The 139,623-nt window shown below is 45.9% G+C and overlaps 2 protein-coding genes across 4 annotated transcripts in view; both read right to left on the bottom strand.

The window, feature by feature from the left end:
• Positions 1–19,737: 19,737 nt before the first annotated feature.
• On the bottom strand, positions 19,738–78,696 carry CCNB1IP1 (cyclin B1 interacting protein 1). 2 transcript variants are annotated; one of them, XM_082259880.1, is made up of 4 exons: positions 78,605–78,696; positions 29,693–30,002; positions 22,054–22,375; positions 19,738–19,994 (listed from the first exon to the last, which is right to left on the bottom strand). In XM_082259880.1, exons 2-4 carry the CDS (start codon positions 29,987–29,989, stop codon positions 19,810–19,812), a joined length of 804 nt encoding a protein of 267 aa, XP_082116006.1. In that variant the 5' UTR covers positions 29,990–30,002; positions 78,605–78,696; the 3' UTR covers positions 19,738–19,809. The 2 variants fall into 2 exon arrangements, with proteins under 2 accessions (XP_082116006.1, XP_082116007.1); XM_082259881.1 differs by having other exon boundaries at positions 22,252–22,375.
• A 48,324-nt stretch (positions 78,697–127,020) lies between these two features.
• LOC309565764 (dnaJ homolog subfamily A member 4-like) overlaps positions 127,021–139,623 on the bottom strand; it is a 13,349-nt gene continuing 746 nt past the window's right edge. The window contains exons 2-8 of one of the 2 annotated variants that reach the window (XM_082270751.1): positions 132,542–132,681; positions 131,423–131,603; positions 130,495–130,599; positions 130,041–130,268; positions 129,690–129,920; positions 127,981–128,081; positions 127,021–127,260 (exon numbers count right to left, since the gene is read on the bottom strand). In XM_082270751.1, coding sequence (XP_082126877.1) covers positions 127,048–127,260; positions 127,981–128,081; positions 129,690–129,920; positions 130,041–130,268; positions 130,495–130,599; positions 131,423–131,603; positions 132,542–132,673 — 1,191 coding nt within the window. In that variant the 5' untranslated portion in view covers positions 132,674–132,681 and the 3' untranslated portion in view covers positions 127,021–127,047. The remainder of the gene's footprint in view (positions 127,261–127,980; positions 128,082–129,689; positions 129,921–130,040; positions 130,269–130,494; positions 130,600–131,422; positions 131,604–132,541; positions 132,682–139,623) is intronic. The other variant, XM_082270752.1, reaches the window with a different exon arrangement.

Genomic DNA, 139,623 nt, shown 5'->3' with positions numbered 1-139,623 from the left:
AGTCAGGTTGTAAATCTAAGCAGTGGTGGAAGGAGATTGAGACCTCCAAAACACTTAGTATGTTAAAGGCATATATGTGTTGGATCTATCAGATTTGCTGCCATTAATTAAGTAGAACAGACATTCTATAAAGATGTCTTACCCCGCAAAATTCAGAAAGTGTGGAGAGGCAGCCAACCCACCATTACACACTCCTGAGTGAAAAAGGTAAATGATTACTCTGCGACAGCCTAAAATCTCATAGCCCAAGTCTTAGGTCTAAGAGAGGAACAGATGTCGCTTAGAACAGAATGAGACAATACTAGAAAATGTAGGGTAATTAAAGTACAAGAAGCACAAGTGAAAAGGTCTATTTTAAACCTGAAACTGTTTTGTTATCTATTACTGCAAACAGTATAGAAGGGAATCTACCTGTAATCTGGTCACCAGCAATAAGGCTGCAAAAGAAATGATAAACAAGTCAGACTTGATTCAGACTCTGCCCCACACAGCAAGAAAAAAAAAAATGCTTGGTATTGCTCAGAGCATGAATTATAATCAGAGCTCAGGTGAAACACGGACTATGCAAACTCATCATGAATACCAAGCTTTTATATTCATACAACTTATTATACAGCACATTTGCTGCATTACTGTGCCCTAAGTGTCACAAGCAACTAACCGCACACTTCATGTAGGCTTAAACACAATTACACCTTACAAATAACGCAATAACTGCACTGCTAGACCTAAATGATAATCCTTTGTGCCTTACCCCAGATTTTACAGTCTTCAAGGCCTCAGTTCTGTCAATCATTTTGACTGGTAGGGGCAGAGATCCACACATGCCGGCGATGTAAAGCTGATGAGACAGTCTCAACTCTGGCAGTGCATGGGTAAAACTGGAAGATCAAATATATCATTAGTGTTTTACACACTTTACAGTGGTTTGTAGTAAAATATATAACCCCCCACCCCCATATTCTTCTGTGTGGGTTGTTATGAAAAAAAAAAAAAAAAAAAAAAAAAAAAAAAAAAAAAACACACACACTACATAAAAAGCAGAATGCAATTACTTTCCAAATTGCATAACCCAGGGCTCGACAAACCCCAGGTGCTAGGTTGCCATGGCGACTAGAAATTGCATCCTGGCGCCTGGGCTGTCAGTTACAAGTGCTTCAGCTGCAATTGCAGGGAAGGCATCATGGGGAATGCGATTAGTAGTGGGGGTGAATACAACGCAGATGGAGCAGGAAGAGAGCGTTGTGGCAGATGCCGATACAGCAGGAGAAACGAGTGGCTAGCAGAGTGCAGTAAAGCTAGGGGACTCCGGTCGGCCCTGCAGCCAGCGCGTGGGGACGGGGGGTTGGGGGAGGTCGGCCACAGAGCCGCTGTCCGTGCCATCTGGAGCCAGGGGACCGAGAGCTCATTGCCACAACCACCATCCCTCCTCTGCTGCAGAGGGGGACAGAAAGTACCTGGACTGATATCTGGGGAGGATTAGGAGAGCAATACAACTGCTGATGTGAAGAAGGGGGAAAGGATGTTATCTCCCAGGTAAGATCTTACGGGGGAGAGGAGTGCAAATACCTGATTCATACCATTTGGGGGGGGGGGGGGGGGGGGGAGTAAAGAGATGACTGACAGGTGCTAGCACCTTTTCTGTCTGATGTTCTGTGGGGGGGGGGGGTTTCCAAGAAGTTGGGACGGGGCCATATTTACCACACTATACCATCCCTCTTTTAGAACTCTAAACATGTGGGAACTGAGACGACCAGTTGCTGGAGTTTTGGGAGAGGAATGTTATCCCATTCTTGCATGAGCAAATGCTGCTCTACAACCTTTCAGCATTGATGGTGCCTTTCCAGGTGAAAGCTGTCAATTTCATAGACACCAAAGTGCCCCCATACCATCAGAGATGCAGGCTTTTTGAGCACTGACAACAAGCTGGAAGGTCCCTCTCCTTAGACTGGAGGATGCAGCGCCGTGGTTGCTGAAAGTGTCAAATGCCATATTAACAGAATGGATTTCCACTTTGCAACCTACCATTTTAAAACAAGCTTTGGCCCAAAGATTGCGACATTTCTGGATCATGTTCAGATATTGCTTCTTAAGTGGACCATGCATGGATCGAAATTCAATCTATGTATGCGCAGGCTGATTGTACTCAAGTCGAACTATTAATCAAATTGGATACAACCAGCCTATCGGGTGTTCCTGCATGCATTTAATGCCATCTGCTATAGCCACTAGCAGTAATCACTGTATTCTGCCGGCAAGGAAGGCTTTCCGCAACTCCTTGCCAACAGAACACAATAGTGTTGGAGGCACCCCTCCCCCCATCATCACACCACCAACTGTTGACGGGGGGAATGGAGTGACCAATGGTGGTAGGAAAGAAAATAGAATAATCTATGGGCTGCTTTAGCTTGCATTTTTAGATAGCACGTTGAATAGTGTTCACGAGCAGTGATTTTTGGAGGAATTGCTGAACTCATGCAGTGATGTCTATTATTGCAAAATAGTATAGAAAGGAATCTTTACCTGTAATCAGGTCGCCAACAATATAAAGCTGCAAAAGAAAAAATAAAAAAAAATTAAACAAGTCAGACTTTATTTAAAAGTCTTATACAGCAAGAAGAAAATGCTTGATATTGCTCAGAGCATGAAGCGTAATCACAGAACTCAGGTGAAACACGGACTATGCAAACTCATCATGAATACCAAGCTTTTATATTCACACAACTCTCTACTATACAGAAAATTTACTGCATTAAATGATACGCATTTTGCCCTGCCCTAGTGTCACACTTAATGTAGACTTAAACCATAAATCCAGGTGCTAAAAAATATCCACCTGAAAAGTCTATTAAAATATAATTTAAAAAACCTCTGTAAAAAGAAACTTTCACTGCTAGACCTAAGCTCAACATACTTTGCTCCTAACCTGGGATTGTATTCTCTAGGGTCTCAGATCTGGCAATTAAATTATGATTAGTAGGAACAGAGAACTGGGCATATCCAGCTGATGTATGGGTGCTGATCATGTGGGGGAAATCAACCAACCTGTCCATACAAGAATTGAAATTCAAATAGTCCCCACTGAAGCATTTCAATCCATGTACACTTATGATAATCTCCCCTCTAAAAAAAAAAATAGAGGAGGGGGGGGGGGGGGGTCCTACAGTTCTGAGAAAATAGCTGGAATGAATGTGACTGATAACAAACGTCATCAGCTGACAAGACTTCTGAAAAGCATTAACATGTCATTTCTTACACCTACTGAACAGATGTAACAATCGTTTTATTGTATATTTAACAGGTGAAAAGTGGCCAAGAGAAATTTGGTGTAAAGGTTTAGAATTAAAGTAACATTAAACCTTCATTTTGTTTTTAATTAAAATTATAAACATGTACTTGCCTCTTCTGAGCAATGGTTTTGCAAAGAGCAGCCCTAATCCTCTTCTGGGGTCCCCCACTTATACTCAAGGCTCCCCCATCTTTGGCAAGTGCCCCCATTGAAAGCCGCTTTCTAATGGCAAAAAAAAAACAAACACCTTGGGCTGCCACACATTCAGTAAAATCACATTTAAAATGTGGAGGAAGGTGGTGGGGGGCAAGGAGAAATGCTGCAGCTCAGAAGGATTTTTACCTTAAAGAGGTTATAAACCCTCTCTTGGGACTTGTACCTATAGGTACTGTAAATATCTCCAAAACTTGTAACGTTTAGGAGATATTTACTTTTAATGCAGCTGATGATGTCATCAACGCATGCGCTCTGAAGGAATGGCCACCAGTGCCATTCCTTCAGAGCCCTGTGCCGGGAACGGCGGCTCCCACCCGCATTGCGCAGGAGTGATGTAATCACGCCTGCGGCCAATTAGATGACTGGAGGACACGAACTAGGTGGGCCGGCCTGTCGCTGAGCAGGCGGCACGGCGGGGGCTTCGTTCTAAGGTATTTCATAATGAGCTAGTATGCGATGCATACTAGCTCATTATGCCTTTGCCTTACAGTATGCGATGCATACTAGCTCATTATGCCTTTGAGTTACAGTATGCGATGCATACTAGCTCATTATGCCTTTGAGTTACAGTATGCGATGCATACTAGCTCATTATGCCTTGGTCTTCCAGTGTGCGATGCATACTAGCTCATTATGCCTTTGCCTTACAGTATGCGATGCATACTAGCTCATTATGCCTTGGTCCTACAGTATGTGATGCATACTAGCTCATTATGCCTTGGTCCTACAGTATGTGATGCATACTAGCTCATTATGCATTGGTCCTACAGTATGCGATGCATACTAGCTCATTATGCCTTGGTCCTACAGTATGCGATGCATACTAGCTCATTATGCCATGGTCCTACAGTATGCGATGCATACTAGCTCATTATGCCTTGGTCCTACAGTATGCGATGCATACTAGCTCATTATGCCTTGGTCCTACAGTATGCGATGCATACTAGCTCATTATGCCTTGGTCTTACAGGAAAAAAAAAAAAACCCTCAGGTGTGAACAGGTGCTCTCTCACCATGTGCTTTTCATTAATTGTTAATAGAACAAAAAACGCTCCTAGATGCTAATACTGCCATTGAGTATCCTGGCTTAGACCTCTATTTTGTGTGCAGTTTACGTACATTTAGGCTCCATGTACAATGGGACGTTAAAAGTCCATTGAATGCTGGGATTTTTTTTTTTTTTTAGGACGTTTAAAACGTCAGTTGTGTCGCATTGGCACCCGCGTTTAAAACCGTTCCTAGAGGTCAAAAAAATAATTCCCCTTTAAAATGGAAAAACGCAAGCGCCAAACGCGGGTCATCGTGTTTGGCCGTGTTCTTGCGCTTGAAACGCCGGGAAAACACATTCGAACGCAAATAATTGCGTTCCAAAAAACGTCCCTGAACTCAACTGCCTGCAAATGACTGTAAACGACCCTGTGTACATGGACAGATAAGATAACATGGGAGGTGGGTTCAGGGGCTTCTGAAAAAAAAAAAACTCCCAACTGCTCCTAAACGGCCATTTACAACGTCCCGTGTACATGGAGCTTAAAGTTATGCTTCACCGGAAAAGAAAAATACACCACCCCCAATCTTTCCCTCTCCCCGGCCTCATTAAAATTAGTTTTTTTTGGATGCACACAAATGAAAGCACAATAGTTTGTCAGGCTTAATGAAATCCATCCATTTTTCTTGCATATATGGTAATAGTGCATTTAAAAATCATGTCTACCCAACAGGAAGAGGGACTTCTAAAAAGGACATAATCAAAAAAGGGACTCTACAATGAACAAGGTAGAACACTGTGTAGGACTACACTACATCATTCAATTAGCCTTTCCTCATTGATAAGGAATTCTCAATTTTGGTGGAAAATCTAAACTGCTCTAATCAGTTATTTTTTTTTTGTTTTGGGCATTAAACAGTCTTTCTGTAGAAGAATATATAGAGGTTAAGCTATGGAAGGATATGTAGAGGGATAGATAGAGAGATTATATATAGAAGAATATGTAGAGGTTAAGCTATGGAAGGATGTGTAGAGGATAGAGATATATATATATATATATATATATATATATATATATATATATATATATATATAATATAAAGAAGAATATGTAGAGGTTATTATATATAGATATATATGTTATATACAGGTTATATATAGAAGAATATGTAGAGGTTATTATATATAGATATATATATATATAGAAGAATATGTAGAGGTTATTATATATAGATATATGTTATATACAGGTTATATATATAGAAGAATATGTAGAGGTTATTATATATAGATATATATGTTATATATAGAAGAATATGTAGAGGTTAAGCTATGAACCATGAAGTATGTGATCTCCCCGCGCTGCCACCACGTGGGCGCCATGCTTCTTCTCCCCCACACAGCCACTGACTGCATGCTTTCAGGACTGGGAGGACACCACACTTCTCACACTGCCCTGACTCTCCCTGTGAATAATGTCCTACAGATTGCTAACACAAAGTACCGTACCTGCTTCTTACTTCTCTCCCCAGCCTCCGACTCCGCTCCTCTTCTGCCATCTTCATTCTCAGCAGCTTAGCTTAAAATGCTTCCTTTTCCGTGAGTCTATTAATAATATAGTATTGTTTGTACAGGGCGCTCACAGCGCCACCCGGCGCACAGGAGGAATTACTGCAAACAACGCTTCTGCTGCAAGGATACAGGTTCTTGGTGTGATAAGCGATCCATCTGGTGCTGCAGATATGTTCCAGGATTCAGGAATATAGTTTCCTCTACAGCAGCAACTGTGGAAGTTCAACAATGTAATAGAACAGGGATCGCTGGAGCTGAACAAACCATGCCCAGCACTCTACTTTTATTTTTTGCATACATTAAAGTAGTAGATTTAAAGAGGTTGTAAACTAAAAAAAAAAAAAAAAACCCCTGTAAGACAAAGGTATAATGAACTACTATGCATAGCAGTGCCGCCCGCTCAGCAGTGACATGGCCGACATGTTTGGCCGTCATACTTCCTGGTTCGCGTCTTCCGGTCATCTGATTGGCCAGAGGCGCGATGACATAACTCCCATGCGGATCTGAAGGAACGGCACAGGTCACCGTTCAAGACACAGGGGCTCTGAAGGAATGGCACAGGTCACTCTTCACGGCACAGGGCTCTGAAGAAACAGCACAGGTCACCATTCACGGCACAGGGCTCTGAAGGAATGGCACAGGGCTCTGAAGGAACGGCACAGGTCACCGTTCACGGCACAGGGCTCTGAAGAAACAGAACAGGTCACTATTCACGGCACAGGGCTCTGAAGGAACGGCACAGGGCTCTGAAGGAACGGCACAGTTCACTCTTCACGGCACAGGGCTCTGAAGGAACGGCACAGGGCTCTGAAGGAACGGCACAGGGCTCTGAAGGAACGGCACAGTTCACTATTCACGGCACAGGGCTCTGAAGGAACGGCACAGGGCTCTGAAGGAACGGCACAGGGCTCTGAAGGAACGGCACAGTTCACTCTTCACGGCACAGGGCTCTGAAGGAACGGCACAGTTCACTCTTCACGGCACAGGGCTCTGAAGGAACGGCACAGTTCACTCTTCACGGCACAGGGCTCTGAAGGAACGGCACAGGTCACTCTTCACGGCACAGGGCTCTGAAGAAACAGCACAGGTCACCATTCACGGCACAGGGCTCTGATGGAACGGCACAGGGCTCTGAAGGAACGGCACAGGGCTCTGAAGGAACGGCACAGGTCACCGTTCACGGCACAGGGCTCTGAAGGAACAGCACAGGTCATCGTTCACGGCACAGGGCTCTGAAGAAACAGCACAAGTCACCATTCACGGCACAGGGCTCTGAAGGAACGGCCCAGGTCACCGTTCACAACACAGGGCTCTGAAGAAACGGCGCAGGTCACTGTTCACGGCACAGGGTTCGAAGGAATGGCACAGGGCTCTGAAGAAACGGCACAGGTCACCCTTCATGGCACAGGGCTCTGAAGGAACGGCACAGGTCACCGTTCATGGCACAGGGCTCTGAAGGAACGGCACAGATCACTGTTCCTTCAGAGTGCATGAAAAGTAAATATCTCCTAAACGGTGCAAGTTTAGGTGATATTTACAGTACCTATAGGTAAACCTTATTATAGGCTTACCTATAGGTACCAGTTACATCAGTGGGTTTACAACCTCTTTAACTACTTCTATACTGGGCACTTTCACCCCCTTCCTGCCCAGGCCAATTTTCAGCTTTCAGCACTGTCACACTTTGAATGACAATTGCGTGGTCATGCAACAGTGTACCCATATGAAATTTTTATCATTTTTTTTTCACACAAATAGAGCTTTCTTTTGGTGGCATTTAATCACCACTGGGTTTTTATTTCTTACAAAAAAAAAAGAAAAAAGACAGAAAATTTAGGTAAAAAAAGTTTTTCTTATTTTCTGTGAGTACATTTTGAAAATAAGTAATTTTTCTCCTTCACTGATGTGCGCTGATGAGGCGGCACTTATAGGCTGCACTGATGGGCACTGATGAGGTGGCACTAGTGGGCACTGATGAGGAGGTACTAATATGCTGCACTGATGGGCACTGATAGGTGGCACTGATGGGCGACACTGACGGGCAGCACTGACGGGCACTGACGGACGGCACTGATGGACATTGATGGGCAGCACAGATGAGCAGGCACTGACTGGCAACACTATGGGCACTGATTGTGGGTACTGATGGTGGGCACTGATGGACATTGCTTGGGGGGACTTATGGGCACTGTTTTTTACTTTACAGTAATTAGGGCACTGATGATCAGTGTCCTGATTACCTTTCCTAGGCTTCCCTTTGAGGAGGAGCCGCTGATCGGCTCTCCTTGCCACACACACTGACAATGTGAGGGAAGAAGAGCCGATAAACGGCACTTTCTCATTTACATGTGACCGGCTGTGATTGGATACAGCCGATCACATGGGTAAAGAGCCATGTCATTGGCTCTTTACCAAAATCAGGGTTGCACCGTGAGGCCCCGCGGGCGCGTGAGTGAGGCTGTTCTGGTGTGCCATTATATGACGGTGATCTAGAACGAGAGCTGCACTGCTTCGCTGTCATTGTGTGGGTGGCAAGTAGTTAAAGTACATTTTGTATAGAGTAAAGGAGGATTATAACCAGTGGTGGGATTCAAAAATTTCAGTAACCAGTTCCAACTTTCCCAGCGTGCCCCCTTTCAATGCACAGTGACCAGCGTGCCCCCTTTCAATGCACAATGACCAGCGTGCCCCCTTTCATTGCACAATGACCAGCGTGCCCCCTTTCAATGCACAGTGACCAGCGTGCCCCCTTTCAATGTACAGTGACCAGCGTGCCCCCTTTCAATGCACAGTGACCAGCGTGCCCCCTTTCAATGCAGAGAGACCAACGTGCCCCCTTTAAATGCACAGTGACCAGCGTGCCCCCCTTTCAATGCACAGTGACCAGCATGCCCCCCTTTCAATGCACAGTGACCAGGGTGCCCCCCTTTCAATGCAGAGAGACCAGTGTGCCCCCTTTCAATGCACAGTGACCAGCATGCCCCCCTTTCAATGCACAGTGACCAGCGCTGCATCCCCCCTTTCAATGCAGAGAGACCAGCGTGCCCCCTTTCAATGCACAGTGACCAGAGCTGCGTGCCCCCCTTTCAATGCACAGTGACCAGCTTACCCCCCTTTCAATGCAGAGAGACCAGCGCTGCATCCCCCCTTTCAATGCAGAGAGACCAGCGTGCCCCCTTTCAATGCACAGTGACCAGCGCTGTGTGCCCCCCTTTCAATGCACAGTGACCAGCGGGCCCCCCTTTCAATGCAGAGAGACCAGCGTGCCCCCTTTCAATGCACAGTGACCACAGCATTGCCCCCAATCATTGCAGAGTGCCAGCCACAGCATTGCCCCCAATCATTGCAGAGTGCCAGCCACAGCATTGGCCCCAATCATTGCAGAGTGCCAGCCACAGCATTGCCCCCAATCATTGCAGAGTGCCACAGCATTGCCCCCAATCATTGCAGAGTTCCACAGCATTGCCCCCAATGATTGGAGAGTGCCAGCCACAGCATTGCCCCCAATGATTGCAGACTGCCAGCCACAGCATTGCCCCTAATGATTGCAGAGTGCCAGCCACAGCATTGCCCCCAATGATTGCAGAGTGCCAGCCACAGCATTGCCCCCAATGATTGCAGAGTGCCAGCCACAGCATTGCCCCCAATGATTGCAGAGTGCCAGCCACAGCATTGCCCCCAATGATTGCAGAGTGCCAGCCACAGCATTGCCCCCAATGATTGCAGAGTGCCAGCCACAGCATTACTCCTGATTGCAGAGTGCCAGCCACAGCATTGCCCCTAATGATTGCAGAGTGCCAGCCACAGCATTGCCCCCAATCATTGCAGAGTGCCAGCCACAGCATTGCCCCCAATCATTGCAGAGTGCCAGCCACAGCATTGCCCCCAATGATTGCAGAGTGCCAGCCACATCATTGCCCCCAATGATTGCAGAGTGCCAGCCACAGCATTTCCCTCAATGATTGCAGAGTGCCAGCCACAGCATTGCCCTCAATGATTGCAGAGTGCCAGCCACAGCATTGCCCCCCAATGATTGCAGAGTGCCAGCCACAGCATTGCCCCCAATGATTGCAGAGTGCCAGCCACAGCATTGCCCCCAATGATTGCAGAGTGCCAGCCACAGCATTGCCCCCAATGATTGCAGAGTGCCAGCCACAGCATTGCCCCCAATGATTGCAGAGTGCCAGCCACAGCATTGCCCCTAATGATTGCAGAGTGCCAGCCACAGCATTGCCCCCAATCATTGCAGAGTGCCAGCGATCCCCCCGCGATACCCATGCACTTACCTCACGGACGGTCTCGCAGCTTCTCTTCAGTCCCCAGCTCCCCGCGTCTCCGAGTCCTCAGTCCTCCCGCGGCGCCTCCTCGTCCAATGGCACGGTGTTTGCCTTTTCGTCCAATCAGGAAGCGGGAGGACCCGCTAGCTGATTGGCCAGGAGGAGGATCCGTGTGACAATAGCGAATTCTCATTCGCTATAGTCACAGAATGGGCGGGTCGGGCGCACTGCTCCGCCCCACGGCCGCCACGTCTGCGGCTGCGCGGTCCGAGCGCGGGACATTCAATTGTACTGCGCGTCATTAGACGCGCAGAGGGATTCAGCCGGTTCTGCAAACTTGCAGAAAGTTAGTAACCGGTTCTATGGAACCGGTGCGAACCGGCTGAATCCCACCACTGATTATAACCCCTGTCAGTTTTTTTTTTTTTTGCCTCCTGTGTCCCATTGTGGAGATTTTCCTTCACTTCCTGTCACATAGCCAAACAAGAAGTGAGCGGAAATCTATGCAAATTAGCCACTTATGGACCGCCCACGCAGATATACTGCAGCAGGGCAGTCCTCCTGCATGGATCGACGTACCTGTACATTGGCTCGAGCTCTTGGTCTGGGGTACATGCGCACGCCGCAGGTAGGGTTGCCACCTCATTCCTTTAAACCAGGACACACATTAATTACACAGGTTCTGTACCTGATTAAAGTGGTAATTAAACTCACTTAGTGCCTGATGTGCATTATATTAGCCTCAGAACCTGTGTGATTAATATGTGTCCTGGTTTAAAGGGATGAGGTGGCAACCCTAGCCTCTGGTGATCCGCTCCCACTATGATTGGACACAGCAGGAGCCAATCAGCGGGTCCGGCGGACGCGATGTCCACCGGGTCCCGATGATCGTTCGGAGGAGGCAGACCGACGTTCTGTCAGAGAGGAAGATGGAGATCTTGTGTTTCTGCTAAGCAGGAACACAGATCTGTCTTCCTCCAGTTAGGCCACCCCACACACAGTTAGAAAGTTTGCCCCTGATGTTAACCCCTTCCCTGCCAGTGTCATAAGTACAGTGACAGTGCATTTTTTTTTTTAGCACTGATCACTGTATTGGTGTCACTGGTCTCCAAAAAGTGTCAATTAGTGTCAGATTTTTCTGCCACAATGTCGCAGTCCCGTTAAAAATCGCTGTTTGCCGCCATTACTAGTAAAAAAATGTAAACAATAAAAATGTTATAAATCTATCCCATCGTTTGTAGACGCTATAACTTTTGCACAAACCAATCAAGATACACTTTTTGGGATTTTTTAAGTAAAAACATGTAGAAGAATACATATTGGCCTAAACTGATGAAGAAATTTGATTTTTTTATTTTTTTTTATTGGGAATGCTTTATAGCATACAGCAAAAAATATTGTTTTTTTTTCCAAAACTGTCTGTCTTTTTTTTTTATAGCCCAAAAAAGGACATACATTTTATTTAGGTACAGCTTCGCACGTCCACACAATTGTGAGTTAAAGTAATGCAGTGCCGTAACGCAAAAAATGGCCTTGTCATTAAGGGGGGTAAAATCTCCTGAAGTGGTTAAGGGAATTCCTTGGGGACCCCCAGCTCACCAGAACTAGTGTCCCCATTGGAAGAATTCCCCTCTATTACTTTTCTGGGGACAACCAAAAAGTTGTGATTTTATTTTATTTTCACTTTCAATAATAATGGTAAACAGGACAAATGGAGAGGGTAAATCTCCTCTGGGGCACAGACAGAAATAAAAACCTAACCCGTTTTTCAATCCTTCTCCACTCCAAAACTAAAAACAAAAGTTTCTGTTTTGCATTCTTAACCGCTTGCCGACCGCCGCACGACTATTTACTGCAGCGGTCAGCCCCTCACAGGCAAAGCGACGTAGGGCTACGTCGCTAGCCTGTGAGGCTCTAGGGAGTGAGCGCGCGCCGCCAAAGGCGCGCTCCCGCGCGGTCACAGACCCCCCCGCGCGTGTGCCCGGTGGACCCCATGTCCGCCGGGCACTCGCGATCTTCCGTTACACCGGAAGAAAGGCAGGCGGCTAATGTAAACAAAGCCGCCTGTCATTCTTCCCTGTGTAAGAATGGAGATCACACGGTTCTACTATGTAGGACCGTTGATCTCTGTTCTTACACTAGTAGCCACAGCCAATCACAGTTAGAAACATGCCCCTAGGGACACACTTAACCCCTCCCTCTCCAATAAAGTTAACTCCTTCACTGCCAGTGTCATTTTTACAGTAACAGTGCATATGTATAGCACTGATTACTGTAGTAATGTCACTGGTAACCCCAAAAGTGTCAAAAATGTCAGTCAAGGGTCCGATCTGTCCGCTGCAATGTCGCAGTCCCGCAAAAAAAATCGCAGATCGCCGCCATTACGCGTTAAAAAAAAAACAACAAAAATGACAAAAATCTTTCCCTTTGTTAGTAAACGCAATAACTTTTGCGCAAACCAATCAAAATACGCTTTTTTGCGATTTTTTTTTCCAAACATATGGTGAAAAAAAAATTGGCCTAAAATGTTAAAAAAGGTTGATTTTTACATTTTTTTCTTTGGGAATTTCATATTGAAAAATGTGAAAAATATTGTTATTTTTGCAAAATTGACGCTATTTTTTTGTTTATAGCGCATGATCAAAAAATTGCACAGGTGATCAAATACCACCAAAAGAAAGCTCTGTTTGTGAGAAAAAAAGGACGTCAAATTCGATTAGGTACAGCGTCGCACGACCGCGCAATTGTCCGTTAAATTCACGCAGTGCCGAATCGCAAAATAGGCCCTGGTCAGGAAGGGGGTAAAAAACAGGTAGTCCAGGACGCGATGCACTCCACGGACCCGAATACAATGACCCGATGCAATGATGCTCTAGCTCTGCAGATACATGTTTTCATAGCAGCACCATTATAAGGACTTTTAATGTGGATATATATTTGGAACACTGGATTAGGGACACAATATTATCACTTCTGTATCACACAAGGATTTAATATTCGGAGCACTGTTCACGACTGGTCATGAATTCTGGCAACATTTATTGTTCTTCTTTTAAACACATTAGGCCTTATGTTTTTTTGGAATACATTGTTTCTATTATAGCACTGGTCACTTTCACTTGGCACTAGTATACATGAATCCGTTTTTATTATGAGGCACTGTATATGCATTTTGGTACACTGTGATTTATGAATTTTTGTTTTTTTATTTAACAGTATTTAACACTATTCAGGCACGCAAATAGCAGCGCCAAATGCACTTTTTATCTCAAATGACCATAATCCATATAGTATCAGCAGGGCCAGGTCAAATGGGAAGTAGAAGAGGCAACTGTTTTGAGTGCATCAGCAGGAATGGCAATAAGGGCAGGACATGCAACCTATGTTTCTAAAGTAGTTTACAGCTCATAATGGGGCATACTTTGGCCTTCTGATACATTGGGAGCTGAGAGCAAAATACATTTGGTTAGGATACATTTGGTTTGGTTTTTAAACAAAACTGTTATTTGTATATAAAGAGGAGCTCCAGTTTCTAGCACTCATGGGAAAATCCAATTCAGTTAAAGGAGTTGTAAAGGCAGAAGGTTTTTTATCTTAAAGGAGAAGTATAGCCAAAGCTCATTTGACTGTACTTTTCCTATGAGTCACAGGAGTGCAATTCATTTTGCACTCCTGTGACCTGTTTTCAGCAGAGAACGGGCTGAAGTCCGCTCTCTGCTGATGTCACAGAAGTCAGTCCAGAGAAAATATGTGAGTCAGTGCTGCCGTGTGTGTGTGTCACAATTTCTTCCACTGTGTATACCAAAATGTAAATAAATATTCTAATAAAAAATATATATTAAACTGCGTGTACCAATATATCAATAAATATTAAAAAAATTTAAACATTTTTAAAAAAATATACCAAGTGATATTATAATTATAAAGTGCTAAGTGCCAATCGTGCCGACATAAACGTGAATAATCAATAAATAAATAAATTAATATATATCACTATTCATGAAGTAAATGTCCTTCAATTAATTGTGCACAGTTCATAGGGTGACTTGGTAAAAAGTGCTTCAGTGCTCAGTATCACTCCAAGTGCTGGTGCTCCCCCTGAGTGTCCCCACTCACCGGAACACTGTGTATGTAAGCCTTATACACAGGTGTGATGCTCTTAAGACTCCAACAGTGAAGATCCCACGCTGTTCATATGTCTCTTTAGAGTTGCTGGAAAAGTATTGCTGGCTGTGTTCCCCTCATGATGAAAAGAAAATAATGCCCGCCATGGGGAAGTACGTTATACCAGTTTATTAGCCAAGTAAAAGGTTACACTTACAAACAGGGATAAAACAAAGGCTGTCAGGTCCAGTGGATGATGCTCCCGCAGCATACGTTCCACCGAACGTAAGTAGCAGGATATGACGTCACACGCTCTCTGCCTTGCTAGACGCGGCGTCTCGCCCTCCTACTGGGCGTTGTCAATAGCTCCAGGCATCATGACAATGGAAGTCGGGATCCGCCAGGTGCCTGGATTGACACCCAGCTCAGCCTCTCAATGAGCCTCTGAGAGCCTGATCCAGCCACTCCGCCCCTCCACAGCCCAGTGCTCCAGTGAGCGAGGAGGGGGCAGAGCAGAGAGCTGATGATTGACAGTCATCAGCTCTCTGCTCACGGAGCTGTCAGAACCGAGTGATCGGCGGTGTGCAATCACTCGGTTTTCAGTGCAGAGACGGCGGGGGGACCGATGCTGCATCCACTTAGGTAAGTATGTATCTGAAAAAAAAACAAAGCCATACATCTCTTTAGTACAGTCTATGCATTAAGATAAAAAGCCTTCTGTGTGCAGCAGCCTCCCCAGCACCTCCTAATACTTACCTGAGCCCTATCTCTGTCCATGAGTCCCTCGGCTGTCCGGGACTCTTCCTCCTGATTGGCTGAGACACAGCTGCAGCACCATTGGCTCCCGCAGCTGTCAATCAGCATCAGTTAGCCAATCAGGAGAGAGGGGGTGGGGCTGAACTGCAGCTCTGTGTCTGAATGGACACATGGAGCTTCAGCTTAGCTCCGGTGCCCCCATAGCAAGCTGCTTGCTGTGGGGGCACTGGACAGAAGGGAGGAGCTAAGAGCAGCGAAGAGAGACCCGAGAAGAGGAGAATCTGGGCTGCTCTGTGCAAAACCACTGCACAGAGGAGGTAAGCATAACATTTATTTATTTATTTTGTTTTTTAAACACGACTTTACATACACTTTAATGACTAAATGTATGGTCTCAATCTGAAATATAGATAGAGCCAATTGTTTATTCTTTCCAACATGAACAATATTTTTATTGTCTGATACTGGTGCACTAAAACAATACATTATTTACTATGGGCTTATGTCAAAGTGGCATGAACTATTCCTGTTGTAGGGGAGGATTCTTAACAGTGCTGCCAACTCATTCCTTATTAGTAAATGCACGGGTTCTGATGCGGATTCCCTAGTTATTAGGAAAATCTGTGCTGTACCTGCATTTAATTATTCACAGAACGTATGAAATTTTAAGGATCAGTTGACTAAAGCCAGCCATAGTCGGTTTGAATCTTAGTCGGTTCGAATCCTGGCCGGTTCAGCAGGGACTGGCTGACATTCGAAACATGTGATAGTAGGCTGATTATATAAGAGTTGATTGAGTGATTTTATTTCCTGTAACCTGTGGTATAACAAACATTCTATACTTAGCTGTTCTGTGCTGGTTTTGCATAGAAGAGCCCTAATCCTCCTCTTCTGGGATCCCCTGCCGACATTCTGGGCTCAACCCCCTATCGAGTGCCCCCATAGCAAGCCTTTTGCTATAGGGGCACTTGTGCGGCTCACTCCCAAGTCCCGCTTTGTGTGTCCATGAGATACACAGAGCGAGGCTCGACCCCGCCCCTGTTCTCTCATCACTGGCTCTCATTGGCTGTAGGGATCCTGCCTTAAAGTGATATTCAAGAAAAGCTCCAGTCATATTTGTGTTTATTATATGTCAGCAGCTGCATCAACTGTAGCTGCTGACTTTAAATAAACAGACACTCACCTGTCCCAGGATTCAGTGATGTGCTCACCAGAGCCGTTCTTTCCATCGGTCTTCTGTCTTTGGCGCCGGCTTTGTGATTCGCAACTGTAAGCGCCGGGCTGTGACAGCTTGTGGCTTCACAGCCGGGTGCCCACTGGGCATGTGAGAATTGCACTGTGTATGGTTAATAGTTCCATAGTCTTCTGAGACCTGTGACGTGTCCCAGAAGACTGCTGGTAGGAAGAACTTTCAGGTACCAGCTCCCCACCCATCCCTAAAAAAGTACAATTTTAAAAGGAGGGAGGGGGGGGGGGAGGCTTTAAAGCAGAATGTCCCCTTTTGGGTGAAGATCCGCTTTAAAAAATGTTTTTTGGGCAAAAGCAGCTCAATCACAGCTGTGGAGGAGGAGGAGGGCTAACGTGGCTATGGCTCTGTGTCCCTCTTGTGCTGCCTGTGTGTGCTGCAGTGGGAACACCTGCTCATACCACTTTATTTTCAAACAGGAGTGTGCACATACAGGAGACTCCTGCAGGACTCCATAGATCCCAACAGGCAAAGGGGGCAATAACATCACAGGGGTCTGGTAATGTTTCCAGGGGAGATGTTGAAAGGGAAGTTCAGAGGAGAAAAAAATAAAAAGATGGCAAATTCCTGTAAGCTGTAATTAGCATTTCTTTTATCAAAAAATTAATTAAAAATAATTTTAAGCTGGAGTGTACCTAGTCTTAATTTAGTGTTGCCAGCTAGGCCATAGCCATCATGAACTTTTGTTTACGTTGTCTGGGCTAGTTAGGTTTTCCCTAAGCTCAAGGAGAAATATTGTGAATTTTGGATATATGTATATGGTGAACAGCATTGGTTTAGGTTTTTATTGAATTGATAGCTCCCATTTTTCTATTTCCAATATTTTTATTCAGAATTTCAAATATACAGACAATGTCGTAGATAACTCCTATTTTTAATGTAAAAAAAAAAAAAAAAAAAAATATATATATATATATATATATATATATATATATATATACACAGGGCTTTTTTTTTTTTTTTTGAAAAAAAGGTGCAGGAACTCAACCACGCCTTTCTCACTTGCAGGAAGATCATCCAGGGGGTGTGTCAGCATTCGCACTGCACCCCAGGCATCGGCATCTCCTTTGCCCCCATACTGCACTTGGAAAACACAGGAAGCAAGACCTCTGTACTTCCAAGTAATAAAGATGAGCAGGGAGCAGAGGGCCTGAGCCAAAGGTGGTGGAACTAAGTTCCACCAAGTTCCAGCTGAAAAAAAGCCCTGTACAGTATGTGTGTGTATATATATATATATATATATATATATATATAATATGGTTTTATTAGGAAATCGTAATACGTGTTACCATAAAAGTCCTTTACTTTGTTTATGGTTAGGGTTACTGCAAATTTCTTTTAAGCTGGGAAGTTTGTACCAAACATATTGTAAACCCTATATGAACCTGCCCCTCCAGAATGTTAAATTGTATGTTAATGAATCTCACTGCTCCAGTTTTACATTACCTGCTATGCCACAGAATTGATACTCTCCCCTATTGGGGCATCACATACGCTGAAGCTTTTGTGAATAGTGGTATATATTTTATTCTTACATACCTTAAATTTACATAAGTTTTGAATTTCCTTTGATCCATTTACTAAGCATGCATTGCTTTTTTCCCAAGGCTTGTTTACTGCCCTGTACTTGATATACTAGGTTAGCGTGGCTGCAGCCCATGTTTCTGCAGACCACCTATGTAAATTAACAAAAGCTGAATTGTGAATTCTGTCAAACAGGTGTGAAAGCAACAAGGCACCCTTTCTCACCACAAAACTTACAGGTTGTTATTTACCCTTGGCACAGATTTGTATTACAATACTCTTTGGCAGATCCACATAGTATTGTGCTGTGTTTTGCTGTGCATGATAGTGTGTTGCAGTAATAATCTGTGCTCTGTATGTGAAGACCTCTTTTCACTATAATAGTTGAAGGCTATCCTAGACCTACCTAAATTACAGCTTAGGCTGGGTTCACACTTATGCATCCAATTCGCATGACAAGAGACTGTGACCGCCTCTAAATGGAGCCGTCTAAGGCAGCTCCAGGGAAGCAGCAGCCTGCACTTGGAAAGGGTCCTGTGTGTCTTTGGCTCCATTTTAGGTCCAAATTCAAGCACAAATTGGAACCTGATTCGCGCCTGAAATGGAGAACAGGGATGCACCAGACCCCCTGCTGCGAGCCTGTGGCCGCAGCTAGTGTGAACCTGGCCTTAGGGATGTACTGGACTTCATCCTAAGCCTCTGATAATTTTGTAGAACTTTCAACTAAGATCATGAAAATGACTAAACAGTTTAGGGCAACCTACCACTTGCACTATCTTTTGGGTCCTATGCTGAGCAGCTGCCTTTCTTTACACCCACTAAGCATGGACGCCATTCACAGAAGGCCTTCTATTTTTATTCACTGAACACAGGAGCAGCTGTGCATGGCACCAGATCAGCTTCTATCTTTCATTTTCAAAGCTTAAGGCCCCTTTCACACCTGGCCACCACCACCACCTGGCTCACCAGGCAGATGGCGCGCTGTGTGCGGAGACAGAGCTGTCAGGTCCCTGCTGTTCTCTATGGGAGAATCAGATGAGAACGGACTGTTCTCATCCGATCCGCTGGACGGATGGAAAATAGGGTTTCCATCCGTCCAGATTTGATGGATCGGATCGGATGTTAGCGGACATGTCTCCGCTGACATCCGATGCCCCATAGAGATGCATGGGGCATCCGTTCAGATCCGCCAAAAAAAGGACAGGCGGATCTGAATGGTCCGCATGTGTGAAAGGGGCCTAACTGAACAAACTGAAGATAGGAGCTAATTGATTGCCATGCACAGCTGCTCCAGTTTTGATAAATTCCCCCCAAAGGGTTCTCTGATTAGATTAGGTGGATCGTAACATCACCGCCCCAATCGGAAAATGCCTTATATTCACTGAAAAAGAGAGCGACCCCCTGTGTTCACTATGCAGGAAGGCCACTCTGCACAGGGCCTGGAAGACTGCAATGACCACTGTAGTTGCACCGACTACTACAGTGCTTCCCCACTTCCACAGCAGTCCCACAGGTATGGAATATGTATACTTACATTGGTCCAAGTTGAACCAATGTAACTATGCAATAAAATCAATACCTGGAATTTAGCTTTAAAGTAACAATATAGATCTAATTTTGATTGGAACTTGCCAAAACTGTAAAAAGAAAAAAAAAAACAGATGTGTGTGGAATGCAAAATTGGGTGACAATTGCTACCAAATCTATGGATTCATCTCTACAATGTATTCATTGTTTAATAGTACTTTATTTAATTGCACTCAATTTAAACATCCTCTCTGAATGAGAAAACGACTAAACTCATTTGTAATATACAGTATTGCTCTGTTCTAGTATGTTACATCCTCATAACTTTGAAAGCCCTGGATGAAGTCATGTTTTGTGGGTCTGCTCTATTTCCAGGAGAGCCAAAAGCAGTGTTTCCAGAATCATCAAAAGGGGAAGTACAGAAGAAGGTCTGAGGTCGATAATCAGCATCACATGATCTTAACGGAGGTGTTCTAGCAGCTGGAAACTTGTTTCCTAAAGGGGAAACAATGCACAAAATTAATACCATAGATTTGTAGATCTACTGTACTGTACGTCTCATTAAAAGAAACATGTCAAGCTAGAAATATGAAAGTTGTTGTTGCTCTTTTGTTTTTAAAGTGCGTATTCCAGGGCTGTAATCTTTGTTTTATTACTTAGCGATCACTGATTCGGAAAATGTTTGTGCTAATTAGGTGTCTGATACCCGATTAGAACTGGCTTGTTTCATGTCAGAAACTCTCCACAGTGCAATAAAGATAAGGATCTTCTCAGAGATTCAGACCACAGTTTATCACACCACATGTACAGTATATCAGTGGTGTGGTCAACATGGGAAATATAGAGGGTCTCAAATATGCAGAGGGCAGCACAACTGAATATGTATTTAAATTACCGGTACATTGTTAGCATAATATTAAAATAAAATAAAATCAGGCTAACATGATTAAAATTATTATGATGGGAAAAATTTCACAGGTATAGATTGCTTAAATTCAGAATGGCTTTACAATTGCTTATGGGTTTGACACTCACACAGTAAATGCACATCATTTACATCACCCAAAGTAGTTGTTGACAAAGACATTCATGTGTGTGTGTGGGGGGGGGGGGGGGGGGGGATATTTGTTTCTTATTTCTAAGGGACTTTTGTTTTGTTTTTTCATGGGAGGATCTGAATCTGGGAAGTGGAGACTTGATCTATCAGCAACAGATCATTTCTAAGGGCTGAATTACAGATTCAGCGGTCATTGTCGCCCCTCGGAAAAGCGATCTATAGTGGATAACTTTTCAGAAGTCATTTCACAGGGGGCCTAAAGTGTATTTTCACTTTTGAAGCCAAATTGATATATATAAAAATTGCAGCCTACCTTTTATAAAATGCTCTATTTTGTACCGTCCAGCAAGGAAAAAGCCTAGTTTGTCTTTGTTTATGAAGGGGCTGGTCAGCGGTGTTTGTCAATAATAAACCTGTCTGTACTGTGCAGGCAGATCTCCATTATCAATTTTAATTAGATTTAAACACTGTCCTAACAAAGGGTTAAAGGTGTTGCATTGTGTGTTACTGAGGACAGACTTGGGACAGGCTCACTTTAATGCAGTCAGCCATGACAACTCCTCCTGAGAAACGTCTAAAGTTATACCAAGCACAAAGTGGGGTTTTCTAAAATGTGACTGCAAAAGTGGAAATTCAATTTAGACAACCATATACATCTGCCGATATGCAATTTGAAAGAAAAAAAATCTTTCTGCAAAAAGCGCTTTCGTTTTTGGTAGTCCTCATGGTCCAAATGAAAAAAATATGGATATTATGTCGTGTCGGGGAGATTCTCAGTTAAGAAACAGAAAAAAGCACTCTGTTCCCATTATGCATGTCTCATGTATTAATCATGATAACACAATGATGGAAGTGGGCACAGACAGCAATTGCATAGAAAAACCCAAAAGCTTTCTTTCCCTTTATCGTAATACTACATCAGATCAGAATTCATGTCCAAAAACTGGACCTCAAAGCCGGATTCTCCTTACACCCACAATCTCTGCTTACAGAGGCCCTTGAACTAGAAGATAACCTTTTTTTTAGATTTCTAGGATTAGAAGAAAGCTGACAAGGTGTCAGGTAGATTGTCTCTTTGACCAAGGAAAAGGGTTCAGTTGGCCAGAAAGGTGGGCACAATATACATGATTCACTGCTTCAACATTTGAAAATGTAAAGGAAACCTGTATTTGGAGAAACATTTGGCTGTCATTACAGATTTCCTTTTAAAAATTCTAGTCACATGGCTGTTTCTAGCTTCAATACTTTTTGAGTTACTGACATACTGCAACGACCTATAATAATATATTACATTAGGTGAACACATAGTCAAAATACTTGATCTACTTACTTGTAATGTTGATCAACTAATTGATCAACATTACAATCAGATGACTTGTGTTTTCAGAAACAAAAATTTGGCAACACACAAATTTCTCTGAGAACAAATTTCATTTAAGACCTACAAGCAGTTCCATGAGGATAATTCACTTTATGTCTGATTGCATCTCTAGTTACCCATAAACAGGTCCGGTTGAGCTCGTTCTCCATTTGAAGATGCCTCTCTGTTAGCTGCAGCCATATTGCGGAGCCTCAATCCATCGTACATTCCCTGGAGCTTATTATACTGCCTATTGCGCTCCATCAGCTTTTCTGAGAGTTCGGTGTATTTTCTTTTATATTCTTCCAAGATTTTTTTTAAAGAGTTTACTTCACCTTTCATGGCAGCCATCTCCGCATCTTTACTTTGTATTTGATGAGTATACAGTTTTTCTACCTGCTTCAGATGTCCTTCTGCTTTGCTGTAGCTATATTCCTGGTATAACCGCTCCTGGTATACCTAAATGTAGATTAAGGAACAACAAAGAACAGACATAATTTGTATTGTTATGAACTAGTTATTTAGGGCTAAAAATAATCCACACTTATATTCAGACCAACTCAGTGTAGATCTGATCTGGCGCTCTCCTCTTCCCCCTAAACTTTGGGCTGTGGGTGTTATCAAGTATAATGCAGGGCTATTAACCTTGCATTGTACATGGAGGAGGTAGGCATCCAACTGTGGCCAGGGGGTGCTTTAGAGATGAGGCTTCAAAGGAGCCTACAGATGCAAGGAATGAGATAACTGTTATCCCTTTACAGCTAGACTTAACAAGCAGTTAATATATTAAAGAAGAAAAAGTGGAACTGGACACCACTTAGAGATTACCTCCAAAAAAAAGAAAATACCTTTATTCACATTCATAATCGTACACTATATTACCAAAAGTATTGGGATGCCTGCCTTTACACACACAAACTTTAATGGCATCCTAGTCTTTGTCCATTTGTCCATAGGGTTCAATATTTGGCTCACTCTTTGCAGCTATAACAGATTCAACTCTTCTGGGAAGGCTGGCCACAAGGTTTAAGAGTGTGTCTATGGGAATGTTTGGCCATTCTTCCAGAAGCGCATTTGTGAGGTCAGGCACTGATGTTGGACAAGAAGACCTGGCTTGCAGTCTCTTCGCTCTAATTCATCACAAAGGTGTTCTTTCGGGTTGAGATCAGGACTCTGTGCAGGCCAGTCCAGTTCCTCAACCTCAAACTCGCTCATCCATGTCTTTATAGACCTTGTTTCAGCACTGGTGCGCAGTCATGTTGGGGCCATCCCCAAACTGTTCCCACAAAGCTGGGAGCATGAAATTGTCCAAAATGTCTTGGTATGCTGATGTATTAATAGTTCCCTTTACTGGAAATAAGGGACCAAGCCCAACCCCTGAAAAACAACTCCCCCCCCACCCTAATCCCCCCTCCACCGAATTGTTTGGACCAGTGAAAAAAGCAAGGTCCATAAAGACATGTATGATCAAGTTTAGGGTGTAGGAACTTAACTGGCCTGCACAGAGTTCTGACCTCAACCCGAAAGAACATCTTTGGGATGAATTTGAGTGGAGACTGCGAGCCAGGCCTTCTCTCCACATCAGCGCCTGATCTCACAAATGCGCTTCTGGAAGAATGGTCAAATATTCCTATAGACAAACTCCTAAACCTTGTGGACAGCCTTCTCAGAAGAGTTGAAGCTGTTATAGCTGCAAAGGGTGGGCCAACTCAATATTGAATCCTATGGACTAAGACTGGGATGCCATTAAAGTTCATGTGCGTGTAAAGGCAGGAGTCACAATACTTTTTACAATATAGTATATATAGTTTTTTTTTGGTACACCCTTCACATTTTTGCAAATATTTTGTTATATCTTTTCATGTGACAACATTGAAGAAATTACACTTTGCTACAATGTAATGAAGTAAGTGTACAGCTTTTATAACAGTGTAAATTTGCTGTCCCCTCAAAATATCTCAACACACAGCCATTAATGTCTAAACCACTGGCAACAAAAGTGAGTACATCCCTAAGTGGAAATGTCCAAATTGGGCCCAAAGTGTCAATATTTTGTGTGGCCACCATTATTTTCCAGCACTGCCTTAACCCTTTTGGACATGGAGTTCACCAGAGCGTCACAGGTTGCCACTGGAGTCCTCTTCCACTCCTCCATGACGACATCATGGAGCTGGTGGATGTTAGAGACCTAGCGCTCCTCCACCTTCTGTTCGGGGATGCCCCACAGATGCTTAATAGGGTTTAGGTCTGGAAACATGCTTGGCCAGTCCATCCCCTTTACCCTCTGCTTCTTTAGCAAGGCAGTGGTTGTCTTGGAGGTGTGTTTGGGGTTGTTATCCTGTTGGAATACTGCCCTGCGGCACAAACTCTGAAGGGAGGGGCTCATGCTCTGATTCAGTATGTCACAGTACATGTTGGCATTCATGGTTCCCTCAATGAACTGTAGCTTTCCAGTGCCGGCAGCACTCATGCAGCCCCAAACCATGACACTCCCACCACCATGCTTGACTGTAGGCAAGACACACTTGTCTTTGTACTACTCACCTGGTTTCCGCCACACACACTTGACATCATCTGAACCAAATAAGTTGATCTTTGTCTCATCAGACCACAGGACATGGTTCCAGTAATCCATGTCCTTAGTCTGCTTGTCTTCAGCAAACTGTTTGCAGGCTTTCTTGTGCATCATCTTTAGAGGAGGCTTCCTTCTGGGAAGACAGCCATGCAGACCAATTTGATGCAGTGTGCGGCATATGGTCTAAGCACTGGCAGGCTGACCCTACATCCCTTCAGCCTCTGTAGCAATGCTGGCAGCACTCATATGTCTATTTCCCAAAGACAACTTCTGGGTATGACGCTGAGCACGAGCACTCAACTTCTTCGATCGACCATGGCAAGGCCTGTTCTGAGTGGAACCTGTCCTGTTAAACTGCTGCATGGTCTTGACCACCGTGTTGCAGCTCAGTTTCAGGGTCTTGGCAAACTTCTTATAGCCTAGGCCATCTTTATGTAGAGCAACAATTCTTTTTATCAGATCCTCAGAGAGTTCTTTGCCATGAGGTGCTATGTTGAACTTCCAGTGACCAGTATGAGAGAATGAGAGCGATAACACCAAATTTAACACGCCTGCTCCCCATTCACATCTGAGACCTTGTAGCACTAACGAGTCACATGACACCGGGGAGGGAAAATGGCTAATTGGGCCCAATTTAGACATTTTCACTTAGGAGTTTACTCACTATTGTTGCCAGCGGTTTAGACATTAATGGCTGTGTGTTGAGTTATTTTGAGGGGACAGCAAATACAAGCTGTACACTCACTACTTTACATTGTAGCAAAGTGTAATTTCTTCAGTGTTGTCACATGAAAAGATATAATAAATATTTACAAAAAATTATAAGCGATTGTTAAAGTGAATCTGTCACCCAAATAAAACAATAAAAAAAATATGCCTGGAAAGAAGAAACAGAATACTGAGCTCTACTGTGGCTCATAATGCTGAAGTCCATTCCATTGTTGTGAAATGATCCCCAGAAGTTTGCTAGGAACCCAACAGCTCCAGGAGGATTGATTACCTGCAGCTCTCACTGGTTACTCCTGCTGAATTTTACATCATTGCAACAGAGAGGAGCTTGGGCATCCTCTGAACTCATCTCTTGCTAAACATTAATATCCAATGAGCACACATAATTAAAGGGTTGGGATGCTGGTGAAGCCAGTTCACCTATATGGACACATGCCCACATTTAACCAATATGGGCACAGTGTGTGTAGGCCCTTAGGGCTGGTTTACACTTGTAAAGCAATATGCAGTGGATCACGTTCCATAGGACAGTGCAGAGGCAGTGGACAGGTATTCAGGAGGCAACATTGCTGCCTTCTAATTGGCTGTTTTTTTTTTCCCCTGAAAGCTGTACAGGTTATATGAAGGGGAATAAACCACCACAACTGCAAGCCTAGCATTTAGCTTCTATTTCCAGCGCGGCACCGGTCACTTGAATATGTCTTACTGTGGTACTTCCTGCCAAATGTGTTGGGGGGTGGGATCATTTCCGCTGCGCCATGAAGCAAAGTATTGTGGCCATGGTTGGTGTACACTCTACGTCTTGATGCTATTGCAGCTTACAGGGGCAGTTGGGGGGGCTAAAACTGTCTACTTTTAATTGCCCCTATTCAGTTTGAATGAGTCCTTAATGAGTCTCAATGCATGAGAAAATGCACCAATGTATTATTCTATATGCAGACAACTGGGAGCAGATCCTTATAAATGAAAGGCTGTAAATATTAAAATAACTTAACAACCTGTTAACAATTGGTGAAAGATGAAATTAAAACCATGCTCACTTTAAAAAGTATCAAGAAACAACTTAGGATAAGCTTAAGATAGTATATGGGAATGTCCATACATAACCACCAAGTGCTCCAAATAGTGCAACAAGGTGATGCAGAGATCTTCTCAAGTGATTCCACACAGCAAAAAGTGGGTTGTGCTATCTTCCACCACCATCAAATACATTTCCTAACTACCAGACACAGACATTTAGGATTCATATTGGATCACTGGGAGGAGTTTCTCTCATAGAAAAAGATGTTCCCCGGTAGCACTCCAAACCAGTAAGATGATATCATCAGAGTGGTGTACCATATGGTTAGGGAAAAGACAAAAGACCCTTCATTGTGTAGTATTTTAAAGCATTTATTGGTTGCGCACTAGTAAAAACACTTAGGAATGTTGCAGATCAAAGTAGGCTTGTTAACATGGCAGGGACGCCGATTTGCATTCCACCTGCATTCCAAGATGCCGGAAGTGTAACGTAGATCCCACCCACCACATTTCGTCAGCAACGTCTGACGTCATCAGGGGTCACATGACGTTGGGGTTGTGACCCCTGATGACGTCAGAAGCGAAATGCGTTGGAAGGGATCTACGTGGTTTTAATTATGTCTTTCACCATATATCAGGCTTGCTATGGCTTACAACCAGCTGTTCTACATTTGTTATTTGTATAATTTTTTATAATGTTATCAACAGTGATTTGTAAATTTCACAGATTAATTATTTCTTGTACACATTATGTGTTAATTGACATTAAACATATTGTTGGGTTTTATCCAGAGTGCGCAGGTAGAGGGTATCTACTCTATTTTCTGTTAACAATTGTCTGTTTTACTGCATGAAATTTACTGAATCAGGTTAAAGTTGGTGTGTTCTCAATGCATCTCTGCCATGAAAAATTTTACGTTTGACATTTAAGGCCTGTACACACGATAAGAAAATTGTAAGTAAAATTTCGTCTGATGAACGATCTGCCGATTTTCAGATCATTAGTATAGTGCTTTCGACAGTTGATTACAAATTTTCATACGACAAAAACTGGATGTGCAGGCTATAGAATTTTTATCATACGTGAACACAATGTCCGATTTTTGTTTTATTAGTCCAGTTTTCGTCCAAAAAAAAATCGCAAGAGCAAGACTACGCATGCTCGGAAACTAAAGAACACATACAAAACAATTCAACACATGACATCACTTCTGAAGTTGAATTCTGTCATACGAGAATTTTCATATGAAAGTAACCTCTTCACTTTCCATATGAGACTAGCGTGCAACATAAAAGGAACGAAAATTTGTCCGATAATCTGAGCGTGAGTACGAGGCTTAACACCTAACAGGGAGCATTACAGCATCTTTACATTTATTTTCGATGCGTCTACATTGAGTGTTCACACACTAAAATGTAACTGGCCCTTTTTTATGAGCACACCACCACATATAATGCATTGGGTTATATTCACATGGCAGTTTAGCTGTGGATAGTTTGTTGCTTTCAGAGGCGACTGAATGCTGCTTCTGGACACAGTAACTCTTTCAGCTACCCCTACAAACTGGCGTGTCCAAACCGGCTGTGTCCAGGGTCGGTATCTACATGTAATCACTTAAATGAGTGGTTACATGCAAACAAGCAGCAGGACCTGCGATTGATTTCTACACAGTACAAATCTGACAGCTGTCCATAGTGTGTGCAAGCAGCAATTACAACCACCAAGCAAGAATCTACTGATAGTTGACGGCGACCGCCCTAGCGACACACAAACTGCTGTTTGAATGCATTATAGGGTCAGGGGCATTTACTCTGTTAATTTTTGTTGGGAGTCTCTTAGAATGGCAACGCAGGTGGTTACATACGGTATATGCAAAGGTGTAAAGTTACTCTGAATGTTCCACACACAAAAAAAAACAACATGATTAGGATACATGAAAATATTCACTAAGCATATAGAATAACACAAATTACAAATCCACAGGTGCCTAAAAAGGACAGTGTTTAATTCTGTGATTGAATCAGTACATTCCTTATGAAAACCGTCAATAGTCTAATACACATGTGTCAAACAAAAGACCTGAGGGCCGAATCTGGCCCTCCAGTCCATTTCATGCGGCCCTCACACCTCTCCTGGAGCTGCAGTAGAGCTCCAGTCCTCCTTTGGGCCTCCTCCAGACCCAGCACTTTCTGCTTCCCAGCTCTGCCACAAGCTTCTTCCCAGCAGCAACACAAGGTAAGGGGGTGCACTTTGATGTAAGGGAGGGTGGGGGTAGACACTTAACATCTTATGTAAGGGGTTTGGGATACTCTGGACATCTAGTATTACAGATGCAACCTGCCCTTTGAGGGCAATCATAATGCTGATGCGGCCCTTGATGAAGTTGAGTTTGACACCCCTGGTCTAATACGAGATTGTAATGGAAGGCCTATTAACTTTTTACCTCTGAACTCCAAATAATATTCAGTGAAATGGCTACTATAATAACTATTATGTATCCAAACACACAGAAAGTGTATTGGTAACATTTAGGGCCCTCACAAGGGCAGACCCCATCAAACCCTCCAGTCTCCTCTATGGAGACACCCACCGACATCCAATCTGATCCGGTCTGCTAAAAACAGACAGATGGAGATCCATTCCCCATACGTCTGGTGGATTGGATCGGATGGCAGTCGGGTGTAAATTGACAGGTGGTGCATTTACATTCGGCTGCCCATAAAGAAGAGAGGGCTGTCTCTGTGTCGGTTCTGCAAAAGCAGAGTAGACATGGATGAGCCATCTACCTGCTCAGCAGGGTTCAGTGGACAGATTTCCGGCTGAGTAGGCAGACTCCAACAGAGCCCGTCCCCTGTGTATCGGGCCCTATTTGCTAATTCCCTTAGTGTCCATTCACGCTAGTCCGACTGGTCAGCCTGACAAGTCACGCACCGTCGCGTCCCATAGTGTAGTGCAGGAGCGGTTCTAATAGGAGCGACACAAGTCGCTTCGACTTAGAAAAAGGGTCCTGTACTACTTCGGGGCGACCTGGAGGCGACTTGCATAGACATTAATTTTATGAAGTCCGTGCAAGTCGTGCCGAAGTCGCGGTGCACGCGACTTCACAGGTCGCCCCGAAAGTCGAGCAGCTTCAGTGTGAACCGGCACTTCTCTAAAATTGTTACATTGAATCTCTTGTTATCAAGTGGTATAAATTACCTACTGTATGCTTTTCAGTTTTATCTAGTGGCGATAATGCATTATTTTACTACTGCCTGCCTATATAACAGAACATTCACGCAGAAGAGAAACACAAGCTAGTTTTTTTACAAAATTTGCACAGAACTAATGTACTGTATATGCAGATTAATTTAATGGCTTTGATCTATGGTTTGTCCACATTTCCCCCCCAAAAATGTATGTACTGATTTGTGAACTTGAGCATTCTTCTCTGCAGCTATCCTTTTCTTACCTGGTAGGTCCAGAAAGCTAAAGCACGAGAACAAATATCTAGGACAATCTCAGGACGTAAGCCAGACAGCATCATGGCCTTGTGTTCCTCAGAAGGGCTCAGCTCAGTACGAACAATATCCAGCTTACTGGAGAGTGTGCTATTACAGGCTGGACAAACCGCAGGAGATCGGCTGAATTCTCCACTTCCATGCTGGTCACAGAATATATGTGAACAAGCTGTGACCCAGGCTCGACCAGATAACTTTACCCTGCATTTAGGGAAGTTACAAAGCAAGAGGTCACCACACACTGACATCACTACGGTCAATCTGGAAGACAAAATATTTCTCATTAGCTCAAACTAACAATTTACTGGTCTGGATCCATCACTATCTTTCACATCGTATAAATCCAGACCTTCAAACTTTCTGCCTGCATCTATTCAACAAGTTAATAAATGGTTAATTATCTAGAGGGGCAATATTGTATTGAAAAAAAGCACTATAATATAAAATTTTACAAATATAAAATATTATGAGTAGTCTGGTGGAAGGGTCCCTCTAAAACAAGCCTATCTGAGAAACATATGGGGGATGCCACTGCCAATCTCCTTCAAAATATGCTAGTTATCTCACTAGTAAAGTGAAAGGGACAAAGTTTAAAATAGAACTAAAGGCAAAATTACAAAGCTTATGAGCTGGCTATTTATGGCAAAAAAGATATGTAATGAATCAATCTTCTGTACCAAAATAAACTTATCTGCCTGCTCACAGGTAGACACTTACATCACTGGCATAGTCCCTGTGTATTGGTATAACGGACAGAGAAGGCACCCAGAAGAAGCTGGAGTGAGAATGCCAGCACCGGCTAGGGAACCCTCAGGGACACTGGACCATTGGAGAGGGCAAGTATTGAGACTTTAGTTCAGTTTTTAATCACCCCTATGATCTGCAAAAAAATTGAGCTTAAAAAGGAACTGCAGCCAAAGTAGCCTAATCCAAAAAACAAAACATGAGTATGCAGAGCAATCATTATTCATCATAATATGTAAATAGTAGTAAATGCCAGCTTACTCTTTCTGTGTCCAGATCCTTTTTTTATATCGCTCTCTCTGGTGTTAAGAGCGGCCATTTCTATTGAGGGCAAATGAAGCCCAAGCCACAGTCTTACTGTAAAAATGTGGACTGCTTCGCCTCCCCGGCCCTTCGTCACTCCCCACAGCCCTGCTCCACTCTTCCCACCCCCTCCCCTGCCAGCAAACTGGCATGAGGAAGTACCAGTGTTGCCAACCCCCCGGCATAAAATATACTGGCAGAATGCCAAAATTTACGGACGGCACCAATTTTATTACTGGCACTGCAAAAATGTACATAAAATAGCAGTTTTCAGTGCTAAACCGTGCAAATATGAATGATTAAACTATAAACATGTAGATATAGTGCTATTAGCAATGTGTTTAAGTTAAACAAAAGTCATAAACCATATTTCTCCATTCACATGAAGGTCAGATTAATATAACCCAGCCAGCACAGAGTTCCCCCATATATCAGAGTGTGCAGGATTCCCCCTTACAGTGTAACTCTGACATAAAGAGGAATGCTGCAGATCTTGATTTAAGGGGGACTCTGATGTAAGCGGGTGCTCTGGTGACCAGAAACCACCTTATATCAGAGTCCATTGCATTCTCCTTTACATCAGAGTTCCCACTTACATCAGGGTCTGCAGCATTGTCCTTTACATCAGAGCTCCCTTTTACATCAGGGTCCACAGAGTTCCCCCTTGCACTGTAAGGGGAGAATCCTGCAGACTCTGATGTAGAAAAGAATAGCAGGAACTCTGATGTGGGGGGGAGGAGGAATCTGGTGACCAGAGACCCCCTTCCGCAGATTAATTACACTAAGGTAAGGGGGGAGGGATTCCCTGCTATGAGGGGGAAACCTTTATATTAGTTCCCCCTTACATTATTATATTCACCCAGCCCTTACATCAGTGACCCCCCGTTAGACTGGCCTGGCGGCGCTGTCACTTACCTGAGGGTGGTCAGAGGCTGCGGACATCATACAGGAGGTGGTTAGAGGCTGTGGACATGATACCAGAGGTGGTCAGAGGATGCGGACATGGTACAGGAGGTGGTCAGAGGATGTGCGGACATGGTACAGGAGGTATTCAGAGGCTGCAGACACCCCCCATTCCCCCCCCAACAGTAGTGTCCTACTCTGCCCCCCTTCACCCTCCACATCAGTGTCCACCTCTGCCACCCTTTACATCACCCTCCCACAGCAGAGTCCTCCTCTGCCCACTTTCATATACCCTCTACAGCCGTGTCCTTCTCTGCCCCCACTTCAGCCCCCACAGCACTGTCCTTCTCTGCCCCCACAGCACTGTCCTTCTCTTCCCCCTGCCTTTAGCCCCCCACAGCACAGTGTCCTTCTCTGCCCCACTTCAGCCCCCACAGCTCTGTCCTTCTCTGCGCCAGCAAGACAGTGTCACTGTCTTTTAAAAATGGCGCCAACCGTCGCCAGTTCGTCACTGTGCATGCGCCCGTCCAGCCAGAAATAGGCAAGCTTTTCCGAGCCCGACAGGCTTCAGAACGGTGCATGGCAGTTGCGTGGCGGCCGTTCGGCCATCTTTTTTATGGGCGCCGCTGCCCGTAACAGGCATTTACGGGCAGCCTGAAAATGGGCTAAAATTCACGGGCTGCCTGTAAATCTACGGGCAGTTGGCAGCACTGGGAAGTACAGAAAGAAAGGTATTTAATTCCACCAAATTACATTTTTTATTCTCAATGATTGCACAGCAAGGGGTGAAGGTTTAATTATATGAAAGAAGAAAAAAAAAATGACTGAAGGACTACTTTAACCACTTGCCACCTGTATAACTTAACTGGTGGCACCAATGCGCCGGATCACGTATCGAGTACGTAATCGGACACCTTCGGGGCACACATGCACGCCACTGGCAAAGTGCTCCCATTGTGATTATACACAGCGGGAGCTATTCTGCGGGTACGGCAGACTTGATGTCCGCCGACACCCACCGATCATCCAGCACAGAAGCAAAACTGCAATCTGCCTATGTAAACAAGGCAGATCACCGTTCTGTCAGTAGGGAAAGCATGGATCTTGTGTTCCTGCGAAGCAGGGACATGAATCCATGCCCTCCCCTAGTAAAAACACCTCCCAGAGTACACAAACACACTAGCTAGGCACACAGTTAACCCTTTGAACGCCCCTGATGTTTAACCCCTTCTCAGCCAGTGTCATTAGTACAGTGACAGTGCATATTTTTATCACTGATCACTGTATTAGGCTCGGTTCACACTGATGCGATGCGGGAAGGCTGCGAATTCGCAGCCTGTTCCCGCATCGCACACGCACCCCCGGCAGTTCACACTGCCATATGCGATCCGCTGGGGGTGTCAATGTAATCTTAACGACACCCCCAGTTTGATCGCATATCGCAGTGCGATCGTGCAGTTCGCACAGGATCGGATCGCACAAGTGTGAACCGCTGTGCGATCCGATCCTGATGCGGCAGCAGAAATGCCTCCTGTGCGTGTTTGCTGCGGGTGCGATGCGAATTTAGCCATACAAACTGTATGGCTAAACTCGCACCGCACAGCTGATCGCATGTCATGTCGGAGCAGTGCGCTCCGACATGACTGCGAACCCCGCACACGCAGTAGTGTGAACCGGGGCTCAGTGTCATTGGTTCCCAAAAAGTGTCAATTAGTGTCCACCACAATATCATAGTCCCGCTATAAGTCGCTGATCACTGCCATTACTACTAAAAATAAATAAATAAAAATATGAAGACACTATCATTTTTGGCAAACCAATCAATATACGCTTATTGGGATTTTTTTTTTACCAAAAATATGTAGCAGAATACATATTGGCCTAAATTTATGAAGAAAATTCATTTTTTACATTTTTTTATTGAATGTGTTTAAAAACACTTGCCGACCGCCGCAAGTATATATACTGCGGCGGTCAGCCCCGTGCAGGCAAAGTGACGTACCGGTACGTCACTAGCCTGTGAGCCAATAGGGGGCGAGCGCTCGCCGCCGGAGGCGTGCTCCCGCCCACGCTCGTTCACGGACACCTCCATGCAAGCGACCGGCGGACCCGATGTCCGCCGGTCACTCGCGATCGTCAGTTACGGAGGGAGAAAGGCAGGCGCCTGTTATTCTTCCCTGTGTAACAGCACAGATCATACGGTCCAGCCACATCCCTGCACAGTTAGAAACACGCCCCTAGGGACACACTTAACCCCTCCCTCTCCAACAAAGTTACCCCCTTCACTGCCAGTGTCATTTTTACAGTAACAGTGCATATGTATAGCACCGATTACTGTAGTAATGTCACTGGTACCCCCAAAAGTGTCAAAAATGTCAGTCAAGGGTCCGATCTGTCCGCCGCAATGTTGCAGTCCCGCAAAAAAAAAAAATCGCAGATGGCCGCCATTACTCATTAAAAAAAAAATTTAAAAAAATGACAAAAATCTTTCCCGTAGTTAGTAAACGCAATAACTTTTGCGCAAATCAATCAAAATACGCTTATTGCGATTTTTTTTACCAAACATATGTAGCAGAAAACAAATTTTGATTTTTACTTTTTTTTTTTGGGAATTTCATATAAAAAAATGTGAAAAATATTGTTATTTTTTCAAAATTTACGCTCTTTTTTTGTTTATAGCACATGATCAAAAAAATCGCACAGGTGATCAAATACCACCAAAAGAAAGCTCTGTTTGTGGGAAAAGGACGTCAAATTCGTTTAGGTACAGCGTCGCACGACCCCGCAATTGTCCGTTAAAGTCACGCAGTGCCGAATCGCAAAATAGGGTCTGGTCAGGAAGGGAGTAAAATCTTCTGGGGCTTAAGTGGTTAAGTCCTGGTTCACACTGATGCGATGCGTGAATCTACTGCGGGTTCCCGCATCGCATTCCCAGCACAGGCATTTCACACTGCCATATGCGAATCGCTGGAGGGTGTCAATACAAAGTTAACGACACCCCCAGATCAATTCACATATCGCAGTGCGATCTGACATTCGGACATGAATCAGATAGCAGAGGTGTGAACCACCATGCGATCCGATTCTGCTGCGGACCCAAAAAAGGGTCCTGTGCGTGTTCTGTCCGAATCCGATGCAAATTCAGCCATACAATCTGTATGGCTGAATTTGCATCGCACAGACATCGCATGTGATTTTGAGAGCAGTGCGCTCCGAATCACATGTGATGTCTGCCATTGCAGATGTGTGAACCGAGCCTTATAGCAGAAAGTAAAAAATATTGTTTTCTTTTCAAAATTGTGTGCCTTTTTTTGTTTATGGTGCAAAAAATAAAATTAGTAGAGGTGATCAAATACCACCAAAAGAAAGCTCTATTTGTGAGAAAAAAAAGGACATACGGTAAATTTTATTTGGGTACAACGTTGCAAGACCGCACAATTGTCAGTTAAAATAACGCAATGCCATATTGCAAAAAATGGCCTTGTCATGAAGGGGGGGGGGGGGAATCTTCTGGAGGTCAGGTGGTTAAAGCAAAACCTGGAGGTCGTTAACCTTTGCGAAAACCAATCAGTATATGCTTATTGGGATTTTTTGTTATACCAAAAACATGTAGCAGAATACTTACTGGCCTAAACTGATAAAGAAATTTGATTTTTTACACTTTTTTTAATTGGGTTTGCTTTAGGCTGCATTCAGATGTCAGCGTTTGGATCGCGGGCAGAACCGCCGCGGTTCCGCCCGCGATCCGGAGATTATTGCAAATCGCGGAACGCCTAGCGTTGCCCGTTGATTTGCAATAGCCCCCCAAACGCCGAGCGATGTTGCCGCGATTTCCGTCTGCCGAATCGCGGCAACATCGCGCAAACAAAATCGCGGGACGCAATACGCTCCAAAGAAGCTCTTGTACTTCTTTGGAGCGTATTGCGTCCCGCGATTTTGTTTGCGCGATGTTGCCGTGATTCGGCAGGCGGAAATCGCTCGCGTTTGGGGGGCTATTGCAAATCAACGGGCAACGCTAGGCGTCCCGCGATTTGCAATAAATCTCCGGATCGCGGGAGGAACCGCGGCGGTTCTGCCCGCGATCCATACGCTCACATGTGAACGGAGCCTTATAGCATAAAGTAAAAAAGATTGTTTTTTTCAAACTTGAAGGTTTTTTTTTTTTTGTTTATAGCGCAAAAAAAAAAAACGCAGAGGTGATCAAATACCACCAAAAGAAAGCTCTGTGGGAAAAAAAACTGACATAAATTTTGTTTGGGTACACTTTCGCATGACTGCGCAATTAAAGTAACGCAGTGCTGTATTGCAAAAAATGGCTTGGTCATGAAGGGGGGGGGGGGGTAAACCTTCCAGGGCTGAAGAGGTTAAATTATAATCCTAAATATTTTTTTGCACAACTTCTCTGTGCAGTCACATGATCTCCCTCTGCTCTCTTTTCTCGATCTAAGAAAAGCGGTGGGAGGGGCGGAGATTCCCCACTGATGTCAGCCAGCTGAGGGAGGTCATGTGACCGCACAGAGGAGCTGTGCAAAAAGGTATTTAGGATTAGAATTAAAAAAAAAAACTGACATATGTACTGGATCCTGCTAAAACAGAAAGGATACAAGTAATTGCGTTATGTTTTACATCAGAAAAGAGAAAGGAGGAAAGGGAAGGGGTGGAGAGCAGATTGGCTCTCACACACAGACTAGAAAATGACAGGCAGGAAGGGAGGGGGAGAGAGGAGAGACTGTGTATACACAGTGAAATGACGGAGGCACATGAACTTACCACAGTATCATGATCAGTAGCCATGATTACCGTGGTCAGCACACTAAGGGGGGGGGAAACAGGAACAGGCAGGATCAACCAGGTATTTTAGATCAAAGAAAGGGACAAATTACACTGCAACAGCACTATGCTAGCAATTATGCTTTAAAGAAACAGAAGCATTTTTATTTTTTCTTAGGGTTACAACCACTTAGTTCCAAAACCTGGACTGTTCCAGCAGGGAATTCTGTTATACAACCTGAAGTCTCTGTTAAATTGTACCTGAGGAAAACCTACTGAGATTGATTTGCTAAAACTAGTGCACACAGAATCTGGCGCAGCTGTGCATAGTACGGGTCCTTTCACACGGTCCGCCCCTGCAGGCGGATCTGTGCTGCTCAGCAGGGGATTGTAAACACAGATCCCCGCTGAGCAGGAAGGTGACATCTCCCTCTCCGCTCTGTGTGCGGAGAGGGAGGTGTCAGAGCCCCATGCATCTCTATGGGGGAATCGGATGAGAGCGGACCGCCTGTCCACTATCATCCGATCCGAACCCCTGGACAGATGGGAAATAGGGTTTCCATCCGTCCGGATTTCACAGACAGGATCAGATGCAGATGGCAGCGGGTGTCAGCGGACATGTCTCCGCTGACATCTGCTGCCCCATAGGGATGCATGGGGGATCCGATCAGATCCACCTAAAAAACTGACAGGCGGATCTGATTGGATCGCTAGTGTGAAAGGACCCTAACCAATCAGCTTCCAGGTTTAATTGGCAAAGCTTCATTGAACAACATGAAGTTTGAGAAGCTGATTGGTTACTATGCACAGCTGCACCAGTTTTAGTAAATTCCTCCATTATGTAAATTTTGGAGCGTGTGGAACTATTAGACCTTCCGTCATGTCTTTATGGCTGTCTGTGTCTCCATGAGGCAGCAGGTTTAACCTTTGTCATTGTTTTGGTGACTGTTATCACTGAGGGCTGGTTCACATTTGTGCGAGTGCGGCGATTGCATGTAATTCGGAGCGCACTGCTCCTTCATTACATGCGATCGGATGTGCGGATGCGAGTTCAGCCATACACATTGTATGGCTGAATTCGCACTGTATCCGCACCAAACACGCACATGACGCTTTTTTCCAGCCGCATCAGAATCGGATCGCCCAGAGGTTCACACTTGTGCGATCAGATCCTGTGCGAACTGTCAGATCGCACTGCGATATGCAATCAAACTGGGGGTGTCGTTAACATTTAATTGACACCCCCTGCGTATCGCATATGGCAGTGTGAACTGCCAGAGGTGCGTTTGCGATGTGGGAACAGGCTGCGAATTTGCAGCCTTCCCGCATCGCACAAGTGTGAACCGGGACTGAGAGCGAAAGGGAGGGGAAATCCCAAAAGAGGAGTTGCACCCAAAAGGGGAAGCTCCACTTGTTTGCGCCCCCCACTGCCATAGGGAGTACTCCCACTTCCTGGCAAGATTGCTGCACAACAGTCGCAGCGATCTACAAATTTTCCAGCCCCTCCTCTTTCCCCCCGCTGCCTTCTGGGAAACACACAGGTCCCAGAAGACAGCGGAACCATTGAGATAGCGCTGCGTGACTCAAACTTGAGCATTAGTTAACAGTAAAGCTGCAAGACTTCACTTCCTGTTGCCCCTAGTGAAGATGTCGACTTCTGCACCCAAAGCCTATTGACGAATAGGCTAGGGGTGCCAACATCGTGGGATACCTGGACAGGTAAGTGTCCTTATATTAAAAGTCAGCAGCTGCAGTATTTGTATCTGCTGACTTCATTTTTTTTTTACAGGCTGGAACTCCTCTAAAAGTTGTTCTCTAGAAAACAGTAAAGGGGAAATCATCCAATGTTTCCAGGACAACTGTCTATGAAGGGAATTCCCAACACTAAGGGGCAGTTCACACTGGTGCAATGCCAGACATCGCATGTGATTTGCACCGCATTGCTTTTCAGATCAAGGTCTGTGTGACGCAAATTCAAGCATACACACTGTATGGCTGAATTCGCATCACATTCAGACCAAACTCGTTCTCCCTACCAGAACCCATGCGATCAGATTCCTGTCCGAATTTACAATTCGCACTGCGATCTGCAAACCAATCTGGGGGGGGCGTCATTAACTTTGTATTGACACCCGCAGTGGTTTGCAAAGTGAACCGCCGGCGATTCAGGTGCGATGTGGATTTCCTGCATCGCACCGGTGTGAACCGGCCCTTAGAGAGATTTCCTCTAACTTCCTGTTGTGTTTATGGGACGGGAAGTGGACAGAATTTTTCTAAATGGTGCAGAGAAAACAAAAACAAAAATAAAATAAATAAAAATACCCTTTCCCCACTCAGTATACAAAATGATTAAAAAAAAAAAAAAAAAAAGTTCAGGGTTTATTCCTCCTATCTTTATATTATTGTTTTATAATTTGGCACTTTTTGTAATTTGCTTTGTTTTATCTTGTAAAAAAACACTGCCAATAAAAATTGCCAGTTCTCAAAAAAAAAAAAAAGTTCTGGCACTAAACACGTTAAAACCATAGCAAAATAACTGTTGCCTAGCAGTAACATTTACACTATGCAACACCGTAACGTTAATATGTTGCTGCTATTGCCCAGGCTTCTTAGTATACTATAAACCAGTAAGCAATGAGAGAGACTAACATAAACACAATGCCTACTATAACCTGCGTCCATACACACTGTTGCTATATGCGAACACCGACCTGACAACACTGACATTACTTCACTGATAGGAAGCTCCCGACACCGCGCCGCCCACAACTACGCACTTTCCATTCACAAAACTAGCCAATGGCAGATGGCGCTGTCCTCCTACGAGGAGGAAACGGAGCTTATGATTGGCTAAACGCTCTGTCCATCTACCTCAGTAACACGCTGTGGCGGAAGTGTGGGGGATTTCCGCGCCTCCTGGTTTGAGAAGCGCGGTCCTTCTTGTTGCTATTGGTGTTTATGTGGCAGTGGAAGGAAGATAATGTTTGCAGGCTCATTCATTTCGTATTACTTTTATGGCAATAAAATAAAGAATTCATTTTCAGCAATTTTATTATGTGTATGATAATACTTGACTTGTTCTATTTTACCCAGACTAATTGCTGGTGTTTTGTAAACTGTAGAAGAGGAAATAAAATGGCATGTTTCTATAACTCCTCACTAAAGTTCATATAATATACACCAAGGCAGCATGCACTTATACAGAGGGGAACCCGATAAGGTAAGGTGACCAGATTTTTAGAATAACATCTGGGAACATATTTCAATTTTTTTAAAGTTGGTAAATGCCACAGGACTGCATAATACACAGAGCGCTGGGCACATGACTACATAATACACAGAGCGCTGGGCACAGGACTGCATAATACACAGAGCGATGGGCACAGGACTACATAATACACAGAGCGCTGGGCACAGGACTGCATAATACACAGAGCGATGGGCACAGGACTGCATAATACACAGAGCGCTGGGCACAGGACTACATAATACACAGAGCGCTGGGCACAGGACTGCATAATACACAGAGCGATGGGCACAGGACTGCATAATACACAGAGCGCTGGGCACAGGACTACATAATACACAGAGCGCTGGGCACAGGACTGCATAATACACAGAGCGCTGGGCACAGGACTACATAATACACAGAGCTCTGGGCACAGGACTACATAATACACAGAGCGCTGGGCACAGGACTGCATAATACACAGAGCGCTAGGCACATGACTACATAATACACAGAGCGCTGGCTACAGGACTGCATAATACACAGAGCACTGGGCACAGGACTGCATAATATACGGAGCGCTAGGCACACAATTGCATAATGCACAGGGCTGCATACTACACAGAGCGCTGGGCACAGGACTACATACTATACAGAGCACTAGGTACAGGACTGCATAAAACACAGAGCGCTAGGCACAGGACTACATAATACACAGAGCACTGGGCACAGGACTGCATAATATACGGAGCGCTAGGCACACAATTGCATAATGCACAGGGCTGCATACTACACAGAGCGCTGGGCACAGGACTACATACTATACAGAGCACTAGGTACAGGACTGCATAAAACACAGAGCGCTAGGCACAGGACTACATAATATACAGAGCACTAGGTACAGGACAGCATAATACACAGAGCACTGGGCACAGGACTGCATAATATATGGAGCGCTAGGCACACAACTGCATAATGCACAGGGCTGCATACTACACAGAGTGCTGGGCACAGGACTACATAATATACAGAGCACTAGGTACAGGACTGCATAAAACACAGAGCGCTGGGCACAGGACTACATAATATACAAAGCACTAGGTACAGGACTGCATAAAACACAGAGCGCTTGGCACAGGACTGCATAATACACAGAGCACTATGCACAGGACTGCATAATACACAGAGAGCTAGGCACAGGACTGCATAATACACAGAGCGTTGGGTATAGGACTACATAATGCTCAGAGCGCTGGGCACAGGACTACATAATACACAAAGCACTGGGCAAAGGACTACATAATACACAGAGCACTGAGCACAGGACTACATAATACACAGAGCACTGGGTTCAGAGCTACATAATACACAGAGCGCTGGGGAAAAGACTACATAATACAGGCATAGAGTACAGGGTTCAGAGGTTTTCTAGGACACTTCTGTCCCCACATCCGGAGCTCACCTCTGCACCCTTCTCTCACAGATTATCTCTGCAGCCATCTTTTAGCCCTTACCCCACAACAGCTAAACTCTCTGTCTCTCAGCTCTGACCCCTGCTCCCCCACTGCCCTCATCTGTCTACAAACAGTCCTCCCATTACCCCCCCCCCCCCATCTACTCACCTTCTGATCTCAGCCCTCCAGTCAATTTTTGGCTCTGCCTCTCCTCCAATGAACAGCAGCAGGAGCGGCAGTGAGATCGTCCAGCAAGGGGCATCGGCACCTGAGCCACCAGGCTGTTTCTCAGCCAGCATTGGATGCCCTGTCTACATTAAGCCGACCCTGAATCCAGGGACAAAACCGGGGAAAGACTTGGTCCAGGGACAGTGTCCTCAATCCGGGGAATGTCTCCGGAAACCGAAGACGTCTGGTCACCCTACTATAGAGAAGATCAGAGGAAGTATTGTTAATATTATGAAACTGTTATCAGAGGTCCCCTGTCCTTCAAGGAGAAGTACAGCCAAAGCTTGTTTGCCTGGACTTCTGTAGATCACAGTAGTGCAGACTGTTCTACACTCCTGTAACCCGTGTTCAGGGGGTTGAAGCACGTCACAGAGCCGGTCCAGGATGGGGCAAGATTGCAACAATGAACATGTCCTTATTTAAGGTTAAAGCGTAAGTAAACCCATCGATTTAATAGTTTTAACCTCTTCATGCCCGCACTATAGCCAAAAGATGGTCCCGGTGTAACGTGAGAATTACCTACCCCGTGAGAATTACCTACCCCTCGTCACTTCCGGGCAGGAACAGCTGAGCAGCGCAGCAGTGCGCATGCTCACAGGGCCGGATACCTAAAGGGACAACAGAGGAGCAGACTAGTGCGCATGCGCACTAGTATGGAAATAGCACGGTGTACCGTGGAAAAAACCTACCCACGCGGCGGTTAAATAAAACAGCGGGGCTGCAATACGAATCATCTCCGCTCCTGTGCCTGTCACTTCCCTGCTCTCGGCAAGTAAATATAAAAGCGGCTGGCGTCTCCGAGATTTATGTTTACATACACCCGCCGCCGCTTTTATATTTACTTGCTGAGAGCAGGGAAGTGACAGGCACAGGAGCGGAGATGATTCGTATTGCAGCCCCGCTGTTTTAATGTAACCGCTGCATTACATACAGTGCCGTGAACCGGAAGTGACGAGGGGTAGGTTTTTCTCACGGGTAGGTAATTCTCACGGAACACCAGCCCCTTTCCACGTGATCAGCTGTCAGCCAATGACAACTGATCACGTGATGTAAACAGAGCCTGTAATCAGCTTTTTTTCCCTCACGCTCACAGCGTGAGGAGAAAAAAAAAGCCGATCACCAGCTGCTGTCAAAGGTACATGGGTCCCGAAGAGGGAGAGCCACTGCAGCCTCATCTGTGCCCACCAGGGCCATCTACTAGTGCCCACCTATCAATGCCCACCAGTGCCACCTATCAGTGTGTATCAGTGCTGCCAATCAGTGCCTCATCATCAGTGCTGCCTATCAGTTTCACCTACCATTGCCCATAAGTGCCACCTATCAGTGCCCATGAGTGTCACCTATAAGTGCCATCTATTAGTGTCCTTCAGTGCTTCCCATCAGTGCCCATCAGTGCAGCCTATCAGTGCCCATCAGCACACATCAATGAATGTGAAAAATTACCTGTTTGCAAAATTTTATTAAAAAAAACTATGAAAACGTTTTTTTTTTTTTTTTTTTTAATTTTGGTCTTTTTTTGTTTGTTCAGCAAAAAATAAAAACTCCATTAGTGATTACATACCACCAAAAGAAAGCTCTATTGTTGCATGACCGCGCAATTGTCATTCAAAGTGTGACAGCGTTAAAAGCTGAAAATTGGCCCAGACAGTAAGGGGGTTTAAGTGCCCAGTAGGCCCAGTAGGCAAGTGGTTAAAACCAGTTACATTCTGGTGCTATCTGTCACATTGTTTGTGCTCTCATGCAAACTGTCAAAACATCCAATGACTGGTGTCATCATAACTGATCACATGTGCAGCATCATGGCAGTTGAAGGTCAAACAGAGGCCAAGATGGCAGGTTCCTTGGCTGAAAACGATAAGGGGGTTTACTTCCACTTTAAGAAAAAAGAGTGGGAAAAATGCACTGGACCACAGAGGGGGAAAAATACATAAATACGAACTAGCATACTTCAACTATTTGCATGCAGAAAAGCATCCAGAAACTAATCCGGACTGTGTTTATATGGTGTGAATTGGCCCTCAGCGAGCCTGAGCTGGCCGCTCCCATCCCCTCCAGTAAGCATGGGGGGAGGGGGGGCAGAGCAGAGAGCTGGTGGCTGACAGTGACCAGCTCTCTGCTCAGGGAGCCAAGCGATCGGTGGTGTTTGATTGCTCAGTACTCAATGTTAAAGTAAGGTGACCAGATTTTTAAAATAAAAACTGGGGACATATTTTTTTTTTGGCAAATGATAAACTATTTTATAAGCATATTTTCCTCAAATTATATATATATGTGCAGTGTATGTGGTATGTGTTTATGGAATGATTGTACGATATATACATTATTTCTCACATTTCATCCATGATGTTAAAAAAAGATACTTCTTAGAATTTTTTGGGATATGACTGCCAAATATTAAGAAGATAAGATAGAGAAAAAAACTTTATGAAGTATTAGAGGGGTGCGGAGGGTATGACGGTGGGTAGTATGTACAGGAGAGGGGTGTGGGGTGTTTGCTGGCCAGTAGTATGTGCAGGGAGAGGGGTGCATGGTGGTGAGTGGTACGTTTAGGAGAGGGGTGCAGAGTATATGGCAGTGGGTAGTATGTGTAGGAGAGGAGTGCAGAGTGTATAGCAGTGGGTGGTACGTGTAGGAGAGAAATGTGGATTGAATGGCGGTGGGTGGTACCTGTAGGAAAGGTGTGCGGAATATATGGCAGTGTGTGGTACGTGTAGGAGAGGAGTGCGTAGTGTATGGCGATGGGTGGTACGTGTAGGAGAGGGGTGCAGAATGTATGGCGGTGGGTGGTACATGTAGGATAGAAATGCAGATTGAATGGCGGTGGGTGGTACCTGTAGGAAAGGTGTGCAGAATATATGGCAGTGTGTGGTATGTGTAGGAGAGGAGTGCGTAGTGTATGGCGATGGGTGGTACATTATCCAAAGAGAAAGTGTGACCGCACTCAGAGGTAGATAAACTTGAAGTGTTTATTCCCATTCGTTGAAAACAACAGTGCATCGAACAGACATGGACACGGTTAACGCGTTTCACGACTCTATGGGTCGCTTACTCATAACTCAGAGTTACGAGTAAGCGACCCATAGAGTCGTGAAACGCGTTAACCGTGTCCATGTCTGTTTGATGCACTGTTGTTTTCAACGAATGGGAATAAACACTTCAAGTTTATCTACCTCTGAGTGCGGTCACACTTTCTCTTTGGATATCTGATCACTGGACGGCGGATCCGACCAGCACCTGGGTGCCATTGCCTCGCCTGAGCGGCTTTTTTTGCGTTGCTTGCATTATCTCTCCGATGGGTGGTAGGTGTAGGAGAGGAGTGCAGAGTGTATGGCGGTGGGTGGTACAGGTAGGAGAGGGGTGCAGAGTGTATGGCGTGGGTGGTACGTGTAGGAGAGAAATGCGGATTGAATGGCGGTGGGTCTTTGACACCACTTCGACACGACTTGCAGCAATGCCTGTGTAATCTTGAAGTCAATAGACCTCTAGTCGCATCAAAATCGGACCAAAGTAGTGCAGGTACTAGAGCAAACAAGGGGAGAATAGATCTGCCACATAAATTGTCCATTAAAATGTCTAGTGCCTCCATCCCTAATAAATATGGCAAGAGAGGAAAGGAGTGTGGGACTTTGAATGAGTGCAGCTAGACATGTTCTTATCTTAGAATGAATAACATGAATCACATATCAGACCCAGAAGGGGACTGTGGATAGCTGACATGTATTCAAATGTATAAATAATAATTCATGATAAAATATAAAACGGTATAATAAATATAACACATATATCAATTATATAAATAGAATAAATACACTGATAATATATCCAATAATAATTTATAAATAACAGATTTATTATGACACCTAAATCTTTATGGGTACACAATCTTTTCATTACAAAATTTAAGACCCAAACCATGGGGACCCATAAAGAGATGACATAATCAAATATATAGTTTACAATTCATAATATATACAATCACATACAGAGATATAATTAATAAATACCATAATACAATTCATTGGCATGAAACTAGATATACTGATGACATATCCAAAATAATGATTTATAAGTAACTGATTTAATATAACACCATCTTCTCTAAATTATGCAGTCTTTTAATATAAGAAGCTTGGATAGAAGTGTCTGAATATTTGTAGGCTCGACGCGTTTCATGGACCTCCGTCCACTCATCAGGAGCTTTAGAGATAGATTGTGTATCTATAAATACAAATCTAAGTTAGACCTACGAACTAATATGGAAAGGGGGAAGGGAAGAAAAAATTATATACATGTATCCATGTGGGGATAATAAATGAAATATACACTACCTTCAGTAGTGTCATATATTTAGAGAGATCCAATCCTAGGGAGGAGGGGCCGGGCTGAGCCGAAAGATGCCTGACCCGGGGCGGAGGCATGGACCACATAAAGTACATGGGAAGAAGCAGCAAAGAGGTGAAAGTCCAGTATGAGATGGGAAGAATGATGAATTGACCAAAAAACTTGTCAAAGAGTAATATGGTAGGCACACTGAAATCAGAAAAAAAAAAGGGAAAGATATTTTTAGGGATTTTTTAATTATTATATTTCCTGAAATTGTATAATATAATAAATAGCCTTTGTTTAAAAGTAATTCTTCTAATGAGATAAAAAATATATAATAAAAAAAAAAAAGGAAATTGTTTTTATCAAGATGGATACAGATCAGTAAGCCGTATGGAAAAAAGTGTCAAGCGTATGAATATCAGAGAGGTAGACCAGATAGAAAACACCAAATAAAAGTGAAATAATAAAAATACAAGTCTCCAGAAAAAGGGGAGCAGGTGAAAGTGCAAAGGTATAGTGTAATTGAGAAATAAAAGGCATATTAATATTGGAGATAGATTAAGAGTGATTAGGGAAATAAATTCAACGCAATGATGAGATGTGAAACTCCCATAGGGACACATCTATGTTCACCCCGAAGTGGATCATGCTGAAAGGGGGGTGCAAAAAGTGAATGGGGAGAAATTTCAGCATGATCCACTTCGGGGTGAACATAGATGTGTCCCTATGGGAGTTTCACATCTCATCATTGCGTTGAATTTATTTCCCCAATCACTCTTAATCTATCTCCAATATTAATATGCCTTTTATTTCTCAATTACACTATACCTTTGCACTTTCACCTGCTCCCCTTTTTCTGGAGACTTGTATTTTTATTATTTCACTTTTATTTGGTGTTTTCTATCTGGTCTACCTCTCTGATATTCATACGCTTGACACTTTTTTCCATACGGCTCACTGATCTGTATCCATCTTATATATATTATCCTTTGAATCTGGATTTATATATTTTTTTATCCATGATAAAAACAATTTCCTTTTTTTTTTTTTATTATATATTTTTTATCTCATAAGAAGAATTACTTTTAAACAAAGGCTATTTATTATATTATACAATTTCAGGAAATATAATAATTAAAAAATCCCTAAAAATATCTTTCCCTTTTTTTTTCTGATTTCAGTGTGCCTACCATATTACTCTTTGACGAGTTTTTTGGTCAATTCATCATTCTTCCCATCTCATACTGGACTTTCACCTCTTTGCTGCTTCTTCCCATGTACTTTATGTGGTCCATGCCTCAGCCCCGGGTCAGGCATCTTTCGGCTCAGCCCGGCCCCTCCTCCCTAGGATTGGATCTCTCTAAATATATGACACTACTGAAGGTAGTGTATATTTCATTTATTATCCCCACATGGATACATGTATATAATTTTTTCTTCCCTTCCCCCTTTCCATATTAGTTCGTAGGTCTAACTTAGATTTGTATTTATAGATACACAATCTATCTCTAAAGCTCCTGATGAGTGGACGGAGGTCCATGAAACGCGTCGAGCCTACAATTATTCAGACACTTCTATCCAAGCTTCTTATATTGAAAGACTGCATAATTTAGAGAAGATGGTGTTATATTAAATCAGTTACTTATAAATCATTATTTTGGATATGTCATCAGTATATCTAGTTTCATGCCAATGAATTGTATTATGGTATTTATTAATTATATCTCTGTATGTGATTGTATATATTATGAATTGTAAACTATATATTTGATTATGTCATCTCTTTATGGGTCCCCATGGTTTGGGTCTTAAATTTTGTAATGAAAAGATTGTGTACCCATAAAGATTTAGGTGTCATAATAAATCTGTTATTTATAAATTATTATTGGATATATTATCAGTGTATTTATTCTATTTATATAATTGATATATGTGTTATATTTATTATACCGTTTTATATTTTATCATGAATTATTATTTATACATTTGAATACATGTCAGCTATCCACAGTCCCCTTCTGGGTCTGATATGTGATTCATGTTATTCATTCTAAGATAAGAACATGTCTAGCTGCACTCATTCAAAGTCCCACACTCCTTTCCTCTCTTGCCATAGTGCAGGTACTACTTTTAAGTTTCTGTGACTTGAAGTTGCACAGATATATAGGGTACTCATGTGAAATCATGGGGTACGACTTGTCATGCGACTTTGCAGTCCCAAGTCGCATGACAAGTCACACAAGTTGAAAGGGGCCTAACATCCAGTCTGCACTCCTCTCCCACCTGCTGTCACACACTCCTTAGTCCTCTCCCACACACAGTCCTCTTCTGCCTATACATACTGCCCACCGTCATACCCTCTGCACTTGTCCCCTGCACATATTGTCTGCTCACATGCACTTCACACTCCTCTTCTGCCCAAAATACCTGCTGTCATACATTTCACAATTCCCCCCTGTACATAGTACCCACTGGCCTTCACCTACACCACTCATGTCTGCTCTCTGACATCCCCTTCGAAGTCCTCTCTTGCACAATGCATATTACCCACCTTCATGCCCTCTGCATTACTCTCCAGCACATATTGATCTCTTATGCCCCCCCTTACAGCCGTTTCCTGTACTATACATACTGCCCACTGTCATACCCTCTACATTCCTCTCCTGCACATATTGCCTGTTCAGATGCACTCTACACTCCTGTCCCACCCAAACTACTTGCTGTCATACATTCCACAGTTCTTCCCTGCACATACTTCCCACCTTCATAACCTTCGTACTCCTCTCTGCACTATACATACTGCCCTCTGTCATACCCTTTACACTTCTCTTCTATACACATTTCTTGTAATGATGTCCCGTACTGGACACACGAAAAGCTGTAGCAAGCGGCCATGTTGTTCAGTCATTATAGGTCAGCCATGACAGTCTGGCAGAACAATTACCCCCACCCCCTCCTCCTTTATTTCATGGAATGCATAGGTTTTACACTTCAAAAGAGCCGTTATCTCAACTCAGAGACATCAGAAACCAGCACTTAGGCATGTGCAGAGCTGTAAACGGCGAATTGAGTCCTGGCAGAATGTCTGTTTCTTCTGTCCAGGCCTATCGTAAAACTTTGACCAAATCCATTAAGGATAATCAGAACTAATGGGGATTGTAAAAATCAATCATAGAGCCCTGCCCAATTCAAAACTTAACAAATACACACACGATTCATAAACTTAGACAGGAACATGACACTTTATTAATAAATATATATTTGGATGAGAAATGTCATACTGAACGAATTAAGGTCATACATGAACACATTAGCACATATAGAAGGGAAGATAGCTGCCAGATATTCCCTGGGTGACAAGTTTGTCTGAGATATTCTGTGTTTAGTTTTCCTGGATGCAAAATTAAGTGCTGAACGATAATCTATCAGTTTAAAGAATGTAACCAGTACATATTGAAGGATAAGAATAATGGTATAAAACTGTCCAAAGTGGAGGGACCTGATATTGTCATAAACTCAGGACAGCCCATGGACACTCTGTTTTATTGGTCAGGGGCATCTGGCAACACCCCTTTGATCCCAGAGAAAAAGGGAGACCTAACGAATTGAGACATGGGACCATTAAAGCAGGAACATCTATCAAGTTTGAGAACCGATACCACCTGGCTAATCGACTGAACTCTGATAACACCCAGGACATTGACTGCAAGTATTCATCCTCCTCAATGCTACCCTATTTTTCTATTGCTGAATTATGTCTCTATTACTGCTCACTGCTCACTGTCATACCCTCTGCACTCCTCTCCTGCACATTTTGGTCTCTGATGTCCTCTTTGCACTCCTCTCCTGTACTATACATGCTGCTCAATATCATATCCTCTGTACTTCTCTCCTGCACATATTGCCTACTCACATACACTCTACACTCCTCTCCCACCCAAACTACTTGCTGTCATACATCATAGTTCTTCTGTGCGCATTCCCACCTTCATATCCTCTGCACTCCTCTCCTGCACATATTGCTCTCTTTCGCTGTCCTCTCCTGCACTATACAAACTACCCATCATCATACCCTCCGCACTTCTCTCCTGCACATATTGCTCTGTAATGGCACTTTCACAGTCCTCTCCTGCACAATACATCCTGCCCATCATCATACCCTCCGCACTTCTCTCCTGCACATATTGCTCTGTAATGGCACTTTCACAGTCATCTCCTGCACTATACATCCTGCCCATCATCATACCCTCCGCACTTCTCTCCTGCACTTATTGCTCTCTAATGGCACTTTCGCAGTCCTCTCCTGCACTATACATCCTGCCCTTTATCATACCCTCCGCAGTCCTCTCCTGCACATATTGCTCTCTGATGGCACTTTCACTGTACTCTCCTGCACTATACAAACTGCCCATCGTCATACCCTCCGCACTCCTCTCCTGCACATATTACTCTCTAATGGCAGTTTTGCAGTCCTCTCCTGCACTATACATCCTGTCCTCTGTTATAATACCCTCCGCACTCCTCTCCTGCACATAATGCACTCTGATGGCAGTTTCGCTGTCCTCTCCTGCACTATACAAACTACCCATTGTCATACCTTCCACCCTCCTCTCCTGCACATATTGTTCTCTAATGGCACTTTCGCTGTCCTCTCCTGAACTATACATCCTGCCCTCTATCATACTCTCTGCACTCCTCTCCTGCACATATTGCTCTCTGATGGCAGTTTCACTGTCCTCTCGTGCACTATACAAACTACCCATCGTCAGTGGCGGCCGATGTGTTGAGGGCGCAGGGGCGCCGCCCCCCTATCCATACATCCGGCCCCCTAATCTACATGCGGTGGGCCGGGCGCATGGAGTTCAATGGGCGTTTTTTTTTTTTTTAATCACCTGATTAGAGCCAGAGGCTCTAATAGGCTTCAGGAAAGGGTGGACCCGGGGTGCAGAGCAGTGCGCCCCGAGCCCACCCATTGTGTGACAATAGCGAATGAAAATTCGCTATTGTCACATGGATCCTCCTCCTGGCCAATCAGGAAGCGGGTCTGGTACGCGCTTCCTGATTGGCCGAAAGGAAAACCCTATGCCATTGGCTGGGGAGGAGGTGGGAGCCGCCACGCCGGGGAACTGAAGAGAAGCTGGACACCGAGCCCGACCAGTCCTGGAATGTCCTCAGCTGGTTCACCTCCCTCTCAATACCGGACTTCACAGCATCGGGGGGGCCCCAGGAGCCCAACACCTCCCGCACCGAGTCCATGGAGGAGCGCTGACCACTGAGGCTGCCCAGAGTCACTGGAGCAGAGGAGCGGAGGACATTCTAGAAGAGACGGAACACTGTCAGCAAGGCTGAGGTAAGTGCACTGGTCTCGCGCGGGGGGGGGGGGGGGGACACGCTTACGCTGGTCACTCTGCATTGAAAGGGAGCATGCTGGCATCCCTGCATTGAAAGGGGGCACGATGGCATCTCTGCATTGAAAGGGGGCACGATGGCATCTCTGCATTGAAAGGGGGCACGCTGGCATCTCTGCATTGAAAGGGGGCACGCTGGCATCTCTGCATTGAAAGGGGGGCACGATGATCTCTCTGCATTGAAAGGGGGCACGCTATACCTTAATTACTGAAGGCCCCTTTCACACTTTTGTGACCTCAAAGTCACACCAAAGTCACAGCGTTTTTTGCCGCAAAGCAATGCCTATTACATTTTTCTGTTTGCGCCCCCCAAAAATTTTGAGCACCAGCTACCACTGCCCATCGTCATACCCTCGCACTCCTCTCCTGCACATATTACTCTCTAATGGCACTTTCGCAGTCCTCTCCTGCACTATACATCCTGCCCTCTATCATACTCTCCGCACTCCTCTCCTGCACTTATTGCTCTCTGATGGCAGTTTCGCTGTCCTCTCCTGCACTATACAAACTACCCATCGTCAAACCCCCTGCACTCCTCTCCTGCACATATTACTCTCTAATAGCACTTTCGCAGTCCTCTTCTGCACTATACATCCTGCCCTCTATCATACTCTCCGCACTCCTCTCCTGCACTTATTGCTCTCTGATGGCAGTTTCGCTGTCCTCTCCTGCACTATACAAACTACCCATCGTCAAACCATCCGCACTCCTCTCCTGCATATATTACTCTCTAATAGCACTTTCGCAGTCCTCTTCTGCACTATACATCCTGCCCTCTATCATACTCTCCGCACTCCTCTCCTGATGGCAGTTTCACTGTCCTCTCCTGCAGTATACAAACTACCCATCGTCATACCCTCCGCACTCCTCTCCTGCACATATTGCTCTCTCATTGCACTTTCGCAGTCCTCTTCTGCACTATATATCCTGTCCTCTGTCATACCCTCCACCAGTGGCGGGACAAGGTCACCTAGAGTCCACGGCAAACATGCCAAACTGCACCCCCTTTCCAAGATGTATGAGCATTATGTATCAATGAAATCCCTGCCCCCCCACCCCCCCCAAAAAAAAAAAAGGATTGGGCACTAATCTGCATGATTACCCCCTAAGCATAAATTCCCCCTCCCCAAGAACATATCACCCCCCTGCTGAAATCACTCCTCCCAGTAAAAATCTTTGCCCCCTGCATGTCTCAAATCCCCCCAGCACAATTGCCCCCCCCCAAAAAAAAAATCACCCCTCCTAGCACAAATCCTCCACCCCTCAAATTTCCCCTCAAAGTACACATCCCCCCCCCACTCCAAATCCCCCTCTTAGAACGAATATCCCACCTCCTAGCACAAACACCCCCCCCCCCAATCATCTCTATTAGCACAAATCCCCCCTCCAAAAAAAATAATTTTCCTCCTAACACAAATCCCTTCCCTCCTCTAACATATCACCTCTTCTAGCACTACCGCCCTCCTAGTACAAATCATCTTCTCCCACCCCGCTCAAACAATTATTTTCCCCTGCTGCCTCCCAAATTCCTCCTCACAACACAAATCCCCTCCCCCCTCAATCTCCTAATGGTGCCCCCCCCCCACCTCACATGGTACCACAGTGCCCATGACAGCCGTCCCTCCTGCCCACCTCTTGTCCCAGTCCTGGGTAGATAGATCAGCAAGTTGTGAAGGAAAAAGAATACATCTAGCATTTACCCCCCCCCCCCCAAATCCCCCCTCCTAGTACAAATCCTCTTCTCCCACCTCCTTTAAACAATTCTTTTCCCCTGCTGACTCCCAAATTCCTCCTCACAACACAAATCCCCTCCCCCCTCAATCTCCTAATGGTGCCCCCCCACCTCACATGATACCACAGTGCCCAGGGCAGCCACCCCTCCTGCCCACCCCTTGTCTCAGCCCTGTCCTCCACACTCCTCTCCTGCACATATTGCTCTCTAATGGCACTTTCGCAGTCCTCTCCTGCACTCTATCATACCTTCCACACTCCACACTTCCACATTGCATTTTTGTAAACCCATACGTCTCATTTAATAGTGGGAGTCTGCAGTTATTGGAAAATAGGTAAGAGACGCAAGCACAGAGTGCAGGATGGTGTCAGTAAAGTACATTTTTTTATTTAGCAATAAAAAGTAATATCTGCTTATGCTTAGAACTGGAAGTGGCAACATGTCATCATAGCAGCATCATAGCAGCATATATTTTTCCTTATACAGTCACATGTTGGAAATACGGTAGCTACATGTAGTTATTTTTGCCCCAAAAGGGCCACAGAGACAGGCAGCAAAACAAAGCTTGCTTTTACAGAGAGCTGCAAAGGAGACAGAGGGAGTACATGTGCGTGCACATGCGTGAGATTAGGCAACACGTTTTCAGACAGTCAGTCCCTTAATCAATGACAAGGAGATGCTCTGTGTTTCCCCCAAAATAAGACCATGTCTTATATTCATTTTGGCTACAAAAGAAACATTAGGGCTTATTTTCTGGGGATGTCTTATTTATTCATTGTTAAATTATTGCCAATTGTGTGTTGAAAGAAAACCTGTTTTGCACATATCTTTTTTTTTTTGACAGGAATAAAACAATAAAATGTCTTGAAAAAACATTCCTAGTGAGTAAATACTATATATACTGTAAAATACTATAACTTCATTTTTTACCATTGGACTGAACACTCTGCTCTCATTTGTCAGTTCCTGTGTTCCCTGTCTTCTCTCCCCCCTCCCTACTTGCCTGTCAGCTCAGGAGTCATTAGCATTTAGCATTAGCATTATGAAATCCTGTATTCTGCTCTGTTATAGGATTATATAACATGCAATGTTTTTGTTTGTCTAACATTATTGTGCAAAATACGTTATTTACAGTGTCGGTGGGCGCTCACGTGACCCGCACTGCAAAAGGAAGGGCCCGAAATCTGCCGCTGACGTCAGCCGGGAGGAGAGGAGGCAAGCAGCAGGAGATCCCCCGAGCACCCAGCAGTTCTGTAAATAATGTATTTTGCACAATAATGTTACACAAAGACACACATTGCACGTTATATAATTATTGAACAGAGCGGATTACAGGATTTAACTAGGGCTTATTTTTGGGGTAGGGCTTATATTGCAACCATCCTGGAAAATCAGGCTAGGTCTTATATTCAGGATAGGTATAAATAAGCACTAGAAGGCATAGACTACAAGCCCCAGTGCAGTACTATTTGGACTTTTAAGCTACATAAAAAAAAAAAAAAAGGGAAGAATATATGATCACTAAAAGATGTGTGCAAGGACTAAAAACAGTAATAAAAAGTTAAGAGAACATGGAGGGGTGGCAAAGTCCCCACTATTATAAAATTATAAAGAATGCTTTACTAAAGTAGAGGATATGTACAACAATATACAGTAAAACACTATAAAACAACATAAAATACACCGGAACTAGAATCTAGCAATAAGTACATTCGTTAAGGATATACATAACAGAACAAAATCTGGATTATAACTATATAAATATATAGTTAATACTGAAACATCAAAAAACAACAATGGCAAAGTCATAGGTATCAGAAGACATATTTTAAATATGGCCAGTAGAGGGAGTATGGAACAATATCAAATATAAAAGTAAGCATTCTCATAAAGGAAAACAATTGTAACAAAAATGTAATAATATTCTGAAACAATGTATCCTTCATATAGCAAATTAAAAAAGAAAAAGAAAGCAAGATCATGGATCCTAAAAGGATGCAAAACAAAAGCACCACAATGGTCATACAAAGTCAGGAATTTACTATTTTATTGTATTTTTCCCTTTTTTCTCTATTCCCTTATTGAGCTCTTTAGGAAAAAGGTTGTTCAATTTTTAAATCTAAAATGTCTCTTTTCACATCATTTCGTAAACAATCACCTTGTGAAACAACCCATTCAGGTTAAAATCGAAATAAAATCCAGAACATTTGTATATAGATATTAAGAAAAACATTATCAATACCTTTTTTTTTTTATACCTGATCACATACCATCCACTCTCAGCTGCATAAGAGCTGAAGGGGGGGGGGGGGGGGAAGAATCTTCCCAGTGAGAGGCCGTGGGGGGCGGAGAGAGAGGACAAGGATCATTGGAGTAGAGCTCAGTGAGTACCCAGCATAGCTACAGAACTGACTATGGTGTGTTCTGCTTAATGTGGTTTTTTTAATAGTAAAGCAGAGGGACTGGCAGGAACGCCAGGGATTTCACACAAAGGAAGCGATACATCCCCCCTGAGGATATTTGGTACTACACTTTGGACAACACAAGAACCAAGGACTGTTAGCTGAGCCACCATTGATCCCACAATGGAGATCTTGCACCTTCCTGCAGTCCTCATATTTATATCTGACCTTTACAGATATCACTCTCACAGTTAAAAGGTGTAGATGGTCTTGGACAGCCCTTGGTCTTTAGCACCACATGTTAATATTTTGAGCTGACTTATATGCAGATTGCATCTGCTCCTGAGGAAGTGGAGGGAAGTCCACGAAAAGCGTTGAGCATTATAGGATGCAATTTTCTGTTTTTAATCATGTGCTTAGAGGTTTGTATTTTATACCAATTTCTGCCCAACATTGCATTACCAAGGTGATCTTTCACGCAATCAGCATAGACGTCCACAGAACTTTTTTCAGGGGGGGGGCATCATTTTAAGGTCACTCATGCTCCGCCCCTTTTCAATTATGTCATGAAGGGGAGGGGCTTAGTCATTATACTTATTTTGAGCATTTATTTTTAAAGAGCAAAAAGCAGCATTTATTTTTACAGCATTTGTTAACCTTAAAAGAAAAAAAATGTTCCATTAAAGCATGTTAAAAAATAATGTTCCCTTAAAGCATGTTATACAGCACACTGTAATTTTTTGTGTGTGTAATTTGTACTTTGCTGTGTAATTTGGCCCCTTCTATCACCTAAAATACCTGGCTGAATCTGCCTGGCTATGTCCCCCCCTCTGTAAACTGACCGCGGTATTCCATGGCTGCTGAGCCCTGACACTGTGGTCAGTCTACATGCCTCCGTCATCCACAGCTCTCCTGTCCTCCACTGTCCTCTCTCCCCACCTGTCTGCTCGTGTGTCAGTGCCCCCCTCCTGCTGCTGTAGTTTAATTTAATGTTTTATATCCTGTCTACAGTTTAATAATCCTGTGTGCCCGTGTCTGTGTTTTATAAAAATAAGCCATTCTTTACAAGTTTTCAGAGCGCCACTCGCCGCTCACGTGACCCGCCGCCTCTCTCCTCCTCCCCCCGACTGACATCAGTGAGGAATCCTCGGCCCCACCCACTGCAGGCAGCTGTCAGATGGGGAGAAGAGAGAGCTGATGGGTCATGTGAGCGGTGCTCGGCCTTCTGAAAACTGGTAAAGAATGGCTTATTTTTTTAAAACACAGACACACAGGATTATTAAACAGACCAGACAGGATGGTATAAAGTGGCTTAACAACCACTTGAAAGGGGAAGTTAAGATTCCAGGAGGGGGGGGGAGGCATTTGCTCCTTGCCCCTACCTGCAGACACCCAGGGCAATCAGCTCTCAACTCCATATCCCCACGGTAGTGTGCTATGGTTTACTTGTATTACTGTTGTATGTATTTTACTGTATGAATTGCTGCAACCATAATGCAATATTTTCATAATCTGCTGATGAGACCGCTCAAAATACTTGTTCTTATCAACAATATTTTTTTATATTAATTTATCATGTTTATATTATATACCAACTGTGGGTTACACACCTCATTTAAAGCGGAGTTCCACCCTGGGAATACTTTTTTAATAAAAATACCCCCAGGACAGTCAGGGCTAGTACATTCCACAATGGCTAGCCTCTGATCTGTCCCGGGTTGCACTTACCTTTTAGGAGAAATACTTACCTTGAAAAAGTATTCTCCAGCGCTGCCATCTCAGGTGTGGGCAGCTTGAAGCCAGCGCGATCCTCTTCTGTGTCCTCTCCCGTCTTCTTCGTTCCCACGATGCACTGCACCGGCCCCGCCTTCACTTCCGGTGCGCGCGTGTCATCCCTCCACAGCTTCTGGGCATGCCCAGAAGCTGTTTAGAAGGGAATGACGCTCACGCCCCGGAACTGACGTCGGGGCAGGTACAGGCGCATTGATTCCTGGGAGCGATGACGTTCAGCTCCCAGGAATCATTGCAAAGCCAGGAAGTGACGAATCGCCGTGGCCGCCGAGGGGAGGAAGAAGGAAGTAAGGTGAGTAAGGTAAAAATTGCGATTATCCATTTGTTTTTCAGGTGACCCGGAGCGAGAAGATGGAGGTAAGTATAAATTTAGGGTGGAACTCCACTTTAAAGTCCCAAACTTCCTCTCCTTCTAGCAAAGGTAGAGAACTGACCATGGTGCGTTCTGCTTAGTGTGGTCAGTCGTTTTTTAATAGTAAAGCAGAGGGACTGGCAGGAACACCAGGGATTTCACACAAAGGAAGCGATCCAAAGAGAACAGGACACTATCTCATACAGGTACATGGTACAGCAGGCACATATCAGGAATTTGAAATGTTGGGGTAACAAACACTTTAACTCCTAGGATAACTTCTAATGATTGCCTCTGCAACCCACACTTTTAGTCCCTCTGTGGAACCATGATGCTTCTCCAAAGTGTCTAGGCACACTATGGTCACAAATGTCTTTTTTTTATCATTCTGCGGTGCTCACCAAAGGGACTGTGAAGGGCCCTAACTGTACACCCTACATAGAATAATCCACTGGGGCACGAGGGACAACAGTTATAGAATGCTGGTATATGTTATCATTGGCCAAAAAAGACTTCTGTCCATGCGTAATGAACTGACGGATCAACACTTCCTTTTTCTGCACTGGAACATACCTACAAGTTTCCTAATCAAAAAAGCTACCTCCAGGACAACAGTTTAGATTTCGCATCTTCAATATAGTAGGGGCTCGGCTCTTTAATTTAGGAGCCTTATGATAGGCAAACCTTATTTTTTTGAGCAGGATAGAGCCTAGTTTGGGATCCTGTAGTAGGATGGGCCAATGTTTGATCACAATTCTTTTCATACACACTATTTCCCCTAATGGAATTGTGTGATACATTTTATGTCATAGTGGGGTTGATTTAATAAAACCAGAGAGTGAAAAAGCTGGTGCAGCTCTGCGTAGAAGCCAATCAGCTTCCATTTTTTTTTTGTCAAAGCTTTATTGAATAAGGTGAAGTTAGAAGCTGATTGGGTACCATGCACAACTGAACCACAGTTTGCACTCTCTAGTTTTAGTAAATCAACTCCAATGTGTTTTATCCTTCAATTTCCTCATTTTATTTTGTGGTAAAGGATACACCCTATGGGGCCTCCCTCACCAATTCTCAAGGGTAACTTTTATTTATTCTTCTTTATTTGTTACTTTGCTCAGTATAATCCTCTGCCAATGTGCATTTCCTCCTCAACCCACAAAGTTGGCTTTTAGATATGTTTAACTTCCTCTTGGGATGGTGACAGCTATACGAATGCGGGTAAGAATTGCCGAAAGTAGGCTTAAAGTTGTTCTTAGATATTATTTTATTTCCCACTACCCCAAGCTAAATTGTATATCTGAAAACAAAAACAAGGAATTGGGATCACAGACATACATGGGCTAAATGTAGGTGGATATTACTTTTATTGCTAATTAAAATGTTTCATTTTACTGACACCATCCTGTATTCTGTGCTTGTGTTTCCTACCTATATGTCAGCTAGATTTTTCCCAAGATTTGGATGATGGTGCTGTGTTTGGTGCTCTGTGTGACCCTAATTTGATGACATTTCCAAGCTTATCGATAGACATTGCTTGAACTGCTTAAGGCTGATTAGGGCTTACTTTATCACTATAGCCTGGTTATTTATACCCTTTTGGATATGAACATTTTTTGTGCTACAATATTTTATCTAAATAATGGAAAATAATATAATAATTATTGAAAATAGCTGGAATATTTGTTGGACAACAACTGGAGATACATTTGAAGGTATGCTGACATGCTATTGCCATAAAGGTGAATGAAACACTTTAGGCTCATGGTAACCACAGCATGACTAATGGCATAAATTAATATTGTACTGATAATGTTATGGATTAGAAAATACATTGCATGTATAAACAATCTAGTGTGCTAATATTAAATAGAGTTGAGCATTATATAAGTAAAAAACAATGACATTGTATATGTATAATTGAAATGCATTTATTTAGGTTCAGAGGCGCTTCATATACAATATTAGCAAATAGTTTAATATTTCTTCATATAGTTCATACTCAGAATATTTGTAAAGACCATAGTACACATTTACATCCAGCAACTCACATTAATGCTAGACAAAATCATATCAAATTTACATGTTCCAGGTTTAATTCATTAATGCTCTTGCTTCTTTAGTTTTGGAACATCTGCCTTATGCATGTATGTCACACCTCTTTCTTGCACTTCATTGTGCGCATGGTTTGTTTGATCCATTTAACGTGGGGAGAAACTTTAGTGTATAAGCCAGTGGATGGTTTCATATCGTTTGCACCATGTACAATTCCTTGAAGGTCCATGCCACAGAATAAAGGACCACCAGAATCACCCTGTATAAACAAAATATTACCGTTTATCATTAATATATATGGAACAGATTTCTAATATTTATCATTATAATAATTATAATAATAATAACAATAATAGCTAGTGGCATGTACAGTCTGAATAATAGCTACAGCCAACTTGATATGGGAAACCTGCCTGACAAAGCTGGTCACACACCAGCAGATTTGGCTTCTTAAAGTGGACCTTGCACCAAAGATGCAAGGCCCGCTTTTTAAGTGGCCCTCCGATCCTTGAAAATGCAGCATAAATATTCTTTATAAAAACCTATAGGGGGGAAAAAGTTACCCAATAAACTTAGTTTTTTCCTGACTTCTGCCTGTTGCATCTAGGCAAAGGTAATATCACCCCCCTTCGGGTGGAATCTGAAGAATGAAGAAAACTCCAAATCTTGCTGAGAAGATACTCCCAGCACTATGTTGTAGTGTCTTTTCATGGATATGATATGTTCATCGTTCCCCTGGATTACTAGGTCTGCTTTAATATCAATGCTGGATGGGATCATTAGAAGACACAACTGAACTCTGTGCTGGTTTTTGATAATTAGGATGGGCGAAGTGCTTTGGCTGTAAAATTACTATTTTGTGGTAGGCAAAATTTGGCCGAAGCAGAAACATTTTGCCCACTGTCCATGAGCTGTTTAGAAGACATTTTCTTAAAAAAAACATTTACTTTGTATTTCATTTATTTAGAGAATATTTACTGAGGGTCTATTGCTAATGGTTCTGCAATTTACTAAATGGGATCAGGTATGTCATGTATGGAACTAAAAGTATGTCATCTTCAAGAGTTTAGCATATTATATATTCTCATAACCATTACATAGGCTTACAGTATATGCTTTCTGCCTAATGCATTCATATCAGTGTGCAATGATGTGCCCTTATAGGCAGAGGTGGGGGACTTGAGCCACATGACTTGACTTAAGTCAGACTTAAGTCACCAGTTTGAGGACTTGAGACTTGCTTGACTAAAATTAATAAAAGACTCGACTTGACTTTGACTTGGTATTCATGACTTGAGACTTGACTTTGACTTGAGACATATGACTCGAAATGACTTTACTTTTTTAAGTTATTAAATATTTGCATTTTCTCAAGATGTGTTAAAGCAAAATGAACGTGCCTGTTATGTTTCTGACACCACAGTCACTTAAAACACCTCAGTGTGTTCTGATTTTTAGGACATTGGCTGTTTAACAATGGAAATACTTAACATGTTTTTAGTGACTGTGGTGTTGAAACATGACTGGACGAAGGATTTTGAGCTGTTTGGGCATTCAAAGTGTTTCTTTAATATGCCAAGAAAAAAGCACTAAGCAGTTTTGTTAATGTTGAAAATAAAACAAAACCTTTCCTGACCACTGACTTTTAACTGATTTAAAGGTGAAAATTGGGGTAGATCAGTATTTTGACTTCATTTGTGACTTGACCAAAATAAATGACTTGACTTGACTTGCTTGATTTCTAGCAGGGACTCGACTTGACTTGCTTGCTTTTCGCCACACTAACTTGGGGCTTGCTTGAGACTTGAAGGCTAAGACTTGAGACTTGCTTGTGACTTGCACATGTGTGACTTACTCCCATGTCTGCTTATAGGCTACTTTTCCTGGGAGGCAGCCTGTGACCACATATCTTTGTGGCTGAACAGTTCCATAATTTTTCAAAAATCTCAAAAATGAATTTAGTAGTGTAATGTATTACTGTGATAAAATTTACTAAAAGCTTTTATATTTAAGATATACATAAGAAAGTCATCTGTAAAAAATATGACACAAAAAGCATACTGATGTTGACCTAAACATCTTGCCTCCTTAAGGCCTCATGCACACAGGGCATTTTTACAGCTGCTTTTAGGAGCGTGAGACGTTTTTTTTTTTTTGCAGCTTAAAAATGCCCCTCCATGTCATTCTATGGCCTCATGCACACAGGCTTTTAGGAGCTGAAAGTGGCATAGGCATTTTCAAGCTGTAAAAAAAACCCAGGGCCTGCGCTTTCTGGAGCAGCATCGTTAAGCTGTAAAAACACCTGACGCTGCTAAAGGCTGCATACAGCCTTAGGCCACGTCAGACGTTTTTAAACTGTAGTAGTTGTATTTGAGGTTGGAAAATAGAAGAGGGCAGAGAAAGGCTGCTAAACGCTAACGCTGCTAAATGTGGCTAAAACGTGCATTAACACCAATACAAAACACTTCTAAAAGCACGTTTTTACAGCTGCTTTTCCTGGCCTCAGAACTGGCTTTGCAGCTCATTTTTTCAAACGCCCTGTGTGCATGAGGACTTAAAGTATATTTCCACTTTTGCAGTTAAATTTGACATATACAGTGTGTATATATATATATATATATATATATATATATATAGATTTATTTATATACACACAGTATATTTTTTACTGGTTAGATGTTTTTTGCTGAATTTGAGAATTTTTGAACAATTTCTGATTGAGTCTGTCCTAAGGACAGGCATAAGTTTCCTCTCATTACCATACAATGTAAGGTGCTTCTAAACCTTTAACCCTTTGTTAGGACATACAGTTGTTCAAATTCACTTACAAGTGATAATGAAGAGCTGCCTGCGTAGTACAGGCAGGGTTAAACACCGCTACCTAGTCCCCTGTTGAACAAAGAGAGCTACATAAGATGGATTTTACTGTACTGGAGAGTCCAGAATAGAGCATCTAAAAAAGGTAATCTGCAGTTTTTAAATGTTTTTTTTTTTTTAGGGTATGCAATGTGAATGTAACTAATTTAAAGTAGGCTGTATCCCAGCTAAGCTGCAGAAGTGGAAATACACTTTAGGTCTTGATGTGCAGGCACTATTCAGTAAAGAGTTTGTATTCTTAAAGCTGAGCTTCAGTCTTACCTTCAGTCTTGAATAAGCTCCTTTCGTATACTAAAATCACTTACAGTGATTTCATTACACACTGTGAGCTCTATATGAGCAAGTTGGATAGAGTCCGCCTCTTTCCTGGCTGGAGGCATGCAGCATCTTCTACCCCTTCCCTTCCCAGCTTTACTGCCCCTGGTCTGCCCCTTTTGTCACATGTGGGTGATGCCTAGCGCAGTCTGGTGCATGCAAATACAGCTTGCCTAGAAGCTCCCACTCCTCCTTACTGACTTTCACCAACCATGGCATTTTGATATTTGCATATCTCCTCCCAAGCACCAGCCCCTGCTTGCATTAGGGCTGTAGGTCTTGGGAGAAGTACTATGTCAGGGTGCTGTCTTGTTTTTTAAAACAGCACCCCCAGGCCTCTCCCACTAGTTATAATCTGCCTGTATTGTATAGAGAAGTACAGAGACACAATGATGTCATTGGGTCTAAAATAAGGTATGCAATAAAATATCATTAGCATATTGCTGGAAGCAGTGGGGATGGAGGAACCAGTGAAGGTAAAATATAATACTCACATTCGATGCATACTTTTCTTCCTGTGGGTCTCCAGCACAGATAAATTTCTTCACATCAATATTTGGGTATGTCTTAGAACATATTTCAGCTGAAACCACTTTTAGATCAGTTTTTTTTAGTGTTGGAGACTCAAAGTTGTTATATCCTTTATCTCTGCCCCAACCTGCTACACAGCACACGCTTCCAGGGTTCACCTTCCCTCTGCTGGGGTTAATGGGCAGTGGCAATACATATCGATTTAACACTGCTTTTTCTCTGAGCTACAACACAAGCATACAAAGGTGAAATTATTTCATTAGCAAATCAAGAACAACATCATCTTAAAAAATAGGCGTTTTATCATTATCATAGTGACTCTGACTGTATTAAAGTTAAACTAATCATTATAATAGAAAGACTGCGTAACAGCTGCCCTATGCCCATGGAGCCATGCTAATAGTGTACTTGGGCCTTTTTGGGTGCTTCTCACCCCCGTCTTCCACAGTGCTTTTCTCTGTGCCTGCGTAGCCTATTGCCAGACCCAAGCATTTTCATATGGGGGCAAGGAGAAGGTATACATAGCTCTGAGCAAATACTAAATACAGCAAATCTCCTTGATATGGGGGAAATATAATTATGCTGCTATTATTCCATTCTTATTGATTGTAGGTCAAGTATATATAGACTTTTTGGGCTCGTAGCCTTTAGAGAAGTATTGAGAACTCTGGTTGGATGCACTTCATCATCTGTTGAACCTATTGTGGGTTAATATTAAGTTATTCGATTTGAAGTGTGTTTTACACTTTATACAACAAGCTCAAATAAAGTTTTCTACACATTCTTACTCTATACCCAGGTAAAGTGCATCACCACAGATGAGGTTCCTCCTCTTGTTTGGTCTAACCTAGCCCCTGTGTCCAGTGATAGCTTTACCTAGCATTTGATGCACCACCTAACAAGGGCTGTAAAATGAGAGTGGAAATTCTCTCAGTGAGGACACAGACAGCAATAACAATGCTAACTTTTCCCCACTGTAAAAAAACAAAAAAAAAAAAAAAAATAGGTTTTGGCTGTAGTTAGGCTTTAAGTTTTACTTCCCAATATTTTTGGGAATGCAAGCAAAAAAAAAGCAATTGCAAGCAATTTTGTTTAAGACTAATCAATAAAAGTATAATTTCCTTATACCTTGTATTGAAAGAAAAAAAAAACACTATATTCCAAACAGTGTAGTTCTGGCACCATTCATTACCATTACCCAAGAATGGAAATCTGAATGATTGCTTAAAAGGCAATGGTGCTCCACATTAGAAAATTAGAGCTAAATGGCAGGATAAGTAAAAATTGTCTAAATACAAGAGGCGTTTGTATTCTTGTCTTGGTGTGCTTTGTGTATTTCTTCTGTGAAGTAATCAGTGTGAAACCTTGTCTCTGTGAGGAGCTTCCTGTAATAAAGACTGGTCTCTCCTTGTGCAGTGTGACTGGTCTTGTCTCCGCCCCTGTGTACAGCACAGTGATAATGTCTCTGCTACTTTTATTTAGTAATATCTAGGTTTGAAAAGGTGTTTGATGCACAAAAAGTAGTAATACATCCCCTGTATCTATTGAGGAATATATTTAACGGAAAGTTTATATGCTTAGAAAAGCTTTAACTACCTATGAAACCATGTCAACCAAACATTTCAGCACAATTGGAAAACAATACCACATTTTCTCCGAACTTACCTTTAGCAGCATGATGTCATTGCCATCTTTATAGTATTGTTTGTGTGGGGCAATTTTACAAACTTTTATTACCTGCCAGGAATTTTCTTTAGATATAACATTATGAGCTCCCAATATTACTTGCATATTTCTGTAATACAAACACAAGAAAATGCAAGTGTAATCAAAAGAAAAGAGACGTGTCCGATGAATCTGTGGGTGACTGCATGGGGATAGGCTGGATGTTAACTGGTGAAAAGCTAAACAGACAAATGAGGAAACCTGTCCTTAGCACTATACCCCTCCTTCCTTCCCCAGTAAGCTGTCACAATGCTCTTTCTCTCCACTTCTTCTATCTCCTACCTCAATTCATCCATAGAAACTCAGCTGAGGCAACTGTGTTGCAAATGTGTATGTATGTCTTTGCCACCAGTGGGCCATTGAGAACCCCCCCCCCCCCCCCAATCCAATGGCCTAGTTGCTGTCAAACAGTAACCCTCTCTTCACTTCCAACCAATGAAGAATCAGGAGGAAAGTCAAAAAGCCTTCTGTATATCAGGCAGGGAGTGAAGGAGGTGCTCTTTGCCCAACAGCAATTGCTTGTTACAATAATAAGAAGCATGGCAGGAACATCATGAAGAATGCTGAAAACAGAGATGTGAGCAATAACTTATAATTGTATCCTCCAACAAGTAATGGAAATCCACTTTCCTTTGTGTGTTATATTAGTCAAATGGGTTTTTGACTTTAGATCAATTATTCCTATTAGGAGAGATCGACTGAAACCAAAATCAGTCATTTATGAACGTGTCTATGGCCACCATAAGTCTCAGAGGACCCTTGTGCAGATGTACAGTTTGCACAAATGGTACATTTACCCTGTAGCAAGGAATACAAGATGCAGGCACAGGGGAGAGACAGTGGATGACGGAAGCACATAAACTGACCACGGTGTCAGGGCTCAGAAGCCATGATAAACCGTGGTAAGTTCACAGCAGTGGGGGGATGGGATGGGTTGAGTGGCAGCAGGGATGGGATGAGTGGAAGCAGGGATGGGATGAGTGGCAACAGGGATGGGATGGAAAGCAGCAGGGATGGTATGGGTTGAGTGGCAGCAGGCAGCACGGATGGGATGGGATGAGTGGCAGCAGGGATGGGATGGGATAAGTGACAGCAGGGATGGGATAGGATGAGTGGCAGCAGGGATGGGATGGGGTGAGTGGTAGCAGGGATGGGATGGGATGAATGGCAGCAGGGATGGAATGGGATGAGTGGAAGCAGGGATGGGATGGGTGGCAGCAGGGAAGGGATGGGATGAGTGGCAGCAGGGATGGGATGGGATGAGTGACAGCAGGGATAGGATGGGATGAGTGACAGAAGAGATGGGATGGGAGGCAGCAGGGATAGGATTGGATGGGTTCAGTGGCACCAGGGATGGGAGGAGTGGCAGCAGGGATGGGGTTGTATGGAATGGAATGGGAGGAGTGGAAGCATGGATGGGATAAATGGCAGCAGGGATGGTATGGGACGTGTGGCAGCAGGGATGGGATGGGATGAGTGGCAGTAAGGATGAGATGGGATGAGTGGCAGCAGGGATGGGATGGGATGAGTGGCAGCAGAGATTGGATGGGAGGCAGTAGGGATAGGATTGGATGAGTGGAAGCAGGGGTGGGATGATTGCCAGCAGGGATTGGATGGGATGAGTAGCAGCAGGGATAGGATGGGATGAGTGGCAGCAAAGATGGAATGAGTGGCAGCAGGCTTGGGATGGGGTGAGTGGCAGCAGGCTTGGGATGGGGTGAGTGGCAGCAGGGATGAGATGAGTGTCAGCAGGAATGGGATGGGATAAGTGGCAGCAGGGATGGGACGGGATGGGATAAGTGTCAGCAGAGATGGGTTGGGATGATTGGCAGCAGGGATGGGATTGGATGGGATGGGATGGGATGAATGGCAGCAGGGATAGGATGGGATGAGTGACAGAAGAGATGGGATGGGAGGCAGCAGGGATAGGATTGGATGGGTTCAGTGGCACCAGGGATGGGAGGAGTGGCAGCAGGGATGGGGTTGTATGGAATGGAATGGGAGGAGTGGAAGCATGGATGGGATAAATGGCAGCAGGGATGGTATGGGACGTGTGGCAGCAGGGATGGGATGGGATGAGTGGCAGTAAGGATGAGATGGGATGAGTGGCAGCAGGGATGGGATGGGATGAGTGGCAGCAGAGATTGGATGGGAGGCAGTAGGGATAGGATTGGATGGGTTCATTGGCACCAGGGATGGGAGGAGTGGTAGCAGGGATGGAATGGGATTAGTGGTAGCAGGGATAGGATTGTATGGGATGGGATGAGTGGCAGCAGGGATGGGATGGGATGAGTGGAAGCAGGGGTGGGATGATTGCCAGCAGGGATTGGATGGGATGAGTAGCAGCAGGGATAGGATGGGATGAGTGGCAGCAAAGATGGAATGAGTGGCAGCAGGCTTGGGATGGGGTGAGTGGCAGCAGGCTTGGGATGGGGTGAGTGGCAGCAGGGATGAGATGAGTGTCAGCAGGAATGGGATGGGATAAGTGGCAGCAGGGATGGGACGGGATGGGATAAGTGTCAGCAGAGATGGGTTGGGATGATTGGCAGCAGGGATGGGATTGGAAGAGTGGCAGCAGGGATGGGATGAGTGGCAGCAAGGATGGGATGGCATGGGATAAGTGGCAGCAGGGATGGGATGAGTGGCAGCAGGGATGGGATGGGAGGAGTGGCACCAGGGATGGGATGTGTGGCAGCAGGGATGGGATGAGTGGCAGTAAGGATGAGATGGGATGAGTGGCATCAGGGGTGTGATGGGATGAGTTGGAGAAGGGATGGGATGGATTGAGTGGCAGCAGGTTTGGGATGGGATGGGTGGCAGCAGGGATGGGATGGGATGAGTGACAGCAGGGATAAGATGGGATGAGTGGCAGCAGGGATGGTATGGGTTGAGTGGCAGCAGGCAGAACGGATGGGATGGAATGAGTGGCAGCAGGGATGGGATGGGATAAGTGACAGCAGGGATGGGATAGGATGAGTGGCAGCAGGGATGGGATGGGGTGAGTGGTAGCAGGGATGGGATGGGATGAATGGCAGCAGGGATGGAATGGGATGAGTGGAAGCAGGGATGGGATGGGTGGCAGCAGGGAAGGGATGGGATGAGTGGCAGCAGGGATGGGATGGGATGAGTGACAGCAGGGATAGGATGGGATGAGTGGCAGCAGGGATGGAATGAGTGGCATCAGGGATGGGATGAATGGCAGCAGGGATAGGATGGGATGAGTGACAGAAGAGATGGGATGGGAGGCAGCAGGGATAGGATTGGATGGGTTCAGTGGCACCAGGGATGGGAGGAGTGGCAGCAGGGATGGGGTTGTATGGAATGGAATGGGAGGAGTGGAAGCATGGATGGGATAAATGGCAGCAGGGATGGTATGGGACGTGTGGCAGCAGGGATGGGATGGGATGAGTGGCAGTAAGGATGAGATGGGATGAGTGGCAGCAGGGATGGGATGGGATGAGTGGCAGCAGAGATTGGATGGGAGGCAGTAGGGATAGGATTGGATGGGTTCATTGGCACCAGGGATATGAGGAGTGGTAGCAGGGATGGAATGGGATTAGTGGTAGCAGGGATAGGATTGTATGGGATGGGATGAGTGGCAGCAGGGATGGGATGGGATGAGTGGAAGCAGGGGTGGGATGATTGCCAGCAGGGATTGGATGGGATGAGTAGCAGCAGGGATAGGATGGGATGAGTGGCAGCAAAGATGGAATGAGTGGCAGCAGGCTTGGGATGGGGTGAGTGGCAGCAGGCTTGGGATGGGGTGAGTGGCAGCAGGGATGAGATGAGTGTCAGCAGGAATGGGATGGGATAAGTGGCAGCAGGGATGGGACGGGATGGGATAAGTGTCAGCAGAGATGGGTTGGGATGATTGGCAGCAGGGATGGGATTGGAAGAGTGGCAGCAGGGATGGGATGAGTGGCAGCAAGGATGGGATGGCATGGGATAAGTGGCAGCAGGGATGGGATGAGTGGCAGCAGGGATGGGATGGGAGGAGTGGCACCAGGGATGGGATGTGTGGCAGCAGGGATGGGATGAGTGGCAGTAAGGATGAGATGGGATGAGTGGCATCAGGGGTGTGATGGGATGAGTTGGAGAAGGGATGGGATGGATTGAGTGGCAGCAGGTTTGGGATGGGATGGGTGGCAGCAGGGATGGGATGGGATGAGTGACAGCAGGGATAAGATGGGATGAGTGGCAGCAGGGATGGAATGAGTGGCAGCAGGGATGGGATTGGATGGGATGAATGGAAGCAGAGATAGGATGGGATGAGTGGCAGCAGGGAAGGGATGCAGCAGGGATAGGATTAGATGGAATGAGTGGCATTAGGGATGGGATGAGTGGCAGAAGGGATGGGATGGGATGAGTGGCAGCAGGGATGGGATGGGTTGAGATGAGTGGCAACAGGAATAAGAGGAGTGTCAGCAGGGAAGGGATGGGATGGGTGTCAGTAGGGATGGGATAGGATGAGTGGCAGCATGGATTGGAGGAGTGGCAGTAGGGATGGGATGGGATCAGTGGCACCAGGGATGGGAGGAGTGGCAGCAGGGATGGGATGAGTGGCAGCAGGGAAAGGATTGGATGGGATGAGTGACAGCAGGGATGGGATAGGATGAATGCAAGCAGGAATGGGATGAGTTCCAGCAGGGATGGGATGGGTGGCAGCAGGGATGGGATGAGTGGCAGCAAAGATGGGATGAGTGGCAGCAGGCTCTGGATGGGGTGAGTGGCAGCAGGGATGGGATGAATAGCAGCAAAGATGGGATGAGTGGCAGCAGGTTTGGGATGAGGTTAGTGGCAGCAGGGATGGGATGAGTGGCAGCAGGAATGGGATGGTATAAGTGGCAGCAGGGATGGGACGGGATGGAACGAGTGGCAACAGAGATGGGCTGGGATGAGTGGCAGCAGGGATGGGATTGGAAGAGTGGCAGCAGGGATGGGATGAGTGGCAGCAAGGATGGGATGGCATGGGATGAGTGGCAGCAGGGAGGGGATGAGTGGCAGCAGGGATGGGATAAGTGGCAGCAGGGATGGGATAAATGGCAGCAGGGATGGGGTGGCATGTGTGGCATCAGGGATGGGTGGGGTGAGTGGCATCAGGGATGGGATGAGTGGCAACAGGGATAGAATGAGATGAGTGGCAAATGGGATGGGATAGGATGAGTGGCACCAGGGATAGGAGGAGTGGCAGCAGGGATGGGATGAGTGGCAGCAGGAATGGGATGGGATAAGTGGCAGCAGGGATGGGACGGGATGGAACGAGTGGCAACAGAGATGGGCTGGGATGAGTGGCAGCAGGGATGGGATTGGAAGAGTGGCAGCAGGGATGGGATGAGTGGCAGCAAGGATGGGATGGCATGGGATGAGTGGCAGCAGGGAGGGGATGAGTGGCAGCAGGGATGGGATAAGTGGCAGCAGGGATGGGATAAATGGCAGCAGGGATGGGGTGGCATGTGTGGCATCAGGGATGGGTGGGGTGAGTGGCATCAGGGATGGGATGAGTGGCAACAGGGATAGAATGAGATGAGTGGCAAATGGGATGGGATAGGATGAGTGGCACCAGGGATAGGAGGAGTGGCAGCAGGGATGGGATGAACGGCATCCGGGATGGGATGGGAGGCAAAAGGGATGGAATGAGAGGAGTGGCAGCAGGGATAAGAGGAGTGTCAACAGGGATGGGATGAGTGGCAGCAGGGATGGGATGGGATGAGTGGCAGCAGGGATGGGATGGGGTGAGTGACAGCAGGGATAGGATGGGATGAGTGACAGCAGGGATGAAATGAGTGTCAGCAGGGATGGGATGGGATGAATGGCAGCAGGGATAGGATGGGATGAGTGGCAGCAGGGATGGGATGGTAGGCAGCAGGGATAGGATTGGATGGGATGAGTGGCAGCAGGGTTAGGATGAGTGACAGCAGGGGTGGGGTGAGTGGCAGCAGGGATGGGATGGGATGTGAGGAGTGGCAGCATGGATTGAAGGAGTGGCAGCAGGGGTGGGATGGGATCAGTGGCACCAGGGATGGGAGGAGTGGCAGCAGGGATGGGATGAGTGGCAGCAGGTATAGTATGGGGTGGGTGGCAGCAGGGAAGGGATGGGATGAGTGGCAGCAAAGATGGGATGAGTGGCAGCAGGCTTGGGATGGGTGAGTGGCAGCAGGGATGGGATGAGTGGCAGCAAAGATGGGATGAGTACCAGCAGGAATGGGATGGGATAAGTGGCAGCAGGAAATAGATGGGATAAGTGGCAAAAGGGATGGGACAGGATGGAATGAGTGGCAACAGAGATGGGTTGGGATGAGTGGCAGCAGGGATGGGTTGAGTGGCAGCAAGGATGGGATGGCATGGGATGAGTGGCAGCAGGGATGGAATGAGTGGCAGCAGGGATGGGATAAGCGATAGCAGGGATGGGATGGGATGTGTGGCAGTAAGGATGGGATGGGATGAGTGGCATCAGGGATGGGATGGGATGAGTGGCAGGGATGGAATGAGATGAGTGGCAGCAGGGATAAGAGGAGTGGCAGCAGGGATGGGATGGAATGAGGGGCAGCAGGGATGGGTTGGGATGAGTGGCAGGAAGTATGGGATGGGATGGAATGGGTGGCACCAGGGATGGGATGAGTGGCAGTAAGGATGGGATGGGATGAGTGGCATCAGGGATGGGATGGGATGAGTGGCATCAGGGATGGGATGGAATGGGATGAGTGACAGCAGGGATGGAATGGGATGAGTGGCAGCAGGGATGGAATGTGATGGATGGCAGCAGGGATGGGATGAGTGGCAGTAAGGATGGGATGGGATGGGATGAGTGGCATCAGGGATGGGATGGAATGGGATGAGTGACAGCAGGGATGGAATGGGATGAGTGGCAGCAGGGATGGGATGGGATGAGTGGCAGCAGAGATGGGCTGGGATGAGTGGCAGCAGGGATGGGGTGGGATAAGTGGCAGCAGGGGTGGGAGGAGTGGCAGCAGGGATGGGATGAATAACAGCAAGGGTAGGATGGGATGAGTGGTAGCAGGGATGGGGTGGAAGGCAGCAGGGATAGGATGGGATGAGTGACAGCAAGGATGGGATGAGAGGCAGCAGGAATGGGATGAGTGACAGCAGGGATAGGATGGGAATGAGTGGCAGCAGGGATGGGATGGGATAAGTGGCAGCAAGAATGAGATGAGTGGCAGCAGGCTTGGGATGGGATGAGTGGCAGCAGAGATGGGATGGGATGAGTGGCAGCAGAGATGGGATTAGTGGCAGCAGGGATGGGAGGAATGGCAGCAGGGATAGGATGTGATGAGTGGCAACAGGGATGGGATGAGTGGCAGCAGGGATGGAATGGGATGAGTGGCAGCAAGGATGGGATAGGATGGGATGTGTGACAGCAGGGATGAGATGAATGGCAGCAGGGATAGGATAGGATGAGTGGCATCAGGGGTGGGATGGGATAATTGACAGCAGGGATGGTATGGGATGAATGGCAACAGGAATGGGATGGGATGAGTGGCAACAGGAATGGGGGAGGGGGAATAGGACCAGCGGTGATGAGATAGTATAGGATCAGTGGCAGAGGTGATGGGGGGATAGGGATGAGATCAGCAGCAGTGCCTTCCCTCCCACCACCACAGGTGAGATGGGACCGGTGGTGGGAGGGGGACTGGCAATTACCCACTATGTAAGTCGATGGATCCCTCCTCATGGCTCTGATGACATGGGGACTCCTCGCAGAGCTCCTCCCCCTTACCTCTATTGGTCATCAGCTAGTTAGCTGACTTTGTCCTTCAGTTTTCTCCTCCCTACATGGCCTCTCTCTGGAGAGGATAGGCAGTGACAGTGGTCAGCCTCCCCAGTGGCGAGCGAGCAGGTGGCGGTCACCCCCCATTCCACAGTGGCAGAGTGGACGGGCGACTGCCTGCCCCCCTAGTTTCGGCCCTGGAGGCGCCCCCGAATGGTGTGCACTCTAGGCCAGTGCCTACCTTGCCTAGAGGTGGCGCCAGCCCTGAGTTTACAGAGGGGAGGACAGCACCAGGCAGGATCAGCCAGGTATTTTAGCGGATACAAAGTGCTGTTATTCATTCTTTAAAGGAACAGGATCTTTTTATTATTTATTTTTTTATTTTATTTTTTTAGGGTAACAAACGCTTTAAATATCAATTAATACAGTGTGTTATTTACTTTACAGCAAAATAAATAAAATTTAAAAAAAAATAAAATGTAGATATAACAAGAACATGTTAGGTCTGACTGTTTTAAGTGTTAAAATTTTAGTGATGGGTTATCCTAAAATATAACTTTACTTTAAAAAATCTTGTGGTGTGGATAAGTCACAAACCTTTATGTCTGCTGTTTGCTATGACTTTTCTAAAGGCATGCTTATGTTCCTTCTCTAGTTAATTTTTTTTTTTATATGTATTTTCTCCATAAAGAGTGGAGTCAGATCTTTGTATAAAGTACACACTCCCAGGTTTTCTTTATACACAGTTCTGTAACTGAAACCCTAATGAAATGAAGTTTCCCATACGTACGTGTCATTGCAGTGAGCTGCCGTCAAAACAACATCTTCACTTATCAGGATCCCACCACATCTTTTATATGAATTTCCTGTTATGTCAAACTTCAGAAATGCCATATAAGGCATGGAATGAGGACTGACTTCTTCTCCTTTAATAATCTCATCTGGTTTGGGATAATATAACATAGTAATTGAGTCTAAATTCATAGGATAGTAGAAATTCACATCTCATTTATACAGCAAGAGTCAAAGGCAGATACTACAGTATAATACAACACTTACCACCATTACACATTACAAACTTTGAAATCAAAATAAGGACTTTCCTACAGAAAAAACTTTATTTCCTGGAGCTCATCATGGCAGCCTACACTTGATTTGGTCCTGCCCCTAAAGGTAGGTTGACACGATGAGCCTCCAGGAAAGTAAAATGACAGTAAGTATGGATAACAATTTTCCATATTTTAGTAAAATTGCTAAACTGAACCCTTCCAGGATATTGGTCAAGATAAGGCCATGATGAATATTGATGTCTGGTCCCAGAGCAAATAAAGTATTTTTCTGGACAGCTCATTATTGCAAGCATGAATGCTTAGAACACAAGACGTTTACATTCTGGGCATTTGTCCCTGAGCATATATTGCCCTAACCTTATATACATATGTGCACATTCAGCCCCGTCCAGCTGCAGCTATCAGCATTATAATAGAGTTTGACAGGCTGCTGGCAGTGGGGCTGGATGCTGCAACAGTTCCCTCCAGCTCCAGCTAAATGCCAGAGCCTCATTCACACCAGTGTACATGAGGCCAAAGAAGGATCATTTACTAAAGGAGTGGAGAATCCTAAGACAATAAATTATGTGAATCCAGTCATAGGAAAATCAAATTCCTGTTCACTTTTTTCATCTGTACGTTTAGATATATATGTACCTGTACATACACCTAAAAAAGAAGCCTTTACTTCATATTAGGAGTGAGTGAGTGGGTCTGAAATGAGGAATGTAATAAAAACATAAATGTTATAAATAAAAATGTATTTTTTTGTGTTGATGAGGGGGGAAGGTGTGCCGTGATCAGCGGCACCCGCACGCATGTGCGGGAGTGACATCAGTAATACAGCCGGAATCCGCAGACCTGGAAGGAAGACAGGTGAAGATGCATGCAGCTGGCAGCGGGGACAACGCGGGCTTCGTTGCAGGTAAGTGTCACATAATGTGCTAGTATGCGGTGTATACTAGCACATTATGCATTTACTTTGCAGGGAAAAAAAAGGAAGAGTTTACTTCCTCTTTAAAGCAGTATTAAACCCAAAAGCAAACATTTATTATATTGCAGCTTACTAATTCTTAGATGGTATTGTTTTTTTAGGTTTCTTTTTAAGCTTTTTTTCTTCTATATTAATCTGGTGATCCAGCCAGTAAGTCTGTTGTTTTTCAAAAGAACAATCTCTCCAGCAGAATAATCAGTTACAAGGTTGAGACAAAACATTTATTACTGACAGGGGTGCTTACAATGGTTAGCTCTTATTTATTAATGTAAAAAGTTTATCCCTATCTAACTACTTATAAAGTGTGAGCTGGAGTATAGTAAATCTGCTAGTACATCCAACACTAAACCCCCCCCCCAGACTGACAATGCTGTTGTCCAAAGGTGTCCCCTGTGCTCCTTCATCCAGAGTGGAGGCACACTAATACAGGAGGCGTGTTATTGACCAGATCACCAGATGAAAACAGAAGGAAAAAAGCCCCCCCCCCCCCAAAAAAAAAAAAAGAAAAAGAAAACTAATGCAGCTTTTAATTGCTAAGCTGCAATATATTATAATTTTGGATTTGGGTCTAATACTACTTTAAGATTCTCTTTTTGGTGTGCTGGCCATTTTTGCCTGCGATTACATGCCCTAACCTCTGCTGAAGTAACTTAAATCAGATATTTAACATTTCGCCATTTTATTTTATTTAATTATTGTGCATTATTTTCCAGTTATCTATATTTTCCCTAAGGCTCCATTCACACCTGGGCGTTTTCAGCTCCAAAAACGCTCAAAAGAAACGCTTCCAAAACACCCAACAAGTAAAACCCCATTCATTTAAATGGCCCCTGTTCACATCTGAGCGTTTTGCAAAACGCCTGTAGCTGAAAAAAGTACATGAGCTTCTTTTTGGGCTGATTACCAGCGTTTTTGATAGATGTCAATGAAAAACGCCTGAAAAAATCGCGGTAAAATCGCGGTAAAAATCGTAGTAAAAATCGCTGTAAAATCGCGGTAAAAAACGATACGCTCAAGTGTGAATGCAGCCTTAGGCTCCATTCACACCTGGGCGTTTTCAGCTCCAAAAACGCTCAAAAGAAACGTTTCCAAAACGCCCAACAAGTAAAACCCCATTCATTTAAATGGCCCCTGTTCACATCTGAGCGTTTTAATGCCTGAAGCAAAACGCCCAACGCTCAAAAAAGTACATGAGCTTCTTTTTGGGCAGATTACAGGCGTTTTCCATTGGTCTCTAGTCAATCTAAAAATGCCTGCACAAAAAACGCCTGCAAAAACGCCCATAAAAACGCCTGAAAAAAACGCCTGAAAAAACGCCTGAAACAAAAACGCCCAGGTGTGAATGGAGCCTAATGCCCCATACACACGTGCAGATTATCTGCAGACTTTTGTCTGCAGACTTACCAAAACCATATAATATGGAGGTCAAATCTAAACACTTTCAATTTGTATGCAATCCGGCAGGCCCTTGCACTACATAGAAAAGGTAAGTCTGCAGACAAAAGTCTTCAGATAATCTGCACGTGTGTATGGGGCATAAGAACCCTTTTCCTGTCACTGACTTGTTACCATGACATGGTTATGTAAAATTACTTTTAAGAAAAGATTTCGGTGCCCCAGATTTCCTCCCATGAGTTTTACTGCAAGCATCAAAGCAAAATCCCAGAAGTGCACTTTAGATGCACATTAGATGCACATTCGATGCTGCCTTGGACATAGGATCAGCCATGCATGACTTTGACACATCTTCCCTGCAATAGCGCATGCAATATAACAAATGCTCTGATGTGACTCAGATGCTTTCTAAGGCTAGGTTCACACTGCTGTAAAATGGGACCTGACTTGTGAGACCTCAAGTCGCATGACATGTCGAATTCACTGATAAGACGCAAGTCGCTCCGACTTTAGAAAAGGTTCCTGCACTACTTTGGTCCAACATGGGTGCGATTTCAGCCCTTGTACAGGCTTCTAAATAGCATCCAAGTGGGATCAAGTTAGAAGCAAGTCGAAAAGCAAAGTTGCATGACTTTGCCATAGCAGCAGTGTGAACTAAAGTTCTTCATACAATTGACTTAAATAGGAAACTACAGTGAAAGGCACCTGAAGCTGCATTGTGTAGGTTCATTTTAACACCTTTGAGACCGCCCGTCGCACATTTACTGCAACAGGCTAGCTCTCCTGTGCGAACCGACGTAGCCCTACGTCGGTCGCGCACTGGATGCTAGGGGGTGAGCATGCGCCGCCTCCGGCCTGCTCCCGCCCTCACTAGGCAGTGGGGAAGTTAATCCACGGGGCCGGCGGCCGCTATTGCCACTGGGCACCTACGACTGCTCCCTGCTGAGAGAAAAGGACAGTCTGCTGTTGTAAACACAGCCGACCGTTCTTCTCTCTGAAATGATCACGGAGCACCTGTGATCCTTCTATCTAAGAACACAGGTCTCTATGGTCATTTCACACGCCCATCCCCAATCCAGTTAGTAAACACTCCCCTAGCCTCACACTTAACCCTTTGATCACCCCTGGGTTAACCCCTTCCCTGCCAGTGTTGTGTCATTATTACAGTAACAGTGCAAATTTTTAGCACTGATTACTGTAGTAATGTCACTGGTTCCCCCCAAAAGTGTCAAAAATGTCAGTTCAGGGTTCGATCTGTCCGCTACAATGTCACAGTCCCGCTAAAAATCGCTGATCGCTGCCATTACTAGTAAAAAAAATAAATAAAAATTACATAAATCTTTCCCCTAGTTTGTAGGCGCAATAACTTTTGCGCAAACCAATCAAAATACACTTATTGCGTTTTTTTTTTTTTTTTTTTTTACCAAAAATATGTAGCAGAATACAAATTAGCCTGAAAGGATGAAAAATGTTGATTTTAAATTTTGTATTTGGGAATGTTATATAGCAGAATGTTAAAAATTGTTGTTTTTTCTTTTCAGAAATGTCGCTCTTTTCTTGTTTATAGCACAAAAAATAAAAATGACACAGGTGATCAAATACCACCAAAGGAAAGCTCTGTTTGTGTGAAAAAAAAGACATCAATTTTATTTTAGTACAGCGTTGCACGACCGCGCAATTGTCAGGTAAAGTAACGCAGTGCCGTATCGCAAAAAAATGGCCTGTCATTAAGGTGGAAAATCCTTCTGGTCCAGAAGTGGTTAAAGCACATTGCAATGCATATTTTTAATAAGAATGGTCTGCATTGACAGAAATTGATTTTTAGAATACCATGAAGTTTGCAGCTCATTATAAAAATGAACAGAAACCCATCAGTTGTGTATAATCCGTGAGTTTGGAATTAGATGCATGAATTCATGGCAAACCAACACTTTACAGTATAATCACTGGATTGCATAAAGCACAGGACACCAATTAGGAAACAGAGACTTCTACTAATGACTAGTTTCTTAGAAATGACTAGTTCTACTTATGACATCACTAGTTTCTTAGAAATGACTAGTTCTAATTATGACATCACTAGTTTCTTACTTATGACATTACAAGTATTCAGCCCCTGTTCACACCGGTGTGACTATTCATGTGATTTGACAGGTCGAATCGCATAATAAGTCGCACCCTATTGTCGGCAATGGAACTTTTTAAATCGTTGCTTTTGGTGATTTCAAGTGCAACTTTCATAGACATCTGTGCATGAAGTCGCACAGATGTCAGCCAAGTCACACTGACATGTGGCTTTGAAATCAAGTGATTTCAAGTGAAGGTGCACAATTTCAAAGCCGCATTCAATGTGAACCTAGTCTGAAGGACATAGGTCGTTTACTTTCTCACCAATCACCGGTTTATACAAAAGTAATATACAAATGTTATAAAAACAAAATATTCCAGTGATAAAAAAAAAAAGATTCGAAAAATTAGATATGATGAAAAATGAAAATGTAATTTCTTGAAAAGTTTCCTCTACACTACAAAGGGACTGAATAAAGATGAGGTTACTTACATGCTGAGATACTGAGGATATAACAAGCCACAAGAAAGAAAATAAGCGAACCCATTGCATCAAAGAGACAAGACGACTCAGACAGGCTTATGCTGTATTTATATATACTACTGTACGAATGGAGTGTGAAAATTTCCCAGAAGCGTGCGGTGCGGGCAGGCCTGTGGCTTGTTATTCAGCAGAAAGCACACTGTGGCCAGAAATGATTAAATTCTGCACTTTAAAGTTCTCATTGACTGAAGGCACATTATATCAGTTTCTATATTCTAAAATGTCACAGTTACATTTAATATTTATTTTTCATGTTTTACCTGATTGAATTAAATCTGTAGTTATAGCTGACCTATACCTAAATTAACAATCCCCATCTGCAAGACAAATATATGATCTGTACTCAGAAAAAATAAAATAAAATTATATACACTACACTATACTACCAAAAGTATTGGGATGCCTACCTTTACACGCACATTAACTTTAATGGCATCCCAGTCTTAGTCCGTAGGGTTGAATATTGGGTTGGCCCACCCTTTGCAGCTATAACAGCTGCAACTCTTGTGGGAAGGCTGTCCACAAGGTTTAGGAGTGTGTCTATGGAAATGAGAAGGCCTGGCTCACAGTCTCTGCTCTAATTCATCCCAAAGGTGTTCTATGGGGTTGAGGTCAGGACTGCCAGTCAAGTTCCTCCACCCAAAACTCACTCATCAATGTCTAAAGGCAGAAGGTTTTTTTTTTTTATCTTAATGCATTCTATGCATTGAGATAAAAAGCCTTCTGTATGCAGCAGCCTCCCCATCACCCCCTAATACTTACCTCAGCCCCATCTCTGTCCAGCGATGTCCACGAGTCCCTCAGCTGTTCGGAACTCTCTCTCCTGGATTGTTATGACACAGCCGCGGGGCCATTGACTCCTGTGGCTGCCAATCAAAGTTTGTTAGCCAATCAGGAGAGAGAGGGGGCGGGGCTGAACCACAGCTCAGGTGCCCCAATAGCAAGCTGCTTGCTGTGGGGACACTCAACAGTAGAGAGGGGCCAGGAGGAGCGAAGAGGGACCTTAGAAGAGGAGGATCCAGGCTTGCCTGCGCAAAAAAAAACTGCACAGAGAAGGTAAGTATAACATATTTGTTATTTAATTTAAAAAAAATAAAAAACAAGACTTTACAATCACTTTAAAAAGTGATAATGATCCAAATATACAAATCATTCAATGGTGTTTAAAGCTTAGGTATCTGAAGAAGACACATGGCCACACAATGAGGTTGGACACATCATAAGGAGTTATTTACTGTTATAGCAGTAAAGATGTGGAACTCCCTTTCACAGTTAAGCTGGCCATACACTCGTAGATTTTTGAACAAATGCTGGTATGAACATTCATATGAGAATTCTCAACAACAGAACATTCAATGACTTGACAAATGTTGTTCAAAAGTACTTCAAACGTATATTTCCTTTTAACTATCGATTTTGGAATAATGTAATTTCCTGAATGATAACCAGTTAGAAATTTGTTCTTTCAAGAAAAATCTATTCTTTTTCTTTGGATTTTCTCTGTGGTCAGAAATAAATGTCAATTTGACCCCACTAACAATTTGAATTGCATTTTTCTTCCTCCAAACACGGCGTGTCCCCCCCCCCCCCCCTCCCTCAAGAAGGCACATGTACAGTTATGCCAATGAACATCTAAATGATAAGGAGAAGGATTAGGAGAACGTGCTGTGGTCAGATGAGACCAAAATTGAGCTCTTTGGCATTAAATCGACTCTTTCTGTTTGGAGAAAGAAAAATGCTGACTATGACCCTAAGAACACCATCCCTACAATCAAGCACAGAGGTGGAAACATGATGCTTTGGGGCTGTTTCTCTGCTAAAGGTACAGCCTGACTTTGCCGCATTGAGGGGGCCAATAGACGGGGACATGTATCGTAAAATCTTGGATGAGAACCTTCTTCCCTCAGCCAGAACACTGAAGATGGGTCATGCATGGGTCTTCCAGCAAGACAATGGCCCAAGACAACAAAGGAGTGGCTCAAGAAGAAGTACATTAAGGTCATGGAGTGGCTAGTCAGTATCCAGGCCTTAATCCTATAGTAAATTTTTGGAGGGCGCTGAAATTTTTAGCTACCAAGAAACCTTAAGGATTTAAAGAAGATCTGTAAAGAAGAGTGGACTAAAATCCCTCATGAGATGTGTGCAATCCTGGTCACCAACTACAAGAAACGTCTTACCTCTGTGCTTGCCAACAAAGGTTTCTCCACCAAGTACTAAGCAGGGGCGGCTGGTGTATACAGGGCGCAGGGGCGCATGGAGTGCAATGGTTTTTTTTTTTCAATCACCTAATTAGAGCCAGAGGCTCTAACAGGGCGATGGAAAGGGGGGTCCCAGGGCGCAGTGCAGTGCGCTCAGACCCCACCCATTGTGTGACAATAGCGAATGAAAATTCGCTATTGTCACACCGATCCTCCTCCTGGCCAATCAGGAAACCAGTCTAATACCGGCTTCCTGATTGGCCGCATGGCAAACCCCATGCCATTGGCTGAGGAGGAGGTGGGAGCAGAGAAGACGCGCCGCCGGAGTGAGAAGAAGACGCCCCCCGAAGCCGTCGCCATCGCCGGAGTGAGAAGAAGCCGCCCGCCGAAGCCGTCGAAGCCGGAGTGAGAAGAAGCCGCCCACCGGGAGTCCGGGACTGAAGACAACAGAAGCCGTCGCCGGGCTGCTCCAGGTAAGTGCACTGGTCTCGGGGGGTGGCACTCTGCATTGATGGGGGCACGGCACAATGTTCATTGCATTGAAGGGGGCACGCACGCTGAACTCTGCATTGAAGGGGGCACAGCACAATGTTCATTGCATTGAAGGGGGCACACACGCTGAACTCTGCATTGAAGGTAAAAGAAAACTGGTCTAGCACTTGCAATTGTGTACATCTCTATCCCTAAAATTTTGTAAAGACAAGAGAACGGTCGCCCAGGCGGGACTTTATATGAGGTTGCCACAATAGTCATGAAGGGTCAAAGAGTAAAATGTATTAGTAGAGTAAAAGCATACAATGGATATAAATGTATAGCCATAAGCATAGTTACAAAACATGTACAGCATGTAGGAAACAATTGACAAAATAACAACATAGCAGCAAATTGCGCATGATGACAGCATTGCAGCATCTGTGTAGCATAGTATTGGGTATATCTGTATTGAAAACTCTACGCGTTTCGTGGGTCTAATATGCCCACTCATCAGGAGTATATAAGTAGATTTGTCTAAAAGTAAATAATAAAATATCAATATTTGCTGTGCGTTTATATTGGCCAACAACTGTGAAGTTTCAACAAATGTATGACCCAAGTGGGGAAACAACACTTACATTGGGCCAAATCAGATTGAGAAATGCTGCCATGAGGTGGGGTGACAACGTCTGATCTGGGAGCTGAAGAGACAAGAGTACCCACAAGAAAATGGGGAGCCAGGCAAGGAAACATATGTGATGGAGAATGTGATCAATTAAAGATGATATGACACTGGCTGAAAATGCAAGGAATATTATATCAAAGTATTAGAATATGGGCTGTATCACATAGTGAAACATGAAAGTATTCAATGTACAAGGTATGTTCCAGCAGAATCAGTGTCAACATTAGAGAAGAAAAAAAAACAAAAAAAAAAAAAAACGAAAGAAAGCACTGAAGAAAAACGCAGATCCCCAGAAAAAGTGCTGATCACAGTGTAACCAATGACCAGGAATAGTGATGAGAAAGTTGTGATGAATAAAATAGAGTGAGGTAGGTGAGCTCATATGGTTTCATAACACTGGTTGATTAAACATAAATAGTGAACCATAGTATCTCAGGATATTGAAAGTACAAAAAAGTATCAATATAATGAAAATAAAGATGATACAAATAAAAATATATAGTAAAATTGAGACAGGTGTACATGGGCGTCCGCAGAACTTTTTTCAGGGGGGGGGCATAATTTTAAGGTCACTCATGCTACGCCCCTTTTCAACAATGTCATGAAGGATAGGGGCTTTGTCATTATACTTATTATGAGTATTTATTTTTGAAGAGCAAACAGCAGCATTTATTTTTAAAGCATTTGTTAACCTAAAAAAAAAAATATTGATCATGTTCCCTTAAAGCATGTGATACAGCACAGTGTTTAGCTGTGCAATTTGGCCCCTTCTATCACCTAAAATACCTGGCTGACCCTGCCTAGCTATGTCCTCCCTTCTTTAAACTGACCACGGTATACCACGGCTGCTGAGCCCTGACACTGTGGTCAGTTTACGTGCCTCTGTCATCCGCAGCCCTCCTGTCCTCCTCTGTCCTCTCTTCCCCCTCCCTCCCTGCCAGTCTGCTCCTGTGTTAGTGCCCCTCCCCTCCTGCTGCTGTAGTTTTATTTAAAGTTTCATATCCTGTCTACAGTCTATTTATTAATCCTGTGTGCCTCGTGTCTGTGTTTTATAAAAATAAACCATTCTTTACACGTTTTTAGAGTGCCACTCGCAGCTCACGTGACTCGTCGCCTCTCTCCTCCTCTCCCCCTCCCCTCCAGACTGACACCAGTGAGGAATCCTTGGCCCTGCAGGCAGCTGTCAGACGGGGAGAGGAAAGACTTGACGGGTCATGTGAGCAGCGCTCGGCCCTCTGAAAACTGGCAAAAAAAAGGCTTATTTTTTTTAAAACACATACACAGGCACACAGGATTATTAAACAGACCAGACAGGATGGTCTAAAGTGGCTTAACAACAACTTGAAAGGGGAAGTTGAGATTCCAGAGGGGGGCATTTGCCCCCCCTTGCCCCTACCTGCGGATGCCCATGCAGGTGTAGGAACCATAGAGTAATGAGCTCACAGGGTGATGCCTGTTCTAAAAACAGCAATGCTGGGAGTAGTGAAAGACTGAAAGAGTGGAGTGTCTAAAAGAATGGGAGGTGGAGATGGTGAAGGAAGCGGTGGGGATTAGACAAGGTGTGTAATTATGTCCACATAGTAACCCCATAGGAGAGAAAAAATATAGGATGTCAGTGCATGAAAGGACAGGAGTGCATAAAAGTTGAGTTCCTCACCCGAATATCCACATAGGTTGCACGTAGATCTTGTCCCTAGCGCCATGTGTATGGTAGGACAAACCGAACCTGTTCATCAACATGGAAAAAGCCAGCACAGGCTGGCAACCATGACCATAGATGTTACAACCATCACCAGCACATGTAGACGCCGCAATTGCAGCAGTGCATGTGGACAGCAGGAACATGACGCCGATATATAGGTGGCTCCACCCTGGAGGGGAGGAGACAGCAGGGAAGAAAATCCTCCCCATAATATATCGCAGCTCCCAGAGCAGATCTGCACCTACCACCAGGGGGAAGCGCATAAGCCATTAAAATGCAGGTGCCGAAGTGCATTGAAGGGGGCACGCACGCTGAACTCTGCATTGAAGGGGGCACGGAACAATGTTCATTGCATTGAAGGGGGCACAGCACAATGTTCATTGCATTGAAGGGGGCACGCACGCTGATCTCTGCATTGAAGGGGGCATGTACGCTGGTTTCTGCATTGAAAGGGGACATGTACGCTGGTCACTGCATTGAAGGGGGCATGTACGCTGGTCTCTGCATTGAAAGGGGGCATGTACGCTGGTCACTGCATTGAAGGGGGCATGTACGCTGGTCTCTGCATTGAAAGGGGGCATGTACGCTGGTCACTGCATTGAAGGGGACATGTACGCTGGTCACTGCATTGAAGGGGGCATGTACGCTGGTCTCTGCATTGAAAGGGGGCATGTACGCTGGTCTCTGCATTGAAAGGGGGCATGTACGCTGGTCTCTGCATTGAAAGGGGGTATGTACGCTGGTCTCTGCATTAAAAGGGGGCATGTACGCTGGTCACTGCATTGAAAGGGGGCATGTACGCTGGTCTCTGCATTGAAAGGGGGCATATACCATCTCCTGTACCATGACCTGTGACATGCCTGTACCATGACCTGTGACATGCCTGTACCATCACCTGTGCCATGCCCTTACCATGACCTGTGCCATGCCTATACCATCTCCTGTACCATGACCTGTGACATGCCTGTACCATCACCTGTGCCATGCCTATACCATCACCTGTACCATGACCTTTGCCATGCCCTTACCATGACCTGTGCCATGCCTATACCATCTCCTGTACCATCACCTGTGCCATGCCTGTACCATCACCTGTGCCATGCCTATACCATCACCTGTGCCATGCCTGTACCATGACCTCAAAGTCACGCAATTTTTTACCGCGTTTTTTGCCACGAAGCAATACCTATTACATTTTTCTTTTTGCGCCTCCCCCCCCCCCCCCCCGAAAATTTTGAGCACCAGCCGCCACTGGTACTAAGTCATGTTTTCCTTGGGGATCAAATACTTATTTTACTCACTGAACTGCAACTTAATTTATAGCATTTTTTTTATGTGTTTTTTCTTGATTTTTGGTTGATATTCTGTCTCTATCATTTAAAATACACCTATGATAAAATTATAGACCATTCATTTCTTTGTAAGTGGGCAAACTTACAAAATCTGCAGAGGATCAAATAATTATTTTCCCCACTGTATATGCCGTAGTCCTTTTGCCCACAAAATATGCTACTGTGCCACAAGCAAAAGTCTAACAGACATGTACAGACCTCACAGCACAATCAGTTTAAAATAAAGGAAACTCTTCTATTACATATGTTTTTCTGCAGTGGGCAGGAGTTTGTAATATTATGCCCAGTATACAGAGTGCAGTGGGAAGGAGTATGTAATATTAAGCCCAGTATACAGAGTGCAGTGGGCAGGAGTATGTAATAATAAGCCCAGTATACAGAGTGCAGTGGGCAGGAGTATGTAATAATAAGCCCAGTATACAGAGTGCAGTGGGCAGGAGTATGTAATAATAAGCCGCCCAGTATACAGAGTACAGTGGGCAGGAGTATGTAATAATAAGCCCAGTATACAGAGTGCAGTGGGCAAGAGTATGTAATAATAAGCCCAGTATACAGAGTGCAATGGGCAGGAGTATGTAATAATAAGCCCAGTATACAGAGTGCAGTGGGCAGGAGTATGTAATATTAAGCCCAGTACACAGAGTGCAGTGGGCAGGAGTATGTAATATTAAGCCCAGTATACAGAGTGCAGTGGGAAGGAGTATGTAACATTAAGCCCAGTATACAGAGTGCAGGAGTATGTAATAATAAGCCCAGTATACAGAGTGCAGTGGGTAGTAGTATGTAATAATAAGCCCAGTATACAGAGTGCAGTGGGCAGGAGTATGTATTTATAAGCCCAGTATACAGAGTGCAGTGGGAAAGAGTATGTAATAATAAGCCCAGTATACAGTGGGCAGGGGTATGTAATAATAAGCCCAGTATACAAAGTGCAGTGGGCAGGGGCATGTAATAATAAGCCCAGTATACAGAGTGCAGTGGGCAGGGGTATGTAATAATAAGCCCAGTATACAGAGTGCAGTGGGCAGGGGTATGTAATAATAAGCCCAGTATACAGAGTGCAGTGGGCAGGAGTATGTAATATTAAGCCCAGTACACAGAGTGCAGTGGGCAGGAGTATGTAATATTAAGCCCAGTATACAGAGTGCAGTGGGAAGGAGTATGTAACATTAAGCCCAGTATACAGAGTGCAGTGGGCAGGAGTATTTAATATTAAGCCCGGTATACAGAGTGCAGTGGGCAGGAATATGTAATATTAAGCCCAGTATACAGAGCGCAGTGGGCAGGAGCATGAAGTTTGCAACAGTGTCAATAGGAAAGGACTTAAAGCGGAGTTGCGGCCTCAAAATTGACTTTGGCCCATCCGCTAGCTCTAGGTCACCTGAAAAAGAAATGGATAATGACAATTTTTTTTGGTTTACTTACCTTGATTTTGAAGAAAATATACTTACCTTCCTCCCACTTCCTCCCTCTGCGGCCGCGCCGTCACTTCCTGCTTGCATTGACTCCTGGGAGCTGAACGTCATCGCTCCCAGGAATCAATGCGCCTGCACCGGCCCTGCTCGTCACTTCCGGTGCAGGCACGTGATTTCCTGCTAAACAGCTTCTGGGCATGCCCAGAAGCTGTGCAGTGATGACGCGCCTGCAACGGAAGTGACAAGCAGGGCTGGTGCAGGGTATTCTGGGACCGAAGAGGAACGGAAGAGGACATGGAAGAGGACACGCTGGCTTCACCTGCCCACACCTGAGATGGCAGTGCTGGACAAGACATTTTCAAGGTAAGTACTTTTTCTAAAAGGTAAGTGCAACCTGGGACAGTTCAGAGGCTATCCATTCTGAAATGCACTAGCCCTGACTGTCCCGGGGGTATTTTTATCTAAAAAACGATTTTGAGGCAGGAACTCCGCTTTAAGAGTGTATAAGCATGCAGGAGTCAGTAGAGTCAGGAGCATGTAATCAAGAGAGTGCCGGAGTCAGTAGAGTCAGGAGCGTGTAATACAGAGTGCAGGAGTCAGTAGAGTGTAATACAGAGAGTGCAGGAGTCAGAAGAGTTAGGAGTGTGTAATGCAGAGAGTGCCAGAGTCAGTAGAGTGTAATACAGAGAGTGCCGGAGTCAGTATAGTCAGGAGCGTGTAATACAGAGAGTGCAGAGTTCAGGAGTATGTAATACAGAGAAGGCAGGATACAGAATACAACCAAAAATTAAGCTCTCCTCACAACATAAATCCCCCAAGCCCATATACCCCACAGAATGGATCTCCCCCAGCACTCAGTTCTTCCCCAGTGGAAATTTATACCCACAGCCCAAAAATTTCCTCTCAGCATAGACCCCTCCCTCCCACAGTACAAATCCCTCTTCCAGCCCACACTCTCAGTACAGACCTGCCCCCGTCTGCACAATACTCCCCCCCCCCCAGTCCATTCCTTTAGGACAGACCTCTTTCCTTCAGTAACCCCCCCCCCCAGTACAAAACCACTCTCAGGCCCACCTTCTCAGTACAGGCCCCCACTTCACTAGAGACCTCAGTAAAGCCCCCCCCCCCCCCCAATACAGATCTTCCTATCAGTATAGATCCCCTTCCTCAATACAGATCCTCTCTCAGTATAGCTCCCCCTCTCCTTAATATAGACCCCCTTTAGTACAGATCCCCCCTCCTTTCCTAGCCCCCCTTCCTCAGCAGGCGCCCATTCCTATTAGTAGAGATCTCCCCTTCTCTCACCAGATGCAGTAGGCTGTTGGCTGCGCTAGGAGGCAGTGTGGCGCAATATTTACCACATCGCACTGCTCCCTTTTTTTTTTCCGCGTATGGGCTTAATTTGAAGTGCATAAAACATACACTTTATTCACTGCAATGTCTGCCAGGGCATTGCACTGCGCTGCCTGACATTGCAGTGCAATTTAGGCTGGTCTACTGCAATAAAATGCAGCATGTCTGCATTTTCGTAAAAAGCTTCAGATCGATATTGAGGAGCGATATAGGACGATAATTCTGGCATAGGAGGGGGTCCTTGCCCTCCTTTTCAATCACCGCAATATGAGCTCGGAGAGAGTCCAATGGAAAGTCTGCACCCAGACCCGCTGCATTATAAGCAGCTAGGAAGTGAGGGGAGAGGACATCCTCAAAGCTCTTATAATATGAGAGCGAATAGCCATCAGGACCCGGGGCCTTGCCCCTTTGAGTCCCCGCCAACGCGCAGGAAAGTTCGGTTGGCCGAAGCGGTTCATCTAGCTGCTCCAAGGCTTCCTGTGGGAGACTCGGGAGGCCCGATGCGCGAATATACTCCTGAATGCGCGTCCGAAGAGCATCCTGAGCAGAGGCCGAGGAATCTGAGGATAGATTGTACAGAGAGGCATAATAGCGGCGAAACACCTCCGCTATATGCTCCGTAGCCTGGACCTTTTGTTGGGAGGGAGAGAGCACCGCAGGGATAAATGTCTGCGCCCGTTGCTGACGGAGCGCATGAGCCAAGATCTTACCACATTTGTCCCCGTGCTCGTAGAAGATACGTTTGCATTTGGAGAGGGAGGCCTTCGCTTTAAAGAGGGTCAGAGATCGCAGTTGCTCACGGAGGACCGTCAGCTCCTGGAGGGCAGCTAGTGCCAAAGACCTTTTATGAGCAGCTTCCAGCTTACCAATGCGCGAGATAAGATCCTGCATTTGGCGGATCCTTTCTTTTTTGCGGCGCGAGCCGATTTTAATTAGAATTCCCCGCATGTAGCTTTTGTGGGCCTCCCATACCATCAAGGGGGGACTATCCGGGAGGGCGTTAGAAGCAAAGAACCTACCCAGTTCCAAGCGTAGCTCAGATAGGATGGAAGGGTCCTGCAAGAGACTGTCATTGAGCCGCCATTGCCATTGGCGTTGCTCGGGGGTCCTCAAATCCAGCTCAAGGACCACCGGGGCGTGGTCCGAGATCGTGATGTTTCCTATCGAAGCCGACACTGATCTGCTCAATAGGGCCTGGGGTACCATAAAATAGTCAATGCGCGAGTAGGAGTCATGTGGAGGAGAGTAAAAAGTGTAATCCCTGTCCGTCGGGTGCATAGCCCGCCACACATCTACCAACCGAAAAGCATGAAAGGTCTTCTTAATGCGCCGCAATGCGGCATAGGAGATGTGGGAGGAACCCCGGGAGGCATCAAGTTCCGGATCCAAGGCTAGATTGAAGTCGCCACCCAGCAGGACCTGCCCCTCCATAAAGTCATGTAATTTGGAGGACATCAGTTCAAGGAACGACACCTGGTCAGAGTTAGGCAAATATAAGTGACGAGCACAGAGCCAAGACGACCCTCGACAAATAGAACTCGACCTGAGTCATCGCTCCATGAATCCAAGAAAGACCACGGAGTCCGGCTAGCAATCAGGATACTAACGCCTCTGGACTTTGATTCAGAAAAGCAACCATGGTAGACCGTGGGGAATCGTCTGTTGCCCAGTTTAGGAATATTGGTAGATTTGAAATGGGTTTCCTGAAGGAAGCCGACGTGGGCCCGAAGGCGGGAGAGCTCGGTCAACACGATGGAGCGTTTCTCGGGGGTATTAAGCCCTTTGGCGTTCAGCGTGACCAAGCGGATGGGGTCAGCTCGGGGGATGGCCATCTCCCCACACAATAAAAAAAAAAAAAAAAAAAAAAAAAAAGGGAAGGGGGGGGGAGAGGGAAGAGTGGCGGGGAGATACAGAGAGAAGAGTCCGAAATCAGGAAGGTAAAGGCAGCAAGATGGGAAAAACCGCCCACGTAGAGCGGAAAAGCAAAGGCAAGGAAGTGGACCGGTCGAAGTCCGGAAGGAAGAACAGGAAGAGAGAAATCAGAAAAAGGGGAAGAGAGCTAGAATGCACGTAGACCATGCGAACAGAAAGAGAGGGAGGGGAGCTACTGTGCGAGAGGCGCACAGGAGAACAAGTCACCGTTCTCCCAGAGTCCCAGACCCACCACCCCAACTCAGGGTGGAGCGAAAGGAACTCCGCGGAAAACAAACCCTATGTGGGGTACGGGGAAGGTCACAACAGGCAGAGGAGGGTGACCGCTCCCCGCCAACCCCCACACGGCCCATAGAGATCAAAGCATGTGACATAATGAGCGTCCAAAATCAAACATCATATACAAAAGAGGGGGAAGGGAAGAAGCTAGAAAATGGTATGGAGAGACCCAAGACACCCACCCCTATCGGGAGAGGCGTCCTGGACCCCCACCCCTACAGGGTCCCAGAGCCGTGCGTCCCATGTGGCCCTCGGCCTCCAGGCACCCAGCCCAGAAGGACCCCCCAGGGGGACCAAGTCAACCCAGTCCAAAGAAGGCCCCGGCCCGCGAAGGAGAAAAAAGAAGAGAAAAAAGGGGGGGGAAGGAAGGGGGGGAGGGAAGGGGAAAAGGGGGAGGGAAGAAGAGGAAGGAGGGAGGAGAAGGGAGGAGAGGGGGAAGAGGGAGAGGAAGAGGGAAGGGAGAGAGGAAGAGGAAAGGAGGGGGGAGGGGGGAGGGGGGAAGAGGAAGGGGGAGGGGGGGAGGGGGGAAGAGGGAGGGGGGAAGAGGAGGGGGGAGGGGGGGAAGAAAAAGGGGGAGGAGGAAGGGGGGGGAAAGAGAAAAAAGGGGGGGGGGGAAAGGAAGGGGGGAAAGAGAAAAAGGGGGGGGGAAAGAGAAAAAGGGGGGGGAAAGGAAGGGGGGAAAGAGGAAGGGGGAGGGGGGGAAAGGGGGAGGGGGGGAAAGAGGAAGGGGGGGATGGAGGAAGGGGGGGAGCAGGGAGGGGGAGGGGGAGGGGGGGAGAGGGAAGGAGCAGGAGCACAAGGGTATGGGGAACAGAGACTCCGCAAAATGCAATATAAGCAACAAAGGCAGTAGGCATCTCAACAGTTAATAACCCTTCTCCCATGTATCGCAGGCAAGACCAATCACCCCAACGGAAGCCACGCACCCACAGGCATCCCTCGGGGTGAGCGCCCCTTAATTTACCAGGTAAGATCAAAGCACCCCCCCCCCACCACCCCCCACCCGGGACCGGCCATAGAAGCAGGGGGAGCCCCGCCAGGTGCGGAACGACCCGTCCCCTCCTCCGAACGCCACTAATGAGATAATCCATCAGGAACCAAGACACACACCAGGCGAAGGAGGAGGGGAGAGGCAGAAACCGGCAATGGGAAACATAAATATGAAAGGGCAGAGGCACAGAACCCATGGCGGAGCATCCCCCCGATCCCCGCCAGGTAGACGAACAAGGCAGGCCACACAGCAGTGTCTCGCAACCCTCATACACATTGCCCATAGCTCCCTAGAGCTGCCCATAAGTAGATAGTCTGTAAGGAGGTTGGTCCGCACATGCAGCACTCAGGACAGTCCTCGAAGAGCGAACGAAAAGTCAAAGCCACAGCACCATGCATTGGAGAAAGCAGCGACAGTCACTTGGGCGAGCAAGCAGCAGGGGCAACAGAGATACAGATCTCCAGGGTCGGGGGCCAAAGCATGTAGGGGGGGTCGACCTGCAGGGAGCAAGACATAAGCAGGCAGAGGTACCCGTAAGCAAGAGGCAGAAGCGGGCAGTTCAGCAGGGCAGTCTACTAACCTTCAATTGCAGAGCCACACCAGCGTCCAGGAGGGCGGACAGAGCACCGGGGGGGGGGGGGGGGGGGCAGTGCAAGCAGCAGGATTGGGGTGCGGGGTCATGCAGCGAAATCCAGGATAAGAGAGCCCAGTCAAAGCAGCCAGCGGGAAGCAGCGGATATGGGAGAGGGAGAACAAGGGCAGGATGGAGGGACGGGGCCATACTCACGGACCACAGCCGCCGCCGGCTCAGGTCTCAGGAGCCGCTACATCCGGACCCCGATAATCCCGCTGCGGCCTCCTGCTCCTTTGGCGTTGGCGCTGCCTGCGGGGCAAAGCACGGACAGAGCTCCCGGGTCCTTGACGGGGATCACGGTCAGGGAGCAGCGCCATCCAATCCGGGAGGGCAATCGGGGTCAGGTCCAGGAACTCGAACATGGCCGGCAAGTGGGAGTGTCTCCGCAAGGTAAAGGAAGATCCGTGCTTACGCACCGTAAGCTGTAGGGGAAACCCCCATCGGTAGGTGACCTCCGGGGCTCGGAGCCGCTCCAGTAGGGGCTTTAGCATAGCCCTGCGCTGCAAAGTTCCACGGGCCACATCAGGGAAAATGTGCACAGTGGCACCATCAAAGTCCACAGGGCCCTTAGACCAGGCTTCTCGTAGGATCAGATCCTTGGTGGTATACCGATGGAGACGGCATATCACGTCTCTAGGCCTGGCGGGATCATTCGAGCGGGCACCCAGGGCACGGTGGATCCGGTCAAATTCGAGGGTCACTGGCGGCTCAGGTGGCAGGATGCGGGAAAGTATAGCCCTTGCTGTCTCTGCTAGGTCTTCGGCACCCGTCGCTTCTGGGATACCCCGGAGCCGCAAGTTATTACGGCGGCTCCGGTTCTCCAGGTCTTCCATGCGGAGTTGGTGAGCAGCAAGGGCCTCTCCGTGGGACGTCTGGGTCCGCTCTAGGGCCGCCACCCTGGACTGCAGATCGCTGACCGCCGATTCACCCGCCGCCAAGCGACCATCCAACAGGGCCACCTCGCTGCCTAGTTGCTGGAAATCCCGCCGGTGTTGCTCCGCCACCTGGGCCACAATGGACTCCATGTCCGCTCTGGTGGGAAGGGCCCGGAGAAGAGTCCATAGCTCCGTGTTGTCCCCAATCTGTACCGGCGGTGGGGGCTGGGAAGCAGGCACCGGGGTAGAGGCTGCCATAGTGCCGGGTGGGGGCAGAGGTGAGGCACCTTGTCCCGGGGAGGAAGCGGCCGGCGCTCCTAGGCCGCCACGCGGCGTTAGCTGTAGGGCCCTCGGCGGAGGGCTGGCAGATTCCGGGAAGAAAGCACGGATGGGGGTAGTTGCGATAGTCCGTGAGGATGCGGAGGAAGCAGGCTTGGTTTTCCTCTTCTTGTGGACGCTCATAATAGCGATAGTCGGTAGTTAAAGGCCGAAAAGGGAGGCTGGAGAGCGGGAGCACCAAGAGAAAGCGACCTCACACCGCCATGTCTAAGCCACGCCCTGGGGCATGTCTGCATTTTATTGCAGCACGCTGCAGCACAGGGCAGTGCTAGCCTGTATTGCCCTGTGAATGGGATACATAGGAAACAATTGTTTCCTTTGTGTCCCTGCAGTGGCAGACATTTTACAATGCAGTTTGCCACCGCACATGGTGGGACTTGGCCCTCAGAGTGAGGGAAGTTCTCCCCTTGGCAGTGTCATTTGACCAGAGCCGAGAGCAGAGGTGTAACTAGAACCTTCAGGGCCCCGTTGCAAGAAACCATGAAGGGCCCCCCCGGACCCCTGGCCGAGGGCCCTTCCCTTCAAGCTTTGGGCTCTTCCCACTGATCCTGGGGTCCTTTACTCTTGTTGCGGGCCCTTTATTACAGTCCGGCAGTGCGACCCTTTCACAAGTTCTGCAGTGGGCCCCCTTCCTGCCATCTTGGGGCTTCCCCACGGTGGTGGAATGCCAGGGCCCGGTTGCAAGTGTGACCTTTGCGATCCTGGAAGTTCACCCACTGGTGTTATTTTTTGGTATTTTAATTGTATTATTTTTTATCATTTTATTTAATTTTTTTGCAATGTCACTGACTATGACTATTACATATTTACCGACCCCTTCCTGGCTTTCTATTGTGACACATCCCCTGCAACAGCTGGCAGGAGAGGGGAGGGAGCCTAGTTGGGGGGACCAGTGGCGCACACAGGGGCCCAGAGACAGCAGAACACAAGTGAACTGGATAGGAGGAGTGGCGGGGGCAGCATACAGAGGAACCAATCTCCTCCATTTTCCTCCTGCAGCCACAGGAGGAAAAAGGAGGACAGGGATTTGTCTACATGCTGCCCCCCCCCGCCCCTCCAATCCAGGTGTACAGGGGAGCTGCACAGGCCCCCTGGAGCAAGGGCCCCGGTTGCAATCGCAACCCCTGAAATCCCTGTAGTTATGCCCCCTGTCCGAGAGTCTTCCTTTGCTCTGAACTGTCTCTGTCAGGTAGCCAAAAGCAGTGCTGCAGTGAAAAATACAATAGGCACTGTGGTGCTGTGCAGTACACAGAAAAAAAATATGTTGGGCAGCCACTGAGCAATCACCACAGCAGCCTCTCAGCATCAACACTCGGTTCAGAGCAAACCCCATGCACCCCCCTAGTTACGCTACTGTCTTGACCTACTTTACATGTAAGTAGCGAAATGACTGCTGCTCTGGGACTCAACTCAGTTACCAGGTATGGGTTGAAAATTGGTGACCACCAGCTCCCCCCCCCCCCAACACAGACCACCAGCATTGTATGTAATGATGTTGTGGGCCTGGTGAAATGAGGAATAAGGTAAGTATTTCTGCTTTTTCCTTTCCCCATGGACTAAAAAAAACATCAAACCCTTGCTGTGCAGGGGGGCACTACATTCTAATGTTTTAATGCTGCGTGGGTATCCATGGAGGAGGATTTCACCTAACAGAAGAGGCATCAGTACAAGGGACACATCCTACTAACTGTAAGTTATGCCCCTTGTGCTGATTTCTGTGTTTTTGTAGATTTGACTGTACCTAGGCTTTAAAGAGGGGATACTGTTATCTCCTGAATGCCCGTATTTTTTGGCAGTCAAATGGCCTTTCGCAATTGGAATACAGCGTTGTAATCGTAAACCTAAAGTTTGCTTAGGGGTTGTGGAGTGTCCCGATTCACTTCAATGGGTCGCATTTAGCCTAACGCTAATGTCAAAAAATTTGTGCCTTGAGTTTAGCGTTAAAAGAGAAAAAAGTCAATCTTTTTTGACATATTTTATGTTAGACTCAAATTTAGGGTGTAACTCAAAATATGGTCACAGTCTGCACCCCTCCACCTCCAAAGGGCACCCCCTTTACAGAATTTCTACCCACAGGCTCCTGTAATTTGTGTGGCTGTATTTGGCTCCACCCACACGGCTGCATTATTAACCACTTGACCTCCAGAAGATTTAACCCCCTTCATGACCAGGCCATTTTTTGCGATACGGCACTGGGTTACTTTAACTGACGATTGCGTGGTCATGCAACACTGTACCCAAAAAAAATGTATGTAATTTTTTCCTCACAAATACAACTTTCTTCTGGTGGTATTTGTTCACTACTGTGTTTTTTATTTTTTGCGCTATAAACAAAAATAGACCAACAATTTTGAAAGAAAACAAAACAATATTTTTTACTTTCTGCTATAAAACATATTCAATAAAAAATGTTTAAAATCGAATTCTTCATAAATGTAACGCTAATATGTACGGTACAGTATTCTGCTACATATTTTTGGTAAAACAAATGCCACTAAGTCTATATTAATTGGTTTTCGCAAACGTTATAGCATCTACAAACTATTGGATATATACTGGAATTTTTTTTTTTTTATACTTCCTTGATGTCGACAGAAGCGAGAAAAAATCCCACTGATGTAGGGACGCCACTACCGTGTGAATGGACTCCGTGGGGAACTTCTGTACTCGCACAAGCAGTTTAGCACCTTGAGGTCCAGAATTGGACGTATCTTACCTTCCTGGGAACAGTAAGATTTGAGTAAAAACCCCTGAAAATGTTCCGAACCGGAACAATCATCCCCTGAAGGAACAAGTCTTGCACTCCCCCAAAGAGACCCGTAAGTGATCTGGGGACAAGTGCAGGTTGGAAGGGAAGAACCTTTCTGGAGGATAAGACCAAACTCGATCTCGTAGCCTGACTGAATATCTTTGGGGACCCACATGTCCTATACCAGGGAGGTCCATGGATCCGGAAACCAGCCAAGACATCCCCCCCACCCCAGATACAGGTGAGGGTGCCCCTTCATGCTGAGGCAGTCTTGTCCACAGGTCTGGAAGAGCCCGCTCATGGCTTGCCATACCAGGTCCTCTTGGAACCTCCAGTGGAGGCCATGACTTTTGATCCCTTGTTTTGAGACCCTGAGGGATGAAAAAAATCTCTTATGAGCCAAGGAGAATGGCCCACTTCTATGACAGGGCTCCTTGCCCTTAGTAGCCTGTGGAAGAAGAGTACTCTAGCCCCCTGTGAAACCCTTAACAATGTCATCCAAGGAAGCTCCAAATAGGCAATCCCCTACAAGGGGGAGATCAGATAAGGCCTCCTTAGAAGTCTGGTCTGCAGACCAGTATTTCAGCAAGATAATACGCAGAAGTACCACTGCTGATACAGACAGCCTAAAAATCAAAGGAGCCGCATCCAAAGAGGCATCATAGATAAACTGTAGCCCCTGGACCAACTGATCCGCCAGCTCCACAAGACAGGGGGATGCAGTTTCCGCTCCAGGTCCCGGCGTAAAATTGTAGCCTACTCAGTCAGAGCTTGCGACACCAGGGCAATAGTAAATACCAGTCTAAGTGCCAAACCAGCCACATCCAACATATGGCGGGCCAGAGCCTCCGCCCTCCTATCAGCTGCATATTTAAAGGCCAGGGACTCCTCAACCGGAATGAAGGTAGCTTTATTTAACCTGGAAACTGAGGAGTCCACTACAGGTGGGACCGTCCAACTTTAACACAGTAAATCCCCATAAGGACGCCGCAAACAAAAAGAGCTTAGGAACCACAGTGTTTTGGACAACCCCACTGTTTTGTGACAATGTTATCAAAGTAAGCGGAAAAGAGAACACCCTCGCCGCTTTGAAGGGCCTGTAGGTGCCAAATGGAGCCGGTGCCTCCGACGCAGCATCAGCTACAACTTCTATTTTTAGAGTGTCACGCACTGACACAAACAGTGAATCCACCGGCGCCTTTTCAAGCATGGCTATAGGAGCAGAGGAATCATCCTCACTATCTGAGCACTCAGGGTGCGTGGACGCAGACCCAGTAGAGTGGCTATATACTAAGCTCACCTGGAAAACATAACAATCAGGGGAGGCCGCCAACTGTGATCCTGCAAAGGGGATGCCAAGGGCCCATGAATGGACCACCTAGTGGACCCCGCAAAAAACAAGGGGGTCGCCCTCCGAGCCCTCTATAGAGGGCATAATAGGAAATAGCCCGCTTAAAAGAGGGTCACCCGCCGTGACGCGGACGCGCAGGCAGGGTACCCTAATGGTCCCACAGCACTAAAAGGAGCAGGTGCCCCACACAATAAAGGTGGCAAGGCTGTCATTAAAAAAATGAAGTGCCCCCACAGCGCCATCCCTTCCAAGGGAGGCGCCAAGCTAACCACAGGGCCTAGCAGGCTACAAGCTGTGGCCTAATTTTTTGGCATGGATCCCAGCCCAGCAGATGCCCAATGGAAGAGTGGGGGGCTTCAGCTAAACGCACTGGGGCCACCCCCTAATGGAGGCGCCCGACTCGGCATAGCCTAGTAGGCCACAGGCCATGCCCTAAATTTAGATTATTCAGTCTGTCTCCCAGTCCGGCAATTGATTGTAGATTCTCACAGGAACAAAATAACAAAGATAGGAAAAAATTCCATTTAAAAAGAAAAAATTGCCAGGACCAGAGATCCCAGCAAGGAACTCACTGTAAAATGTATTTCTCTGATGTTCATTTCCGGACACAGCGCCCACCCCTTTGTGGAGTTGGCTTTCTTCTGACACTGCTTGTAACAAAACTGAGTGCCTATAGCAGAGGGAGGGTGGGTGTATAATAGGGATCGACTGATTATCGGTTTGGCCGATAATCGGAGGCTGATATTCACTTTTTTGAAAGTATCGGTATTGGCCACAAACTTGGCCGATATGACCAATATTTTCTGAAGGTAGGGCCTATTGGGCTGCCTCTGCAGGGGAAGGGGGGGATGGGGATTAGAGTGCCGCCTAATTACACAGAGCAGGGTTCTTCTGCTTACCCGGCGTGGGTGCTGTCATATGAAGTGCCGCCTCCTGGACCAGCTCCTACCTATGATAGACAGCACACTGGTGACGTCTATCATAGGAGCCGGGACTTCGTATGACAGCACCCGCACCGGGTAAGCAGAAGAACCCTGCTCTGTGTAATCAGGCAGGGCTCTAATCCCCATGCGCTGGTCACTCTGCATTGGATGGGGGCACTGGACACTCTGCATTGGATGGGGGCACTGGACACTCTGCATTGTTGGGGGCACTGGTCACTCTTCATTTGATGGGGGCACTGGTCACTCTGCATTGGATAGGGGCACTGGTCACTCTGCATTGTTGGGGGCACTGGCACTCTGCATTGATGGGGGCACTGGTCACTCTGCATTGGATGGGGGCACTGGTCACTCTGCATTGATGGGGCACTGGTCACTCTGCGTTGGATGGGGGCACTGGTCACTCTGCATTGTTGGGGGCACTGGTCACTCTGCATTGATGGGGGCACTGGTCACTCTGCATTGGATGGGGGCACTGGTCACTCTGCATTGATGGGGACACTGGTCACTCTGCATTGGATGGGGGCACTGGTCACTCTGCAATGGATGTGTGATTGAATGTGCAGAATATCGGCCCATATCAGCCGATACCGATACTTTGTAACCGATATATCGGTATCGGCCCTGGAAAAACCATATCTGTCTATCCCTAGTGTATATCCCCTGGGACTGCCCATAGGCATAGTTAACTGGTTCCCTACCAGGTGCCCCAGATATACTGCGGCAGGCTGGCTCCTACAGGCAAATCGCCGTACATGTACAGTGCTCGCCTGAAGGCCGCTAGGGGTCGAATGCGCGCCGGCGGCGGCACGCTCCTGCCCCTGCTCATTCACAGGAAAGCCGGTGCGTGTGTCAGGTAGGTCTGATTGCCGCCTCACACTGGCGATCTCTCCCTGCTGAGGGTCAAGGACGGTCGGCTAATGTAAACACAACTGTCCGTCCTTCTCCCTGCAATGATCACAGAGACCATGTGATCCTTCTAGATAGGATCACACGTCTCTATGGTCATTTCACAAGCCCAACCCCCCCCACAGCTAGAATAACTCCCCTAGGATTACATTTAACCTCGTGATCACCAACAGTATTAACCCCTTCCCTGCCAGTGTCATTATTACAGTAACAGTGCATATTTTTAGCACTGTAGTAATGTCACTGGTCCCCCCAAAGTGTCAAAAATGTCAGTCAGGGGTCTGATCTGTCCGCCGCAATGTCGCAGTCCCGCAAAAAATCACAGATCGCCGCCATTTCTCGTTAAAAAAAAACAAAACATAAAAATGACATAAACCTTTTCCGTAGTTAGTAGACGCAATCACTTTTGCGCAAACCAATCAAAAAACGCGTATTGCAATTTTTTTTAATCAAAAATATGTAGCAGAAAACAAATTGGCCTAAAATGTTAAAAAAATTTTGATTTTTTTTTTTTTTGTTGAGAATGTCATATAAAAGAATGTGAAAAATATTGTTTTTTTTTTCAAAACTGTCGATCTTTTTTTGTTTATAGCGCAAAAAATAAAAAATCGCACAGGTGATCAAATACCATCAAAAGAAAGCTCTGTTTGTGGGAAAAAAAGGATATAAATTTTGTTTGGGTACAGCGTCGCACGACCGCGCAATTGTCCGTTAACGTAACGCGGTGCCGAATTGCAAAATAGGGTCTGGTCAGGAAGGGGGCAAATCCTTCCGGGGCTGAAGTGGTTAAGCTTTTTCTTGCCTAGTGTCCTACTCCTGTAGAGGGCAGTATAACCCAATTGTTAAGAAGAATCAGGAGCTGTGTTCTTCAATGTACCAAGTGCACTCCTGTGACCCACAAGTGAAGTATGGCCAGCAAGCTTTGAGCATTGGTCTCTTTGAAATAGGTTTGCATTGCACTGTTATTTCCGCAGTGGGCCTATAGCTGTGCTGTGGGGTACCATAATGAGAGCACACAGCAGACAGTTTTCCCATGTGAGGTGTGTACAGTCATTGTGGTCTCCTGTGACTGCAGACACATGAAAGGCCTTTATTTACCGTGTGGCTTTGTGAAATGACAGAAGCGAGGGGCTGTGGCGGGAAATAATCATACTGCAATCTATCACAGCGGAAGGTTACCCTGGACAGCTCTCCCCCACACTCTATTGCACGAACAGCTCCTGCTTACCGACCATGACTTATCAGTGAGCACATATCTCTACTGTACTGTTCTGAGGAAAACAAAAGCAATGCTATTCCGAGCCATGCCACTGCACAGGCTCTCCACATGAGGGAAACTGAAATGACATCTGTGTTTCCTTAGAAATAGAGCGCTGAGGTTTCACATGTAAAAAGTATAGAAATAAAATACACATTCAGTGTCATTTTTTAACGTTAATTATCAATAAATAAGATGGAAGAAAAAAAAAAAAAAAAACAGGGCTCGTCCGGGATTTGAACCCGGGACCTCTCGCACCCAAAGCGAGAATCATACCCCTAGACCAACGAGCCTCACTTATGAGTGTATGGTTATCAACTTCTCCACAACATTGCCAATAAACTAATAATGTTAAATAAAGTAATGGCAATGAAGAAAGTCAGGAAAGCTGAGAAGACACAGGAAATTTCAAACCGTGCTTGAATTAAACAGGGACATTGCACATATAGTAAACAAGAATATGTAACAGAATAATTGCTTTTTTACTTTGGTGAATAGGAAGTACTGATGGGATGGTAGCAGAGCCAATACAAATACAAATATATGCTTTGTTACAAGGTTTTATTACCAGCCATTTCCAGCATGGGCAATCAGTGTGAGTAATTCTAATGGTCACATACAAAGTAGATCCACATGTACAGTATATATACATAGCATAAAACTTTGTCTGATTTCAACAATACAAATGATTCAATTCCCAACGAATATTTCTATGTGAAAAGATAGATAGATAGGGTGGTGTATGAACGCAATCATAAATGCTGCTGATTGGTGGTTACCCAAAATGTGAAGAACGCTAAAGCCTCATGCACAGTTCAGCTGTCAAACACTCTGTCCCGGGGTATTTTTAGCGTAAAAACATTTTTTTAGCCCGGAACTCCGCTTTAAGAATAGGAAGAAAAGCATTTGGTCGTCTATTCATTTCATTGGCTAGAATCGCAAGATCTGAGGGGAAGCTCTGAAATGAGGGAAAGCTCTGCTGATTTCTATCATCAAATTTTGTGCAAGCAAAAATCCGGTTTTATTTTTATTTTTCTTGCATGTTCCCCTCAGATCTAGAGCAACTGCACTTGCAGTGCATTTGCCTTTAGTAAATCAACCCCAATGTGTGCATGGACACATAGGCTAACATAAAGTGGCGCGCCTGGACACATAGGCTAACATAGAGGGGCGTTCGTGGACACACACACAGGCTAACATAGAAGAGCATGCATAGAGGCTAACATAGAGGGGCGTAAATGGACATATAGGCTAACATAGAGTGGCATGCATAGAAAAAAAGGCTAACATAGAGGAGCTGCAAGCATTGACTCCTGGGAGATGAGCGTCATCGATCCCAGGAGTCAATGCGCCTGCACCGGAGTCACTCGTCACTTCCGATGCATGCGCGTCATTCCCTGCTGAACAGCTTCTGGGCATGCCCAGAAGCTGTTCAGGGATGACGCGCCTGCACCGGAAGTGATGAGCAGGGCATTCTAGGATTTCGACGTAAACCAAGAGGACATGCCCTGGCTTCAGCTGCCCACACCTGAGATGGCAGCGTTGGGCAAGACATTTTCAAAGTATTTCTTCTTACAGGTAAGAGAAACAGGGGACAGCCCTGAGCGTTCCGGGGGTATTTTTAGCGTAAAACTTTTTTTTAGCCCGGAACTCCGCTTTAAGAATAGGAAAGAGGAGAAAGAAGGATGAGGGGTCCCAGGGTGTTGTTGTTTCTATTTTATTGAATTTTAAGTAATGAACTCTCAAATCTGAAAGGATGGGTATATGACATCCAAGGTTGCCATATGCATAGGATTTTTTTTTGTGGGTATCGGTTAACCACTTTACTACCAGTCACGTAACCTCTACGTCGGCTGACTTTGAGTGGTTATACCGGGATGATGCCTCTAGCTAGAGGCATCATCCCGGTACCGTTGTTTGAAGCCGACGGTCGGCTTTCCGTCGGTAACGATCGATGCGGCTCGGGAGCCGCTCGATCGTTACCCGGGGGGGCGGGAGGGGACGTCCCCCCCTCCCGCCGCCTTCCGCGGCTTTGCTCGGGGCTACCGTCCCACCGGGAGCCCCGAGCACCCAGCCGGCACGTCCGCCGGCTGGATGGAGTCCCGATGAATGCCGGAAACGGCATCGATCGGGTCTCCGATGACGTAACCCGGAGGCGGCGTCCATGACGTCACGTCCGGGTTACTGTGCTGCAAAAGGCGGCAGATTTGAAAAACGGCTGTATGCAAAAATGCAGTTTTCGGCGTTTTGCATACAGGGAAGTGTAGTGGAGGGGTCTAGGGTCTTTTAGACCCTCGATCCCTCCATAAAGTGTACCTGTCACGACATATTGCTATCACCAGGGATGTTTACATTGCTTGTGACAGCAATAAAAGTGATCAGATTTTTTTTTTTTTTAAAAACCTGTAATAAAGTTTAAAAAAAAAGAAAAAATAAATAGGAAAAAAAAAAAAAAAAAAATTTAGCCGTCCCCGTCACCGTTAGCTCGCGCACAAAAAAAAACGTATACGCAAGTCGAGCCGCAAATGAAATCGCTGTTCAAACCACACATGTGAGGTATCGCCGCGATCGCCAGAGCGTGGGCAATAATTAAAAAAAAAGAGCTACACTCTAACTCTAAACTGGTAACCGTTAAATAAATTTAAAGCGTCGCAGATTGAGATCTCTATTGACCGTAGTTTGTCGCCATCCCACGGGGGGGCGCAATTTTAAACCGTAACATGTTTGGTATCTATTTACTCGGCGTGACATCATCTTTCACAATATACAAAAAAAATGGGCTAACTTTACTGTTTAGTATTTTTTAAATGCAGTGAAATGTGATTTTTCAAATTTTTTCCAAAAAAATGGCGTTTTAAAGACCGCTGCGCAAATACCGCGTGACAAAAAATTTTGCAATGACCGACATTTTATTCTCCAGAGTCTTTGCTAAAAAAATATATATAATGTTTGGGGGTTCTAAGTAGTTTTCTAGGAAAAAATACTGGTTTTAACTTGTGAACAAAAAGTGTCCGAAATAGGGCTGGGGCTAAAGTGGTTAAGATAGCCCTTAACTTCTCATTAACCATGATATTATTGAATCTTTTTTTTAACCACCTTGAAGCTTAGAGTAAGAGTTTTCCAGGGTCTCTCTATTGTAAGTTTGGTGGCTGTATATATTTTAGCAATTAACATTTGTTGCAGCAATGTTCCCTAAGCGGGTTTTTTTGAGAAGAATGGAGATGGTTAAAAGATATTATTCCATGTTCTCAAAGCCATTGCTTTCATGGACATTTGCTGCACATTTGGATTTACCTTTCTTATGCTGGCCATACATGCACAGAATTTCGGCCGTTTGCAGACTGAACGATTATTCATCGGTCGAAAGCGAATTGGCCACTAACTGACAGAATAAACTCTTTTGTATAATCGTTTTCATAATCATAATGATCATAACTGATATTTCAAAGACATGCGCAATACCAGTCAGAATATTATTTTCATTTCAATTTTACCATACACGTATAAACTTTCGTTGAAACGATAAAAGTTTTCGCTATGGATCCATCGACATTAGCTGGGCACACGATCGATATCGTCGGTAAACTTGTGTTCACTAACGGCCCGATTTTCGACCGATCTTTCCTAAAACTACCATTTTTGGCCGAAATTCTGTGCGTGTATGGCCAGCATTAGGGTTCTTTCAGACGAGTAACAGACTTTACCGCATTCTGAAAAGAGATCCATGGTGCATTGTTTTTAGTTATTTATTAGTTATTTAGAATTTATTAAAAAAACAAAAAAAACTCTGCACTTCAACTATGTTACTTTATTGTCATAACATGAAACTTTATTTCTTGTAGAATCTTTGCCACATACTCCCCCTGATGGCCAGTACTTGTTATAATTCTCATTGTCAACACAGTTTTTTTCAGAAAAAGCGCAGATACCTGGCTTTTCAGAGTGCTAGTGGCCAGACCCGGTCTGCCCCGCACTGCAGAAATTCCAAGACTGCCACCGGGCTGCGCACGTTGAAGGAGCTCCCTGTGCACCAGCTGTTGAAATGTCTCCAAGTCTTCAGGTAGATGGAGCGCATTTTCTTTTTACTGCTACTTAGCAGAGTCGCCACCATCTGATCTGAGAATCCTTCTAAGCAAGATTCCATCGCTCCACCTGGGAACTGCAGATTGGACCCCGGGAAAGAAGATCCTTCCAGAATGGCAAAATTCAGGAAGGCTCCACAGCCAGATCCTTTGAACCACAGCCTCCTGGGCCAATGTGGCACAAGGAGAATAAGAGAACTATCCTCTGTTTGAAACTTACTCAGAACCGCTGGTAAAAGTACAAGTGGGAGGAAGGCATAACATCTGGAAAAATGCCAGCTCTGAGCGAGCGCATCGACTCAGAGCGCACCGTCCCACCTGTTCAGGAAGAAGAAAAGTCATGTTTTCTTCATGTGATATACTTATGCAACTTAAGTTAGTACATTTGCTTATATAAAGAATACAAAGTTTCTTTTATGCCTATCAACATATGACCTTTTGTTTTCTGATGTTTTTTGATGTATAATTGTTGATGTTCTATAATCATAGAAAGATAATAAAAAGAAGAATATCCACGCTTCCCAGAATGAATGGCAGCCAGCATTAATCACAAAAAATGATAAAAAGTATGTATAAGTAAAATGCAGCGCTAAAATAGTCCACAATAAATGATGAATCCACACTCAGATGATATATGAAGTGTCCATATTCACAAAGAACACCTTGACACGTGAGGATATAACATCACTTGTGAACAGGATTGGAACAGTAAGCACCTCCACCACACAGAGAAAACGAGCAAACTTGCGGGGTTTGCTCGTATATGGACGTCACAAGCCGGAAAGAATACGCCGCTGTATGGCGGTTGTACTCACAGCTGATTGCCCACTCTGGTATATCTCAAAACGTGTAACATTTTATATATGGTGAGTGTATCTCTGCTCTAATAAACTTTGGAATATTTTGGAATGTGCTGCACTATTTTGTCCCCCTTTTGTCTTTTTGATTTATGGGAGAGCTGCTTTTGTATTCCACCTTGCTCTGGATGATCCTGGATTTAACACAGATGGTTTAAAGGCTGATCTCCATTAAGATCTTAAGGTGTATATGATCACTGTGAGAGCAGTGATCACTAGGATCCGGTAAGAGGCCAATCGTTTTCTCTGTGTGGTGGAGGTGCTTACTGTTCCAATCCTGTTCACCAGTGAGATCTGTATGCCATAAAACCTGAGAAAAGGCTGTGCCCAACCTGGGAATCCTTTTCCAGACTAATGTACCATCCTCCGCCAAAGGAAACCTACGCTTCAAGGCCCTAAAAAGAAGTGCTTTCTCTCTAGGTCATGCCATTCTTTCTTGACAGCTTCCAGCAGAACCCGGGAACACCCTCTTCTTCTGTTCCCCCAGGCCCTAATACATCTGGTCATAAAGTGATAGCGGCTTCTTCTCCTCCTGGATTCCCAGGGTGGTATGAATGGCTCCCAATAGATCCTCCACTTCCTCCAGGGAAAGCTTGTAGCTAGAGGGTCTAGAGCAGCGTTTCCCAATTGGTGTTCCACGAAACCCTAGGGTTCCACGAGAACAAAATTGGGGTTCCGCGCAGTGATGCCAAACGCCCGTTAATTTACAGGCAGCCTATAAATTTCAGCCCATTTTTGGGCTGCCTGTAAATGTCTGTTACAGGCAGCGGTGCCCGTAAAGAAGATGGTTGGGGGGCTGACATCGTAATGGCGCATGCGCAGTTTTCCGATGCCTTGCGGGCTTGGAAAAACTCGTCCAAGCTTGGCCGGGCGGGCGCATGCGCAGTTACGTAATGGCCCTGCCCGGCATAATTTTTAAATCAAAGGCACTTGCTCTTGGTGGCGCCTCGCCGCCACAGCAGAGAAGGACTCACTCCTCAGAGTAAGGAGGACAGACATGAAGGTAGGATGTAGCAAGTATGATTTGATGTATGATGGAGCAAGGGGCAGAGAAAGTGAGGGATGGATGGAGCAAGAGATAAAAGGATGGAGTTATAGAAAGATGAAAATGATGGAGGGTGAAGTGGTTGGAGGGACCTACAACAGAGGGATGGTTGAATGGACAGTTTAATGGAGGAATGAGACAGGGGGTGAAGGAGGGATTGAGACAGGGGTTGAAAGAGGGATTGAGACAGGGGTTGAAGGAGGGGTTGAGACAGGGGGTGAAGGAGGGATGAGACAGCGGGTGAAGGAGGGATGGAGACAGGTGGTGAAGGAGGGATGGAGACAGGGGGTGAAGGATGGATTGAGACAGGGAGTAAAGGAGGGATGGAGACAGGGGATGAAGGAGGGATGGAGACAGGGGGTGGAGGAAGGATGGAGACAGAGGGTGAAGGAGGGATTGAGACGGGGTGAACGAGGGATTGAGACAGGGGGTGAACGAGGGATGGAGACGGGGTGAAGGAGGGATGGAGACAGGGGGCAAAGTAGGGATGGAGACAGGGGGTGCAGAAGGGATTGAGACAGGGGGTGAAGGAGGGATGGAGACAGGGGGTGAAGGAGGGATGGAGACAGGGGGTGAAGGAGGGAAATCGACTTGACGCAACTGCAGACATGCGAATACAATTGTGAACAATTAAATCAGATTTAAAAAGCATTTGCCAGAAAAAGAGATTATTCCACTCTGCTCCACAGAGTGGAATAATCTCTTTTTATTCCACTCCGCAGGTTTGCACCGCACTGCGCTACTCTACAGCACACATTTTTTGGTTAGGGTTACACATTTTTGCTATACCATGTCAAGGGGTTCCACAGGAAAAAATAATTGGGAAACCCTGGTCTAGAGGACTCACCGTCCAACCCCTCTCCCTCTGACTCCACCTGGGAGCCTGAAGAAGCGCTATCTGGCTCCTCCTTAGCTTCCTCTCTAGTGCCTCTCGGTGCCCCTAAACTAACGGAGGGCAAGGCCGGCCGGCAGGCATAGTGACCTGGCTCAAAATAACAAATGCATGTTGATCCTGTAGGTCCAGAGGAAACACAAGGACTGAGGCCTGAAGGTATGTGACAACTTATTATGGGGATCATCGGTTTCCATAGTAAGGTGGGAGGTGCCCTATGTCTCAGATGCTGATCTAGAAGATAACTTGAGAAAAACAGATTGATCCTCTAGTTTTAATGTGGTGAACTAGAGACATTGAGAACCAAAACAGCTTTTAATTTGGGAGTAACAGCAGTAAACTGAGACTCCTCAGGGGCAAGCTTATCAGTCAAGGACTGGAGAATCATTGTCTCAAAGGCCATTGGCTCAAAAGCTGCAGGAGCCATGAACAATTCAGAAATAAAATCTGCTGGGAGGGTATGGGAGCACACTTATTAACCAGCATCAAATAACTGGTTGAATTTGGGTCAAAATGTCTTGCATGACCCTGGTAAAAACCAAAATCAATAGGGCAGCAGATCCAGCCACAGTTTGGAGCCAATGGGAAATCTAAGATTAGAATCCTCCTTTAGGATTTAATTAAAGGCCAAATTCACCTTTTGGGAACAAAATGCACGTTTTGCAAAAAAAAAAAAAAAAAGGGATTTTTGACTTACTGTAAAATCCATTTCTCTGATGTTCATTGACTGACACGGTTATATTCATAATCATTGGTTTATACTGCCCCCTACAGGAGTAGGACACTAGGCAGAAAAAAAGTCTAGCTATACCTATGGGCAGTTCCAGGGGGTATACTTCCTCTCTGCTATAGCCACTTAGTTTTGTAACAAGCAGTGTCAGGAGCAGGCCCGGACTGGCCATAGGACAGACCGGGCATTGTCCCGGTGGGCCGCGGCGCTGCTCTCACTCAGGCTGCTCATCACAAACACAGAGACAGTAGAAGAAGTTCCCTCACCGCGGCCGCCGGCCGGTGTACTTGCCAGGCCAGCTACACCGGCTCCGCGGCCAATCAGCCTTCTGCTCAGGGGGGGGTGTGAGTCACACCCCCCCCCTGAGCAGAAGGCTGATTGGCCGCGGAGCCGTTGGCCGCGGAGCCGGCCCGGAAGTTAAGTAGTCAGTGTGTTCTTTCCCGCGGCCGCCGATGTCCTCCCCGGCGCGGCCAGCCCAGCCCGCATCGGCATGAAGCTACAGATGGGAGCTCCTTCAGTCCGATTCCGGGCTGCTCGCGGGGGGCGGCGGCGGGGAGAGAAGGCAAGTCTGCAGTTCAGCCTGTGCAGCCCCGGCCGTGTGTGCTGAATAGCAGGGGGATGGGGCGGCTCGGCTGCATATAGATTCTCCTCCTCCCTTCTGCAGGCATTCTGCGGCTGCAGGAGAAATATGGAAATATCAATTTCTCTATATGCAGCTGAGCTGTCCCATCCCCCTCCTATTCAACTTCTTTTACTGCCCCCCAGTGCTCGTAGCCCCCCCCCAGTGTTCTTATCCCCCCCAGTGATCTTAGCCCCCCTCCCCCAGTGCTCTTAGGCCCCCAGTGCTCTTTAGCCCCCCCCACGTGCTCTTTAAGTCCCCACAGTGCTTTTCATCTTCCCCTATGCTCTCTGGCTCCCCCAGTGCTCTCCACCCCCTGTGCTCCCTGGCTCCCCCCTAAGTGATTTCCAGTTCCCCCTCAGTGCTCTCCAGTCCCTGCGCCTTCCAACCCCCGTGCAATGCTTTCCAACCCCCCCCCTTAATTCTCTCCAGCCCCCCCCCTGCCCTTCAGCTCCTCCAGTGCTATCTGCTTTCCCTGTGTTCTCCGGCCCCCCTAGTGTCCTTCTATCATGTCTCTGACCATCTCCTGTATCATGTCCTCAGTCTCTGACCATCTCCTGTATCATGTCCTCAGTCTCTGACCATCTCCTGTATCATGTCCTCAGTCTCTGACCATCTCTTATATCATGTCTGCAGTCTCTAACCTTCTCTTGTATCACATCCACAGTCTCTTGACCATCTCCTGTACTATGTCTGCAGACTCTGACCATCTCCTGTATCATGTCTGCAGTCTCTGACCATCTCCTGTATCATGTCTGCAGTCTCTGACCTTCTCCTGTATCATGTCTGAAGTCTCTGACCATCTCCTGTATCATGTCTGCAGTCTCTGACCATCTCTTAAATCATGTCTGCAGTCTCTGATCATCTCTTGAATCATGTCTGCAGTCTCTGACCATCTCTTATATCATGTCTGCAGTCTCTGACCATCTCTTGTATCATGTCTGCAGTCTCTGACCATCTCTTGTATCACGTCTGCAGTCTCTGACCATCTCTTGTATCGTCTCTGGCCATCTCTTGTATCACGTCTGCAGTCTCTGACCATCTCTTGTATCACGTCTGCAGTCTCTGACCATGTACTGTATCACGTCTGTAGTCTCTGACCATCTCTTGTATCATGTCCTCAGTCTCTGACCATCTCCTGTATCGTGTCCTCAGTCTCTGACCATCTCCTGTATCATGTCCTCAGTCTCTGACCATCTCCTGTATCATGTCCTCAGTCTCTGACCATCTCCTGTATCATGTCCTCAGTCTCTGACCATCTCCTGTATCATGTCCTCAGTCTCTGACCATCTCCTGTATCATGTCCTCAGTCTCTGACCATCTCTTATATCACGTCTGCAGTCTCTGACCATCTCCTGTATCATGTCTGCAGTCTCTGACCATCTCTTATATCATGTCTGCAGTCTCTGACCATCTCTTGTATCATGTCTGCAGTCTCTGACCAACTCTTGTATCACGTCTGCAGTCTCTGACCATCTCTTGTATCACGTCTGCAGTCTCTGACCATGTACTGTATCACGTCTGTAGTCTCTGACCATCTCCTGTATCATGTCCTCAGTCTCTGACCATCTCCTGTATCATGTCCTCAGTCTCTGACCATCTCTTATATCATGTCTGCAGTCTCTAACCTTCTCTTGTATCACATCCACAGTCTCTTGACCATCTCCTGTACTATGTCTGCAGACTCTGACCATCTCCTGTATCATGTCTGCAGTCTCTGACCATCTCCTGTATCATGTCTGCAGTCTCTGACCTTCTCCTGTATCATGTCTGAAGTCTCTGACCATCTCCTGTATCATGTCTGCAGTCTCTGACCATCTCTTATATCATGTCTGCAGTCTCTGATCATCTCTTGAATCATGTCTGCAGTCTCTGACCATCTCTTATATCATGTCTGCAGTCTCTGACCATCTCTTGTATCATGTCTGCAGTCTCTGACCATCTCTTGTATCACGTCTGCAGTCTCTGACCATCTCTTGTATCGTCTCTGGCCATCTCTTGTATCACGTCTGCAGTCTCTGACCATCTCTTGTATCACGTCTGCAGTCTCTGACCATGTACTGTATCACGTCTGTAGTCTCTGACCATCTCTTGTATCATGTCCTCAGTCTCTGACCATCTCCTGTATCGTGTCCTCAGTCTCTGACCATCTCCTGTATCATGTCCTCAGTCTCTGACCATCTCCTGTATCATGTCCTCAGTCTCTGACCATCTCCTGTATCATGTCCTCAGTCTCTGACCATCTCCTGTATCATGTCCTCAGTCTCTGACCATCTCCTGTATCATGTCCTCAGTCTCTGACCATCTCTTATATCACGTCTGCAGTCTCTGACCATCTCCTGTATCATGTCTGCAGTCTCTGACCATCTCTTATATCATGTCTGCAGTCTCTGACCATCTCTTGTATCATGTCTGCAGTCTCTGACCAACTCTTGTATCACGTCTGCAGTCTCTGACCATCTCTTGTATCACGTCTGCAGTCTCTGACCATGTACTGTATCACGTCTGTAGTCTCTGACCATCTCCTGTATCATGTCCTCAGTCTCTGACCATCTCCTGTATCATGTCCTCAGTCTCTGACCATCTCTTATATCATGTCTGCAGTCTCTAACCTTCTCTTGTATCACATCCACAGTCTCTTGACCATCTCCTGTACTATGTCTGCAGACTCTGACCATCTCCTGTATCATGTCTGCAGTCTCTGACCATCTCCTGTATCATGTCTGCAGTCTCTGACCTTCTCCTGTATCATGTCTGAAGTCTCTGACCATCTCCTGTATCATGTCTGCAGTCTCTGACCATCTCTTATATCATGTCTGCAGTCTCTGATCATCTCTTGAATCATGTCTGCAGTCTCTGACCATCTCTTATATCATGTCTGCAGTCTCTGACCATCTCTTGTATCATGTCTGCAGTCTCTGACCATCTCTTGTATCACGTCTGCAGTCTCTGACCATCTCTTGTATCGTCTCTGGCCATCTCTTGTATCACGTCTGCAGTCTCTGACCATCTCTTGTATCACGTCTGCAGTCTCTGACCATGTACTGTATCACGTCTGTAGTCTCTGACCATCTCTTGTATCATGTCCTCAGTCTCTGACCATCTCCTGTATCGTGTCCTCAGTCTCTGACCATCTCCTGTATCATGTCCTCAGTCTCTGACCATCTCCTGTATCATGTCCTCAGTCTCTGACCATCTCCTGTATCATGTCCTCAGTCTCTGACCATCTCCTGTATCATGTCCTCAGTCTCTGACCATCTCTTATATCACGTCTGCAGTCTCTGACCATCTCCTGTATCATGTCTGCAGTCTCTGACCATCTCTTATATCATGTCTGCAGTCTCTGACCATCTCTTGTATCATGTCTGCAGTCTCTGACCAACTCTTGTATCACGTCTGCAGTCTCTGACCATCTCTTGTATCACGTCTGCAGTCTCTGACCATGTACTGTATCACGTCTGTAGTCTCTGACCATCTCTTGTATCATGTCCTCAGTCTCTGACCATCTCCTGTATCATAAAAGAAAGGAAAAGGAGGCGCGAACACCTAGTGCATTACCCGTGGTACTGTTTAAAATGATTTAATAAAATGCTGAATGCATACTCACAAACATGAAGAATAAAAATCGTACTGCAAATTCCCGTCACCCATGTGTTGGACCATGTCCTGGAAATTGCGACCGCTAACGCGTTTCGGGAGTCAAGCTCCCTTCCCCAGAGCTGGTCATGCCATAGCAGATTGAAGTTTATATAGAGAGTAGCTCAGTGTTCCTCTACCTCTTCCCCTCCCATGCCCCTCCCTCCCCCCCGGAAGGAGGGGGCGGGACCATCCAGTGTCAACAAAACTACTCTTAATGGGCCTGTGTCTCAGTCCTCATATCTCTATGGCCTCTAATATTATGTTTCATGTTTCATGTTTCATGTTACACTTCAAGTGGAGACATGAAACATGAAACATAATATTAGAGGCCATAGAGATATGAGGACTGAGACACAGGCCCATTAAGAGTAGTTTTGTTGACACTGGATGGTCCCGCCCCCTCCTTCCGGGGGGGAGGGAGGGGCATGGGAGGGGAAGAGGTAGAGGAACACTGAGCTACTCTCTATATAAACTTCAATCTGCTATGGCATGACCAGCTCTGAGGAAGGGAGCTTGACTCACGAAAAGCGTTAGCGGTCGCAATTTCCAGGACATGGTCCAACACATGGGTGACGGGAATTTGGAGTACGATTTTTATTCTTCATGTTTGTGAGTATGCATTCAGCATTTTATTAAATCATTTTAAACAGTACCACGGGTAATGCACTAGGTGTTTGCGCCTCCTTTTCCTTTCTTTTATGCATCCGTTTGGAGTTCCCTGCCTGAGGAGAGCAGCACGCCAGTCTTCCCCTTCGGAGTGAGCGCTTGGCTGATTATTTGTTTGGAGTATCTCCTGTATCATGTCCTCAGTCTCTGACCATCTCCTGTATCATGTCCTCAGTCTCTGACCAACTCCTGTATCATGTCCTCAGTCTCTGACCATCTCCTGTATCATGTCCTCAGTCTCTGACCATCTCCTGTATCATGTCCTCAGTCTCTGACCATCTCCTGTATCATGTCCTCAGTCTCTGACTATCTTCTGTATCATGTCTGTAGTCTCTGACCATCTCTTGTATCAGGTCTGTAGTCTCTGACCATCTCTTGTATCATATTTGCAGTCTCTGACCATCTCCTGTACTATGTCCAGCGGGAACACTCTGCAGCCACACCGCAGAGCACACCCAAGGTAAGTGGAGGATTGGAGAGAGGAGTGACTTCTACTTAGGGATTTATTTTCCAGATAGGCTGGGCTGGCACTGGCAGCAACAATTTTATTCAAAGAAATCAGGGTTTCTTCTGCAAATAGGCTGGCACTGGCAGCAACAATTTAATTCAAATCAGGATTTCTTTTGCAAATAGGCTGGCCTGGCACTGGCAGCCAGGCATAGTACTAGTCTAGTACTATGCCTGCCAGTGCCTTGTCTGATCTGATGATGTCACTGCCAGGCTATTTGCAGAAGAAATCCTTATTTTTCCTAATTTTTTGATCGTGTGTCATGATGACATTGGTTTTGGTAATTGTCTGACTCTGATGTCAGCCTATTTGCAGAAGAAATCCTGATTTGAGTAAAATATTTGCTGCCAGTGCTAGCCTGCCAGGCCAGGCTATTTGCAAAAGAAATCCTGATTTGAATAAAATTGTTGCTGCCAGTGCCAGCCTACCAGGGGCTGATCTGAGGTGTGAAGGTGCAGAAATTGGGGTGATCTGAGGTGTGAAGGTGCAGGAATTGGGGTGATCTGAGGTGTGAAGGTGCAGGAATTGGGGTGGTCTGAGGTGTGAAGGTGCAGGAATTGGGGTGATCTGAGGTGTGAAGGTGCAGGAATTGGGGTGATCTGAGGTGTGATAGTGCAGGAATTGGGGCTGATCTGAGGTGTGATAGTGCAGGAATTGGGACTGATCTGATGTGTGAAGGTGCAGGAATTGGGACTGATCTGAGGTGTGAAGGTGCAGGAATTGGGACTGATCTGAGGTGTGAAGGTGCAGGAATTGGGGTGATCTGATGTGTGAAGGTGCAGGAATTGGGGTGATCTGATGTGTGAAGGTGCAGGAATTGGGGTGATCTGATGTGTGAAGGTGCAGGAATTGGGGTGATCTGATGTGTGAAGGTGCAGGAATTGGGGCTGATCTGATTTGTGAAGGTGCAAAGCTCACTTGATTTCTTACTATTATTCAAGTGGTTTACAGCAGTTACTTTATATGCAGTTGACAGTTGTTTTTTATGTATCTGGCACTCCCAATTTCTTTGAAAACATTTTTCGGCACACTGTGCCCAAAAGGTTCTGTACCCCTTGATTAGAGTAACCCTCATCCTGTGCTGCTTCATACTATTTTTAGGACTCAACCATCAAAACAGGAAGACAAAAAAAAACAGCATCATATGGCAGCTCTGATCTAAATTGGACCCAATCTGTCAGATTAAACTAATAAAGGTACCGTAATCGAATCCACACATCCTGGAACATTAAATCCTGTCATCAACCTCCCGACGAACGCCACGCCCTGCCACGCCCCCCCCCCTCCCCCCTCGCGGGCTGCACAGTCCAAAATGCCCGGGCCTATCTTTTGTCCCAGTCCGGGCCTGGTCAGGAGAATAATAACTCTGCAGAGGGGTGGGTGCTGTGTCCATCAATGAACATCAGAGAAATGGAGTTCACAGTTAGTCAAAAATCCAATTTTCTCTTTCGTTCATTGACGGACACAGCTCCTGGTATTCATAACCATTGGGACGTCCCAAAGCAGTGTTAAACAACATGAGGGCTGGAAACACCCATATAATTCCCAAAGCTAAACATTAGCAAACCAGGCAACAGGGACTCAACCAAACAACCAGAGCCCACCTAAAAAAAACAAAAAAAAACTATACACCCTCAAAGAGGATCAGGTCCCTTTAAACAGCAGCCTACAAAACCTTACGGCCAAAGGAAGCATCCACAGATGCCAACACATCCACTTTATAAGACTTTGTAAAAGTGTGCACCGACGACCAGGTGGCTGCCTTGCAAACCTGCGTCACTGACGCCTGAGGATGGAAGGCCCAGGAGGCACTATGCGCCCTAGTAGAGTGCTCTTTGACAGGGAAAGGAGGAACCTGACCCCTGATGGAATAGGTCTGAACCACTGTCTGTCTGATCCATCTGAAAATGATCGTAGAGGAAGCGGACAACCCTTTTCGAGGTCCTTCCGTGAGCACAAATAGAGAGTCTGACTTCCTGAAAGACTCCGTAGCTGCCAGGTACACCCTAATGGCCCGGACCACATGCAAGGCATGCAAGGCCATTTCCTTTGGATATTTAGGCCTGGGACACAGGGAAGGCAAATGACAGCATAACGCCGCCAGTTCAGACACCCGTTCGCGCAAAAGTGATAGCCACTTAAAAGGCCACCTTCTGAGACATTGTAAGCAGGGGAATCTCTCAAATATTTTCAAAAGGAGGCTTCTGCAGAGCTGAAAGCACCAAATTAAGATCCCAAGGCGGCAACGAAGCCCGCACTGAGGGAGCCAAATGTTGGACACCCTAAGGTAAGGAACGCCCGAGGGAGTGTGTGGCCAGAGGTCGCTGGAAGAAGGCCGATAAAGCCGACACCTGGCCCTTGATAGTATTAAAGTATTATAGTATTCAATTTCTGTTCAAACCCCCGGTTGAAGGAAGGTTAACATCCGAGCCACCGAGAAGGAGCGAGGAGGAACACCAAGAAACTCACACAGGCAATGTACGTCTTCCACGTACGATGGTAGATCTTCCTAAAAGTAGATTTCCTAGCTTTCAACAGGGTAGGAATCAACGACTCATATAAACCCCTATCCTTCAGCACCTGGCATTTAACTGTCAAGCCATCAAAGCCAGTAAAGCAGAATGGAAGATCGGTTTTTGGGACAGCAGATCCTCCCTATGAGGAAGCTTCCAAGGAACGTCGGCAACCAATCGCACCAGATCGGCGTATCAATCCCAGTGAGGCCAGTCCGCAGCCACTAAGATGACGGGAATCCCTTCTACCTCGATCCTGCGTAGAAGTCTTGGCAGAAGCTTGAGAGGAGGGAAGGCGTAAATCAGACAATACTGACTCCACGGGGCCACCAGCGCATCTGCGGCGTCCGCCAGAGGTTACCTTGACCAAGCCACAAACCTCTGCACATGCATGCCAACAGATCCACCTCGGGAGTGCCCCACCGGAGACACAGCTGATGAAACACCTCTGAATGAAGGGACCACTCCCCGTGGTCCAATGCCTGCGGACTGAGATAATTTGCCTGCCAATTTTCCACCCCGGGGAGTGTGTACCGCGGAGAGGGCTGGAACAAACAGTTCTGCCCACCCTAAAATGCCTGCTACCTCCAGAGGCACCAGGACACTTCTTTTGCCCTCATGGTGATGATTGATATAAGCCACGGCCGAGGCATTGTCCGATTGAATACGCATTGGACAACCCTGAAGACAATCCATCCAATGATCCCGACACAGTGTGATCGCTTGGAGTTCCAAGACATTGATCGATAGTCTGAACTCTTCCAGCATCCAGATCCCCTGAGCAGAATGGTTGCCGAGGACCAGACAGGCTGCCATCTGTGGTGACCATTGTCCAATACAAGGGGAGGAAAGATTTTCCCAGCTGAAGCGCCGGAAAACTAAGCCACCATATCAATGACTCCTTTGTTTCCCAATTCAGCCGGATCTGATATTCCAAAGACCGGGGAAACTTGTCCCATTTGATCAGAATCTCCCTTTGCAGGGACCTCGTATGGAACTGTGCAAACGGAACCGCCTCAAAGGTAGACACCATCAGGCCCAGCACCTGGACGCAAGTCCAGAGGGACGACCATCTGTTGGACAGCAAGAGGAAAATTTCAGCCTGCAGTTTCTGGAGTTTGTCCAGCGGAAGGAGCACTCTGGCTAAGGCCGAGTCCAGATTCAGGCCCAGATAGTCCAGCTTCATGGACAGAACCAGAGCAGACTTCTGAAAGTTCAGAATCCAGTTGAACTCCCGCAGAGTCCAGATTGTGATCTCCAGGTTGTCAACCAGAGCAGAAAGATTTTCCACTCACAGAAGGAGATCGTCCAAGTAGCCCAGTACCGCCATCCCCCGTTGGTGTAAAAAAGCTAGCACAGGGGCTAACACATTTGCAAAGTCCCAAGGAGCAGATGCGAGACCAAAGGATAACGCCACAAACTGATAATGCTCCTTTCCCACAGCAAAACTGAGAAAACCCAGGTGACTGGCACATATTGGAATGTGAAGGTAGGCATTCTTGATGTCAACAGAGGCAAGGAAATCCCCCCTGATGCAGGTATACCACCATTGTTCAAATGGACTCCATTTTGAACATCTGTACCCGCACAAAGCAGTTTAACGCCTTGGGGTACAGGATTGGATGCACTTTGCCTTCCTTCCTGGGGACTGTGAACAGGTTTGAGTAAAAACCCTGAAAACGTTCTGAAGTCGGAACCAGGACAATCACCCCTTGAAGGAACAGGTCTTGTACTGCCCAAAACAGGCTCTGTAAGTGGTCTGGGGACAGGCACAAGTTGGAAGGAAAAAACCTTGCCGGGGGACAAGAGTGAAACTCGATCTTGTAGCCAGATCGAATGACTTCATGGACCCACTTGTCTTGCACTATGGAAGTCCATGGGTCCGGAAACCAACAAAGACGTCCCCCCACCCCCGATACAGGTGAGGGCGCACCTTCATGCTGAAGGAGCCTTGTCCACGGGTCTAGAGAAGCCCGATCTTCGCTTGCCAGGACCAGGTTCGTTTGGATCCTCCTGAAGAAGCCCTGAAAGGCTTGGAGCCCTTGTCAGTCGACCCTGAGGGACGAAAAAACGTATTATGAGCTCAGAAGGAAGGCCCACGTCTACGACGAGGTTCCTTGCCCTTAGTAGCCTGCGGAACAAAAGTACTCTTCCCCCCTGTGAGACCTTTGATGGTGTCATCCAGGGTAGCTCCAAACAGGCGATCTCCTTGAAAAGGAAGATCAGTCAAGGCCTTTTTGAAGTCTGATCCGCAGACCAGCACTTGAGCCAAAAGACACGCCGAAGGACCACTGCCAAAACAGAAAGGCGAGCCATCAGGAGAGCCCCATCCAAAGATGCATTACAGATAAACTGCAGGCCTTGGACCAGCTGGTCCGCCAGCTCAGCAAAGGCAGGGGGGAGCTGTTCCCCCTCCAGGTCACGGCGTAAGAGCTTAGCCCACTCGGTCAGAGTTTGCAACACTAGGGCAATGGTGAATACCGGCCTTATTGCCAAACCAGCCAGAGTGTACATATGGCGGGCCACAGCCTCCGCCTTCCGGTCAGCCGGATCTTTAAAGGTTGGGGACTTCTTAACCGGAATCCTGGTTGCCGTGTTTAATCTGGAAACCGGAGGGACCACCACCGGTGGCACAGTCTACTTTTTAAGAAGGGACTCCTCATAGAGGTAACGCCCAGTAAAGCGCTTAGGGACCCCAAGGGGATGCTTTGGTCGTCCCCACTCTTAAAGACTAATCTGTCAAAATGAGCAGGGAAAGGAAACACCTTTGCCGCTCTGGATGGCTTGTGAGTCAGCTGCGTCCTCCATCTTCAGGGTTTCACGCACAGATAAAATCAGTGCATCCACCAGTGCCTTTTTGTGCATGGTTGCAGACATAGAGGAATCATCCTCACTATCAGAGAATTCCAGACGCGGTTGCAGACCCAGCAGGGTGATCCACGTCCACGGCGGCTGACTCAGATTCAGGATCTGATGAGGCAGGGGAAGGGGGGTGGGCGCTTTTTGCTAGCCTGTCGCTCACAAATCATCTCCACCCAGGACAAAAGGTACTCCAGGACCACCGTCAGTGCATGGATGGATGGATGGGACCCAGAGTGACCCGCAGCCTCAGAGGGGGGATCAGGTGGGAAAAAATGCTCCGAAGACTCCATGAGTCACCAGGGACCCCACAAAAAAAGCGTAAAACACTGCTAAGGGACAACCGCGCTGGCAGCATCACCCAGTCGCCAGGCACAAAGCACCAAGCGATCCTCAGCAGAGAGGGAGAAGACCCCATCAGACTAATGACCCGCAGAGACAAGCACCTGCAGCCACCAGGATAATCAGCACTACACGTGTGGTGATCAGGAAGTATAATGATCCAGGAGTCAGCACCAGGGGATAAGGAGGGGCTCCCACCCCCAAAATCGCCACCCCCGGTGCCCCACTGTCATAGCCCCTGCTATTTTCAATGGAAAAACACAGCAAAATAGCTCCCGGACTACACAAACATGGCTGCCATGTATAGAACCCACAGACTACAACAAAATGGCGGCACCGCGTGGCACCACAAGGCATACAGGATTGGGAGACCAGGCCTCAAGGACAGATCCAGGCATCGGCAGTCAGCACCCTGCCTTCACCCCAGGAAAGTAGCCAGACCACCCAAACAGCCCCAACGTATGTGGAACAGGGGAGTGAGGGCAGGATGAGGGTTTGGCAAGAAGAGGGGTGCCTGCGTGAAGGAGGGGAAACTGGGGGTCTGACTGTCCCAAGGAGGGGCCCATGTCCACCCCAAAATCTTCCAGGGGGAGAGGGGGGATAGCTACTCACCATACCAGGAACCAAGCAGGCACTGCTCCAGACAGAACCCCTCTACTTTGAAATGGGGGCATCAGCCAGGAGGAACGCTGCAAATTGGGCCGAGACCCGGTCGTATGCAACCTCGCGAGGTAATTAACTCGCAGGCCTGCCCTCATCCAGTGGGGCTATGTCGCGGCCAACCTAGCGAGGAACTGAGGTCTTGATCTAGATATCCAGCCCGTCGCCCCGTCCGGCAGTTGATTGTAGATCTCACAGGAAAAATCCAGGAGGAAAAATGTTTCTAACTAAAACATTTTGCCAGGACCAAAGATCCCAGCAAGGAACTAGGTCCTTACTCCTGACTAGGCAGAAGAAAAACTGAGTGGCTATAGCAGACAAAGTACCCTGGGACTGTCCATGGGTATAGCCAGAATTTTTTTCTGCCTAGGCTCCTACTCCGGTAGGGGGCTGTATAACCCAATAGGTATGAATACCAGGAGCTGTGTCCGTGAATGAACGAAAGAGAAAAGTACAATAATGGGATTTTTGTCTTACTGTAAAATCCATTTCTCTGGTGTTCATTGACGGACACAGCCCTTCATCTTATTGACCGTAGGGTTAAACTGCCCCTACAGGAGTAGGACACTAGGCAAAAAAAAGCTTTAACATGCCTATGGGGCAGTCCCTGGGGGTATACTCACACTTCCTGCTATAGGTATTCAGTTTTGTAACAAGCAGTGTCAGAAGGAAATAACCCAACTCCATAGAGGGGCGGGTGCTGTGTCTGTCAATGGACATCAGAAAAATGGATTTTACGGTAAGACAAAAATCCCATTTTCTCTTTCGTTCATTGACGGACAGCTCTTCATCTTCTTGACCGTAGGGACGTCCCAAAGCAGTGTCAAACATGAGGGGTGGGTACAGCAGAAAAAAACAGTCTTCCCCAAGGCTAAACATAGCCAACCAGGTAACTTGGAGCTCAACTGTCAACAACTGGAGCTAACCTGAAAAACATTCTCAAAGAGGACAAGTCCTCTTAACAGCAGCCTGCAAAACTTTGCGGTCAATAGAAGCATCTGCAGATGCCAACACATCCACTTTATAAAACTTTGTGAATATTTGTACAGACGACCAGGTAGCCGCCTGCAAACCTGCATCACTGACGCCTGATGATGACAGGCCTAGGAGGCACTAAGTGCCTGAGTAGAGTGCGCCTTGACAGGGTCAGGAGGAACCTGACCCTTAATAGAATAAGCCTGAACCACAGTTTGTCTAAACCATAAATAAATGGTCACAGCAGAAGCAGCTAGTCCCTTGTAAAGGTCCATCTGTGAGGACAAATAGTGAGTCTGATTTCCTAAAAGACTCCGTTGCTGCTAGATACACCCTTATTGCCTGAACCACATCCAGGGAGTGCAAGACAACTCCCTTAGGATGCTTAGGTTTGGAACACAGGGAGGGCAACATGATGTCTTCATTCAGATGAAAGTCAGAGGCGACCTTCGGAAGGAACGATGGACATGGGCGCAGAACCACCTTATCCCTGTGAACCACCAGGTAAGGTGAACGACAAGACAACGGCGCCAGTTCAGACACCCTGCACCGAAGTAATGGCCACCAAAAAGGCCACCTACTGAGACAACATAGGCAGGGGAATCTCTTGAATATTTTCAAAGGGAGGCTTCTTGACAACACCAAATTGAGGTCCCATGGCAGCAATGGAGATCGCACTGGAGGAACCAAGTGTCCCATGCCCTGGAGAAAAGTATGCACCAAGGAGTGTGTGGCCAACAGGCGTTGAAAGAAAACCACCAAGGCCGAGACCTGGCCCTTGATGGTACTCAAGGCCAGGCGCTGCACAACCCTCATTGGAGGAAAGTCAAGATCCGAGCCCCTGAAAAGGAACGAGGTTGAACCTGGAGGTATTCACACCACGCAATGTACATCTTTCACGTATGATGGTAAATCTTCCTAGTAGTAGATTTTCTAGCTTTTAATAGCGTAGGAATCACTGATTCAGACAAACCTTTGTCTTTCAGCACCTGGCTTTCAACATTCAAGCCGTCAAAGCCAGCGAATGTAAAGCAGGATGGAAGATTAGCCTTTGAAACAGCAGATCTTCTTTGAGAGAGAGTATCCAAGGAGCATCGGCAACCAGCCGTACCAGATCGATGTACCAACACTTTTGTGAAGACCCGAGGAGCGGAGAAGAGACCATAGGGTAACGCTACAAATTAATAATGCTTCTCCCCCATGGCAAAGCGGAGGAAACGCTGATGGGCAACACATATTGGGAAGTGAAGGTAGGCATCCTTGATGTTGATGGAGGCGAGGAAATCCCCCGGATGTAGGGACGCTGCCACCATGTGCATGGACTCCATGCAGAACTTCTGTATCCGCACAAAGCGGTTTAGCGCCTTGAGGTCCAATATTGGGCGCACCTTGCCCTCCTTCCTGGAAACTGTAAATAGGTTTGAGTAAGTATGGTGGCGAGACAGCATACATTGGAGACACTGTGCGGCAAGGTGGGATTTACTCTATCCATATTTTGGGCGGTATGGTTAGGATATCTCTGTAACAGGATGTTTCTATAGGCTCTTTCCTTTGGATCTCATGGCTCCATGGATGCAGTAGTGTGAGGCAACAGAGTCTTTGGTGGATGATATACTTATATCCTTAATCAGGGTACTTAAGCCATTACCAACCAACAGATATTTTCGGAGATACCTAACTTTGTTACCATACAATATAAATAGCCCCTATTTCTTGAGAAGAGGCCCATGTGACCCATAAGATGAAATATACATCCCAGCATTATTACTGATCCACTTAAATGGGCTCCCGACGCCTGCAAAAGAAGTGTTCTTTCATCCCGCCTGTCTTATTCTAAGTGCAGCATCTACTTGGTCTTTGTAATGCCCTGATGAAGCATTAATTGCGAAACGCGTTGGCTTATCCAGGGACCGTTAGACTGCATATACATTGGGATCCGTTGGTGTGGTATTTTGTTATCGATTTCAAGTAATCTTTATACACACTGACCTATGTACTACTCTTTTAGTCTTTATATGTGTGTTGTTATGTGATGTCATAATTGTGTTTTATCCTTTTGTACAATAAAAAGATTATGTTTTTTACATAGTGGTGTTGTGTTTGTATCCCTACAACCATATACATGCCGATATAGTCCCGCTTTTTGGGACCTCTCTTGGTCCTTAGTCTTGTTTTGTTCCATAAAAACCTTGAAAACTTTCTGACTTTGGAGCCAGAACAATCACCACTTGAAGTAACAAATCTTGAACCGCCCCATAGAGATCCTTTAAGCCAGGGGTGGGGAACCTGCAGCCCCCGGGCCGCATGCAACCCGTAAAATCATTGCGTCCGTCCTAACCCCCCCCAGGGGCTGCTGAGCCTGTGCATGCCAGCGGAGCGGTCAGAACGGAGCCAATGTTTTCTTTATAGTTTCGGCTCTGTCCTGACAGTGTGAGTTACAGGTGGAGTGATATCAAATGCACTCCGCCTGCCTGTGAAGAGACAGACTGAGACAGGAAGCATCAGCTTTTTCTTCATCCAGCGCAGCGCCGCTCTTCTCTAGTCAGCATTTCCTGCCAGAAGCGCACACACAGCAGTACCCAAAGCTTTACCACCCAGAAGCACCAGCCTGAGCCAGCAGTGCCCAGAGCATTACCACCTGAAGTACCAGCCTGAGCCAGCAGTACCCAGAGCATTACCCCCCGAAGTACCAGCCTGAGCCAGCAGTACCCAGAGCATTACCACCCAGAAGTACCAGCCTGAGCCAGCAGTATCCACAGCAGTGCCATCCAGTAGTACCAGCCTGAGCCAGCAGTACCCACAGAAGTAACCACAGAAGTACCGGCCTCAGCCAGCAGTACCAGCCTGAGCCAGTAGTACCAACCTGAGCCAGCAGTACCAGCCTGAGCCAGCAGTACCAGCCTGAGCCAGCAGTACCCACTGCAGTACCATCCAACAGTACCAGCCTGAGCCAGCAGTACCCACAGCAGTACCATCCAGCAGTACTCACAGCACAGTACCAGCAAGCAGTACCAGTCTGAGCCACCAGTACCTACAGCAGTACCAGCCCGAGCTAGCAGTACCCACAGCAGTACCATCCAGCAGTACCCATACAAGTACCAGCCAGCAGTACCCACAGCACAGTATCAGCAAGCAGTACTAGCATGAGCAACCAGTACCCCCAGCAGTACCAGCCTGAGCCAGCAGTACCCACAGCAGTACCAGCCAGCAGTACCCACAGCACAGTACCAGCAAGCAGTACCAGCCAAAGCCAGCAGTACCCACAGCAGTGTACCAGCCAGCAGTACCAGCCAGCGGTGTACCAGCCTGAGCCAGCAGTGCCCACAGCAGTACCAGGCAGTAGTACCCACAGCATAGTACCAGTCAGCAGTACCAGCCTAAACCAGCAGTACCCACAGCAGTACCAGCCAGCAGTGTACCAGCCTGAGCCAGCAGTATCAGCCCGCAGTGCCCACAGCAGTACCAGCCAGTAGTACCCACAGCACAGTACCAGTCAGCAGTACCAGCAGTACCAGCCAGCAGTACTCACAGCCATACCCACAGTAGTACCAGCCAGAAGTGTACCAGCCTTCTTTTCAAAACTTACCTTTGCAAAGAGTCGACTGCGCTCCAGACTGACCGACGCAAACCTGGAAAACCAGTTGCGAGTAGCAACATCATCAATATCAGCTAACATCACACACAGCTCACCAAAGAGAAGCAGTTCCAGCCATCACATTAGGGGTGAGTTAACTAAATGTTTGACCAAATATAACAGGCAAATTTTTAAGTTGATCATTTTGTACAGGCCCCGAATGATGTTACAAAAATCCAAATGGCCCTTGGCAGAAAAAAGGTTCCCCACCCCTGCTTTAAGCGATCCAGAGATAAGTGCAGGTTGGAAGGGAAGGAAAGGTCCGGAGGATATGATCGAAACTCAATCTTGTAGTCGGACCGAATGACTTTGTGGACCCACTTGTCCAGGATCAGGGAGGTCCATGGGTCTGGAAATCAGCAAAGATGTCCCCCCACCCCAGATACGGGTAAGGGCGTCCCTTCATGTGGAGGAATTTTTGTCCCCAGGTCTGGCAGCCCCAGCTCATGGTTTGCCCGACCAAGACTTTTTGGAATCCCCAGCGGAGGTCCGCAAGGGCTTGGATCCCTTGTCTTAAGACCCTGAGGGGCAAAAAGGTTGCTTGTGAGCTGAAAAGGAGGGTCCCCGTCTGCGACGGGACTCTTTCCCCCTGTGAGGCCCTTGATGATGTCATCCAAGCAACTCCAAACAGGCGATCCTCCACGAATGGAAGATCAGACAAGGCATTCTTAGAAGCCTGGTTCGGGGACCTGCATTTATTCCAGATAATGTGCCGCAGGACCACTGCTGAGACAGACAGTCTAGAAAGCAGGGGAGCGGCATCCAAAGAGGCGTCACAAACTGTAGGCCTTGGACCAACTGATCCGCCAGCTCAACTAAGGCAGAGGGAGCTGCTTCTCCTCCAGGTCCCGACGTAAAAGCCTAGCCCACTTGATCAGAGTTTGCGACACCAGGGCAATAATAATTACCCATCTAATCGCCGAACCTCTAATTAGCTGGACCTGTAAAGGCCAGTGACTCCTCCTCAACCAGAATGAAGGTAGCTCAATTTGACCTGGAAACCAGCAAGTCCACTACAGATGGAACCGTCAACCTGTAACGCAGTTAATCCTCATAAGTATACCGCAAGCAAAAACTCTTAGCAACCAATGCGTTTTAGACAACCCCACTGTTTTCAATGTTGTCAAGGTAAGCTGAAAGAGGAACACCCTTGCAGCTTTGGAGGGCTTGTGGGTGCCAAAAGGAACTGGTGCCTCCGACGTGGCATCAGCCACAACCTCCATTTATATAGTTTTACACACTGACACAAACAGTGCATTCACCCACCAGTGCCTATTTAGGCCCAGCTAGAGGAGCAGGGGAATCATCCCCACCATCTGAGCACTCAGGGTATGTGGACGCAGTAGGGTCGTTATGTACTAAGCTCACCCTGAAAAACATAATCAGGGGAGGCCGCCCACTGCGATCTCGCAAAGGGGACGCCGGCCAAGGGCCCACAATGAACCACATATCGGACCCCGCAAAAAAACAAGGGGGTCGCCCTCCATAGAGGACATAATAGGACATAGCCCCCTTAAAAGGGGGCCCGCCCACCATGACAAGGAAGCGCAGGCAGGTTACCCTCACTAAAACAGGGCAGGTGTGCCACACAATAATGGCAGCAAGGCTATCATTAAAAAGGTAAACACCCCCACGGCACTACCCCTTCCAAGGGAGGTGTCAAGCTGACGAAAACTTCCAAAAGATAGAGACCGCACGGTGTGTGGTTATGAGTAAGCGATCTACATCGTGAAACGCGTCAACCCGACACGTCTGTTTGTGCATTGTACTGTCTGTCTGCTTCATCTATGAAGAATAAAGGAGTTCGATTGTTTTCATCTTAAACACCTTGAGTGCGGTCTCTATCTTTTGGAAGTTTCTGTGCTTGGACGGCGGATCCGACCTGCACCAGGCTTTGAAATTGCACCTGAGCGGCTCTCTTTTCTGTTTGTTTCTCAGGTGTCAAGCTGACCACATGGCCTAGCAGGCCGCAAACTGTGCCCTAAATTTTTGTGGAGGCCCAGCTTCAATTACACCGATACTCAGCCTGGCAGGTGCCCAGGTGTGGGGGCTTCAGCTACACACACACACACAGACTGAGGCCACCCCGTCCCCTTCTCCCAAAAGGTGGAGCCCGACTTGGCCGCATGACCTAGTAGGACACGGCCTACATTTTTAAAGGCGCCCAGTATACCCTCAGGGACTGCCGCAGTGGAGCCGCCCACTCAGGGGCAGCAGAGGGGAAGGCGGATGCCAAATGGGAGGCAGTGGCATCAGCCACCCTCACAGGGGCCGCCTCACAGTTTTACATGAAATAGAGAGTAAAAATAGAAAATTTTAATTCTCTAGTAAAAAAAAAAATAAAATGTAAAACTCAGAAACATGTTAATTTAAATTTTTATTAAAAAAAAACAAAAACAAAAAACACAAACACAAAATATACCTGAAAAACTTAAACATTTATGTGCAAAAATAGCAATTGTTTCAAGTAGGAGATTCTGAGGTTGGGGTTTAATGTATTTTTACCTTTTATTTGGTATTTTAAAACAGAAATTTCCTGCATAACTGATTTTGAGTATGGCAGCAAGTAAAATATATATTTTGGAAAATAATGCTGCAATACTTGTGCAACAGGACCCTCATTTACAGCAAAGAATAAATTTGCTAGTTTTGAGCCATGTACAGACACAGTTACTGGTTACCCGATCTGTGCAGACTTTGAATGATGTCAGATATGGGCTAACCTCTATATCCCAGAAGATCTCAGCACCAACATGTCTAGGAAGATGGCACTGGGTTAGTGAACATGCTGTTGCTGTTACAAGGTTACATTAAATTCAACATTTGTATTTAGTGACAGTCTGTGTAACATTCAAGATCAACTGCTAAGAGGTCATTCCAGCCAAGATGGAAATAGCCGAGACATTCTCTTATTCATCCAAATACTGGGGTAACTCATGATGTCTGGCATTGTACCCCGCCTCTTGGCCTTTCATCTTCTTGATAGGCCTCTCCTCTGTAATGTCTGCTTTGCTCTCTTGGGTCAAATTCCACAAGTTCTACAACATCCATGTCATCGGCGACCATAACTTCTTCCCTTGGTGGAAGCAAAGCCTCCAGTAGATTTAGATTCTCTGTCGGAAGCCAGTCGTTGTCAGGGAACACCACCTAACAGAAAAAAAAAAAAAACCATGTAAGCCTATCATGGACACAAATAGAACCTCCTAGTCAAGTATTTTCTCCAACTTCTACAAAAGGGAAACCATTTCTCTGCCATCGAAAAGTCTATTTCCGTGCTGTAAAGACAAAAAAAAAAAACCCACACTAGCTTATCACTTTGATAGAAGGAGGGCATTGTACCAATATTTATGTTCTCTGCTGTAAAACTGTGCTTCATTCATTAAAACCATTGCAACAATTTAATAATACACTTCCATGTAAAATCATGCTACCTCCACTGTCAAGCGGCAGTACGTTTTTTTCTTTTTTTTTTACTAGCCAGTGGAACTGCAGGAGCAATCTGAAAAGTCACAGCATGATGTGGAGTGTGATAGCAACCTCAGCATGAAGGGGGTCTGAAGCACTGCAATGACATTGGTCTGAAGCACAGCAATGACACTGGCTGTTCAGGGTAACACCACAAAGCACTAAGTTCTTCTCCATAAACTTTCACGCCTGACATTTTAGGACTGCCCTGTATGCGTTTAAATTTTGCACTGAGCTACCCTTATTAAGACCAGTGTGTACCAAGTCCAAGATTTCCACCTGATGTAAGCGACCTTATAATATTAAAGGGGGGATATGCCAATTAAAGTCACTAGAGTTTTTACATATTTATTACAATGTATAAAGCTAGCATGTGGAAAAAACAAAGAGTAGTGCACTTACCAGAAACTGAATAATAAGAAGTCCTTTCTCGAATGGATCTCTCTGCAAGGGCATACCTTCATTCTGTATACACTTTAAGTGCCCATGCTTTATCACTTCACCTAAAATGAACAACATTTAAAGGTGGGTCAGCCATTGGTTTGTCTTATTGTTCAACCCAATCTCCTATGCAGGTTTTTTTTCCAACTTCTTTCAGCTATGTGTTGATAATGCAGTAAGCACACATACAGCGCTTGAACTAAAATGAATTGACCTAGCTTAAAGTGCGGAATAAAAAAAATAAAATAAATATAATAAGAAAAGGAAAAAGAAAAAAAGGAAAACCCATCTATACTTGCCGGTGTGGAAGCAGCATCAGTCTAAGGCTGCAGCTGTCCCCCGCTGACTCTAAGACCGAGAACTGAGCGATCACATGGCTTCTGATCGCTCAGTTCTCTTCACTAAACAGACCAGCTCTCTGCTCCTCCAGTTCTCACTGGAGTGACGGGCTGTGGAGAGGGGCGAGCCAGCTGCCAGTCAGACATCTAGAGGGGATCCAGACATTGTTGAGAGCCCTGCAAAGCCTTGACCACTGTCCTACATACCAGCCTGCTGACTGATTCTGGGTCACAGGAGTGAAGAAATAAGTGCACTTCTATGACCCAGAAGTGAAGTATGACCAAAATAAAAAACTTTGGCCTCACTTTTAATGTGAACAATACCATGGCTAAAATGTTTGAAAACATTTTACTTTATCATTTTTTTGTAAACTAAGTAAACTAAAAGTATACAGACAGTCATAGTTTCATATTCTGTCATATTATACATACACACACCAGTCTAAGGATCCTCTGTTATCAACAAGGCTGATGCTGGACAAATAGCCCTGCATGGGTGAGGAACGGATTACTCCTGGAGCATAGGGGGATACCATCTGCACAGGTAAACAAGATCTTTCTTGTCCCCTAGACAGAAATGAACCTTAACTATTGCAGTACTGGCACAGCCCCACTACTAAGGAGGGATATTACTTGTTGGAATTTACCTATAAACAAATACCTCTTCTGCCAGAAATTCAACGTCTTTCTAACTTCCTGTTCTGATTGACAGTACAGTGCCTCTGCTCTACTGAAATCCCAGCATTCAGTGTTCTCAACTCTGCCTGATGAACAACAGAATTTCTTCCTATCGCAAACCTCAATCTGTCCCACTTCACATGCATATGCTGATCTTTCCCAGCAAGACAATGCTGCCTTGATTCTAAGGGCCTGCCCACACATTAAGTCTAGGGAGAGATGTAGTTCTAGAGATAGGGGTGCTCTGTCAAGAGATGAACTCCGAGCAGCTGCCCCTGCAAGAGTTTTACATCTTGGTGATGGTGTCACAGGTATTAATAAAGGAAGTTTATTGCTAGAAGACCAAAGGTAAAATAAACAAATAATACCAGAACATGCTCTAAAGGAGGTGGGGAAGCCTTGGAGGTAAATGTTGGTCAATGCCTACACACTTTAAGGATAACCGCTACATTTTCTCCTGTAACAGACACCATGGACATGGTACACAATATGGTCACTGGATGTATCCGAAGAAGATGTCACTAAAAAACAGTGACCCATTTTAAATTCTATGGCATAAGCAGACAGGTCAACCCATTCAATCAAAACATAAACAAACTAGTTTTTTTATTATATGCCAATTTCATAAGATACTAATTACAAGTGTATACTCACCAGGGTGTGATGTGATTAGAAGAATTCGGCCATCCATGGTCTCTATTGTTCTCTTAAACCCACACAACGCTTCAACTAACTGAATCTCCATTTTCATTATCAAATTGTCCTCTTGCCTTTGATATACCATGTGGTCTCTCTGATCCAACACAATAACTACATCTCCTGGTTCTAAACCTGGTTCCTGGTCCCCTTCCCCATGGAATACAATTTTCTGCCCATCCTTCATGCCTAGAATAAAATAAATAAGGTCTTAGAAATTGCTAACAAAATGTCAGGAGATAAAAAACAAAACAAAAAAACATCCTATCTGATTTGTTCATGGAGTAAGCAAAATGGTTTTAAACCTACCTTTCTTGATATGCACTTCAAGGATTTTCTTCTCTCGTACCACCTTGTTGCCATTACACTGTTTGCATCTGTCTTTAGGATTAATGCGTTCACCTTCACCTCGGCAATCAGAGCACATAGTCTGAATTTGTTGGACCATGCCTGGCCCAATCTGCTGTACATGAACCTGGATACCACGGCCCTTGCAGGTGGTACATTTTTCCACTGCTCCTTTCTTGCCTCCACGTCCTACAAAAGGAATAAATAGAGTAGTAGCAGCTTGGGCATGCTGAAAGTTAAGAACAACTTTACCCATGTAATTAAAGCCAGACAGGGATATATTTGTAAAAGTGAAATACACATACAGTAGATGTTATAGCTATAAACAAATGATAAACCCTTGAAAAATCATGCGATTCTTAAAAGGTGCATTGGTTAAATAAACCATCAAATGAATGTACAGTATATGTCTTACCTTCACATTTGTCACAAATTACATTCTTCTGTAGTGCCAGCTTCCGACTTGATCCATTATATATCTCTTCTAAAGATACAGACAACTGGTGCACCACATTTTTACCTAAAGAAGGATACATTGCTTAAATTTCTAATAGTTCTACTGGTGGTCTAAAATATGGGGTATAATAAAAAGTTCAACCTGCCCCTGTTGCATTCACTACAATTACAAATAAAATAATTTAAATACCTTACAGATACAAGGAACTGCTAAGTAATTTAACTCACCGGCAACTATGACATCCTTCAATATTAGTTTAGATGGGCTGAGCTTTAAAGGGGCTGCAAAGCCTCTTTTAATAGAAAATAACAAACGTGCCTGTACTTACCTGCTCTGTGCAATTGTTTTTCACAGAGCAGCCCCGATCCTCTTCTTCTGGGGTCCCCCACCAGCACTCAAGGCCCCTCTTCATCGGGTGCCTCCACAGAAAGCCACTGTTCCTGGGGGGCACCCATGCAGGATCGCTCCCGACTCCCGCTGCTGCATCCACTGACACAGACAGCGGAAGTTGCCCCCCTCCCATGTCACTGCAATTGATTGACAGCAGCGGGAGCCAATGGCTCCCACTGCTATCAGTCTGTCTAGTGAGGAATGAGACAGGGGATGGGGCCGCTGCGGTCGTGCACATCGCTGGATTGGATCGGGCTCAGGTAAGAAAAAGGCAGGGGGGAAAAGGGGGAAAGGAGGGGGTTAGGGGAGCTGACGCACAGAAGATTTTTCACCTAAATGCATAGAATGTATTAAGGTAAAAAACCTTGAGGCTTTACGACCAGTTTAGGTGTTATGCTGAGGAAATCTGAACGGTTGACAAGGAGCTGGTCAATGACTTGCAGATATCTAGGAGCTAGCAAATGACAACATCATACAGAAACTTGATTTCACTTACCTCTTTTCTCTCTGTTCATGCGGCCACCTCCACCAAAGAACATGTCAAAAATGTCCATGGGAGAAGAGAAGTTTCCTCCACCCATCCCACCTTCTTTAATAGCTTGTTCCCCACCCTTGTCATACAGGTCTCGCTTCTTGGGGTCAGATAGCACCTCATAGGCCTGAGAAATTAGCTTAAACTTAAAGAAAAAAAAGTCTATTATTTTTTTTTTTTTTTAAACACACAGACTTATACTGTATAACCATACAAGAGAAATATAAAAATGGTATACAATTCTGAAATCATTAACACTGCCATGTTGTAAGATCACCTAAAAACCAAATGGTAGGCATTTTTTTAGTTTTGGTCAGAGCATGTTATGTTACAAAAAAGGGTCAAGTGTGATGCTGACAGTCTATTCAAAATTAATGTTTGGGATATAGTAAAGGGATTTTTTAAGATCAAAGAGGTTTTTTTTTTATCACAAACATGTCATACTTCCCTGCTCTGTGCAGTGGTTTTGCGCAGACCAGCATAGATCCTCTTCTCCTCAGGTCCCTCACTGGTGGGGGGGTGTGGGGGGGACGGCACAGAAGTTTTTTTACCTTTGTGACCAGAATGCATAAAGGTAAAAAACCTTTGGCCTTTACATCCACTTTAAACACAAGGTAATGTTCTCCATAGAAATATGCATGCATTAAGATGTTAAAGGGACCCTAGAGTTTTAAGCTGTTCCCTGTTTATTTTCTTGACCTACTAATCTCAGTGGGACAGGACATAAAGGAGGGAAACGTCTCCAAAATTTACAAAGACAGAAAAAAGAAAAAAAAAAAACATGCATCAGTTCAAACCCTTCCTTAGGCTAACCTGAACGTATACGACTACTGTCCAAGGTGGGATTTCTGCTTACAGGAGATTTCTTCCTGTTGTGTCTTTGGTACAGAACGCAAAGAGAAAGATCCCCAGTAGGGTCTCAAACAAAAATAAAAATCTGTCAGAAGTTCTAATCCTTACCTACTCCATCTAAGACTAGATAAGTGTTTTGGCTGCAACATTTGTTAACAGAGGATACTTGTGCTCTCAGCTAGATAAATTAGAAACCAAGTCAGAAAAAATTAAATAGTCAAGGGGTCTTACCTTTTCACCTTCGCTTGGATTCTTGTCAGGGTGGTATTTCAAAGCCAATTTTCTGTATGCCTTTTTGATCTCATCAGGGGTGGCATTTGGTTTAACACCAAGGGTATCATAGTATCCAGTCTCCTTGACCATTTTGACTGCTGAAAACAAATACATTTAAATTAGTATATGTTGGAAAATCTTGATCATTTGCATAGCCATTGACATTATCCTTCAAGTGGTTCCAAAGCCTAATACAGAGAATGTAAAGAAGTACTATAGACAAAACTTTTTTTTTTGGATACAAAAAGGTCATAACCACTGCCAATTTATTTTTTGCCACCCGTGTCCCATAGGCGAGAGTTCCCTTCGCTTCCTGTCCCATAGTCAAACAGGAAGTGAGAGGAAAATGGGACTTTTGACTTAGGCCCCTTTCACACTAGTGCGACTTGTCCTGCAATTTTGGACCGCAAAATCGCATGACAAGTTGTTTTCCATTATTTTCAATGAGCCCCATTTATATCAGTGCGTTTTGAAGTCGCACCAACTTAAAAGTAGTTCCTGCACTACTTTGGCACGATTTTAATGCGTTTTGGAGGTATATAGCATAGCCATTGCTTTCAAAATCGCGGCAAAGTCGCGTCAAAATCGTGTCGCAAAATCGCAGTAAAATCGCATTGCATAAGTGTGAAAGGGGCCTTACCGTAAAATCCATTTCTCTGATGTTCATTGATGGACACAGCTCCTGATATTCTTAACCATTGGGTTATACTACCCTCTACAGGAGTAGGACACGAGGCAGAAAAAAATGTCTGGCTACGCCTATGGGCAGTCCCAGGGGATATACTCCCTCTCTCTGCTATAGGTACTCCGTTTTGTTACAAGCAGTGACTGAAGAATACAACTCCAAAGAGAGGTGGGTGCTGTGTCTGCCAATGCACATCAGAGAAATGGATTTTATGGTAAGTCAAAAATCCCATTTTCCCTTTCGTTCATTGACAGACACAGCTCCTGATATTCCTAACCATTGGGACATCCCAAAGCAGTGTTAAACATGAGGGGTGGGAACAGCAAAAAAATTCCCAAGGCAAAAACAGTAGCCAACCAGGCGCTCAACCAAAACAAATGGAGTCCACCTGAAAAAAACAATACACCCTCAAAAAGAATCAGGTCCTCTCAACAGCAACCTGCAAAACGTTGTGGCCAAAAGAAGCATCCATAGATGCCAACACAGCCACTTTAAAAAAACGTTGTGAAAGTGTGCACCGACGACCAGGTTGCGGCCTTGCAAACCAGGAGGAAGGGGCCAGGTACACTCTAATTTCCCGAACCACATCCAAGGCATGCAAAGCAATTTACTTCAGATGTTTAGGCCTGGGACACAGAGAAGGCAACACAATGTCTTCATTCATTCAAATGAAAATCAGAGACAACCTTTGGAAGGAACGACTCAGACTGCACTGGAGGAACCAAATGTTGGACACCCGGCAGAAAGGTACGCACCAGGGAGTGTGTGCAAAAGGTGATTGGAAGAAGACCGCCAAAGCTGACACCTGGCCTTTGATGGTACTCAAGGCCAATTTCTGTTCAAGCCCCCATTGAAGGATGGTCAAGATCCGAGCCACGGAGAAGGAGCAACGATGAACCCCAAGAGACTCACACCATACAATGTACGATGGTAGATCTTCCTAGAAGTAGATTTCCTAGCTTTTAACAGTGTAGGAATCACCGACTCAGATAAACCTCTATCCTTCAGCACCTAGCGTTCAACAGCCAAGCCCTCAAAGTGAGCGACTATAAAGCAGGATGGAAGATCAGTACTTGGGACAGCAGTTCCTCCCTGAGAAGAAGCTTCCAGGGAACATCGGTGACTAGCTGCACCAGATCGGCATACCAAGCCTGGCAAGGCAACTCCGGAGCCACTAGGATGACCGAAATCCCTTCTGTCTCGATCCTCCATAGAAGTCTTGGCAGAAGCTTGAGAGGATGGAAGGCATGAATCAGATGATACTGACCCCACGTGGGCCACCCGCCAGTTTGTGGCATTCCGTGACCGAGCCACAAACCTCTGCACCTTTCTGTTGAGCCGAGATGCCAACAGATGCCCCACCGGAGACACAACTGATGAAACACCTCCAGATGAAGGGACCCCTCCCCCTGATCCAACGCTTGCCGATGAGGTAATCCGCCTGCCAGTTTTCCACCCCGAGAATGTGTACGGCGGAGAGGGCTGGAACGAACAGTTCTGCCCACCCTAGAATGCTGGCTACCTCCAGAGCCGCCAGAACACTTTTTGTGCCCCCTTGGTGATTGATATAAGCCATGGCCTTGGCATTGTCTGATGTGCACTGGACAACCCTGAAGACGATAAGTCCAATGGTCCAGACACAGTATGATTGCTCGAAGTTCCAAGACATTGATCGTTAGTCTGGTCTCTTCCAGTGTCCAAATCCCCTGAGCAGAATGCTTGCCAAGGACATCTCCCCAGCTGGACAGGCTGGCATCCGTGGTGGCCACTGTCCAATACAAGGGGAGGAAGGATTTGCCCAGCCGAAGCACTGGAGAATGAAGGGTAACCAAAAGGGAAACGCCACAAGCTGATAATGCTCATCTCCAACGGCAAAGCTGAGAAAGCGCAGGTGACTGCCACACATGGAATGTGAAGGTAGTCATCCTTGATGTCGATAGAAGCAAGGAAACCCCCCTGACGCAGGGATGCCACCACTGTGCGAATGGACTCCATTCTGAACTTCTGCACCTGCACAAAGCAGTTCATCGCCTGAGGTCCAGGATTGGTTGCATTTTGCCTTCTTTCCTGGGAACTGTAAACAGGTTTGAGCAAAAACCCTGTAAACGTTTCAAAGTCCAAATGGGGACGATCACCCCTTGAAGCAACGGATCTTGTACCGCCCCAAACAGACCCTGTAAGCAGTTCAGCACAGGTGCAAGTTGGAAGGAAAGAACCTTGCCGGGGGACAAGAGCAAAACTCAATCTTGTAGCTGGACTGAATTACTTCATGGACCCACTTGTCTTGTACCAGGGTAGTCCATGGGACCGTAAACCAGCGAAGACGCCCCCTCAACCCCCGATACGGGTGAGGAGCTACAACAAAATTGCAGCCCCACAAGGCTTCCATGGACCCAGGAGGGATCCCTAGGCCTCAGGGACTGACCCAGGCAGGAACCCCCACCAGGTACAACCCCCTCACAGCTGATCATTTGGCCACCAGTGGCGCACCCCCCCCCCAGTATAGTGCCCTGCCCCCACCCCAGGAGGTGGACCAGACCAACCAAACAGCCCCAGCATAGGTGGAGGGGAGGGGGGAAGGATGAGGGACAGATGAAAGGGGGATGCCTGATGGGAAGGAGGGGAACCCGGGAGTCTGACCATCCCAAGGAGGGGCCCACGTCCTCCCCAAAACCCCCCAGGGGGAGAGGGGGGACAGCCATACCAGGAACTGGGTGGGCACCACTCCAGATAAAACCCCTCTCTATCAAAATGGGTGGCTGTCTGCCAGGAGGAACACGGCGACTTGGGCAGAGACCCAGTTGTATGCGACCTCACAAGGCATTTAACTCGCAGGCCAGCCTCTGTCCAGTGGGGATATGACGCGGTCAACCTAGCGAGGGGGTGAGGTCTGCGCACACTCGCTGGCCAGACTGGATTGACCAGATTATCCAGCCCAGTCGATTGTAGATCTCACAAGAAAAATCCAGGAGAAAAAAATTTCTATCTATAAATAAAAAAATTGCCAGTGACATAGATCCCAGCAAGGAACTAGGCCCTTACTCCTGATTAGGCAGAAAAAAACTGAGTACCTATAGCAGAGAGAGAGAGTATATCCCCTGGGACTGCCCATAGGTGTAGGCAGACTTTTTTTCTGTTAGTGTCTAACTCCTGTAGGGGGCAGCATAACCCAATGGTTCAGAATATCAGGCGCTGTGTCCGTCAATGAACAAAAGAGAAATCCCTCCAAAATGAGGAAATTACCTGGGAACCCCCAAGTCACCAGAACTACTGTTCTTATTGGAAGATTTCCCCAATATTACTTTTCTGGGGACAACCCAAAATTTGGGATTTTCATTTACTTTCACTTTCAATGATAATGGTAAACATGACAAAAAGAAAGGGTGCCTAACGGGGGGCACAGACAGCAATAAAAACTGACAGGAGTTCTAATCCCTCTCCACTCTAACCAAAACTAAAACAAGTTTTGTCTTTAGTTGTACCTTAAGGTAAAAAAATAAAAATAAAGTAAAAAAACACTCCACTACTTGTCCTACCCACCCCAATCCCTGAACACTTACCTGACTCCTGTCATCACTCCAGCACTGTTTTGTCTGCAGCACTGCTCCCCCACTTCCTGGTCTCACAGGAGACACTGAGAGCAGCGGAAGCAATGGGCTACTACTGCTGTCAGTTTGTGGTTTACCAGCACTGGGTGCAATTATGGATGCACACAGCCTGGCTCAGAAGCATGCATGCATGGGTGCCTCACTAGTACACAACTAGCTGAGAAGGCACCCGGAGATGGGAGGAGCCAACAGCGTCAGCGGGAGGCTGCCAAAGAGGAGGTAAAATTGTGGCACAGTGTAGGCAAGATTGCCAGGTACTAAAGCAAGGAGAAAAAGGAAAGGCAGCTACTGACCTTTTTCTCATCTTAGAAGAACCAGAATAGAAATATCCAATAAAACCATTACGTTTTCACTTCGCAATCAGCTGGAGAAATCTAAAGCAGTCTGTTGGCAACTAAAAACCACAGGACATTGACTTAATCTGACCCAGAAGGAAAATAATTTCAAATAGATGGCTACCTTTAGATAAATTGAAGCATGCCATAATACCAAGCACAGATCTAAAATTAAACCAAATTGGTTGTGAAGAGAGAGAGAATTGTTTCACATATGTGGGTACCTTTGGATGGGCAGGGACATACTTCCATATTAAGCTCAGTGCTAAAATTAAACCAGATTGGTGGAGTAGAGGTAGATAATCATTTCACATGGTTGCCGTTATATGAGCCAAAGCATCTTTTCTGAAATTAGCTACATGGTCACTGATCAGGCACATACATGTATAGTACTAGTATCAAGTTGCCATATTAAGAAACTTATATAATACATTACTTATACAAACACAAATGTATCAAGCAAGTACTTGGTGCTGAATCTCAATCCAGAAAAAGAGAAAAAAAAAAAAAGTACTACAGTGTACACCTACAAGGGCCATGTTTGCCCCCATGGAGGTGTTCCCTGAACCCCTGCACCGAAAGTCCCATAGTTGTCAATTAGGACTTCCAATTACACAACTGTGCGAATGCATACGTTCTGCATTCAGAGCTGTGCACTGATGTTACTGTCAAGATGGGCGCAGCGGTTGTGCCTGTGCATGAATGGGACTGCCTGCACGGAACACCTGTATGGGCAAACATGGCCCTTGCATGTGGTACGCTTGTGAGAACAAGACCTTACAGTTGTGAAAGGTTTGTATTCTTTTTCTGCTGTGTCCTAGGGAAAGTCCTGTACCAGAGACACAGCAGACAGAAAAAAATAAGGCTTATTTCACATGGTCCGCCTCCGTAGGCGGATCCGTGCTGCTCAGCGGGGGATCGATACACTGATCCCCGCTGAGCAGGCAGGTGACAGCTCCCTCTCCGCTCTGTGCGTGGAGAGGGAGGTGTCAGAGCCAAATGCATCTCTATGGGGGAATCGGATGAGATCGGACTGCCTGCCCGCTCTCATCCGATCCGATCTCCTGGACGGATGGAAAATAGGGTTTCCATCCGTCCGGATTTCACAGACAGGATCAGATGCGGATGGCACTGGGTGTCAGCGGACATGTCTCCGCTGACCTTCGCTGCCCCATAGGGATGCATGGGAGATCCGATAAGATCCGCCTAAAAAACTGACAGGCGGATCTGATCGGATCGCACGTGTAAAAGGACCCTAAGGAGAATTTTTTAGTTTGAACATGTGACCAGTAGCAAAGGACTGGAACCTCCTCCTGCCACTGTTTTCCTAAAGACAGGCTGGGAAAGAGCTGGGTCATGTGACAGCTGTGTATCGATTAGAAAAGAAGGTACTTGTTTTTTTTTTATTTTATTATTTAAAGTAAATATGGTGCCATTCATACAGAAATAGAAGCTAGAATGTGCATGGACTCTAGCTTTCGCTATTACGACTGCCTAACATACTCTACACTTGCACTGTGCTATTGAGAATTGCCAAAAAAAATTCTTACAACATCAGGACATACCTAGTCCTCTCAAATGTCATATTGTTAACTCTTAATGCAAATGGACATCCTTTGAAACTCTACTTTAATGTGTTATAAAAATTGTTGATTGCATGTATAAATACATGTACTTTCTTGTTGTCTGTGCATATCCTCTAAAAAAAAAAAAAAATTGAAGGTAAATTAAACAAGTGTGTGATTCGTATTCCTTTAAAGTGGTTGTAAAGGGTAACATTATTTTACCTTCATGCATGAAGGTAAAAAAAAAAAAAAACTTAAGTGAGCAGCACCCCCTCACTCTACGGGGTCCCTCTCACCCCATTGGCTGTGGCACAGCAGTGGTAGCCATTGGCTCCTGCTGCTATTAATCACAGCCAGTGAGGCAAGAATTGGGGGCAGGACTGAGCCATGCTCTGTGTGTCCCATAGACATACCGGCAGCGAGGGAGCGAGCACATATGAGTGACCCCAAAGAAAGCAGCTTGCTATGAGGCACTCATCAAAGGGGAGGGGTGCAAGTGATACCCGACAAGAAGAGGAAACTTTATACCCCCTGAATGTGATGGTGCAGTGGGTGCTGATGATGGTGTTGCATAAATCCAATAAGAAAAATAAAGTCAGAACATGAGACCAAGAAGAACATTTTACCATGATGCCTGGTCAGGCAAACCCAAATTCCAGAGGCATGAGGATCCCCAATATCAAGGGCGTCCTTGTGTCCCCGACATGCCCCCTTATTGGATTTATACAGCACTTAGGGCTCATTCTGAAAAGCGGCAATCCTTACCACACCTCTGAAAAGCAATCCACCATTTGACAGGCAGCATGAAGGTAATGTCACTTCCTTGCCACCGGTTCAAAGGCTGAAC

The sequence above is a fragment of the Pelophylax lessonae genome (assembly GCF_965119305.1).
Source record: "Pelophylax lessonae genome assembly, chromosome: 1".
Taxonomy (NCBI): Eukaryota; Metazoa; Chordata; class Amphibia; order Anura; family Ranidae; genus Pelophylax; species Pelophylax lessonae.
Note: the sequence above shows the minus strand (reverse complement) of the source record. Positions and strands in the feature narration are given on the sequence as shown.

What these genes read in the sequence shown, in the direction of transcription:
- CCNB1IP1 (XM_082259880.1), bottom strand. Translation starts at nt 29,989, where the DNA reads ATGTCAGTGTGTGGTGACCTCTTGCTTTGTAACTTCCCTAAATGCAGG. An exon ending in TAGCTTTCTGGACCTACCAG is followed by an intron (nt 22,376 to 29,692) that starts GTAAGAAAAGGA and finishes ATCTACATTTAG; the next exon opens with GTATACCAGGAGCGGTTATA. An exon ending in TCAACCGGACCTGTTTATGG is followed by an intron (nt 19,995 to 22,053) that starts GTAACTAGAGAT and finishes TTTCCCCTTTAG; the next exon opens with GAAACAAGTTTCCAGCTGCT.